At 39.9% G+C, this 144,179-nt stretch overlaps 1 protein-coding gene across 1 annotated transcript; it reads right to left on the bottom strand.

Moving 5' to 3' along the window:
* Positions 1-10,822: 10,822 nt before the first annotated feature.
* On the bottom strand, positions 10,823-68,712 carry CDYL2 (chromodomain Y like 2). The gene is made up of 7 exons (XM_074158033.1): positions 68,590-68,712; positions 35,171-35,765; positions 26,135-26,352; positions 18,961-19,133; positions 14,077-14,287; positions 13,195-13,338; positions 10,823-10,981 (listed from the first exon to the last, which is right to left on the bottom strand). The coding sequence occupies exons 1-7, from the start codon at positions 68,611-68,613 to the stop codon at positions 10,823-10,825; spliced, it is 1,524 nt and encodes a 507-aa protein (XP_074014134.1). The 5' UTR covers positions 68,614-68,712.
* Positions 68,713-144,179: the final 75,467 nt, after the last annotated feature.

Here is a 144,179-nt window from a genome sequence, read left to right on the forward strand (position 1 = left end):
CAGGTGTGTACACACAGAAGACCAAAAAGGTGTTTGGGTATGGAAGTGCAAGATGGACAAATAATTTTCTATTTGTAACTGGGTTTAGTTTTTTTGTTGTTGGTGGTGGTTTTTTTTTTAAGAGATTTTTGTTGGAGGAATGCTGAATATATGAAATAGTGCTCTAGAGAGTTCTGGAGCTCTGCAGGATTTCTGGAAGTAGTGCTGGGATGATGATAGAAGATCACTTAGAGCTTTCTGCATACAGGAAAGATGTGTCATGATTTCCTTCCATAAACTGCAAGCTTAATACTGCAAGCTGACAATCTTTTACATTCCTTTTTCTTTATGAATTTCAGATGGAGGAATTTAGCAGCATACGTGGGGAATTTGCTTTCAAAACTCAAGTTCTGCAGGACTTGATTCTGTTCTCACACTTGTGTAAGCCAAGTGCGAGCCATGACAGAATCATTCACAGTGTCATCGGTTTCTCATCAAAGTTATTCTTCAGTCATACTTCTGTATTTCCAGTCCATAAAATCATGGTGGAGGGGAATGCCATGTTTGAAGAGATAACCTCCTTCTTGCTGCTGTGTTCCTCTGTGGGAGGTTGCCATCTTTCAAGTGTCCTAGATTTTTGTCATCCGTTGGAGCTCATAGTCAGCTCAAATTTATCTTCTTTGTGCAGATGCGACTGTCTAATCTGCAGCCCCTGCCACAGTTGCTAACAACTGGCAGAAAGACAGGGCTGAAAGTTGGGGTAAAAGTATTTTTGACCACTCCAGCAGTGTTTGGCAGGACTTGTCTCAATGCCATAGGTGATGGTTTTGTCTAAACTTTGGGCTTACGCTTTGTGAGGGCTGTTAGATGGGAGTAAAATTATTTCATAGATCTCTACAGGGAAACTAACTATGAGTATTTCCACCCTGGTCATACATTAGATGTCTGTACAAACTAATGCTCCTCTCTGTAGTTTCACAGTCCAGGCTTAATCCAGGGCAGGACAAAAAATAACATTAAATGGATGTCACTGGCTGTGAGTCGAGTTCCTGTAGAAGAGGGGTCAGGCCCTGGAGTTCAGTGGGGCGATGTGTGAAAAAAATTACTTGTTTGTGTAGGTGTTTGTAGGATTGAGCAGCGTGAGGTACAGTAGAGCTGGCTGGTCTCAGCCTTTAACTGGAAGCTCTATCTGTTCGTTAATAGGGGTAAGCTGTAAGTTCACAGCTGGTCTATAATTACCCTTAACTAACACTGTGAAGGTAGTAACTAGGTTTTTTTTTTTCTTCCCCTTTCCCCTCCTCCACAGGTGTCCAATGTGGTTATTTACACCTGTGAAGAGTGAGTAAGAAAGTAGGTGTAAAATGCTGTTGTTCTGGTTTGGCAGTATTTAACAACCTTGTAAATGAGTGTTCAAATTTTCAGGTGGAAGATTGGGTCCTCTTTCAAATCTTTGTAAATTTTTTTAATCCTCAATCTTTTTATCCTTTTCTGCTATCCCAAATAGAATATCTAGGGTGTTCATGCGAAGTGATGCTTCAGTAGGGAATTTCTTAAGAAGGATTAATTTAAAAATGAGTTAGGAAATCTCATGATTTCATCAAATGCTCTGCAAGAACACTGTGAAGCCAAGTAGCATGCACAGCTACTCCTTTGGGAATATGACAGATCATTTGAACTGCATTTTCATTAAGAAAATGTACTCCTCTTTATATCTGTGCAAGCATTTAGTATTACAGATTCTAATGCTCTCATGAAATCCTTCTGCACTCAGCCATGCCAGGATTTTGTCAGAGTAAGGATTGTGGGACAGGACCGATACGTGTTTATGAACCTCTTTCTCAATTTGCTGATTGCTATTTCTTAAGCATTTCTCCCAATTTAAAATTTGAGAGCTTCTGTAAGTTGGAGGAGAATTGAGATGGTTGCCTGTACTAATGGAGAAAAAAGTCCAGTATTTTTTTTTTCTTTTTATGGAGTGTATTCGTTTTGTTCATCAGAAAAGCGTTCTCTGGAGTGAGGGTTAAATGCATTCTTGACACTTGATTCCCTCCCCTGGCTGCTGACTCACCATTTGGCTGGCACACAGCCATGGTACAGTTGTGGAGTGTGTTTACCAAGTGCTCGAAGCGCAAATGGAGTGCTGTTGGATTTTCTCGTGCTTGAAACGGTTGGGGAAAAGTTTTAGTCTTTCAAATCAGCTATATCACAGCCTACTTCCTTAAAGCTCGGTTTAATCTTCCAATAGATTTTTAGCGTAAGTGGATTTATTTAAGAAACATCATTTACAGAGGGACAGTGTCTTTGTGTTCTAACTAGTTACAGCCATGTATGGAAGATGAATCCTACCAGGTCTAATGTGTTTTGGGATACTTCTTTCCAACTGGCATCACATTAGCATGCAGGCAAATAAGTCTGTTTACATGTAAATACATAAAAAATATGATGTCCTGTTTTTCTGGTCTGATTAAGCTCAGCACACTGTGGTGCTGGATATGGTCTGGGTATTACCATCACCTTGTCCATTGCTTTTTTCAGATGGGGCTGGTCACTGGCATAAAGAACTATATAGTTACTTTATAGTTAATAACTTGCATTGCTTCAGATGTCATTCCAGGGAGCAGCCCTGTGTGAAGGAGTGATGAAAGGTCATTACGGCAGGAAAACCCACTGAAGGCTGGACCACTGATATTATTAAGGCTCGCTTTCAGAGATAAAGGGAGGATCAGGGTCGAGCAATTGTGGACTCCAAAGCCGGCACTCCAACCCGTGGGCATCCTGCTGCCCATCAGCAGCGCTGTGCTCAGCTGACCTTTGCCCTGCAAACAGCAGGGAATCCCTCAGCAGCTCAGCTGGCAGGAGTTTGGAGTTGTTGCTCATTATGAGCCTAATGGGCAAAAAGTGGACTTGGAGGGAATTGTTTGCTGGAGTCTGGAGTCCCTGACAAACAACTCGCTGCAGCTGCATACAAAATAAACAAGCGAGAGGCTAAGATAATGCAGATCTTGAATAATTAGGCATGGGAAGAGTTTTATGTGAATGCCTTTATCCATTTAATGAACCTCTTGTAGAAAGTGAATACCCTAGAGCCTGGTAGGCAGCATATGTAAGCGCTAACCAGGAGCTGGAAGGACAGCAGGATGAAATTGCTGATCTTTTTGGAGTACTAGAAATTGTAGCACTTATGTACAGACACATCAGAAACACATTTCTGGATGACTGTGAATAACTTACTTCTAGATTATAGTAATTAACTTAATCCTAACAAGTCAAGATTGCCGCTTAGCGTTTAAATCATTTTTCGTTATAGAAACTCTAATGTTGGATGCAGCTTTTTAGCTAACATCTTAGGAGGCGGTGGCAGTTCAACAGCCCCTGTTTGAAGCATGACTCTTAGTTGCAAAGAGCATTTTCACGTTGCTCTTTATAGCTGTTCACCAACATATTTCTGTCTGTGACCAACATGTAAAATAAGTTTCACAGATGTTACATAGTCATTCAGAATCCAAGTGGATAAATGTGACTGAGGAGTTGAGGAAGGTTAAAACAAGGTTAAAAGACAAGAATCGGTGATATAATTGAAAATGTTGAATTTTATTCAAAATTTTTTAGACACTGCTGTTAAGTTTTGACCTAAAGACATGGAACCCTGCCTCCCATGCTAATTAGATCTTTCTGATCAGTGCTACATTACTTTTCAAAGAAGGTATTTCCCGTACCATTATGGTGAAGGAGTTTGCTGTGGTATCTGTTAACCACCAGGGTTGATCTAGAAGTTACTGAAGTCAGGAGGAGGATCTCTATTGATGTTGGTGGGTTTTGACTTAGATCCACTGAATTTGTTATAGTGACAGCAGTGCCAGGAAGCCATAAAGGAAAGGCGATACAGTTTAGTTTAGTTTAAGATTTTTAAAGTTACCCTCTGCATTACTGACTTCTGCTCAATGTGGTTCATGTATTCACAGAAGCACAGAATGATGTTGTGGGGAAAGTGTTGCGGAGGCTTCAGTTACAGGGTTCCTTTCAGGTCACAACACTCCATTTTTGCTAGGAATGGGACATGAAGTCACATGGACAGTACCGTATCTGTCACATACAAACCTCTGGTGTTAACAACCTGTCCTTTTGGAAGGAGGATATTTGCTTATTACATGGAGATTTACTGAAGGACAGGTGACATTGTAATTGCTAGGATTGTTCCTGACTCATTAAGTAGCATTACAATTTTTGTGCCAAGAATTTGTCACGATAAAAACTGTTGTAGTGGTTAAGATAATGAAAACCTACCACCCAACCGCCCAACAATTAGGCTGCTTTCTAATAACATATAGCTGGAGATCTGTAAGTGTTTAGATACTCCTCTCTAACCACTTTGTAGTAGAAACTTGGTTATAGACTAGTAAAGACTTTGTAAATAAACTTCTTCATTGTTTCTTGTGCATTTCTGGTCTTGCTTCATGTTCTGTGTAAATTAATTTATTCCCTACTAAATGATAAATTGTTTCCTTTTCCCAAAATGAAAATTTCCTTCTTTTTCCTGTAGTACTTTTGACAATTCCAAGCAAAAATTATTGTGTCAAGCCAGATGGACTTAATAATTGGAATTCAACAAAGTTCTAAACAGTTCTATTTTTATTATACATCCAAGCAAATTTTATTATACATGAGCAAATTTTGTAAAACTAAGGAAAGTGTATAAATTAAAGCAAAGTGGTGGTAGCACAATTGAAACGTTTTGAATTCTAGAGCAGGTTGTTACTCTGGTTTTCTTAGTAATCTGAATCTCTCTCCATGCTATGCCTGTAGATTGGTTTTGAGGGTAAGTCAGACATCAGTCATGAACAGATGTATTAAGTTTTATTGAATATTTTAATCTTCTGAGGGAGTTTCATGAAAAATAAGGCACCAGGGAGAGGTGAATTCCTGAAGTTCTGAAGCCCAGAATTTCACTCTCTGCCTCTTTTCCTCCTCAACCAAACTGCCCCCTGGTCTGACTTCTGAGACTTGATTTGCTTTGACACCCCCCCCCCGCAACCCAGTCTTTAAAATGATGCCCTTCTGGTTTTCTCACGTGCTTTCATTTGCTCTTCATTTGTTTCAAAACTTGTCCCTGTTCTTTCCATGTGCAATAGTGTTTCTGTCTGTTATTCAAAACTCAAAATGGGAAATGGTATGTCTTAGTTTAGATAGAGCTTTGACCAGTTTGAGTACTTTTTATATCTGAAGTGGCTGCTTAAATTTGTAGACCTTCTTTATATATACTTGACGGGTTCCTCTTCTGCATACTTTGTTGATATATTAATTTACAGCAACAAGGACTAAAAAGGTCTTGCTTTAAAAAACCCTTGACTTACAATATTTGGATGGATTTGAAAATTCTGAATAATTTTTGCTTTCCTTTAAAAATGAGTTATTTAAAATAAAATTCAAATGTTGACAATCTGTGTTAAGATCAAAACTTATCAATAAAACAGTTGGACAAGAAAGGTGCCATGCTCTGTTCATCATGTGCGCATTGCTCACAGTCCAGAGCAAGCTACGATAAGTTAATTCCCGACAAGAGTCACTGTAATAAATAATTGGATTTGTTGATGGTGAAGCAAGACTAAATTGCTCGATCCTCTGCTCTAAATAGGTGACCACAGTTTATACTAACAATGTCTGTCAGTTTAAAGCTGACCAATATAATTGCTAGAACATAATTCTTGTCTGTTGAATCAAGCGTAGGTCACTTTTTCAGCCTGTGTTGTACAGGTGGTTTGGGTAACACTGGCTCCCTGTAAAAACATCCTTCCTTTTCTGCCCCAGGCAGAAGTAATTTGCAGTTACTCTTCTAATCATGGGAGATACATGATTGGAAACAGTATTCATGGATGCGACAGCCTAACGACCACCTTTTATACAAGAGAGCCCGTGGAAGGATTGCCACCTATAACCACGTAGGAGGACCAGAGGGTGATCCAGCTTCACACCCAAGGGGGTTGTGGGCTGAATCTTGGCCTCCCTGACAAATACCACTTCAAAATCAAATTCCCTCACGTGGAGCTGAAATACTGTATGCAGTAGTTGGCTCTGGGCAGATTTGCTTTAGGTGACGTGCACATATCAAATAGTAGAAGTGATAATGGTGGAGAAGGTGTCCTAGAAGTGCATTTGTAAGACAGTTGTCGGTGGTTTTCTTGGATTTGATCATGAAATGATAAATGAGATGGATGATGATGAATGATTTCAGGGTTCTTACTGCAGCATCTTTTAGTGCCCTGGTTTTTGCCATTTTTAAAAAAAAAAAGGTTTTAAGTTTAATTTCTCTTTTAAAAAGCCTGCTGTATTCCTGCTTGCTTTTAAAAGGCAGGAGTCCATGAATAGCTCTGTCATATATAATACAAGGGTCTGTGGCTACTGCTTCTCACATCCATTCTGGTTATGTAATACTGAAAATCACTGCATTGAAATGAAGTTTCAATGTTTTTATTCAAAGCAGCTTCTCACAATGTATAAATACTGCATATTAACACACATGAAAAATACAACTTCTAAGGCACCCAGAAATGTGTCCATACACTAGTTACAGGACCATCAACAAATAAATTGTGTACAATTTGATCTAGACAGTCAATATTTGATATATCAGAAGATACAAGTCCCTCAGTACTGTACCAGTTTCAGAAAATATTTACAACACTGTGATATAGGGGTGCCTGTACCCTTATAATATTATAATATGTACTCATCATTACAAATATTAGAAACTGTTTTAGTCTGTTCCATGGCGTTCTGACAAAATAACTTAAGGGCCTAATTTGCAAAGTTCTACAATTAATTATTTGTGCAAGTTCTGAAAATAAATTTACATTGACATAATTTGTGAATTTTTGGTTCTTTGCTTCATCTCAGAGGTTTGGTAATAAGCCTTACCAATAGACATGCCATCCTCGCTGAACATCAGTCCTGTCCCAATAGGTCAGTGGATACATCTTTTCCCCTTACACTTGACGTGGATGAGAATGCAGTGTTTGTAGCAGAAAGAGACTATTTGATCTTCAGTACAAATGTCAAATTAGTTCACTGGCGAAGGAACTAATGCTTTGTTAGAAGAATGCAATTCTTTGGTCCTTTGTTTTTATGGAAGGCATAACATTTTTATTCACTAAAAATTTAAATCCTGTCTGTGAGTAAGCAAGCTAGTGAATGACTTTCAGTGTAGTATTTAAAGTAGCAGTAAAGAGATTTAATATGGCTTAAAACATACGGTTAATTGGGCAGACACAGATAACACATCTAGGATACCGAGTACCCAAATGTACTATGATTAAGATTGTCTATAAGTCTCTTATGTAAACTTCTTTAGTGTCTCCTAAAGAGTGCTGGCTTTAGCCAGATTTGACTTTTATAGACCCAGCCACACAAAGCCTGAGATTAAACTACTGTGGTTGGGAGCACAAATGCACAGTTTATATATAACAAAGCCCATGCTGACAAGTCTACCTATGTTGTTCGAAAGAAACAACCCGTATTACCCTTTTCACAAGAAAAACTTAAGGCCCTGTACTCTGATTTGCTAACTTTCTTACAGCAATTATTTGGGGAAGTCCTTAGGACTACATAAGCAATTATGTAGCTTTAAAGATTTCTTGTACCTAATGGTAAGGCTTATTCACAAATGCAATACATTTATAAATTACATTTAAAACTGTAAAGGCTGGCAAAATAATAATAAAAAAAAATAAAATCAAACAAACCCCAACCAAAATTGTCTGTTTATCCCTAACGTTAAAAGAGCATTTTATTCTAATGAAAAACTATTGGCACAAAACCATTATATTATAGATTAAAAGAACAGTTAAGAGTAGTGAAAAAGATTGCCTAAAACGCATACCCTAACCTACCACAGAAATATAAAAGTTTATATTCTGAAAATATATACTGTATTAAAGTTTGTAAGCTTATTCATTTAAACAGAAATGTACTGAAATAGTAAACTAAGCAACACTTATCTACAGCAAAAATATACATGCAGGACAACACAAAATAAATTGCTTACCTTTAATATCTACAAATGCAAAACTGTAGATTTTTAAAGATTGTACAAAACAATTTACACAAGAATAAAATAACATACTTAACAACAAATTGCATTTATAATCTTAAATACTGTGAATATTAGTAAAGGTACCCAGACTAATATGTACAGTACATCTAGATATCTGAATACCCAGTAAGGACAGAAACACAAGAGAAAATTGATTCTGATCTTTAAATAATGGAAAAAGAAGCTCTTGACATTGTTATTACTCTTTTTGGAAGGGAAAATAGATTCCATGAAAACTAGATTGTAACTGTATAGATATGAATAATTAAAAATGTTAACTATGGTTAGCACTTGCTTTAATGGAAAAATAATTCTAGAAAATGTATTTCAACCATTCCTTTGTCATAAAAAAAGCTAAGATACAGATATCTGAAAATTCAGATGAAATGATGCAGTTTAAAGGTCTAACAACTTATGATTCTTCTCTGTTTGAAAATCTCATAGGGAAAGCATACCTTCGCATTGCTGAGCAATTCTTCTATATTTATCTACAAAAAACAAGCATAGTATTGAAATAAACTTCCTCATCTCTTATTAACACATGAACAGGGGTTATGGCTCTCTGGACGGGAAGAAAGGAAATAAAGGAAATTGAGGAATCATGGTACTTTCCATTGCTTTTTTTCTTTTTCTTTTTTTTTTTTCTGAAGTCCTATATGCTGGAGGCCTGATTGTGCAAACGTGTGTGTGTGAGTGGTTTTCACTCCAGTGCTCCTTCTGGTTTAAATGGGGCTGCCCCGCAGGTGACTGGGGTACCCACCCGGGCATAGCAGGGGGGGCCTGGATCCAAGCAAGTCTCTGCGTGCGCGCCCCGTGCCGTTGCTGGCAGGTTGTGGGAATAAGCAAGTATTAGTAGAAAACACGTGGCGCATCTATCGCTTCAAATAGTTATCGAAAGAGTTCTCTTTCAGGCATTTAAAAATAAGTTACTTGGTTGGATAAGTTGTTTTGAAAACATTTCAAACAGGCTAACTCGACTTTTAAATGAAGAACTTCCATGAAAACATCTGCCTTTAGAGTAATGATTTCCTTAAAATTCAGTGGTGCAATTAGGCCATAGAAACAGCACTTTTAATTATCTGTAGAAAAAGAAATGTTATGTTAATGTGTTGAAGGCTACTGTTTACTATAGTCACCTGTTCGTTAACTTTACAAAGGCTTTGTGGAAACTCTTCATAGAAATACGGGGAGGAAGAAAACGTAGCAGCCTCATTTGCAGAGGTTTATACCATAACCAAGTGACTGAGCTCGAGGATGGAGAGCAAGTGCACAAATTACAAAGCAAACAAATGTGCAAAGCTTTTGCTTCAAGAAGTTTTAATTTGGGCATACTAAAATGACAGGTGAAGTCACAGAGCATGCTTGTGTTATTTCCATATTAATTGCTTTACTAGCGAGAAAGAAATGAGAGAGATCCAGTGTTCACAAGTCAGTCAGTGTCACTGAAAAGTACTAGGATCACATTCTAAAATAGCAGATTGGATTTTTTGTCGTTTATCGTGGACTGCTTTTATGGATAGCCATAAGTTCTTGTAACAGATGGTGGGGTGGCCAGATGTGGAGAGGTGGGAAAAGCAAAATGAAACCTCTCCCTCCACTTAGTTCAATACCTAGCACCTTGTATAAACTGTTGGCCCACACCCAAAGGCCTCCAGAGCAGAAATTATCTCACACCTGAGGAATCAGGCAACTAGACTAAGGCTCATAAGGATTTGCTTTTAGACTTCAGACCAAAAGGGGATGTTTAAACCTGAAAAACAGTACGATGCCACATAACGGCACCACTCACCCTGTTACTGACAGCCGGCTAACAGGAATATAGTAAACTTAAATAAAGCATCTTGTTGGCAAGCCCTTCAGTGCTCCTCAAGAAGGCAGAAAGTGAAAAGAGACTTAGGGGGGACTCACTGTTTCAGAATCCTCTTTTTTTCCCTTAACCCTGGCAAATGAATCTAGTTCGTACATTTCTTGTACAATTTTGCACACAGAGGAGCATGCACGTGGCTGTTTCTTTTACTGCCCACAGCATTCTGTGTGTTTTCTATATATTCTTTATTTTTCTACACAATTTGCTGCTAAAAATGTCTTTGCATTCTCATGCGATGCCATTATTTCAGTCAAGGGAAATATGAAAATAAGATCTGTGATCAATAAACAGCTGAATATGAACACAAAATAAATAAGTTAAATAAATTCAACAAAGAAAAAAATCCTAGTAGTTTTTGTAAAACTAACTTTACATATTATACATATAAATTATCAGATTTTTCCATTACACTGTTAGAACTTAGAAAAAAAATAATTAAAATATTTCTAAAGTATGGTGTTTGGGTCTACAAAATATTGTGCTGACCCATTTTTTAGATCGAGCCCTCTGTGTCAGCCCAGATGTGTTGCAACAGCAAGAATAAGTTAAGAAGGACAGACGAAATCAATCATTGCGGATGGTGTGCCTCCCTGGGCCCTGGTGGTGCTTCTCAGCACATGGAATGTATACTTTTATCTGGATGAGCATGTGAAAGATGCAGCCCTCTGTAGAGATTATGTGCACGGAACAAGCCTGCCTACGTCTCGGTTACACAAAATCAAACCAGCTACAAGCAGCTGTGTAGCTCACAAGGGAATCGACACAACCATAGGTATTAGGGTACACGGTCACAAATTCCTCAATGATGCATTGCCTTTGCTTTTCAAACACAGGTAATGTTCGACTCTGTTCAGAAGTGGAGCATTTTCTCTTTGAGTTGGCCCAAGACATCAGACTTCGTAAATTTTGTCTTGCAAGTAGCTGAATAATGAATCCAGTCCTTTGGAAGAACTCCACAGCTGTTTTAACATCTGACACTCTTTCTCATTCACATCTTCAAGTCCGGATTTCAGGAAGCTCCGCATAAGACATTTGGACTCTTCCAATACCTAAAGCCAAAACATCACTCAGTATTTTATTTTGAATCTGAAAAAATTATTATGGGTAATGGTGTGAAGAGCATTTTTACACTACTGACTCTGTTTTACAATCTAAATAACTCCTTTGGGCACAGAAATTAGATTTGATTTACAGCCATAACTCCACTTGCTGATAGTCAGCATCTTTAAGAATTAAGGACCTCTGAGATTTATGCATTAGTGCCAACATTTTTAAAAGGAATGAGGGATTCTGAAGTACCTTAGTTTATTGAAAGTCTGCACTAGAAGGAGCTGAATTCCCTCCTGTTGAAAATGTGACCCCTTGAAATGAAAACATGTGAGGCACGATACATTGGCTACCTGTTTTCTGGAAGGTGGTCTTTAGGGTTACAGAGGTTGGAAACCAAAAAGTGGATGTCCATCATCTTTATCAATTTTCCCTCATGCATCCTTATCAAAACAGAAATTAATAGGAAAAGGCCTTTACTGCAAATACCTTTTAGAGTTTATTTACTTACATTTTTATAAAAGTGAAATATTTTACAGAAGAAGGGTGTGAAGGAAAACAAGCACCCTCTGACTGTGTTCTGGAGTTAGATGATTGGCTTAGCTCATACAAGCCGTCGTAACAAACCACCTCGGGAGTTTGCAATGAAAAGCCCAATCTCAAGCCTTTAGGAATTGCTGCAAGTTCTTAAAGGCACGAACAGCAAGTCTATGGTTGCTCCCATAGTTCCCACACCCATTTTTAAATACATTGAGACTGCATCCTTTAAAATTCTTTTTGAAATATATAACACCAGTATGTATCTCACAAGGAACCCAACTAGTCAAACAAAACCCTTAATAATTCATACCTTACTGATTTTTTTGAGGGCAGAAGATTTAATGTAAACTAATACAGTGTTTATGGTAAGAGAGATGTATACTCTTCACTCAGCTTTCTTAACACCTACATGTTAAGCCCAGTTCCTACCCAGTTCAGGTTACAACACTGCTATTCCAAAGTAGGATTTCTCTTTAACTCAAGTAAATGCTTGAGTTAATTGTAAATCGTGGGCCTTGTGTATTTTTTCTGTCTGTTTGTGAACAAGCATCCACAGAGAACTTGGATGAGCTCATCATATCCATTTTTTTTGTGACTTCAGCCTGATTTGCATTTAGGATCTCAGAGAGTAAATTGAGTCTTTGACAGTTTTAACTCTCATCTTTGTCCGCAAGTTAGCACCAGGTCTTCTAACAGGTCTCCGGAGAAAACTTCATTGACAGCCGATAACAGTGAAGGAAGGAAGGATTCACAGTAAGGCCCAGAGGTTTTCCCAACTCATATAATACACATTATATCAGTAGGATCAAATAAGCTTATGCTACATTTCCAGAGAGTTTCATTCTGAATGTCTTTTGTGAGATCTAATCTGCACTTCATTTAATTAAAAATCTCCTGTGTCTCTACCTTGCCTTTTACAAGGGATCTTTTAAATGAAGCTGAGGGATGCTAAAACAGTTTCAGGCACAGGAAGTGTAGCAAGAAACGGCAACAATTTGCACTTAGTTAGTGCCGCTTTTTTGCAGCCAGTATCAATTTCTTCAGTGCATTTTTTTTTAAACAAGGATGTGCCGAGAATAGGAGTATATCTGCCTGAAGGGAAAAAAACCTTAGGAAGTAAAAAAAGGAAAGGATTTTCTTTCAACTTTTATGTACACAAAAGGAAACACTGTGACCAGACTGTGTTCAAATCCCTCTGTGTCTGGATCTCGCCTCTCCTTCACAGCAGAGGGTGGCTGGCACTATCCTACCCTTCTGGTGCGATGTGTAGGACGCTTTGCAGAATCAGGAACTATGCAGGTGCAGAAAAGAAGGCAGACTCAGCTGAAACATAGTAGGCCAGGACAATGTGAAAGGCAAATACATTTTCTTACTGGCCTCACAGAGATTTCCCAGTACTGTTGTATAGTTTCAGACTCTTCCACCTTCATGAAGGAAGCCTATGCTAAAATCCCCTTTCAAAATCTGGGGCAAGGAGGTTCCTTTCATATTGAACAACTGTAAGGATAGGGAAAATGAGAAACTCCACGAACTCACTGATCCTTATCCAGATTTTCTGTTGTTAACCTCCTTTCACAGGTATGGTTGTAGAAACTGAGGACCCATCATGAGCCTTGGGAGCACACCTTCCCCTCTGTGAAATGTAATTTAATCACAAAGGAGTTTGATTTCTTACCACTGCACTGCAGGATGCCATTTCTTTCACTCGTAGCATCACTTCTTGACTAAATGTTGTTGGCCAAAATACTTGTGACACTAGTCCTCTGCTGCAGGCTTCCTGTGCTGTCAGCTTTCTTCCACAGAACAACATTTCATTTGCCTGTGAAACCAAAAGATTACTTGTGATCTTGGGTTATAATTCCCTTAAAAAATTTTCCAGACTTGCCTGCTATTTTCAAGATTAAATTTACAAACGGTCGTCTGTATCTTTCCATACTGCAAAATACTTTAAGAGGAGTTTCGGTAGCTATTTAAGGATTGTGCAGGTGGCCAGAGCACAGCATGGGTTTCATTTAAGAGAAATGTGCTGGCACGCAGGACGGATCTGTGTTGCTGATTTTACAAGAGTAACTGTCAGTGATACAGTGATGCTGTGCCAAGAGTCATGGAACCCAGTTTGAAATACTCTGTGGGGCAAATTCTGCTTTGTTATACTGGTTATACTTTGTTATACTAAGCATCCTTACTGGAATTATTATGGCTTGTCTTTAGAGAGCAGAATCTTGCTCTGTTACTGCACAATCCTGAGACGATGCAGACGAATACTCTGCAATATTATTCTGCTAAGGCATTTCTTCCTTTTTCTACAATGATCTTGACAATCTTGGCTTTTTCAACCTGTGTTCAATCTTTCTTGTGTACAGCATGAGCAATATATTGAATTCTGAAGTCATTTTGTGATAAGAAATTGGTAAGGATTAGATGAACTTTCAGCAGATTTCATTGCTATTTATGACACTTGAAAGAAACAGTTATTTTCTGTTTTAGTTTTTAAAGAGAGAAAGAAGAGCATGAATTTAAGAAAGGTTCTTCAGCAATTTGAGGTGGAAAACCTTACCAGTGCGACACCGAGAATTTGTGGGAATGTGTATGATGAGCAGCCAGCTGGGGTGAGTCGGATTGTTGCATATGGTGTCTGAAACCATGCCTTCTCGCTTGCCCAAACGATATCACATAGTGGTAAAATAGAAGCTCCTAACCCAAGAGCAGGGCCGTTGATAGCAACCACAATTGGCTTCTTAAATTGAATAAAAGCTTTTACAAAATCCCTAAAATAAAAAAATAAAAGAAAGATCTTGAATACAGAAGTAACACTTAGATAAATACCCAAGCTTAAAGTACTTAATCTGAAAGCAAATTAGAACCACAGATGAACACAATAAATGCCATGGCCCAGTTTTATGAGGTTAGAACTGAAAGATACTTTCTAGTTTGCACATGGAAAATTTTGCTCTTATTTAGTTATTTAATTTTTCTGAGTCTCTAGCGTATTAATTAGTTTTATATATGTTATATATGAGTTGATTAACTGGAATGCACTGACTGTTGTACTTTTTGCAGAATGGTTTGACTAGGTTTAGTTTTACTTCTGGACTGGTAACTCATGAGTTTGTACACATAGCGCTTCTCAGGTTGTTCCACAATGGCTAGTGTGGATTCTGAAGATCCGGTTTGGCTAACTTGAGGAACTTATTATAGTGTGAAAGACAGGAAACTCAAAGGTGGATTGCAGAATATTTATTTTTGTCAAGAAATTCTCTTAAGATCAAAAGGTTGTCAAAGTTTGCTGCGAGTCCCATCAATGGATTGGGAGACAGTAAAGGTTTATGGCAGACCAGCGGAAAGAACAAGACCCACAAAGGGGAATCAGAGAGAGAGAGAGAAATGTTGGAACAGGGAAAGAATTAGGTGAGTGATCTCTTGGGTCTTCACTACAAATGTTTTTGGCAAAGACGTAACAAGTAGATGTCCTTGGCTGCCTACAACAGTAAATGTGAAACCATAGGAAATAATGGGGAAGTAAATGTCATCAGATTCATCTGGATGAACGAACTAGAACATGTTAAATTCTGTGCAATGAGAAGGTATTTTAAATAAGTTACCTACCAGCAACTGTGGAAAGACATCTGTTGAATAGAACAGTCTATGCACCAATTAGGAAAAACGTGAGTGTAATTGTGGGCAAATTATGGGCTCCAGCGGCTCAGTGCACAGCAGGTATATGGAGACAAACGAGATGCTCAATTACTTTAGAAAAGAGACATATATAAATCAAATTCAAAACAGGAGATTCTGTTCCTGCACTGGGTATTTATTAGGTCCAGAGTGCATCTTTGCTGACACATTTTAGGAAAGAACATTTTGTCAAATGTGCCCTTTGATGAGTTGCAGCTCTCCCAGTGAGGTCAAAAAGACCTAGACTTCTGCATCTGGGAACAGGAGGTGTGCCCTGCAGGTTAGAGTGCTGATGTGACAAAAAATGGCAAATATACTGAAGATAAGTATTTTATTGGACTGAAGTGCAAGGGCATTGGCTATATTTCAAATTAAAATGAAGAATCTGAGGTGACCCAGCATTAAATGTTCAATGAATGAGTTCTTTTTTTCAGGCTATCTAGTAAGAAGTTGATTTTTGACCATGGGAAAATAGAGACTCATGGGAATTGATGCAGCTCTGCTCACACAGTGAGTAATAAAACAGAAGATCAGAGGCAAGACAAAGAGAGTGAAATGAGGGATTTGTCTGTTCAAGACCATTTCTTTCTAGAGGATAGCAGGGTTAAGGAGAATTGTGGTTCATTTTTGTTTGCAGAAGCAATGCTGTTTCCTTATCTCATTATTTCTTCAGTTGTTTATGGTTGAGTGATGACCGTGGATCACTGCACCTGATTAATTTCAAAATTTTAAGAACCTTAGTAGTTAAGCAAGTAAGCCTTCCACGTAGGACTACAGATGGGAACACGGATATGATGAATGATAGGTAAAACCAACAAACTATGGATAAATGGTGGCAGCAGATCTGAGGACCATGTGGAGGCAGAAGAAAATGGTGTTCTGGAGAAAAGCTGGAAGCATGTGGTGATAAATGGGACTGGAAGTGAATATGGAAAAGCAATTAGGGATGTGGAGAGGAAAGGGTTAGATGATGGGGAGGAAGAACAAAGCAGAACACATTAATGGAGGGGAAGGGTTGAAGAAAATGGGAAATCTTCGTATTAGTGAGCAAGGGAGGACCCGGAGATGGGAAGAGAGTGGAACAGAACATTAAGAAGACACAATAAGCCTCTGTCATGAGGGAAGAATGAGGAGCCCAGAGGATGGTACAATGGGTGGGTATGGACCATGCCACCTATAGAATGGAGTGGAAGGATAAAATATTGGGAGCTTGCGAGGGGAACAAATGCTTGCATTTGGTCTACAGCAGCTGCAGTGTCCAGCTCTCCACTTATCTGTGTTCCCTGTTTGGTACATTATTTGTTTCAGTGAGCCGTCTTTGTACCCAGAACCTGGCATGTTTCCCTGTATCTGAACTGGAAGTTCACACATGGATTTTCTGGTCTAGAAGATCCTTGTTTCGATTCAGGGCAGTCTTTGAAAAGGACTCAGAATTGTAATCGTTGTTCCACAGTAGAGCCAGAAGCTCAAAGAGAGGAAAAAGTGTCACATGCAGAAGGCTTTTGGTTTTGCCAGAGGGTATCTGGGAAGTTGACCATCGAATACACTTTGGGATGCTCAGATAGCTCTGCATCGTTGCAGAGGTCTTGTTGCAGGTCAGGGCTCATAAGTATGTTGAAGGCTATAAAGAAGTTGAGCAAATCAAGTTGTCCTTCCTTGTTTTCTTCTGAGCACACCCAGAATTTTATGCATCAGGTCACATAACGATGCCTGACGGATGATGTGACAAGGAAGACTGATGCTGGGAATGCCTTCCAGTGAGTCTTTTCAATCGCAGGGCTCTGTAGGGCACATATGCACAGTTGCAGTGCAGTCTGTCTGTCTGCCTTCTGCCTGCTCCAGGAGTGCAATGCCAGACACGTGTCTGATGGATCTGTTTTGAGGACCTGGAGAGAAGCTACAGCGCCACACATCTGTGAGCTGCGAGGCCCAAAGGCAGTGGATGAAGACAGGGGCCAAAGGAATAAGGCATTCTTGTGAGATGAGACTTGACGGGTATTTAAACTTCAGTTTTAAGTTGTGATCAGTATCTGAGATCCATACTTTAGAAAGTGGAAACACACAGTAATCAAGATTTTAATTTTATTTTGATACAAGTTAACTCGATGTAAAGCACTGGAGGCAGAGATCCCTTAATATGTTTTGGGACATCCTAACCACTGAAAAAGCAAAGTGTACATTTTTTTCTCCGCTTATTACAGTATATTTTCCATGAGTTGAGTCCTTTGTTCAAAGAAAGCATAGAGAGTGCTAAATGGAAAATGTAGTGTATTGTTTCCAGAAGTACAATAAAAATCTATTTCCAGTGGGCTTGAAGCCGACATTCTTGACAAGGAGCAGTCCATTGTCCCAGGATTTCAAGAGTGTTCTGGGACTCCAAGGATGGAAAAACTGAGTATCATAGACTGGCTCATATGAATTTAATCACTGAATTGATAAATACACCTGTATATTAAATGTGTGTAGATAAATGTATACATGTATAACAATAGCTATCTACACAATATTTACATGAATAATATTAAATATTTATCTTCTAATGAAGTGTAAGTGTGCCTGTGTTTTCAAACAAGAAGAGTGATTTTCTTCCCTCGCATTTTTTTCAGCTCCACATTATTAAAAATCCCTCACGTTAAAAAAAATATATAAATTAGGATGTGTCCTTCAAAAGGGTTTTTCTTTTTTAAATATCACTACATGATATTCAAGCATAGCTAAGGTCTTAAAAGCAGGTCATAATTTCTTATATTTAAGAAGTAAATTTTAAATTCTTTCAAAATAATTACTTCTTTGAGAATTTCAAAAGTATTAAACTGAGAATCCAAACCGATCTGCAGTAGTTGTAACCAAGATAACTGGTGGTTAATACATGTCATGTAACAACCTCATCTTGTGTTATACTAATATATCCAAAATATAGATCTGTTGTAAAGCAAATTCTTTAATATTCCTTCATAGAATTGTTGCATAAAGTTTTAAAGCTCTCAGAAGAATAATTTTTATTTGTAGAAAGTGGGGGAAAAAAATGGGACCAAACCCTCTCCTGGTGCAGACTGGTGAAATACCATTGGCTTTAGTGGAGTAATGTCGATTTATACTGGAATATCTGCTAAATATGTATAAAGTCTACCTTGTGGATAATGGGAGTATTTGGTGATGTATTGTGCAGATTGATTTGTAGACTGCATGTCATAAACCCTGGATTTCTATTAAGGTAATGTGATATATATAAGGAAAGTCACATTTTAGTTATGAAAATAAAACTCCATTTACATATATATTAAGTAATTTAAGTTTAAGAAAAAGAGTGGAGACCCTTCTAATAAGGTTCTGAAATACAGTGGCAGATCGCTATTTCAACAGAGTATGAGTAAGCCATGGATTCCCATTTGTTCTGAAATTCATTAAAATGATGAACATTAAAACAAGTAAAATATCTGCCTTTCAGGAACCACTTTAGAACATGAAGCAACAGCTAATTTGGAAAAACAACAACAAAGTTGTATTTGAATTTGGAGGAATGATTTGAAATATTAAATACAGAGAAATGGAATAAAATAAATCCCTGTGGATATTAGCACTGGAAAAAATGTGCTTTCTTTTCTAATAAGGAAAGGTCCAAGGTTCTTCTTAGTGAACAAATTTGTGGGACTATAATTAGAATGCAATCAACACTTAAATATACAACATTTTTGGACCTGATAAATATCTTTATAATCACACACTGCATTTCATAATTTAGAGATCATAGGTAAGCTTGGGTCACCTTATAGCTTCTGCAATCCTAGTGCTTTCCTTTCTTCTGTCATTGGATAACCTGCCAATTAAATATGAGTAATCTAGGCCACTACAGAATACACTTCCCACTGCGCTGAGAAGTAAGAGTTTACTGTCATCAGCTGATGCATTGCACAATGCTCTCCGAACTTCCTTCATGATCTGTGGATAAAGAAAAGTAAACAATTCGACATGCATGCCGTTGCAATATCATTTCCCTAGTTTTACAAACCTTAGTGATTTTGAGAGACTTACATTTTGGGCACTATTAATACTTACATCAATTATATATATTAATATAATTTTAATATACTTAGAATGATAACACTGAGAGTTTACAGAATATTTTATATTTGGGAGTGCTTTGTAGATGCTTACTAATTCAAAGAGGTTTTAGGACTTGGCTGCTCTTTGCTTTTTCTATGGGAAATTCTAGCTAGCTTATGCTATTTGACTGCAATTGAATAATTTCAAATAACACTTTTTTATTTTCATCGTGTATATTCAGTGTCCATCACTGTACCCTCAGTAACACTGTTATCACAACAATAGCCTATTAACCTCAACAGCTTGTCAGCAAAATCTAGAAACCCCAGTTTTCAGTTCTTCAACTGCTTTGGTTCATATGACTTGAACCAGAGCAAGGCAGAACAAGAGGACATCATATACATCAACATGACAAATATATTACTCATTTTTCTGTGGTCAGTGATATTGTTACTCTACAGAAGTTAGAGAAAAAAGCCACTTGACAGAGAGACATTTTTACACTCAGATTTACAACTGGATCAAGTGATTAAATGCACCATAAATCAAACCTAATCAAAATCTGGATAAATTGAGCTGCTGTTATTGTCAGAAAACGGCCTTTCATCTGAGCAGAATTGTTTTTCCTAATGATTTTATAAGGAAATATTATTTCATAAACTTCTGATGGGTAACTTCTTGTTTGGTCACAATTCAGCACAGTTTGTAAGCTGTAATTGATTTCAGGCATTTCAGATTCCCCTCTTTAGTGATTTGCTCCTACTGAAGTAGGGCTGTGATTTCATCTGGTGTGACCCTTCCGATGCTTAAACATACTGATGTGCCCAAGTACTTCTTATACAGGGTCCTGTTGAGTCAAGTTTTTCTCTTCTGCATCGAAAGATTTCCTGTTAGTGTAAATTTAGGTAAAAGATAGCAGAATGTGGTCAAGGGATTAAATATGGTTTCCACGTGAGAGAAAAACAAGATTTTTAGCTCATGATTATTTTTGTTCGCTATTTTCTGTTTCCAAAAATTCTTTAGATCTCTGAAGTGCCTTATTTAAGAAATGTCCCTAAACACAGAAGTTTTGTTTATACCATTCTAGGTAGCCTTCTATTAGAAATCCTGTGGTTTATGAGACCAAGCTTGAAGTTTCATATTCAAAGCGCGCAGCGTGATGCTGCCTGCCTGCTTTCCATACCTTTGCATAAAAATGATTGTCACTGGCTGCTGAGACCAGGACATGAGAAAGCAGGTGGGGAACTTCTAGATGCTTCACTTCAGAATGCCTGTAATAACCCAGTATGTGACAGTGGGTGGAAATGAAGTAATTAAAAGCAGCAGAATTCAGAAGTGTATTTGAAATTCTTGTGCAGGTACAAAAATGTCTTCAGTGATTTTACAAGTCCTGTTTATTCTCAGAGTCTCAGAGGCTGTCTCAGCCCTCAGTTGGTAAAAACAGAGTAAAACTGCACATTTTGTAAAGGGAAACAAAAGAAAAAAAATCCTAAAACCTCTGTTCAAAGTTAAAAAAGAAACTTTATAAGGTGGTAAATGTTAGAATAAAAAAAGATACATATTTTTATTTTCCTAGTTCCATGTGAATGCCAGATTGTCCTCTTAGTTTATTTTAAATGTTCTCAAAATCTGCTCTTTCTTGGGGAGGATGTATAAATAATATCAGAGAATAAAAGTCAACCATTTTTATACACAATGAGGAGCGTTGCTTTAAACATGATGCCAGGATAGGATCCTCCATTCAGCAAGGTTCTTTACCGTTCCCCTTCCTGCAGTGATATTTGCACAGGTACCGTTTCTTTGATGTGACCACTGCTTTCCTTCAAACCCATCATTACCCTAACAAACCCACCTCTTTTTTATCTTACCCCTCATGGCTAAAGCCATCTAAAAGTGCAAAAAACTTTTGAGCAGAGGTTATACTACTTGTAGGAAACAAAAAATTGTGCTACCACTACCATTTTTTCAATGTTTTGGAGAGGGTAATATTAAGAGCCCATTATTAGGAATTGATTTGTCAGATATGGTTGAAAATGGGGAGGCTTTGACAGTATTCTGGATGATATTTTTGAACAGGAGTGGAAATCTAGTTCCACTGCTCCACTAGTTTCTAGCAAAAGAAAACAGTATCAGAAACCAGGAAACCATAATGTATCAGTGTTTTCAGGCTCGAAAGTATTTTTTATGTTTTATTTTTAATATCTGTAAGTTTGTCATTAACTTTATCATCAAAAGGCTCATTGGAATACACCGCTGCCAGGAAAGTCAATTCTCACTCCCTTGTTCTATGCCATGATTCCTTTGCTGGTGCCCCCCAACATTCTGCTGGTCACCTTGTCACTCAGGGTAGTTACAGCCAACCTGCTGCCCAGCGTCGCTGCCGGAGGCCTTGGCATCACAGCTTTCCTCATTGATTATCTCGGTATGGGGATTTCTCTGCAGATTTATAAGATTATAGAAAAGCTACTAACAAAAAAATAAAGACAAAAAAGATGGTTTGTCTGTAGGGTTGCAGAACTGTGTATTAAACTGCAGTACTGTAAATATAATTTTAGTCCAGAACTGCTGTCTGGTTTTAAGCACAAATTTCCATTTAACGCTATAGTGGATTCAGCTTGCAAATATAGAGAAACTATGTGTCTTTAGTTACATTTCTTTGTTTATTCCATATTATTTTTCTCTCTTCCATAGTCCTTAAGTATTCCCTCATTTTGGTATAAATGTGGCATTTGTTCAATTAAATTTTACTTTCTTTAGTGGACCTGATCTAATATTACTATTTGCAGGACTCCATAGCAGTATTCTCCAGTTCCATGCTTTTGTTTTAATTAGCTTTTTTATGGTCTTTTAGTTAATTTTCAGTTGTGGGGGCACTATTTCTATTCAAATACATTTGACTAAAATTTCTGAGGAAGTATTTGCAAAAAAAAATCCAAAGTATGGGCCAGTTATTTAGCTTATGATAATTTACAGGATTATAAATCTAGATCAGGCCTAATGCTTCACTTACTGTTTTATGGAAATCCAAATATATGGTAAAATTATCACTTTCCCAAAAGTTGCTAATTTTTTTAATCCTGTCAAGAAAATCAGCTGGTTAGTTCTTTAACAGGACACCTTCTATTGCAAAATAAACATAAAATGTTTTAAAACTTCATTAAATTTCTAAGAGCTTATTTTAATGCCTTTCACTGGATGTAGGAAATTTTAAAAGGCATTTGGTGCCCTTTGCTTTCAATATTGCTTACATTCTGGGGAAATCAGAGCTGGGAATTTATCACTGTAGTTACACAAAGTATTTTGAACAGAAGTCTCTTGTTCATATAAATAGAAATACTAGTTTAAAAGGTTAACAACTTCTGAATCTCTAAAGATTGGCTGTTGATATTCTTAAAGGTAAACATTCTTTAAATATTATAGTAAAAAAAAAATTTAAAGCCATTTAGTTGTTCTTAGAACATATTCCACACTTGTACCTTTTTACATAAATACACTTTTTGTTACTTACTCTTTGTGCAAAAAGATGCTGAGTCCTTTCTGTTTGATAAATAAAAGACTTAAGAACTTACAAGGCTGAAATACTGGCCAAACCCCACAGTTTGTCTTTGTATGAGAGCAAAAGTACAGATAACAGTAAACTTGTACCTGCCCCTATTTATTTATTTCTTTATTATTTAAAGTTTGGAAAAGTAAAGAAAAGTGAAGGCAAACCAGTGCTCCAAAATGCACCTGGTAGAACTTCAAACCCAGTAATTCTCATGGCTAGAAATTTGAAACCGGATTCTTTTGCAGAAGAGCACTTGAGGCAGTTCTATCAGTCTTCAATGGAAACATTAGCTGTTTAGGGTATGTTTTGCTTTTAATTCAGGGGAATATTAATTCCTAGCTCTATTAATAGCGTAAAGTAAAAACAGTGGATGGATCCATTTAATCTTAAGTTTGATCAGAATTTGGATCATTGAAATGCGCTGAGTTAAAACAGCAACATCATAATTGGAGAAAGAACTTGAGAAGCAGTGGAAGACCCATGAGAGAAAATGCCCTCATGGAATTCATAAAGATGAAATATTTTACATATCTGTTTTAAAAATGAATTTTAAAACTAACAAGCCTAAGCCCCTGAAATAAAAACAAGCAATGCTGTCCCATGACATTGGCTTGGAAGTTTTACAAGGTCTTGTAAAACATAAAAAAGAATTTCTATAGTGCCCTGAACATTTTGGAGAAAAAACTCAATTACTACAGTGGCACTGAGCCAACTTCAATCAGTGCAAATGCTGCTGGAAGGAGCATCGGCACATTTCATGCTAAAATCACCTGCACAAACCCACAGGTGTGATGTGGTTACCAAAAACATAGGATGAGGATTCAGACAGACTTCTCTGAGCTTTTCTTTTTCTTTTATTTTTTTTATAAATAAGTTCTTTGTTATTTTAATTAAATTGGCATAAGTAGCAGAGGCCAATGGTTGAACAAAACTTATTAAATTTCATCTGAAGATGAAGATAAAGCACAAAGGGAAGCGGGGTTGTTTAGGGGTGAGAGTGATTTTGTATGAGCTTTATTTTATAATGATTGTGGGCAGTGCACACCTTTTCTCTTTTTCCTAACATAGATGGCTGGGAATAACCAGACCACTATTTGAACCACACCAAGTAGACCTGCTCTGAGTAAATTAATCATTTACTATTTGGCAAACATAATTTACTGAATGTCTAATAAAGCCTGAACGTAATGTTTCTTTTGACAAAATGAAACACACTTTTAAAATTTGGTAGGAATTTTGTGTTTGTACTTTTTATTCACTGGCGATAAAAGGTGTCAAAATTGAAAATGTTGTAAATGTCCCTAAAATATTCTTGTCAGTTTGTCTCAGCTATGGCTATGGGTGACAAACTATAGGGACAAGGCATTCAACATCTTCCTCCTTGCAGTTCCTTGGCTTTTTGCTGCAATTGCCAGGAAGGGTGTGGAATTGCCAATATTGGAGGTGCTGGATTTTGTGGTGTGAACGAACATGGGCTGCAGCCTGGACTGAGGCCAGAGAAGTCTTTTCATGTTTGCCAGCAAAGCAGCCTTCAGAGAGCAAGAGCGTTCAATTGCTCTCAGCCTGGATGAGTTTTAAACAGACAATCTCAATGTGGAGAACTCATTACCTTGATTAATTCCTGACTATCCAGATCCTGGTCAGTAATGCAGTTTTCTAAAATGTATTTCCTGGTTTTCAAGTGAGCTTCAATAAAGGTTCTAGAAATAGTCTATGCCGGTGATGCAAGAGGAGGACTATTATATGCTTATCATCTATTTTTCCACAGAGGTGGGTTCCCAGCATATTGAACATTTTGGAGAATGAAAGGGATTGGTTTGGGAGACCTGGAGAGCCCCAATTAACGCACTGGCTCGAGCATTTGAACACTGCTGATGCAGAATAGCCCAGCCAGCAACGTAAAGGTATGTCTGTTCATCCTGAACATAGTAAATCCTTTATTTCATACTTTTTCAGGCCCTTGACCTCTGTGTTTAAATGACCTGCAGTGTCAATTAGTGGTAATTAATATATGGATGGAATGATGGATTTGATGCAATCTAATGCATTGTAAGGAATTAGTATTAGAAGCAGGCGTTTGGTGTTCCGTGTTAATTATCAAGATAGTCCTTTTAAATATCATATAGTTTAAAAACTAAGAGCGATAAATGTATGTTCCTACAGTTTTAACTATTTAGTATCATTCTGTGTATTAATGTCCATATGCAGGTGTGCATTTGGGAAGGGGAGTCAAATTTAGGGCCCATCATAGCTGCCAGTGGTTTTATCTGAAGTAATTAATTTCAAAGTCATTCAGTTTCTTATTGAATAAAAATAATTCATCAAAGCTACAATCTACTTTTCCCTCAAATGGTGCTCAAACTGGTATTTTATATGCTCTTATCTTGAAGTTACTGTACAAGACAGACCTGCGCTGGCGTGTCTGGAGGGCATAGAAGGTAGAGATCTGCGGGCAGCTCGTGGAGGAGCTCTGCCTGCAGAACTCTCGGGCAGACCAGACTGGTGCTGGGAAGCACCTCCTGTTGTTTCCTCTCTGATCTGTGGTGAACCCTTTCCATCGGGCCATTAATGCCCACGTGGAGCAGGGCTCAAGCATGTTCTTGGCTCTCCAGGAGGAGCATCCTGATGGAGTCATTTATTGACACCCTTTTTGTTCTGACATGGCAAAGGTGTACCAGGGCATCGCCGCCCACTGTGCTGGGATCACAGGGAATGTGAGGAAAAGCTTCTCAGCCCTTCCAGTCACCAACATATGTACTGCAGTAGTACAAGTTACAGGGCCAAGTCTGACTCTAAGTGTATAATAATAATCACCACTCAGTATATCATGACTTTATGCATTTCAGCTGAGTCTAGAGCCCCTAATTAGTTAAGATTTCACAAATAAGGACTCATAAAGTGATTTACAGAAAAAGCAATTAGGGATCAAGGTATACTTTCAGAATTACTGTCTCAGGTTATAGTCTGAAATTCCTCCGTATGCAACACCTGGAGCGCTATTTAAATTAATAAAATGAAAGAGACCAGATTTCTCTAAGGACAGTAACTATGAGTAATTTCAACATGTGAACAACTGCTTCATACATCTCCATGTTGGAAATACTGTTTCTGCCATTCCTTTCTTTACTTCTAATTTTTGGTTTCAGACATGTAAATTAAAAATTAATTTCCATTGTGTTCTTTTTGATAGGAATACCAAGTGTGGAAAAGTTAGATATATCTGAATTCTATATTTCTTTTTTAAGATAATCTATTAGGATAAAAATTCATGATCCAATTCAAGTGCAGTGTTTCCAAGATCACGCACACATTACGATGGCCTTCTTTGGCTTTTATGCTACATGCTTACCTCTGGGGTCAGTGCATTGTTATCTGAAGTCTGACTCGACAGCAAAATATGTGTGAAACCATCTTCTTTCCGGACTACAATGTCCCTGAACCGGCAGTTACTTTCGTTCTGACGTACGCTGTATCTCAGTCTCTTATCGAAGACATAATCTTTCTCCCCATCTAGTTTCCTTTTCACAGTGCTGTGTAGATTCAAGCTTCCATTGGCCAGAGAAGAACCTTTCAGATGGAAAGAATCAAAGCAAAATTATGTCTATACCTTCAAAGGCATGGAGTGATAATTTCTACTTGCTTAAACCTAGCTCAGTATTTACAGTAGCCTCTACGTGATAAATCTGGTAAATCAAAAATCTGCCTGGCTAGTCAAATGTGGTCTCAAGCCTTTCTTATTATTCTGTATTCCAGCATTCAGTATTTTTGTTCTCTGATCAGACAACCTCTAGATCCAAGAATTATATAGGACGTAGGACTGGTGCTCTTAATGGGATTCGGTTCTGCTTTGAAGATGAAACCAATTGTATCATATCTTTCATATGAATTTGGGCTGATCCTTGAATTCATAGGAAAATTCTAATTCATCTTTGGAAGAACTTGACACGACAGGTTTAGTCCAAATCCCACCTTTCAGAGTTATGTTGTCTTCCTTCTATGGTGACCAAAAAGTCATTATCAGTTTCAAACGACAACCTGAACAGACAGTTGTTGCACATCGACATGTGACAGTAAGTTAAGGGAGGTCTTACTAAGCTGACACAACCACTGTTCTCTTCCACATATCCTTGTGGCTGGCATTAGGTGCACAGTCAGCCAGCCTCTGTGCTCTTATCCCAAGCTGCTGCTCATTACATTTTACAGTAACAATAATTACTGACTTTTGGCTAACAGACATGATATTAAATTGGACTTTGTAGATAGAAAATATTAATGCTGATGACATTTTGGAGGGTATCCAGCAGTAGGGGGAAAAGGGAACTGTGACAAGAAAGATACAGCTCCTCCTTAAAAACAAATGAGAGTAATAGTACGTCAATTTTAAAAGGCAGTTTATTCTGACTTCCACTGTGTATGAACTGTAAACTATTACTTTGTTGATGTTTCCAGTTCCTCTGTAATAGGCAATATATTATGATTGATAACAATGCTGAATTGGAATGTTGAAAATAACTTTACAAGCTTTTTACGCAATACTCTTTTTTTAACTATGGATGTTTTACACTATTGCCACTAAAAGTACAGCAGAGACAGGTTGTTGAGGAACACAGATTAAAGTCACTCTGTTCATTGAAATAGTTTCCAAATCTGTTTTTTGTTTAAATATACATGAGCCCACAATATGTCATATTTAAGAAAGGCCAAGAAAGAGCTGAATGAAAACACTTTTGTTTGTTCCGTTCTTTACTCCTGCCAAAGCTGACCTGTTCCAGCTTCTGGTGTCAAATAGCCAGGAATTTTTAAAGGGCAGATGACATGAATATTAGAACATAGATTTAAATTTTGTAGTTTAAATGACCACTGTCCTATTAAAAATACTCTGTTGGAACAGAACTGAGTGGTGAATTCACAACAGACTACACTCAGGACCAAAGTCATCCTCATTTTGGATTAGCTGTGTTTCAACTTGACGTTTATGGAGGTACCTAAACTGTCTGAGACCTCTCAGTTGGCAATGGCCTATGGAACTGTTCACAGCCTGTGAAATGCCTGTATATACACCACAGTTACAATATCTGATGTTAAAAATATATAGAGTGTGTAATAGTATTTAACTGGTGCATCATTTGGCCTCACCATGTAATGTGTGCATGTGTGTACAAATATATCTATACACAGAAATGCACATTTGTAAAACAGTCTGCTATTTCAGTCAATCATAAAACCTTTTCATTAAGAGATACCATCTAAAGCATTGCCTATATTATACCGAATAGGGGATTCAACTGGTGCAATGCAAACATGGACAAATTACCCTAGATCATCAGTTTGGAAAAAAAAGCATTTGAAGCTAGCAGAATTTGAAATTTGTTTTCTTGACAAGAATTATCTACTATTGTAGAAACCACCATGTGCTTGAATTTTAAAAATTATGAATAATTTCTTATGACACAATTCTACTTTTTCATAAGGCTTTGCTACTGCATATATTTTGACATGTATTCTTACAAACAAAATCAACTTATGAAATTATTAATAGAAAAGTAATAGCATTGGGAATAACATACTGAAACAAATTAATTATTTGACTTAGGCAGACTTTTAAATATTGCATTTTTATCTATTCAATCTTTACTATGCTGCTTGACCCAGCAATAAACTAGCAAGATGTGAAAACTTAAAACTCTCAAAAAAGTGTAAAGAACTTATAAAATCAGAGGCACAAATGACCACTGAATGGAAGATGTGTCAGACCAACTGTACCGATTATCTACCTGGTGTTGAAGATTACACCACATCTATTTTAAATACAAAAAGTAAGAGAATGGTAGATTATCTCACACAGATAATCCAGATCAGCAAAAAGCCTCATGGTAATAATTTTATTTTAATTTTTGTTGTATTCTTCTTTGAGTAATGTATTGTTTGTAAATGAAATAGATGTGGTAAGAAACTATAGATCTTATAAAAATATTTTAACTGTCTGCATACCAGCTGAAGGAAATTTAACCAGAGGAAAGAAAGACCTAAATTAAATAGGAGAGAAACATAAATGGAAAAGTGGAAATTCCACGAGTGGATGATTAACAGAGCAACATATAGTGAGTAAATTGTTTCAGTACATCCCTGTGATCTTGATTAAATCTGGTAAACTGGAGAAAATGATCAGCAAAATCCAAAGTCAACACTCAAGTTGTACCAGGCCAATTTAGCACATCTGTGGATGGATGTGATGAAGTTATGGAAGGTTTGCTCTGGAGCCACTAACGCATCTGGATTGTCCCTGCATGAGGGGTAACAGCACCTGCTTAATGCACACGATGGTAACGGTACCTTAGTATGTCACGATGAAAAATGACTGTGACATAGGAAAAAAAAAGAGGCATTCTCAAAGCGATCTATACTGCATGTGAAACAAATTAAGGATGTCACAAATTAACTAGGGAAACTTTAGGTACCTCTAAATGTGGTTTACTGGTTTGTAGTGAGTATTTGATGTTCAGTCTAAGTACAAAAAGAAAATAGAAGAGGAGAAAACATTCCTTCCTTTAGGGGCAGTTTAATCTAATTATTACCTTGTTTTTAATTAGCAGTAGAACTTGTGGAATACCTAAAAACACACTGATGTTTAGAAGAAGTTTCAATATTTTTTAAGGGAACTTCTGATATTCCCAGACCTCTGGTGCATCTAGTAATCCTTCTCCAAGAATGGCCGTAAAGGATGCTATTTAAGGAGAAAACACAAGCTTGGCCACTTCCTGCAGTCCTTTCCCCAGTACCAACCCTAAATGTTGTACAGCACTATGAGAAGATTCATCCTTCCTGTTTCCTTCAGTATTTGCTCATGGACCTTTTCATGGATTTCTCTAATCCCCTTTTGAGCCTGTTGATGCTGTCTGTCTCCACAGCCTCCTGTGGTATGGGTTTGAGAAGTTGTGTAGCCACTACACAGAGAAAAAATGTCTTTCATCTGTGCTTTTATCTGATGTTCTACCAGTTTTGGTGAGGGGTGCCTAGTTCTGCTATTGAGGAATTTAGTGAACAACAGTTCTGCGTTTACTTTAGCTGAGGCCTTGATGATTTTATAAACTTTGATCATATTCACCCTCAGCCTCCCCCTCTCCTAACTGACGCCTCTTTTATTCTTGTAATCCTCTTCATCATTTTAGTTGCCTGTCCCTGTATCTTCTCTAATACTCCACTACTGTCAAAAGGAACAACAACATGTAACGATGTTACTGCCGCTGCTGTTGGTACTAGGAAGTGCCTAAAGACTCCAGATTGAGTCTGAGACGGGGGCTCCATTCTAGTAGGCATTGCAGACACATTAGAAATTAAGAGTCTAAAAAGTGGAGGCAGACATAGAGAGAAAAGATCGCAATGAGCCTCAGACCACTCCATGCTTTAGAGGACTCGGATCTCCTATCTCCTTCCACTGCTTCTATCTGCTAGAAGAGGACACCTCAAGCTACTGTTATTTTCAGACACATTTTTTCTTAGCATTTCTTCACACCCAGTTTAATGGAGCAGTCTCTGTGCCGCCACGCTATGCAGTGATCCTTGCACTGGAACCAGTGTGCGGGTAGGGAGCCATACTGTGAACGGACCTGATGAGCTGTTCTGGCTGGAAACTCACCCCGCAAAACCGTGGTTAATTTTCAAATGGATCAGGCTCACCCCGTAGCCTCAAAAGTACTAAAACTGGTGCAGGGGAAGGGATGGGAAGAATGATCAGGATATCATGGGAAGGAAGGCTGGGCTGTTCCTTTTGTTAGCAGCGTGCATTTATACTGGATGAAAAGGGTAATGGAGGTAGGGCTTTGATTTTTCTAGGTGAAATAAACCATGCTCCCTTTATTCTCCCTGGTAAAACAGCTTGGCATTCCTCAGCCTTCCCATAGCCTTTCTCTGTTTCCTTTCTGTCTTTCTTGTGGGTAACGGTTAATACTGTACATACTTAAAAGCAGTGTTCTGTTGATAGTTTACTAATAATTTCAGACTTCTCCAGTTAAGAGAGCATCTGTAAGATATCTAAAAGTAATGAGTTTTTATCCAAACTGAGAAAGCAAGCATATTTGGTTGTCTTTTACTGCCAGTATTGCTCCAGAATAAATAAAACAGAACAAGCTAAAAAAACAAAAGGAAGCAGTGACTAAGTTCATAGAGAGTATTTAAATTAAGGGCACCACGAGACTACAAAGATTTTCGTAATGGAGAAAAACAGTGGTTAGTGATACATGACAAGCAAAAATTCTTCAGCAGATGGTACAGAAATAGAGCAATGTAGAAAAAGGAAAGAGAAAATTAAAAGGGGATGGTTTTTGATGCTGTCAAGAAACTTGACAAAACAATCACTCTAAATTACAATATCTGGAGAGAAACAGAAATGTGGTAACAGAAGACAACAAATATCATCAGAAAGAATAGTACTGTTAGCTCCTGGGAGCATCAGTGGATGTTCTCCCACAGAGTTTTTCAACATTTTTCAATTTGCAGACCCTTAAAGAACTGTCAATAAATATGACTCTACTCTCCTTATGACAGGATGTGTAAAAGGTAGAAGAGAGGTTTTGGTAAGAAAGGTCTGTGTCAACATCAGCAAGGTTCCAGGCCTCCACTAGGGTGCATATATGATTTTGTGCATACATCTGTAGATATACAGTCATCTTTCTGGGGTAAATAGCTTACTGGTGAGAGTTCTATCTATAGGTTGAGCAGGAAACACTTGTACCCAAGTACACAACTTTGTAGACAAAACCAAACACAGGCCGGTGGAAGTCCATTCAAGGAGTCATCAAAAACTATTTTTCAAATAGCTATTATTTCTTTGAACAGAACTGGCATACCACAGACAAACAAAATAGATATTTTTTGACTAGTTATAGTTTATAAATTACTAATTATATTGTGTGGTTCGATACACTGGTAGTTAAACATTATCATGATATGGAAGAATACTGGTTCAAGTTGATGGGTTTTGGAGGCCTTCAACCATAGGCCAACACTGGTAGCAGAGCTGGGTTTTCAAATTGTGGGGAATGTTTGAGTTTTCCAAGTCTAGGCTTCATCTCAAGACCAACTTAAAATTTCTATATACATTTTCTGTGCACTCTTACACTTAGCTGTGAAATGAGCCTGACATTCATCTGGGCTCCATAGAGGCAATCTCAAAGCTGACACAAATCTCTGCTTCATCGTATTCTGCCCGGGAACCACAGCTTCTGGGAGCCAAACCCAGGTCCTCCAGGCTCCCTCTTTGTTCTCCATACAGTGCCTGGGAGCCCTGCGAGCGCTGATGGGGCATGTCAGGCTTTTGACTTCCAGACTCTGTGGCAGACTGCCTGAAACCTCTGGCATAGCTGGCTGCCTCCGAACGAAACGTGGGAGTCCTGCCAAGCAGACTGCCACATTGCTCCTGGTCCCAGGGGACAGAGCCTTGGGACCTTGGCTCGGATTTGGAGAAAGTTTTGAAACCCAAGATGTTTGGAACAAAACTTCTGTTATTCAGCAAATTGGTATTTTTCTCTGAAACTTTTTCCATTTGTAATTTGTAAAATTTCAGACCAGTTTTAGTGTGATATCTATCCCGGTTAAAATGAGTGTGTGATACTAACAGGACACACGGCAGAATCACTCTGGCATCATCTGTGCTACTTCCCCGTGAGTGTGAACACCGAGGGAGCTCAGTAAATCGTTGGACCTGTTGAAGAGTAGCACAAGTTTCTTCGATTTGACATTTCGAATGATGCAACATCCTGTATCAGGAAATGTGACTTCTCTCAAACTTGTAGGGCAATATTGAAAAAAAAAAAGCTAGTATTTTTATTTTGACCCTTCTCCAGCAGTTTCTGTCATCTCTTACTTTGGTAGTCTCAACTCTCCTCTCTGTAGTTTTCTCCACCGTGCATGTGCTGGGTCCCCCAAGGCAAGACGGAGGGATTTCTGACCTCAGGAGTGCTGCCGAGTATGGGTTTTTCAGAGGAGAACCAGGTAGAGATGTAAGGATCTCTTGCTTTTGCATATAGGGAGGTCAGAATGCAAGGGAGAAAGGAGAGCAAAATACAGAACAGAAGTGATGGATGCGGAGAACGCAAAAACCATCATAAAGAAGTGTTTTACAGGAGCTGGAAACATCAGGTGTTGGGGCAGGAGCCCATGGCAGAACACCTGGCTGCTTAGGCAAAGCAGCTTTCTACGGAAATAGAGCTCTCTTACAGGGATTATTCAAACAGGGGCTGGTGGATGCCATTCATTAGCTCTTGTGGGGACAAATGAAAGGCTCATTTGACCTTACAGTTCTTTGTGGCCCTTTAGTTCTTTGTTAAAAAAAATAATAATTCTAAAATATGAGAATTAATGTATTTTAAAGATGCATTTTTTATCAGAACTTCCACAATGAATAATATAAAACAAATTATTAAAAAAAACCCTCATTAGAAACAGTAAGAAAGCAAAGAAAAATAACTTTATACACATCTGTAATTAGATATGTGAGTCTTTCTAAAGAAGCAAATAACTTTTTAAGCAGTCTTATATGAGCTCAAACTCATCAAAACACCAAAGCCTGTACTCTCAATTTTAAATGTCATTGACATCATCTGGGCTACTTATGCATTTAGAGCTGAACCGCACATTTTGCTGGTTTGGGAGTCTTTAACAAGGTATTTAATGTCTGGATTGATAGATCCCAGTAGTTACAGGATGTAACCAGTAAGACTAGGCAAGGTCAGTCCTACTTCCCAAATCCAGTAGCATTTGCCAGGCTGCCAGCAGGGTGGAAAATGAAAAGCGGGGTGGTATAATTTATGTTGACTTTTGAAAAGTTTCTGGCAGGGCAATTCGCAAGAAGCTGTTAAGGAAATGAGTGCTATCATGGGCTATAGAAAGTGGCTAATAAAAATAAATAATTGGAACAAATGGTTACTTTTCATCATGTCAAATGATTAGTAGTTGGCTGCCCCAAGGACCTGCAGAAGGATTAGTTTATTTAATGTATGTATTAATGAACTGGGAAGAGAAGTATGAGAGGAAAATTTGAAGGGAATGCAAAATAAGTAGAGTAAAAACTCGGAAAGATTTTGAAGAGCTTCACTGAGTCATAACAAAAAGGTGAATTGGCAACAGTAAAGCAGATTAAATGCATAATGAAAAGAATCGTACATATAGCTGTGTTCTAAATTAACTGTAACCAACAAGGAAAAAAAAAAACCCAAGCGCAACTGTGTATCACTCAATGAAAACCTTTATGCAGTGCGTAACAGCAGCAAAAATAATTCTCACAAGGTTGTATCGGCACTATATCAGTAAGCAGTAGGAAATCATTTGGAACAGCTCCTGCTGTTTTTAAAAGGTATTAAAAAAAACCCCACACACCAAAGGCGCAAGAGGATGCTGAAAACTACCAGGAATCTGGAAAGACTGTGTGGTAGGAAGGCTAAAAAGGCTGGGGCTGCCCGTGGATTGTCAGGACGTCTTCCGCTTTATCCCTTCATATAAGGACAAGAGCTTCTTCAATGGAAGTAAAGGTCAAAAAAACCCAAACAAAACCCCAAACCCAAAAACCTGACCAAATAAAATGTGCATCTCATTGTTAACTCCTGGAAATTACTGCCACAAAGCACCATCAAGGCTTTAAATTTGTTAGGATGAAAAAAAAAAAAAAAAGATTGGACACGTATGGATAGTGAGAAGCTACTTAGTTGCATTACCCTGAGTAGTATTTATAGAGAACACAAACCCACAAACCTTTATTCTTTGAGAACTAAGCCAGCCAGTAACTATGAGGATTAGAAAGAAATTTCTCCTATTTCCTCTCATTCACCTCAAGGCTGTTTGTAGCTTCCCATAGAGCATGTCTTGCGACTTCTGATGTATCCACTCACTGTCAGAGACAAGGACCTGGCAGTCCCGAGTACTCCTGAATATGACCAGCATTAATACTGAGGAACTTGGGCGTTACTCAGCCGTGCTTACCAGGACGCTTTAGCAAGAGTGGTGTTAATTCTGTTTCTAACGTAACCCTGATCTTTCTAGACCATGGGTCTGAGCACACATAACTGAGAAATGAGCTGGTACCTGCTGACACACCAATGTTGCAGTATTGTACGTACCTCCGCCGCCTTGTCATCATTTCCCCACAAGGACTTTAGGCCGCAAAGGCAAGTAACAAAGCCCACGCTGCTTAACGTCGCCCCGTGAGAAGCAGAAAGAGAGAAGCCAGCTGACAAAAAAATGGTATAATGTATGGGGAAAGAGTATGAAACTTGTTTATGTGCCTCTCACCATATCACTTGTGTAACATGACAATGATTTTCCATGAGTGGACTCTGCAGTTGCTGCAATTAACCCCCGCCACCCTCCAAAGACTGTAGTTTAAATCACATACCAATTCCATTCACAACAGGTGTATCGTTACTAACTTCCAACACGCTGGGCAAATTTTGTTCTCCTTCGTGATCGTTTAAATCCATGTTTTGCTGTTGTGAGCCATTCCCAAAATGTCTAGAATCCTTTTCATGACTGCCATCTCCATTCTGCAGACCATTATGTGGCTTTTTCAGTGGCATGATCTGTAAACCGCTGGGAGTAGTTCGGTAAGTCACAGTTTTAGCAGCCCTGTCATTAGCAGATGCTGGCTTTGCTGCATATCCTCTTTTCTGTTTTTGAAGAGATGGATTAATTCTCTTCCTTTTGTGTGTTGACCCTTTAGACTTCCCAGTTTCAGAAGGTCTATGTGATATTTTCTCAACAGACGACCCTCGGCTTTCCCGTAAAAATTTTGGGGCGCCGGCCTGTTTCCCATGTCTCGATCGCTTTTCTCTAGTCACGTGTAGTCCATTGAACTCATCAATAAATTCCTCACAATGTAGCAAATGATGTTCAGGTTCCCAGGTGTCTTCGTTGCTTCCGTAGCCTTTCCACCTGATGAGATATTCCCATTTGCCCTTCTTGTTCTTCCTTTTGTCTACAATCCTCTCCACCTAAAAGAAAAAAAACACAAATGTATCATACTGAGAAATGAAAAACTGTATGTTCTTCATTGACAGCTGGGAAGGCCTCCCTGGCACTGTAAAGGTGCCTTCAGTATTCATGAGATTCTCCTAAAATGTAGTGCCTAAAACATGAAATGAGCCTGACATGGAAAGCTGACCAAATGCAGCACCCTATTTTACAGGTTAAAACTTACCTTAATTTCACAGGATGCATTCCAACCCGATATTCCCGTTGGATCCTGTATAGACCATGCTGACTGCTGACGAGAACCTACTCGGTGCGTGTATAAACCACCTGAATTAACGTTTAGGGGAATCAGTGTTACATGTTCCTGTTCCAGAAAGGATTCCCACGAGCAGACCCGGCAGCAGAGGAGGGGGATGCAGTAGCCCCAGCGACACTTTGACAGCAAAGCCATTTCCCCTCCAGAAAACATTAACAAGAGACGTAAACACCTGATCAAACCTGATCTGGGGACCTGCAATAGCCACAATGTGGAGAAACAAGGGAGAGCCTGAAGATCGTCAATGAAAGCACGATTTCTTAAAAAATCTGGTTGTAAAATGAGACTATTACTATTACATTCCTCAGCTACCTCCTGTTTGAAGGAGATAAATAAATATATTTTGCTTTATTGTCAGTTACTGATCATTCTCCTGAATCCACATGTGCATTATGTGCCTACAAACATCCCCATTCTTCATGTCTTGAAACTATCTTGAACAGAGAACTTCTTAACAACTTACAATATCTTACACCAAAGAGCTTATTTGCAGTATTTACATCCACTTTGCTACTTCCAACTTATAAAAATTTGTATTTTTTATGAATGCAACATTTGAGTAAATACACAAAAATCGTGAGTGCACCAATTTAGAAAAAAAAGCAAATGAAAGGCATAAAGGCAGGATTTTTATGTAGAAGTAATGAATTTCATGAAGCTCTGCTAGAGAGCGTCAACTCAAGGAACGTTTCTGCACCAAGGGATAAGGGACGATATCGGGGCTGTGAGCTGGATGTGCATTAACAGCATCACGCTGTTGTGGAAAAGGGACTCTACAACTGAAGAAATCTTTGTGCTGTCTCAGCGCTGGCAAGATGTCAACTAGAGGGAGAGAGCATCTGAAAACCCGGGCACCATCAGTGGGCAGCGAGTCAGGGGTTTAAATTGCATCAAGTGAAATTTAGATCAAGTCATTAGCAAAAATGTTGTAACGGTGGGAAGGATGAAGCACTAGAAGAGGTAACGTGGGGAAGGTATGGAGGGTTTTTAGAGCAAACAGGTTTTGTTAAGGCAAACATCTGCCACGAAAAGTCATTGCTGGAAAATTGGGTTATGATGAGAAAGCCTTTTGAAGTCTCTCCCCAGGTTTTATTTTCTGATTCTTTAATTTTTAATTTTTTTTTAAAAAAAGTGTCTTGTGAGGGATAACCATTAATGAAAAAAAAGAATCATTATCATTAACCAAAAGCACTACTGTTAATTTAGCAAAATAAATAAGTGGATAGCTAATGTGACAGCTTTCATTGCTCTTCAAAGAAAAGTCATCTCATGTGAGGAACAAGAGTGGAATCTGTATGGAGAATTTAACCTTGAAGAAGGGCAATCACAGCAGTGTAAGTAATTGTTCTTTTTAGGTCCCCTGTTAGAGCAAACCAGTGGATTAATTCTGTCTGTTCACCGGCTGGAACTGTACATTCATAGAAATCTTGGTGGGTTCCCCAAAGGAGTCTAAATGTAATTAGCAGCTAAACATTATACTTCTATCTCAATTCATTTACATGGGAAATGTGCTAAGATATCTGTGTCTGAGTCATGGTGGACAGCTTTCCTCCATCTCCAGGGCGCTCAGCTGCAGCATCCCAAACAGCTCGTTCCTGTGCTCTCTCTTATCAAATATCTGCACAGAACCACTGCAGACGCATCCCCTTTACTCTGAATTTAGCGCCATCCCCTTTAGGATCGCTCAGCGTGGCAAGACGATTAAGTGAAGCTCAGTCTAGGCAAGTTTGAGATCGTTTGTCTGAAAAGAGGAAAGTTCTCACAAAAAAAAAAAAGAATTTTTTTTTGGGGGGGGGCATCCTCATTTGGGATGTGCGGCTTTCAATTGTCAAACTAATAGACTTATTATGATCTTGTTGACTTTATAGAGAGCAGCTGTCCAAATTATCCCCAGCTTTAAAATACTTCTCATCCTCCTATCCGGGACTAGCCAGAAAGACTGTACATTGAAGCACGGGATTCTGTAGTGGCCCCTGGTCGTCTGTGGATTTGTTACTTTAATTACTGCAGCTCACTATACCAAGGAGCAAAACATATAGATATATATGTCCTAGGGAAAAAATTAAATTGCTGCTAAACTCAGTAGACCATAGCTATGATTTACTGTAGAGATTTTGGTTTAGTGCTATTCTGTCTGTACCAGCTGAGCAATACATGCATCCCCCTCCCTTTTTAACTCAGGAGTTTTGGGCTTGGAACAGAAACTCTTGTGTCAGGTTGATGCTACCTTGGAGTAACTTCTTTCTTTCGAGGGGTTACACCATTCCATCCCCCCATCTCCAGAAAGGATGGACAAATACCTTGACATTTTCAGAATTGCAAACAAAAAGCACCTCTTCAACCTCACCTTCTTTCACTCATGCACGTCTTTAAATTTAAACTTTAGTGATTTCTCATTTTCACATTGTTCCTCTGCTACACGGAGGAAAACTGAAGGGAAGAGATTTCTTGGAGAGCATTTTTAAATATGGAAAACACTCAAGTATTTTGGTGATGAGGCATTATGCATTTCAATTAAGAGGATAAAAGGAGAAAACATGAGTGTTCTTTGTTCCTGGGAAACAAAATACTGGCAATGGAGAATGTGATTAACCAGTTCAACACATCATGAAGGGAGAATAAAAGTATTTATGAAATTGGGTCAAATTTAATAAATGGTTTCAGAAGAAATATTCGGAAAGCAAACACATTTGGGAAAGACTAAGTATTTCATTATAGCATTTTCAATGTTTCACTTCTAACAAAACTAAAATAAAGAGGGACTAAATAAACTGAAGACAAAATGTTCTGTTTCTGGTCAAATCCCCTTTCAGTTTATTGTTTTGCTGGGGAGAAAATGAAAAAAATGTGGGTTGATCCAAAATTAATTGTTTTCCTTGAGTTTTTTTGGTTCAGCCATCATACCCACTGGCTTGACTAGTGGTGCATAAAAAGCCTGAGTGGATATTTGCCTCGTCCTCGTCGCTGCCTCATCGGTCATCACTGAATGCATTTGAGGGGAGCGTCAAACATACCTGACCTCTCAACACGGTCCCTTTTCTTTCTTGGGGCTTTAAGTTCTTCAATGATATTTGTCCCCTTCGGAGTGTCACTGTGTTCCTTCACTGCATACAGTGAAGTGCTTCAGTGTAGGCATCAATTTAAGTTTCTTACCCACACCTGGTACTCTCTGTCCCATTTTCCTTCGATTCACAGTCCACAGTAATAACAAACACCACTATTTCTTTTTTTTTAAAAATTATGTATATTTGTTTTAACAGGTAGTACATAAAGTAATGAACTTTCTGCATTTACTTAAGGTTTCACAGAATCATATGAGTTTTCTTAATGAGAAATAATTCTGTGATAGCTAGTGATTAATAGAAATAATACTTTCATTCCTTCCCTAGAACAAGCAATACACAGTTCTGAGAATATGCAGAAAACACACTCAGTGTCTGATTTTCCATTTTCCCCCTCAGTTCTGTCTTTAATGAGAACTGAATAACACCTTCCCAAAAGTGACCTCGGTAGTTACAGTTTGCCAAATCCTTGAATTCACTATATTTGGGTTGGAAAACTATGTAGTTAAATTTAATAAAGGTGACATGACTGCAAAGTTTTCAGGGGTATCACAGTGGATACTGGAGTGCTGGAATCGACATTTACCATTAGTTACCTGGATTCTCTCTCTCCCTGCCCCTCCTGATTAATTCTGGATGAACTGAGGTGCTGATGTGTTACCGTATAAATATGTTTAAAGAGAATAAATAGAATGAGACCATGACTCTGCGCAACTGCATTTGCAACACACTTTTTAGCTTCCTTAAATCTTAAACCTAGCTCTGTACACAGCTGTGCAAACTAGGATGAAAGTCATAAACAAAGCCTTTAAAAAAAGTTTGTATTCTAAACTTAGTGTGAAATAAAAAAATACTATTCAATTATAGTACAAATGCATAGAGCTTCATAAACTTAGTGTTGTGATTGGCAATCAAGTGCTGATATATGCACAGTACAACACACACACATCTTCCTTCACAGGGTCAAAACCACTCATTTAACAAAGCCGTGTTTTTGTCCACTTATAAAAAATAAAATCTAGGCTAAATTAAAAAGGGTCATTCCTATTGAATTATTTCTACAGATATAATTGTAAAGTCGGAGCACGATATACTCATCTCACAGTTCATAGGAGCTCTACAGAGCATAAATAAAAATCCTTATGCTCCCAGAAAACACCTTCAGGAAACTCCTGGAAAGGTTTGGAATATTGCGTATCTGCTTAGAGATTCCCAAAGTAAGTACCTGCCATCTCCACTTCCCTGACCATGCACATCTACGTAACCAATTCCAACTGTAAACTGTGATGCTCAGATGGTCTCTGTTAGTGCATGGTACAGAGCAGCAGAGCCATTTCATGACATACACTAGAAAAACTGCTTTTCATGACTATAAATTACAGGACTTGTAGTGTTTTATGTGTTTTTTTCATTGGAGGTCTTTGTCCCCTGTTGTGCCTCAGGGTGTTGGAAGGGTATTTGAAGAAAGTGCCAAGGGAAGAAAGACAGTAAGATTTCTGAGGGAGATAAAGACCATCTGATTCAACATGTTTGTCTTTTAAAAATTCATGATTGCCCTAACTTCCTCCTTTTTGTTACCTTCGCTTTAAGAAACAAGGTATTTCATTAGCGGTAAATCTCTTGCTTGCTTCCATTTGTAACTTATTTGTGTTTCTCTTGTATTTGTATTTAATTTCTCAAAATCTGGTAATTGGAGCATTTGTTCCAGATGCACGAAAAATACAGCACTGTATCTTCTGAAGCAGTCAGTATTCATGTTAGAAAAATAATAGTGGAATTCTCCTCAGAATCTGACTCAGTTTAAAAACAGAGTAGATCAAATCAATGTCCCAGCTATGAAACCCCCCAGTAGTAAATGTGTGTAGTTACCTGCAAGGTCAAAGTGAAAGTGAAAGGGCTAGATAGTTATAAAAATGAAAGGGAAGACATTCCTCATCTGAATTATTCACAGGCAAAACATCAAATGACATCTTCCCAGGAAGTTCAGTGAACGCACTCTTAATGTCAAGAAGACACTGCTTTTTATTCAGTTCTTTTTTTCTCTTTCTGGGCATATAGATTTTTAATTTTCTACAGTCTTCTTAGAAAAGGTATTAAACTTGGCAGGGAAATCCTGAAAGTTCCGCATTTTCGCTGGGAAAAGTCCATCAGCCTCATATTAAACATGGTTGCAAACCACTGCGTTAGGTCTAGGTGTCCTCCAACACACACGTATGAAGATTTTCGACAGAATGAATAAATGCTGTACCCTGTATCCCTGCTGCTCCCTGTATCCTTGATCTCCCTCTCCCCATGGACAGTAACACTGTAGGAGCTTCCGGCTACGCGATTCCGTGGTCCAGGTTCATATAGAAAAGCCAAAGTGCATGGCAAGTTAGTTGTATTTTACAGTAGTGATGCGGCGATTAGGAATTGCTGCTAAAAGTGGTATTTTCACATTCCTAAGACTTTTCTGGACTTTAGAAGTGCACCGTTAGCTTCCCTGGCACCCAGGTATTTTAAAGACACTGAAACATAAGCCTTGATCCGTGCCTATGGAAGCAACATGATTTCCTCTTTGTGTAAGGGCTCCTCTGGCCAAAGGAGCTTCCCTTTTATTACCGGTTTGGATGAAATGAAGCCCTGGCTGGTCGCCTGCAGAAAAACAGCCAGCCACAGCTGTCAGGAGACTCATATCTCTAGAGACCTTATGACATTTTTCTTGGAAATCCCACCTTTCTCTGAAATTCGGTCTCACCGGAACTGAAATTCTGGGCTGGTCTCTCACTTGTTCGTTTCTGGCTTTTTTGAAAACTGCCACATCTCCAGCTCCGCACAAGGGCTGTGGTTCCCCCCTCGATGCCATCTGTCCCCCTCGCTGACTCTAATAACAGAACCCATTTCCGTGCCCTTCTCTTCTCTCATTTTACTTACGGCAGCTTTCTCCTGGTCAGAACTTAGAGTGCTCCAGTCTCCCGGTCTGTTAAAGCCATTTCCTTCTCCCACTAGAAATTCAAGGATGTAATCTAAATCACTTTATTTTCTTAGGATATTTAAGTGTATGTGTGTAAACAATACCTGTGGTGGAAGTGCCACAGTCGTCGTAGTTTTTGGAGCAAACAGGAATAATAATATACGCGAGAATCTTGCACTGGAGGAAGGGCACTTTTGTATAGACCGATACTGTCTCTTGGGAAAGGACTGGAAAAGGAAAAGTGGCAGATGACACAAGGACCAGGAAAGGATTTCTTGGTCAACACATGTAGTCCCTGTCATTGTAGGCAATTACATGATATAATCCCTTTCATATTGGATATGCTCATGACACAGAGCACATTTCTGCCCGGGCTTATTGTTGATAGGCTGCACAGCAAATGGGCATTCTTAGATGTAATAATTTTGTAAAACAAATTTTAGGTTTTCATTTGGAAAGCGAGGCAGTTTTCAAAGGTCCAAGAAAAGTGCCCTTAAACATAAAGATATTCTTTAGTCATCAAACCAACTGTTTATGCAAAGTCGGGGAGACCTCCTTAGTCTGTTGCTCCATAAACGGTTTAAAACCCTTTCACATGCAAACATTAATCAACACATACACCGTATGTGGAAATCCAAAGAACACAGGGGTGCCTATTTATTTTAAAACATAATTACGCATTTCATTTATCAAATCCCTATTTTCTTTTGTACACTAAATGAGTTCATTATTGTGTTTCAGAGTTTGTGTTTCTTAGGGCAAGGAAGGCAAGAAGCAGGACACACCAAATCCTTGATGTCCTTTATGTTAAAACGTGCTCAGTCCTGAACACACCCTCTGCAGACTTGCTTGTACAATTTATTTCAGAACAAATCTATTAGAATGCTATCTAGAACGTTAGAATTTGATGACAAATGCTTACTTTTATTTCAGTACCAAGGTACAGCTGGTAATTTTTACTATACTGCTAAATCTGCCTTGTATATTACAGTGCACACTTTAAATTTAGAAACAACAGATATTTTGCTGGTTTGTAGATCAACAAAGGAAAAAATAAATGCTGTTCCTATTTACTATCACAAGAGAGATTTAAAAACACAGTTAGTGTACGCTGCTAATCTCAGAGAACTGAGACAGGGATGAAATTTGCTTTAAGCAGAACTGTTCTTGTACAGCCGATTCCTGTGACAAGCACAGATGACTAAAAGATGAATGAGAAATCTAAATTCAAGGAGACAAAATATTTTGCTAAGCTCTACAAAGAGCTGGCGGGTTTGGACACATGTATGGCTCTCGGCTTTCTAATGCTGTGAACTACCTCCTCCAATGGTTCTCTGCCAAATTCAATGGGATTCTCCAGTTTTACACCATCTGAGAGTATGTATATGGGAAATGTGTGTGGTTACCAGAGAAGAAGAGCTCAGCCCAGCCTAGAAAGGACCCAATTCTGCCTATTCTTCCTTTACAGCACTGCATATCAGCAGAGTTATTCCCAATTTACTTAGATGCAAGTAAAATCACAGTAGGAATCCCTTGGATTTAAACCATGAGGTTTTTTTACTTTTATTTTAAAAGCAGTTTATAGGAACAGGAGCAGGACTTGAAAAGACTTCTAAACAAACCCGTGTGTATGTGAACGTATCACAGTCCTTTCAGTAAAACTGCCTGGGTTTTGTTAAAAATACTCATGTTTCCAAACAGATGTGGGAATGCGTAAGCAGTAGTTAAAAAAGAAAAATATGACTATCACTAAAGGTGCTTTTCACCAACATTAAAGCAAGTGGTGAAATGCAGGGAGCAATTATTAATTTACATAAAAGCTGTACCTGAAATAAGCTGTACCGGAAATCATTAGAAAAAAAATAATGCTGTTTTCTTTTATGTTCATTTGCAGTTTGTTCTCCTTTACCTCGCTCAGTCACAGCTTATTTTAGTCTCCTGTTGTACGGTTCACTCAGTCTTTTTCTCCACCATATGGGCTTCTCTCAGATTCCACTCAAGGCCAGGACTTCAGTTCAACACTTTTACATCCATCCCAAAACTTAGCCAGAAGTGAAGATTCCACATTAAAGAAATACAAAGGTTCAGCTATAATACAGGATAAATAAATATTTGAGCTACTCTGCTGTACCACCACTCAGTGACTCACCGCTTTACAAACGCTACTGGTACGGCTGTCATAAAATAAACCACATGTTCTTGTGTGGTAGGTAGAAAAATATTTTCTTAGCCCTTTTACAGCGAAGTGGTAAACTTGAGCATGAAGAAGTGAAAGCCTAGGTTTTGGGGAGCTGCTCGTCACTCGGTGGCTTCCACAGGTGCTGAGGACGTAGGATTTCAATGTGAGCGTGAGCTTCACAGAAAGAAATTCTTTACTACAAAGAAATTCTTTAGCGTGAGGGTGATGAGACACTCGAACAGGTTGCCCAGAGAAGTTGTGGATGCCCCATCCCTGGAGGTGTTCAAGGCCAGGCTGGATGGGGCTTTGAGTAACCTGGTCTGGTGGGAGGTGTCCCTGCCCAGGGCAGGGGGGTTGGAACTCGATGACTTTATGTCCCTTCCAACTGAAACCATTCTATGAGTCAATGACTCAGCTGTTCAGAGAGGCTTTGCCAACTTCGTGGTGTGTGACAACTGAGCAGAATTGTCCAAGGGCAGCTCGCTGGCTTTACAAAGCCTCTGCGCCGGGAGAAGATGAGAGACAAGAGGAGGGTACAGCACGTTGCGGGGGCTACAAGGTGATACTGGTCAGTCCAAGCGGCCATTGTACAACATACTCTCCTTACCAAAGCTTTTGAAGTGAATTTTACAGTGATCTTTGAAAGAGGACAATGTAATAGCTTTGCAGATATTTTCAAGGAACACACCCTCTGTTGAAAGGATGACTTGGTAAAAATTAAATCTCTGTGTTAGACAACAGGACAACTGGACAATTAGAGCCTGTATTAGGTAGTTACTCCAAGATCCAGGATGTAGAACAGCAATATTTGGGTATGGTGTAAGAATACACAGCGACAAGATTTGTTTTCTACCTACTGTATGCAGAGAGAGACAAGTAGTTTGGAAATGATCAATACATATTTGACAGAGCAGCAAGTCAGAAAGAATTCCCAGCCTACAGGTCTGAAACATGAAGGAGGAGGGTCATCTCTCCCCCCTGACTGAGACAGGAGGGAGAGGAAAATGAAGAACTCTGTCCCTGTTATATTAATGGCTGGACTGGGACACGGAGACGTCAGAAGGATAAATCCCAAATCCATTTCGTGCTTTCTACCCGAACTAGAATTGAGGCAATTGGTTTGGAGCATCCACATAGCAAAGGTAGTAACAGTCAAATTTGCGAATAATACCATGCAGGGATAGGTTTTAGAAGGAAAGGGCTAAAAATAGATAACTTTGTAGATTATAGAAGGCTGAGGGGCAATCCTTTGAGTGAAAAGCTGAAGTAGCAGTTTGTAAAGTAGTGGGATAATAAGAGAAGAAAAGTCATGAAACACAAAGGTTTCTTTCAGGATTCAGTAGCTTTCTTCATTTTCTTGGTTACACAAATGAAGCTAATGTGATGACAGAACCCAGAAATGAGCCAAAAAGAAAGGTAGAGCAGAAAAAAGGAATAAAGAAACATGCTTTAGGCAACTATAACGGTGAGAGGAAGGCAGAATTTTACAAGTAAGTATCCAGGATACCAGTGCAACATCACAGAAAAACGGCACATAAAATTTCAAAAATTATCTGTGAAAGAGTAATTGTCAAAAAAGGAAGAATAATACATCATTATCCCCTCAGAAATAGCATTCAGATGAGCAGAGTCAGTAGGCCGAGTTCTGGCCTCAATTATTGCATTGGTTTTCGCTGCAGATTTAATTTGCATTCGGGATCTGAATTCTGCCCAGTGTAAAACCAGCTTACTACTGGTGCCTGGAAGGAACAAACTGTCTTACGGACAGTAGTAAAGGCGGTTACGAAAGCTGCCGGCGTTCATCAGACTGATGCACTTTCAATCATCTGAGAGCGCAGCTAGTTAGAGATCTGCGTTTTAAAAGTGGGGACAGCGCTCTAGATGTGGAGATGCAAAGGCATAAAAGCATATTCATTGATCTAACATAAGGGTGTGTTCCGGAGCAATCCGATGGAGTCTGTGTGAGGGGGACGTTTGGTTCCAGTGTGGATGAAGGGCACTAACACATCTCTGCTCGCACAAACGTTGGCAGTGAGTCAGTCTGACTCCACCACCCCACCTCACCCTGAGTCCCCCGGGAGCTGCCATCCGAGCGGCGTGCTGCGGAGACAATCACAGGTTACCCTTCTGCTGTCCTCAGGCCCTAGGATCCTCTTGAAAGCTGACTTTGGCAACAGATGGTTACCATTCCTTGACCTCAGTGAGTCCTGTTTCAGCCTTGGTAATTCACACAAGCTAAGGAGGCGTTAATTGATGAGTTCTTTTAGACCATCATTATTCCTGATGATAGGGTTTCAGCCAAGTGTTGGCAGTAGCTCCAGCCGCAGGGGTTGTTGTAGACTGGAATCCATTACTCCTTTCAGGGAGGTCCTCAGGAACACCACCGGGGTTCCTCTGGCGGAGAGGAACTGATCTTGCCATCCTGCTCAAAATGCCCAGCAGATGACTCCAAGGGTTACTGGGGAGGCATGTGCCACATCTTCATGCTGACAGCTCTCTTCTTGTTCTGTTAATAGATCATGCAGACGTACCAAGCGTCAGGGTGAGACTGGAACTCTGATGAAGCTGAGGAACCATTTAGAAATGTCTGTGCTCGAAGCAGTATTGAATATGTAAGTAGTGAATATATTACTGAGGAAATTTTCCATGTATTTGTTAGTCAGATTCCTAACTTGGCGGTTGTGTTAATACCTCAGCTGCTCCTGGATGCATTTACAGCAGTGATGTGGCAAAGGGCTTTGTTCCACGTGCCTCTGGAGAATGGGGCACTATATTTTTATAAATGTAGGGTTTCTGAGATTTATTCCCTACATTTGTCTCAGTGGGATTAGGGCAGTGTATGTTCTTTCCGTGGCACTACGCCAGTCACAAAGGGAAGCTGGGGAAGGCTGCAGCTGTCTGCTTGTTATTAATTGAGGGTTAGTGCCGAGACCAACACACTTTGGTGCTCCAACACCCGTCCTGTTTTCCAGATACTTTAGGAATGGAAGCTTAAATTCACAGTACAAGAATTCTTCAGTACAAGAAACCTCTGGGTCGCATTTAATACTAAGATCCCACATGCAAATGGTTTGTGAAATACCAAAAAGGAGTTTTAACAAATGGCTAATAAGTTGTTAGAGATGCTTACAAATCTCACACCTAATTAGTCTTCTAATTCTAATGAGTCCATGATAATCTTCTGCTGTCCTCGCTGTCATCCCTAGCACAAACTATACATGTAGTCAAATGCTGGAGCAGATGTTCACAGAGGCTGTGGAATATCTGTCCTTGGAGATGCTCAGAACTTGACTGAACAAGACCCTGAATAACCTAATTACGTTGGTGCTGCTTTAAGCAAGGGGTTGGATCAGATGATCTCCAAAAGTCCCTTCCAACCTGAATTATTCTATGATTCTAGGATACATACATTTTGCCTAAAACATTTACTCATCATTTACTAATTCTTTATTAATTCTTTTCCACTTGGAAAAGCAGCTCCATTCGGAAAACTGAGTTCTGTGCAATCTGTGGAAGTGGGTGTATGAGCTGACTCAATTAAGCTGAGTTTAGATTTACCAGGCAGCTGGGAGTTTCCCACAAGCAGCTCTGAACTTCCTTCTTTCCTTGACCTGATAGCACCGGGGTTTGTTGACTTGCAGGTCGTATGGCAAGAGCAACTTATTCTCCGAGGTGTACACGAGAGAAATGGGATGGAGGACCAAGGTCAGCTGATCACAAGGTTAAAAAGATTTTCTTAGTCATTAAATGGATATGTTTTGATACTGAGATACACTGTGAAGTAGTTATTCAGTGGATTTGCAGTGTTTGTATGAACACTCAGTATTTACAGTATAAGCAGAACAAGGAATGGGCTAAGTTGGGGTGTGAACATACAACATGCTCCGTGATAGCAGCTATATATTTACTCTTCATATGAAGGAATTAAATACAGGGCCAAAAGGGATAAGTTACCATCCATTTACCACAAGGAGAAGAGGAAACATGCTAATATAAAGACACTTGTAGTTCTTGTACCTATCCTGGAGGCTTGTGCAGAGATAGTAACAGAACGCTCCTCAGGACAGGATGCTGAGATGGGGCTTGAAACTCTTGAGTTTCTGTTTCTAGCCCTCCTCACCTCCTCAGCTGCTCTCTTCATTTTCATGTGCCCTATCTGAAAAGAACACCCTCTCTGTAAAGCGATTTCCCACCTGGTGTTGAAAACGGGAAAGGTACATTGAAATAATTTTTACGTACAGCACTCTACAAAAATGAAAATTTTGATGAAGGAGATCTGTTTTGAAGCCTAGTGACTAATACAAAAATAGGGCAAAACCCCAAAATTAACTTGTGCTGAGTATCCGCATCGAGTAGTTGTGTTTGCTGCTGCTTGTATTTAGCAGTTTTGTAGTAGATTACGCAGTATAATGTCCTGACAAGACCAAGAGGTTCCTAACGCACTCGGGAGACTTGTAAGATGAACACAGATTTCCTTTTGCTGGGAAAAAAGAATACGCCTGGATTAGATGGCTCTGGAATTACATAAGGAATTTCTGATCATACGTCAACCTTTCTTTTTCTCCAAAGAGCAGCTGTGTAGGAAGACATACATAGAAAAAATAGCATAGAAATAAACAGTAACACACATGATGGAGGACTGTTATATTCTTACTACTTCGACAGAAATACTGACAAATCGAGGGGATATTGGGGAGAGTATTGCTTTCATTATGCTTGCCAGCTGTGGCCTAATGAAGAAACATAAACCTCATCCTTTTGGAGCATTTTTAGGGATATTGACTAAACTTGATAAGGTACCTAGAATGCAACTAAACTTGCCTTCTAGATACAAAGAAGAAAGTCTTTTATGTTTTGAAGAATTCAAGATGATATGCACGTGGTTAAGGCTTTGGGTTTAATTGCAAAGAAACAAGAAACTTCAGGTGGTCATGGAAGAAGGCTTTAAATAAACCGACAGTTTGTCTCTAAATAATCAGAGAATTTCCCTAGAGAGTATGTATTTCCCCAATTACTCCTCTGAAATGTTATTTTCATAGTTACAAAGCACCATGCAAATCTATCCTACTAAATGGATACTAATGATCATTACTATTATTTAACAGCATAACAGGTGGAGCTCGGAGCTGTGAGCATTTTCCTTTAATATGTAACGTACCATAATGTTTTACATGTTCTGAAAATTAAATGGTCAGAATATGCTAATCACAAAATCTAGTACAGAGTGTCTGTCAGATCCATGCTAACGATTGCTTAGTGTGCCCCAAAGACAAAGATGTTAGTTTTGCAGTATAAAAATTCGGTGTTATTCCAGAAAAGACCTTGCCCTTGGCTGTTGGATGTCACATGCAGCATTCAGAATACGCACTGTGCAGTCCAGGGCAGATACAACACACGTGGCACCGTATGCTACATTATCTTTACTGTTTCTGCCTTGTTGATTCCATTAATGCACACAATTACAAACGGGCAGCACAGATTTTAAAAGGCGAGTTCACACCTGTGAATTGCTTTTAAAGGGAATCTGAGATATTCTACAACACGGGTAAGGATATACGCTAGTGAGGTGACAGCCACTGGGGAAAAACGAACGGGGAACATCCTTCAGTTTCTCCCTCGATGGCTAGGAAGAGTCTTCTGAAGGTGACAGTAAGGGAGAGCAAAGCGTATAAATCACCTGTACATCTCCTACATTTTGCTGGAAATTTTTCTTACTCAGACGAGTACTGTGAGGTGTTTAGTAACTTTCCCTGACAGCCATATAATATGAAATAATTTTCAGTCAAGATAATCAAAATGTCTGAAATCTTTCCACTTTCAATTGTTTGGTGATATGCTTTCTTATTTTTTTAAGCCCTTCATAATACTATACATATTAACAGTGGAGGGTCATGTCCAAGTTAATCAATAAGCCACTTCAGTTTTGTGTAAGGAACATAATTGCATTTTTTCTTCAACATGAAAATCTATTTGGCTTCATTTTTTAAATGGTAGATATTTAGAGAACAAAGAGATTTGTCAAGCTGTCTTTTACCCCAGAATGTGTATTTTAGGATCTAGGTTCTTTCCCATCTAATGCCTGTCTAGTTACAGGACTCATAGGTCAGCAGTATGAAATCTAATTATGTAAGTAATTGAAGGCATTGTTCAATGAATGGCATCCTGTGATAATCTAAATATGCTGCATGTACAGTGAGAAAATTTATCATTCTAAAGACTTAGAGTCTGAAACAGTTTGTTATTTTTAAAAGTATAAAGTACTGAACATTTCTGCTACATGAGAGTGATGTGCACCTTACAGTTTATTCACACACTAGAACTCCTGCTTGACCAGTTGGTCACTACAGGGTTTTAACCACTGCCTGAAATAAAAGGCTACTAATATCCTGTTCATCAAATGTTCTAATAATAATGGTGAGAGCGACTCTGCATCTTTGAGCCTGAGCTTTCTAGCATTTTAGGTGTTTATTGTGTAGCATAAATATGAAACTATTAAAATAATAGTGACCTTCCAGAGTGAATGAATGACATACCACACAACAACAGTTTTATCAATGTGACCAAAGTTTTCTTTTTTTGACAAATGATTTGTCTGTGGTTATAAGATGTTCTGGGATGTAGCATCTTGATAACATTTTGAAAGAAACCTAGAATACAGATCTAGAATAACTTTTATATACCATGGCACCAGTGAAGTACCGATGCCACTTCCATTTAAGAACCAATGGCCCAGTGCGATGGCCCAGACTTGATTATTTGTCTGTGGTGGCATCACTTACAGATTCACAGATCTGAAGGCCAGAAGGGACAATTCTATCCATCAAGCCTGTCTTGGGTTACATAGACACATTTTTCATTCAGAAGTTCTGCACCATGTCCCAAATTCTGATTTAGTTAAACAACACCTATTAGAAAAGCATAGAATCATAGAGTTGTCCAGGTTGGAAGGGACCTTTAAGATCATCTAGTTCAACCATCAACCTAACTCTGATAAGAACCATCACTAAGAACCATGTCACTAAGCACTATGTCAACCCGTCTTTTAAATACCTCCAGGGATGGTGCCTCAACCACTTCCCTGGGCAGCCCATTCCAAGGCTTAATAACCCTTTCAGTGTAAAAATTTTTCCTAATCTCCAATCTGAACCTCCCCTGGCGCAACTTGAGGCCATTTCCTCGTGTCCCATCGCCTGTGACTTGGGAGAAGAGACCGACCCCCCCTGGCTACACCCTCCTTTCAGGGAGTTGTAGAGAGCGAGAAGGTCTCCCCTCAGCCTCCTTTTCTCCAGGCTGAACACCCCCAGCTCCCTCAGCCGCTCCTCATAAGACTTATTCTCCAGACCCCTCCCCAGCTTTGCTGCCCTTTGAACTGATTCACAGAAAGTACAGCATTACTGTTAGGGAGTCTTTCTAAGTGCTATAAATAAAATGCTATCATCTTAATGTTAAAAAGCGCGTCTCATTTCTAACTTTCAGCCACTGGCACCTTTTATATCTCTGTTAGCTAATTTCATTTTCCAGACCTTAAATCCTGCAAAGTGGTTTGCAGCTAACTGAACAGATGGTCTCCATATTTCTTTAAGTTTTGTAAAATTTGGGTGCTAATGTGATGGCTCTGTCTAAAATTTTGTAGCTGCTTCAGAAGCCATATTCCAAAATTGCATCATAAGTGTTAGGGTTCATCACTTGTGTTTAAAGTTCAAATTCATGTTATTTCATATAATTTTGAAGAAGAATGTTTCTATGAAGAGCAGGACTATAAGAACTGCATTCACCAGATCAATACAAGTCACTTATTTCCTTTGTTTTATTGCGTAGAAAAATAATGCGTCTCTTCAAGATGGCACAATTCTGACTAAAGGAAAAGGAAAAATTAAATGTAAGGAAGACATGCAGTGTTCAGTTCTGTTCCCCGGTTTTATTCCTGCCATGCAAAAAGTTTACTACTTATTGTCTTAAATCTGTACCCACGTGTTCAGTCGTACGGACAAAGAGAAGAGTTTTCCCCTGTGCTATACTGGATCATTGCATGCAACTATATAATTACCCACATCTGTCTACAAACTGCTTTACATCCACACAAATCTGTACCCCTTCTGAAACAGGACAACAACATCCTCATTCGCTTGTGAAAAATTCAAGCGCTAAATATTTATTTGAATTTATTTAGAGCCATAATACTAGGTAAGTGCAAAACCTTAAAAAGAAGTAATATATGACAGTTACACATGCTGTAAAAATTTAATAATCTATCTTTAAAAAAATAACATTTTTGGTGTTTGGGTTTATTAAAACCATGTGCTTTTTAATTAAAAAATACTAATTAAACAAATTAAACCAGCACGCTTTAGGAATGTTCCGAAAGCAGGCATATAAAAGCACTGGTCAAATGTAAGAAAGAGTTTAAATATTTTTGAGTTTACTGGTTTGTATATTTTTTTACCCTGGTAAATTAAGTCCTCAAGTCTTTTTCAAGTCTTTTTATCAAGAGGATTAGTATCCTTTGCATACATGTGCCCAAAAATAAGCAAGGAGTTGGTTTGGCTGGCCTGAGAAACCACTCACCAGGCACAAGTGATTCACCATCAGCTGTGTTGTGGGAAATGAAGCATTTTCTTCTCAACCTCAAACTTATTTAATAGTTTGTTGAAACTCTTGGGGTACGTAAAAGAACCGCTGTCACTTCAGAGCAGACAGCAAACCAAAAATTACATGATTTTCTCAAATGAAATTCACGACTAGTGAATCGATTTCTAAATAAGCCAGTTCTGCGTTTCAGAGACCAGGGAACTCCACGGGGTGAATCCTGGCAGGAGTTTGCACCAGTGGTCCATGAGCTCACTGGTCCAGGGCAGCCCAGTACGAACGAGAGTCTCATTCACTGATGAAAGTACACGAGCTACACTTCCCTGTCCTTATAATACTTTTGTAGCCTAAATGAAAGCTGTACATATTAAGCTTAATTTTGTTGCCAAGTTTTCTGTCCTGCTTTCAAGACTTTCCTGTGGGTGGAGGCAGCAGAGAGAGGCAGTGGGGGGCCAGAGAGCCGGAGATGGGAAGCGGGGCTGCCGGGTGACTTCCCAAAGGCAAGGGAACATCCAGGGAAATTTCACTAGCAGCACAAAGAGATGGGATGGGAAAAGCACACAAAAGGGCTGAGCACAGAGGAAGAGCCGTAGAGCCTTCAGAGTAGAACAAGCCGTTTAGGATCAGGAATGATCTTGAAAACACAGTACGTATTGCCAAAATTGTACGTCTCCGCTGGTGAAGAAAAGTGCCTTATCCGTATGTCACCTGGGACGTTTACTACTTTCTTGAGCTCCACACACACACAAACGAGCAGCACAGATCTATGATTAGGAAAGGCACGGCAGCCCTGTGTGTTCTGGGATGCCTTCATTTTGCTGGAAGAGAGACACAACCTTTTGCACCGTGAGCATTCTGGAAAGTTGTGACTACTTTCACTGAAGAGCCAGACCTTCAGGTATCTTTTGGTTTTAGATACCTGAAACCCTTTTCAAAAGGCTTCATAAAAAAGGAAGGGAAATATAGCTTTACCAAATAGCAGGATAGCATTGATTTTTTTCATATACATAAATTACGTTCCTGTAAGTGACAGTAGAACCTAGTGTATCAGACACTGCCCTAATCATCTGAGTCAAAAGCTGTAGGTGATGTCTTAGCAGAAGTCACAAAGCGTTACACCACGGGTAGATTCTGGTATGTTACTGAAACAGTGCTGTACTCACAGCTACGTGCAACCAAACCGCTCCAGCACTGGAACGAGCAAGGTCAACCTGGTTGAAGTTCTCTTTTTTAAATGACTTCTATAAAAACATTTAGCCTTAGGGCTTTTAATTTTCTTGCTGTATCTACCATATTTCTCAGCTTTTGGTATTAAAGCACACTGGAATAATTTTATAAAAGTAATTTTTTTAGGTTTTGAGTGTTCCAAAGTAGACTGTCCAAGAATATATAATTTACAATACATTTCCATTAATAAAACTGTACTGTAGGCAGAAAATAGGTGTGATAGTACTTTTCTTTTAAAATGATACCAGTTCATCACCCTGAGTCATTTTTAGGTTTCTATGGTGAATGTTTTTTCTGCAGAGGAGGCCTGAGAATTTGCTGGCTGACTGAGTCTTTCCTCCAGCACGTTTTCAGTCCTAACCACTACGGGACACAGGCGTTAGAAATCTTTTCCAACCTTAACTTTCGGAGGAGAGGGCGAGAACCCTGCTCATTGTCAGACAGAGTCTGATCCAGATACTCCATTTCTTTTGATGAGAGTGGTTGTAAGACATGGCTGACTGTCATGAGGAGTTGACCGTAGAGTTAATGACTTAGGAGATCTCCTTCCATCCTGCTTTGCTAAAAAGGAGGTAAATTGTGCTGCAATGAATTTTGCCCTTTGAAGGTCAGTGTCCACACTGCACATGAAACGAATCCTTGCCAGTCGTGTTTTACAAGAACAATATTAACATTCATGAATGTTTCAGCTTTAACCATGTGATGAGTTTGGTTAACAAAAATGCCAACTCCTTATCTTCTGTGGGTGCTTATTTCACAAAGCAAATCAGTTTGTTTCTACATAAGCACGGACCTCCTGGACTTCTGTGAATGTCTGAGAACGTGGTGACCTGGGGCACTGGAAGCCATTTGCAGCACAATGTCATTTAAGCTCCGTTCAGAGAAGTCTGATCAACTTGATGCTGAAAACAGCTGCTAAAGCGGGTGAGCTACGTACACTGGGGCTGGGGCTGTTGCTGATATTGGTGCAGCATCGAAGTGGTGCAGTTTTTGAGAGCTCCATCGTGTTCAAGGCTCAAAGGTCAGACTGAGAGCGCTGCTTTGCAGGACCGAGAACTCCAAAGAAACTCTCGGTCCTATATAGGATTCATTAAGCTCATTAAAATAACACCCAGTCCTAAATGAGCCACAGCTTTACTTCCTCTCTGTTGTGGCACTTGAAACTCAGAGAGTGTGATTCCCTCACACAATAGCAGCGAGAAGCCACAGATCGAAAGCAGCTGCCACCGTGTTTGCGAAGGGGAACGTGCTCCTGACAGGCTGCAGTTCCTGTCCCAGAAGTGCTGCAGCTACTGGTTTACCCCATTCAGAGAGGTCTCTGTTTGAGTCAGAGGTTCAAGTAACCTTCTCAGAAATGGAGCCGAAGACTAGTCACTTCAAAAGAATAAAAAAAAAAAAAGATACCCTGACTGTAAACCAGCTTGGGTTCATCCTCTGCCTTCCTCAGTTCCACTCGATCTGCCACCGCAAAGCCCTGTTACGCTGCTGGATAATCAGAGGGGGAATGAAAAGGTAGGTCTTGCTATCAGTTCTTCTACAAGATCTAAGGCTTATCATGCCGTTCCTCTGCTAACCCTGAGGCTTACTACTCAAGCACTTTCCAAATCTTGAATAAGTGATATATCAAATACTAAATATCTGTAGGCAATCCCCAGATATCCCCTCGATGCCTGTAGAAGTGTATGCATTTAAATACACATCCAAAACACACCTTTGCAATTCTCAGTACTAAACAACATCCTCAGTGTGTAACCCCCCGCTTTGAAATATCAACTGCCATCAGACCGTGACTTTTAATTAATGGAGATGCTTGTGAGCTTGGAATGGGTGCCTTTTGGTGGCAAAGGGAGCAACAGCAGCTGGACATGGAGTAAGAAAGATGTTGAGGGAAAGTTCTGTTAGAGCTGTTCTGAGCTGCACAAAACCCTAGAATTAATAAGGGAATCTAGAAATTTTACAGAAGCGTTATGTTAAGGCAGAAACTGTTTCAGTCACCTAAGGAATTCTGCCTTGCGGCTTGGGGATTAAAGAATGTTGTCCTTGGTTTGCGAACTGTACTTTGGACACCTATCTTGGACTGTAGAAAATCAAGGGGTGTATTCTCTAAGATATAACAGCAATGCAGATTGCATATCCAAAATAAAGGAGTAGTTTAGATATCTTCATTGATCGGTAAGCAAGACTTTTTTTCCCCTGTATACTAAACAGGCTCCAAGAGCAGCAGTTAATAGCAGGGGAGGAAAACTGTATCATTCATGGTACACATAGAAGGTCCAGGTGACATTAAAAGGAGACCTGCCTTTGTCTTCTGAACGCAGCAGGTTGTCAGCGGTATTTGATATGAGTGCATGAAGCATAAAAAATACCAGCAGCAGAGTTGCAGAACAATTCAAATCCCAGCCCGCAGTAGCTTGTCAATAAGTGGTAACCAGGCACACGCTGCAATATTTGATACCACTTCTAAGAGCGAGAAACGTGGTATCACTGGCACTCACTACAAATACCGTAAGAATGTCATGTCAGAAAGCCAAAGCGTAGGATGGTCAAACCATGCAGGAAAAAGATCTGGCATCCTTTGTGGGGCTCATGACAAAGCCAGGGGACATGTTATTCAATCGGGAGGAAGAACAGTCTTCCATCAATTTTTCTAGCAATTCCTTGAAGCTTTCTGAGGCAGCAGGAACAACAGTTCATACAAGATTATGAACCACACCAGGCAGTCCACGTGTTGAGCCATGCTGGTCTTTGATGAAGGTGCGTTCAGCGTAACGAAAGATTGATGAGAATAATAATCCAAAGCTTGTGATGTGTATAATTAAAAAAAAAAAAAAAAAAAAAAAAAAAAAAAAGGGTGTCTTCCTGGGAGCTTGGAATTTTTGTTATCTTGATCCATTTGATAAATGCCCCGCAACATACTGTTTGCATAGGCCTTAGTCAGCAGGGAGAGATGACAAGGCCACCTTGGCACTCCCACTCTAATCTGTCACCCGATGCAGGTGCATGGCCGCGCATGGGAAAGGCAGCGGTGAGAAGGCAGCGGGGAAGAGGGCAGGAGAGCGGTGGATGAACCTCCTTCCAGTGGCCTCCGAACGGTCTTTGAGGACATGGGACAGGCAGAGCACTCTGATACTCCTCAGCTGCCGTCAGGTCCCGCCGCGGCCTCTGATGGTGGATTTATACTTCAGCTTCTTAAAGCTACTAACACGTCAGTATTATGGACAAAACAGCAGGTTCCAAACCCAAGGGAAGTCAAAGGAAGGAGGTGATCCGCATCACCTGGACTCTGAAGGCATCGCTCAGCCCTGTGGTGCCAAACAACTTTGCTCTGAGACACCCACGATTCCCAGTTAATTGAGGATTGCCATTCTTGACACCAAGAGGCAAATAAAACGCGGCAGTGAGAAGGCTATAAAATCTGGCCAAGGGCCTCACCCTTTTTATTTTATTAAGAAACACGAGGGTTTCTGTAGGTGTAAAGTAAAAGGGCTGCTATTTCCCTGGTATGTGTAAAAATACATTATCAAATACAGCTTTTTCTGGGGTTTCTGTTGCATCTTCTGTGTATCACCAGCGCACAGGTGATTATGGCTTTGATTGTACATAAGACGTTATCAGACCATAAGGGTAAGTAATGGGAACATTCAGTGTTACTAAGTTTCGGAGTCTGAATGATTAACTTTTTATTCAATTGCGTGTCTCACACTTTGCTTTTATATATAAAAAAGACAGAAAAGCAGTCATTTTGCATTTCCACTGCAAAAACTTAAATTTTTTAAAAAAAAAATAATTTGCCTCTGCTGCTGCCAAAGAGCGGAAGCTGATACCTACTGCTTCTTACAGTTTCCTGTTACTTTTATCACTGTTTCCATACCACGGTGTATTTCGCTGACTATACAAATACTGTATGCTATTATGTATTAATCTACAGCATATAGCAGTATCAGGGATATAATAGCGAGTACTTGGAAAAAACATTGTCACATTCCTCATCACCTCCACCATCTCCTGTTCTGACTGTTACAGTACACCGGTTCTGACATTTCAGCACAGAAGAAAATTATGAACCAGCAGTAAGGTTTAATTACACAGGAGTGGAAGCTGCTTTTCAACTTTTCATATTTTTGGATTGTGAAAAGCTTGAATTTATGCACCCAGACTCTATCACAGTCTCGCTTCCAGTTACTGCACTCGAATCGCAAAGTTTTAATTGCCCCTCATCAGCCAGTATTTATTCCTTCAAGAACATCCAGGTTATTTCCCCTGCAGTCATGTGAAGGCTTTTTAGTACATAAATGTAGTTTTCCCTAGAATTCCTAGTACTTAATTTGGGATCCAGAAAGTCTCCATCCTCCTCCCTGTAAGGATTTTGATACTTCAGTCACATTCCTATTTAATTTGAAGCCACGCTGTTACGTTGTACCATTGTGGAACCTAAAAGGTTGCTACTTCCTCTGAGATAAGTTCAACCACTTCTCACCAAAGAAGGTCCTCTCGTGCTGTGTCATCCTAAATTCATGCATTCATGACTCACTGGAGTCTGCTATTCCTCCCTTACATTAATTAATTACCAAAAAACTTTGTGATCAACATCTTTGCAGTGCAAGAGTCTCAGAATCCATTTATGAGCCCGGTACCCATTGCTGTGCGTTTCCTTTCCATGTGACCCGTATCGAGCAGGAATTCCCCAGCACTTTTCCTGTCAGATTTCCTGTGCTAAAACACCTGAAACCTATCGCAAAAAAAAAGATTCCCGACAGACAAATTCAGCAGGTGTATTAACGTGATAATGTGATTTTATAATTAGCAAAACAGTCCCTTCTCCAAAAAAGGAAACAATTTAATGGCTTCAAAAATATTATTAGAGCAAATAGCAACTGCGTAACATTTAAATGAAAGTCCATCAGCACAGTCAAACAGCTTTTACAAAGTACTCTTTTAAAAACCTACGTAATGTCACACTTTATTTTGTAATATCTCCCTTATTACTGGGACTAAGAAGATACATAAGCAAAGCTCTCTCCTCTGCAGTTAGCCTGGCACCCGAGAACAGTTCACAACATCACTGCTCACGGCAGTGACTGCGAAGTGATGTCAAAAAAAAAAAAGGTGATTTTGTATTTGTGAAAGAATTTGACAAGCTGAAGTGCTCGGTTAGAAATTAGACTGTTTATATTTCAGTATATTAATAATCACCATTTCTGGAAAAAACCCAACACAATAGCAACTTGATGGGTTTATTAAAAATTAGTAGCTTTTTAATGTATATTCAGGTAAGCCCTTTAAAGATTGATAAATGTGTATTAACAACCCTGTACAGCAATAAGGAAGCCTACCAGGACCATCCAAAATGTAAATACAGAACAGTTGTGGGCAAACCCTTTTAGATGCTGAAACGCTTTTCCCACAGAAGCAGGAGAAAGCTGGTTCTGGTCATTAGAAACACTTTATTACATTAATATAACTTTCTAATAATACTGAGTCGATCATTTGCCTCAGTCCATGCCTTTACTCAAATGTTTACTAGATTATCTGTCCCTTTTACCCCAGTTATTAGCCAGAGCCATGGCAATGAGCCCAAAATTCATTTTTATTATGCGTGTTTGATTCCATGTTACTTCATCACCCCCTCCCTTCTTCTGCTCTTTTGTTTGCTTCTACCTCCTGGTGCATCTTGTTGGCAGTCTGGACTGTGAGGTCTCTAAAGCAGAAATGGACTTTTTCTGTGTCGGAAACTGAACCCACTCTTCTGATTTGTCCTTTAGTTTGCAAGGACACTAATTGACAATGATTAGCAATTAGAATACCAAAATACAACTTGTAAGGCAAGGATGTTTGTGATCTCTGCAGACCGTATCAACATCTTGGTCAATACCTATGTTTGTTTAATGACTGTAGTAAGTACAAAACTAAGAACTGCCATATGGGGTCAGACCAAAGGTCCATGTAGCTCAACGTGTTGTATATTCTAATAGAAATTAGCACTGGATGCTCAGGAAACAGCACCTGTAGAGTAAGTGCTGTCCTTGCTCGACTCTCCTACCTTCTCCTACATTCTGGAGATTTTTTTTGTGCTGAAAGGTACACAGGGATCTATCCTCCAAGAAGCTGTTTTACCATTCTTTGAAACCGTTTAGAGTTGCGACTTCCACAACATCCCATGGCAATGCGTTCCAAGATTTAAATACTGTGAAGAAGTACCTCCTCTGTCTGTCATTTGCCTAATCCTTTCATTTGCTGGGTGCCTTTTCTTGTGCAATGAGAAATAGCGTTCATCAATGCATTAACTAATCGTCCCCTTTTCCACAGCATTCGTATCTTCCTCGATCACTTCTTCTGCCAGCCAGAAAGCTGTCGTAAGGTGTCTTGTCACTGACAGCCGTTCTGTACCGTGCAACACCCTGGTGGCCCTTCTCTGTATTATTTCTAGTTCTGTGGTCTTCTTGGAGTGGGTGCAGGACTGCAGATGTGGCAGCACAATGGTATCCCCCGCTGACATGACGGTGATCATCTTCTGTTTCATTCTCAATTGCGTTTTTTAATAACACCCAAAATTCTTTTTGCTTGAGATTTACCTCTGATAAGCAGTAGTCTGGTCCCATGGACCGGACACCCATTAGGAGCTGCGACACGTTTTCTGGTTTAGTTTCATGCGAAGGGAGGGTGGTCGCTGCTCTCCACGAGAATTCCGTGTTGTAAATGGGGATCACAGGGAGATTCACTTCAAAAGCATGCACCTGATCCAAATTAAAATACAAATGTAGACACACCCAAAAGCTTTCCACAATGATTCCAAGATCTCTCCTGAATCGTAACAGCTTCTTCAGGGCTCATTGTTATGCATGTATAGTCAGGATTATCTTTCCTTTGACCATTACCTTGCATTTATAAACACTATATTTCAGCTGCTCTCATCCAGCTCTTCACTGTCAACCTTTCTCTTGACAATGCTAATAATAATCTATACGTTATCAGCAGGGAGTGCAATGCTTTCCAAATAAGTGACGATTCTGTTGTAGGACCCAGGTCCCAGTACTGATGTTTGGACACTCCCCCACGACTGCCCTTCATTGCTTCCTCTCTGTGAACCAGGTAGGCTAAGAGATGACCAACCCTTCTGGACCACAGCTTTATTTCATTAACAGCCGCTCCTGTGGGGCCTTACCAGAAGGTTTTTTTGAAAATCCATTTACACTTATCCACGTCTTAACTAAGAGTTCTGTGAGATGTGACTTTCCTCTAGAAATTCACGTTAACTCTTCTCCAAACCAAGACTTGTTCACATGTATCTGCTGATTCTACTTCTTTTTATAGGTGCTACCAATTTGCGTGCAACGGAGCTCAGACTTAGTGTAGTCCCTTGTATCCCTTCTTAATCCATTGGGTGCTGAGCACATGTAAGTGATTACATTATTATAAGATGATTTCAGATAAACCCCACAAAATCTAAATAAATGCAGCGAAGTGCCTTATGGAAGAAAATATCCTCATTGTTCCTGTTTTGCCCCTCTGAAGGAATGGGCTGCGAGTTTTGTGGGTGGTCAGTGAGAAATCTAGCAAAGCTCAAGTGGGGTGACTGCTATTTTCAAAGAAAAGTGTCCTTCTGACAGATGTTTTCAATACTGTTTTTGCTTTAGTGTTTTGTCGTGGTCTACCCATCATGTTGCTACCAACTACAATTCTGTAAGAGTCAACCTATTTCCCCTTCCTTGCTCAGTCACAACAAAAGTCATTTTTTCCTACACAGGTCAATCATATCAACTTATTGTGAAGGTTTTGAGATACTCAATAGATTTCCTCCAATATTTTATATTACGACTGATAATGAGATAGTACTGAAATACTATTGGAATCTACATTTTCGCTGTGTAATAGAAGAAAACAGACTGAAGTGTATTTCCTTTCAGCTTTGCAATATTACCAGCCTACAGTTTTGATAATAAACAAAGATAAAACATTCAACAGGCCAAAAGGACGATTTTCCTTTTGTCAAAACCAGAATAGGATTATTTGCATGAATGTAAAGCGAGCCAGCATTCACATATCCCACTACTAGTTGCCCTATATTTCACTTGAAATTGTTTGATATATTATCGTGTTCTAATAGTTTAAACACAAGGAACAGTTAACTATTTAATTCATCTCTTTTGCCAGTGTCATAAAACGTGCTGCAGAAATTGTCTGAAAAATACATGAGTAAGAAGGAACAACAAGAAGGGATCGCACTGATGAAAATGTACACAGCCAAGAAACTGTAATACTGTTAAAAGTCAAATGAATGGACAAAGAAATGCTATTTAGAGCATAGCTGGCCATCACAATTACTCCATTGATTTAAAAAAAAATAATTAGCCAATTTCTTTCAATATTAGACCACATTTAAATTTTGCCATTATTTGAACTCTCTCTCTCTAAATATACTTTCAGAAACAATTCCTAAACAATGAGTTTATTGCTGGATTTTAATTTTGAATCGAAGACCAACCTGAAGCAAAGCACGGTATTTGTCATTCAGAAAGCGTTACAAAAATTTAGGTCATTTTCATCTTCAGGTAAGCAGGAACGCTGAGCCTGGGCAACGAAGGGAAGCATCTTCAGTTCAGTGTCTCTGATGGTGGGAAAATCTTCAGGGCAGGTTTAGGCTTTAGAGAACGATACAGAGTATATTTTCAGTGGCCCTTCTAAGCAGGAGAAGGCTTATGGCGTGCACCTTGAGATAAACTACACTTCATCCAGGTAAAACACTTCACCAAGATTGTAACAAAATGGTGAGGTGAGTAAGAAATCAATTGCTTTTCGGTATCCCAAAATATGCCAAGCAGTTTACAATGTAATGAGGAAGTTGGAATCGTGGTAACAGAGTGACGTTGTAGGTAAACAAGACAGTCATTATGTGCATTGTAATGTTCCATATGCGGCTCGACGCTGGAATTTCTTAGTAAGATAATGAATATTGCCAGAGTTATCCAGTTACGCTTTTGAAACTCACTCAGTATCTTTAATTTAGAGAGCTACAAGACCTGGGCAGACAGGACCTCGGGTTAACTCAGCTTAATCTATTGTCCTGATGATTGCCCAGTTTAAGATTGAAGAATACCGTCTGCACTGCAAATCACGCCTACTTTGGAACGGAGTTCTGGAAACTTCCATCAGCCAGCAAAGATTTCTACCAACTGAGGGTAATAGTGGTCACAGATTACCTTATTTTGAGGACAGCTGTCTTCTAAAAACTGACTTTGACAATACATCAATGACAATGTACAGAAAAATAGCCGATTCTTCAACACAGTTGTCAGGAAAGCTTTTCCGCTGAAGAGGGAACAAGGCGTTACAGATGTCTGGCTGGTGGGACCATGCCTGGTGTTACTGAAGTCAGCGCTGCACCCACAGCTCGACACTCTACAGGAGCAGGTGCTTAACTCTGCTCTACGGTCCCCAGATCCTGCTTCAGGTCACTGTTTTCTGCTTGTGAAACCAGTCCCGTGCCTTCAACGAGCAACTGTTATATCAATAAAGAGGTTGATTTCAGTTGAGAAATAATAACGTTTACGTAAATACACCATCTTCTTGCAAATCACCTCTGTCTTAGAAGATACAAGTGTGAAATACCTTAAAAACAGAGTTCTGCTTTCCAGTTCAGTAAGTGGGTTTAAGTATGCGTCTCTCCTGAAAAAGGAGTCCATTGAAAGAGATGCAAGGTGGAAAGCCACAATGCTCAAAACCTTCCATTGCCTCACTTTGTGAAACAGAGATTATTTTCTAAACCCTGCATCCGCAAGCCAAACCTAGCATCCAGAAGTTGAGCAGTGTTCTCTCCGATTTGCGTGTCTCCGCATGCAGTAAAGATTCGGTGCCAGTATTATCTTCAAGTTTGGACTTTGCTGGTACCTGAGCGCAGGTATATAACTCCTCTGGAAACACATTCTCTTTCTGGTGGATCACGTGAGCTAAAATAAACTGCAGCTCATTCTTACACAGCTGCATAAACAGACCAAGATTTAATTGGAACCCGTCACTGTGGTGGACAAGCCTCCCATCCATGGGCACTGCAGCATTTCAGTGAGAAGATGCCATTTTTTACAACGTCGCTTTTCCACAAAGAGCAACACTTTAATGCCAAAACTGCTGAGTTGTAAGGACTGTGATCCAGAAATATATGCATGTGACAGTCCCCTTCAGAGATTTAGCTATAATCTTTAGATCACTTACCTAAGGTGGTGTAATATAATCTCACACAATGTTAAAATAAGACTTTAGATTTCAACATCATCATCCCTGAATGTCTAATTGTGTTCATTGTATATAAATCCCCAAATTATTAAATGAAAAAGAAAAGCATGAAGTTGGCTTCATGAGCATCTCTATGATACCGATAACTGATTCATATATTCATCAACGAAGTGTAATTTTATTGCAGTAAACAGGATGCTCTGTGCTAGGAAAAATAAAGTTCGATGCACTGTTCATCCTGAATTTTTTACCCTCTATAGCCACCTCGCTTACTTCTAACACCAGGGCTCTGCGAGAGAACTATTTGGGTTCTGATAATGTGAGAGCTAAATTGTACATGGAAAAATACAAAATATCACTTCAAATTACTGACAACTACTTTAATGTGAATCCATGAACTTGGTATTTAAGGGTAAATACATTACCGTTTGTGTTTGTTACCAAAATTAATGAGGATTTCCTATCAACGCATCCAACAGGGTATTTGAATCATGAAGCAGAACAGGGCTGCCTTACTGAAGGCCACTTTGTGAATACCCTTTTGTTAGCCCTTAATTTTCAGTTTGTTATTTCTAAGGAATATACACCATAGTTCTTTAATCTTTAACAGGTTACCTCTCATGAGAAAAAAAAAAAAAAAAAAAAAAAAAAGGATTATTCCACCAATCTTTCACCCACTCAGAAAAGCTTGAAGTTGCTGAAGTTGTATGCACATGGAAGTCAAGCAAAGCCAAACTAGTATTCTATAAAGCCTGAGAATTACCCTAGAATATATACAGCATTCCTTACTGTTAAAGGAAAAAAATACTTATTCACAAATAAAACTTCAAAACTAACTTCTATCATATAAGGGAAATAACTCTTTTGATGTAAAGGTTCTAATACACAAATCTAGAACTGACTACCAGTAAACACAGAATTCCCAATGGGTGTTCTTTTGCTTCTAGAATATATTGGTACCTGTTTCACAGTCCTAAAAGAAATACAATAGGAGGTATTTCTGGTGATTGGAAGCCATTGCTAACGAGAAAAAGGCACCTAGTTAGCCAAACACTGATGTTATTTTGTCTGTGATCTTATTTTGCTTCAGTATAAAGATATTGATTGAAAAGGTTGAAGAGCCTTTTAAAATAGCACAACAGTAGAAAATGAATGAACTGACAGAATAAATATACACATTTATTTCCAAAACTTAAAATTTTATACTTGAGTTTCTTGAGTGCCACCAAAATACGAGAAGTTAGTCTAGGTTAGTACAGTATAGGTAATACACACTGTACTTTTTAATGTGCTTTATCACTGCTCCTAGATCATGACTGGCTTTAACAAAAATAATTCTGCAGCCAGTATTAAATACTTCCAGTTGTAGAGGTGATTATTATCTTATTTACTGAAGTTCAGTAAGAATCCTTGAAGGACTTGGATGTTACTAATGCAGTGTAGTATACCTTTGGAATGTCACCATAAACTGCAAATTATTTATTTACACCAATAGCCCCAGCATATGTCAAGCTAAAATCCTGGAACTGTTTAATGGCCACCCTGCCATCCATATAATGTTTTACTTGTTCAGGAGGATGAAAAAGAATGCTGTATCCATGCAAGACTGGAGGTGTCAGCTCTGAAGGCACAAAAGACTTCATCTCACGTGCTGACTGGTGTGGGACATCACAGCTGTGAGAGCTTCTTTCTTATGAGTCCCTTTGACGCGGTTGGTTTTCTGGGACGGGAAGGAGCAGGGAGGCAAAGCTGAGTCGTTTTTTAAATGAAGCTACTGCAATCCACACACTTGCTACCTACTAGATGTACAAACCCTTCAGTGTTCTAGACATTTCTTCTAACCTCCATCATGGAGAACTTCACAGTGGAGATGCAAAATGTAGACGGATTGATATCAAAGTCCCACAAATACTTTTTTCCCCACGTATCTGACATGTAGATGAAGATTCTACACCATGACCAGCTGAGAAGGTCATATTCCAAACACCTCACACAACCAGGAATGAACAGCCTTACTTCCACTCACCTGTTCTGGTGGATACAATTCTTCCATATTACACAATGATAAGAAAAAGCAGTTCAGATGGAGTTACAAAGAGAGGAAGTGATTCAGAGGCTTTCAACCACAGTTCTAACAATTCACATTCATCCACACAAACGCCTGCAAAGTGACTGGGCCTAAAACCAACTGCAAACTGGGTGGTAACTCTGCTCTCTCACAGAACATCTCCACACCAGGTTGTGGCATCACTCGTGTGCCACACGGTAGCACTCAATGCACAGCCCACACCCAACTGCCAAACGTCACCGTCTTAGTAACACAAAGATCATAAAAAAGCAGAATTTTTTAATGACGAGTAGGAGCTAAACCAGCATGGCCACCATTAGCCTAAGAGGTCCTAGTTTTATTTCTTTCTAGAACTAATCCAAACATCTGAAGATAACTTAGACAAGACCAGGCAAAGATCCTCTACGCATGCCAGAAGTTGATAATACAAAATCATATCACTAACTTTTACAGGTCAAAGTTGTTCTTCACAGAACTCCCACTGGCTACATCAGAGTCACAACAGCAACACAGCTGACATGCAATATCCTTAAAAATGCCAAGTAATATGAGAGAGAGCGCAAAATGGTGGGGGAAAGGTCAATGATAGTATTCAAATAATGATGTACTTCCGATAAGTTAACACCACGTAGGAGAGCGTAAGTGCTGTTCACTTGAAATGAGGTCTGTGTCCCACTCAGCAAAATAAAGTCCTAATAGAGCAATGTCATCCCTTAACCGTGACCTTTGTTAAAGACTTTGAAAGACCACAACAAAGTAAAAACTGTCTACACGAAGCCTGCCAGATCCTCCACTTCTTGCACTCAAGACTCTACAGATGATCATCAAGATCATCAAACGGAGAGCAAGTCCTCAAGATCATCAAATGGAGAGTAAGTCCAACCACGTCCAACGAACCGTGGCAGCAATTCCACACCCAAGCACACCCCGATGGTTGAGCGGTGCCTAACCACTGGCACACAGTTCCACCTGGAAGGCGATTGGTTCTGTCCTAGCCCTTAAACTGTGGGCTCCAGACAATCACAAACACAAACGGCCATTTCACCAGGAAACGCGGAGCCTGAGGAGGTGCTCCCGACCCAAGAAGCGTAGGATGTCCAGTCTTGTTTAGGTTTGTTAGATGGTGGACTTCCATCCTGGTTCCACTTACGGGCGCTGGGTATATAAAACACCCGGGTTCAGCTTTTCTTATTTTTAATTTCTGCCTTTCTCCCTTCTTCTTCTCCTCTGGCAGGGGAAGAGTGACTAGACTTGTTCTCAGTTTGGGCATTAGAACTGGGTGCCTGAGGTCAAAATTTGGCTGGGTCTCGTCGACTGCCTGCCAGCTCCCTTTTCTCCTTCCCTCCCCCCGACCTGGAAAACGGGCCGGCCGTCGCCCGATGCATCGCGGCCGGGGAGGTGGCGGGGGACACACAGCCACACGCACCCCCCCCCTCCCCACGCCGGGGCTGGAGAGAGGAAAGAGGGGGGGCCCGCCCTCCCTGCCTGGCACCCCCGGGCCGCCCGGCCCCTCCGGAGCGGGGCCCCCGCCAAACTTTGGAGGCCGACGCGGTGTCGGGGCGCAGGGCGGTCCCGTCCCCCCCCCCTCCCTCCTCGCCCCGGCCCGGCCGCCGCCCCCGCAGCACCCCGGCAGCGAGGTGAAGCAACCTGGCGCCGGCTCCTGCACTTTGCACAGCGGGCGCAGAGCCGCCTCCATCCCTGCGCCTGCCGGCAGCGCTAAGGCGCATTTTTTCGCACTAATCTGCACATTCAGCACGTCCAGAGCGCCTATGACTTTACCTGGACTTTCTCCACTCTCCGGGCTCATCACACTGCGATCGCCTCCCCATCCTACCGCTAACTCTCGCTCTCCTTCACTCCTTCCTCCTTCTCTCTTGCAAGGCCTGCTAAGATCAAGCCCGATGGAAAGTAGAGAGAGAAAGAGAAAGAGAGAGGCAGAGGGAAGGGAAGGGAGGGGAGCCGCTCCATCCCTCCCTCCCTTACCCCCCCCCCTCCGCCCCGGGCACACACGCCAGCCCTTTTCCCCCCACCCCAGCCCTTCCCTCGGCGATTTCCTCCGCTCTTCGGCAACTAGGGAGGGCTCGGCGGAGCGGCTCCCCAGCCCCAACCACCGCTGCCCTCCGCGGCGCCCCGGCCGGCGGCAGCAGCACCCCCCCCACCCCCCCCCCAACGCCAGCCCCGCCGCCCCCGGCAGCCCCCTTCCCCCGCCCCGCCGCCCCCCGCTACCTCGTAAAGGTCCCCTGAAGCCATGCTGGGTTGCGGGACTGGGCTCCTCCGCGCCGTCTCCCTCTCTCCACCTCTCTCTCCCGCTCCCCCACTCGCTCTCTCTGTTGAGTAAACTGTGTTTTGCAGAATGACAGGCTTTGGGGCTGGCTGTGCGCAGAATCAGAGGCGAGGAGAGGCAGAGAGGCAGGCGGCGGGGCTGGCGTAACCAGCAGCAGCTCCGGGAGCCGCGTCTCCCCCGCGGCGGCGGGGCCGGCGCCCCCCCCCCACCCCACCCCGCCCGCCCGCCCGCCGCCGCCACCCTCCTCCCCGCCCCGGGGTGTGTGTGTGTGTCGGGAGGGGGGGGGGGAGACACGACACACCGGGACCGGGACGGGTCCCCCCCCGCGCCCTCCGGCAGGGAAAGTCCCGGGGCCGCTCGGAGGGCGGCCTCCTCTTCCTCCCTCTTCCCCACACCCCCCGCTCCGTGCCGGGAGCGCTTCAAACTCTTTCCGCGGCCAAATTAATTAAATAAATTTTTTTTTTTTTTTTTAAAAGATAATAAAATAAAGGGAGGGGTGGGGGGTGGGGGGGGGGAAGGAGCGGCCGCGCGGCGGGGAGGGCCGCGCCGCCCGCCCAAGGTCACCGCGGGGAGAGGCGGGCGCGGGGCCGGCTCCCCGCCGCCGGCCTCGGGCGGCCCTGCCGGCCACCTTCCCGCCCCCTCGGCGCCGCATGGCCGCCCCACCCGCCCCATGGCCATCGCCGAGGAAATGAGGGTGGCCGGGTCCTCTCTCGCCAAGCCCCCCCCGAGGAAGGGCAGCTCTGAGGAGGGCGGGCGGGTGGGCGTCGGGGCCACTGCTCGCCCACCCTCTGCCAAGCAAGGAGAGGCCTCTCCCGCTCCCTTGCAGCCATTTTGCAAATTAGCCAGCCCTCTCCAGGAAATGGAAGCCACCGACCTCCCGCCACCTGGTCTTCACGTGGAGGCGCTGGGCGGCTGGTGTTTCGAAGGGTGTGTGGGACGTGGGGCGGCACAAAGCCATCGACCATTGCCACCTTGGAACCTTCTGGGCCATTTCTCTGAGGAAAAGGGCCGCCTCGTGGCCGCTGGTGTCCTGGCGGCCCAGCGCGGTGGCTTACCTGAGGGAGAAGGCCTGTGTGAAGATGGCTCCAAGCAAACCAGGCAGCATCTCGGCCTCCCTCCTGCCTTTATCCGCCACTACAGCCGAAACGCCTCCCGGTCAGGTATTCCCAGCTTGAGGAGGTTTTCTCACACCAGCTTGGCCACGAGTGGAGATGAACTAGCTCATCACGAGAGGAAACCAGGCATGATGGAGTCCTGAGGAGACAGGAGCCGGTGTGCAGTGAGGGGCCCGTAGCACGACGCCGTGCCCACCATGAAGTGAAGGGTTCCTGTGGAGGCCACTTGAGTATCGAGTCGTGTTCCTGCAGCTTCGTGCTGTGGAGGATTTGTTTCTCCAGGTAAAGTGTTGATCATCCGCTCCATATTATCTTTATTGATACGAAAGAGCGCTGTTAGGGTTTGCTCTGACCAGCTCTTCACACCTTGGCTTTTCAGACTCCATGTTCTCACCTCATAGCTCACCTGTGGTGGTTGTTCCCCTGCTGTCTGCCTTTGCCGTGGTTGTGGCTTCCATTCGTCTTCATTATGTTGGCATTTTTCATCTCGATTTCAGTCCTTTGTGTAACGCTGAACTCCACATTAACGTGGGACTTGGCGCTGCCCAGGCTGAGCGGCGGATTGGAGATGGTTATTGAGTATAATAGAGTAAGTCTCAGCATGGTTAATAAATGTCACTGGTATCGAGCACTGAATTACTCCTGAAATTTCATTTATGACCAAAAAATCCTGGTGTGGTCCAAGTGGGGTGAAGCCAAAGACTCTTCCAACTGAGAGGATTCCTGTTTGAAATATCGATTTTGGGGTATTTTGAACATTGTGTCACCTTTTATCATGAAAGTAGGAAATAACACATGCACATCCAGCTCTTGATTGACCTCATCTCCTGAACTGTGAATATTATTTCTGGTGATTATGAACTTGCCAGCTAACCAGTTTAGTATTGACTTACAGCTCAATAAAAAACTATTTTATGGTAGTTTGGAGCTCAAAGATGTTTATGGTTTGTGTGGTCTGCTGGGTGGTGTGATACTGCTGAATTCCTAAGGACAAGCTACTCTGCTTAGGTAAAACATAACCCTTTTTTTTCATCTTAACTGAAGGAACTGGAGGGTTCTTCTCTGCTTTCCAATTTGCCAGCCATATTTGGATTGTTGGGATTTGATATTTGAAGAGTAAAATGTTGAAGGGATTACGAAATACTGTAAACTAACCATGTCTTTAGCAATTCTAGTAATTAGTGCAGAAAAATGTCTTAATTCCCAAGAAACGCATTATTTAATAATCACACCCCATGGTTTCTCCTTGATAAATCAATTATTTTGTCTTGTTGTAAGGTGACTTTTATTGTTTACAGTAGCGAGTCAGCTCTTTGGAGTGCTCATTGAGCAGAATATTCCATCGATAAGTAGACATTTTAATACATTTCTCTTCAAAGTCTAATTTATTTCACCTACCGCTTTGCTGCTTTCCACAGCAGTAAACAAAATGGCAGTCAAATCCAATGAGTCGTTTTTCAGATGCCTTCTAAAGTATTCCTTCCCTGAAACTGTTGGCTTTTGTTGTAGTATCAACTCTCTCCAAAGGTGTCTTGAATGAATTAAAATATGCTCCTTCCAAAGCCGTAGAAGAATATATATGTCTTTTCTTTCCAGACAGGTCTAATAATCAGCCTGTTCTTCCTGGGCTTCGCTCTTTCTCTGCTCTCAGACAGCTTAAATTACAACAACCCACCCTGCACCGTATTGGAAGAAATCTCCATCACCTGGTCTATATTTTAGAAAATTTCGTTTACATTTTACAATGTTGAGGTCACATTAACACTGTCAATATTGTTGCTGTGAGATTTACAACCCAAACAAATATTAGTTTGGAAGTTTTGAAGGGGAGAATGCTTTAGTGAATACTTTGAAGAGGGGAAACATCTTTTTCCTGATTACTCATTCCTTGTTTTAGAGTACACAGTCCCTTGGGATGCCATGGTGTGTGAGTCAATAGTGAGGAGCAGAAAGAGGACTTTTGTGATTGTCAAACCCAGGAAAAGTTGATCGTGGTTTCAGTGTATTTCCCTGTCATTTAGCAGAAAACAAGGTTTTAAGTTTTAAAAAAATCCGTGACCTTCATTTGCCCAGCAGGTCTCTATTGTAAGTAGTCAAGTCATGTGGTATACCTCTGAGTCTGTTGGAAAAAATAGAAATATTTAAATTTATTACCATTTTTTTTTAAAGTTTCTGATAACAGATTTTCTGGAAATACATATTTTCTGATTTTAAGTGCCTTTAAATGGAAATATCTTTACTCTGAAATGAAATTGCTGCAAAATCCAGATTTTTCTACAAATTACCAACTCTAAACTGAATGTTTTTGGTAAATATGTGATTATTCATTACTCTTATTGTTTCGCCGCCTTCTCCTATTTCCCATCCCCAGAGAGCAATGCAAGCAAGGGAGGCATTCCAAGGGCGATACGTCACATCTGAGCACTTCTTCTGGTTTGGAGGATGCTCTGGTTTCCACTACTTTAATTACAGGAATTATCTCTCCGACTGAATAAACTTAAAAACCGAAAGTATTATATTTCAGAAGGCTAAAATACTGTTGTCGTAGCCGTGCCGTTCATTTTTTTTATTGATTGTTTAGTCAGTCTGTACAGTGCTATGCAAATACTGTAGGTACCATACAGTCAACGAAACAGTTCCTCCAAGGAGGGTATGGCCGAGTTGTGCATTTTGGCAGCAAACTCCATGAAAAGTCAGTGTGAAGGGCTGCAGAAGCTGAAAGATGGGCGAGAATAATTTGGTACATGGAGAAATAGAGAGAATTCCTGTATTAAGGTATGGAAATTAAATGAGAAACGGGTGAAAACAAGGCATGAGTGAGAGGAAGGAGAGAAGGGCAAGGAACTAAAGGTGAATGCAAGAGAAAGCTGTGCAAAGCCTTGACTGGGTGAAAAAATGGGAGGCAAAAGGGAATATTGTAGTAGCAGCAGCTGGAAGTGAAAGCGGGGAAGAAGGTAACAAAATGTCTGTCTCTAACCAAAGAAGGGAGGATGACCAGAACGTGGAAAGAGTCAGGGTGAAAATGAAAGACAGTGTTTTATCGAGTGCATAAAGGCAGAGTTGACGGGAAATGGTGAGTAGCTACAGCAGGAAGAGGAGAGTCACTTATGACGCCACTGCTCTGGCCGGGAGATAGGCAGGATAATGGATTTCCTAGGGCTTGGTACCATGAGGGCTTGGTATCTGTTAGGTCTGAGAGCCCTAAAATACCCCGGGAAGCTTGGCAGAAAAATTATCCAAGATAGGAAGTCAAATAGGAGTTGCAAAACAAGATGAGGATGTCCTTAGCATACACGCAGCAACTAAAAATTGGAGAACAGATGAATGTGAAAGGAAAATAGGAAGGTGTCGTTTTTTTTGAATAATTGATTTGCATTATTTTGTGACAAGGAGAAGTAGACTTGGGAAAAGCCCAGTGTACTTTACCCTGTGCTGTGCTGTCTTTGAAAGCAAACAAGTAGTTGTGATTGTTTGATTTTGATGCTAAATTAATGTCTTCCTCTAAACCCTTCTTTGGATCTTATAACGTGCAATTACTTGTCATCAAGAGGAAGCATTTGAAACAGAATCTGAAATACCACAGTATAATGAAACAAACAATAACATATAGAAAACAAAGTGGTGTTTATTTGTTGGTGTGCAGCATATGCCACGGAATAGAACTTTGCTGGGGTTGAAAGTATATTTTAATGGCAGCTGTTCTGAAAACTGTCTTCTTACAACTTTATGGTTTGATTCTGTTGTGTTCTATTAAGTACGGCAAACATCGTTTTGCCTTATTTTGGGAAGGGGAAAAATGAAACTTTGACCAAGGATACATGAAAGAATGGATGCCAGCTAAGATATATGGAAGAAGATGTTAATATGGTAATACTTCATATGGGAATCCATATGATGCAGTTCTATATACTTGTCACTATCCATCCAGACTGAGAAAATAAGGATGTCCCGTTGCTTAGCGCATATTTACCTGTCAGTTACTTTCAGTGGGAAATACTTCACACTAAGTATAATGTGTGCCCTGATTCTGGGAGCTGATTCATGTGGTCTATTGATTTTACGAGATCTCCATGCAAGTCTGAGGATCAGTTCATTGCAGTCACTTTAACAGACTGACATCATGTGAAAAAGAGAGATGGAGAAAAAGGGAGATGCCATAGAAGTTAAAGGACGGAATGGTGTGTCACTGGAGAAGGAAACAGAGATTGTGTACACCATTGCAAGAAAAAAAGGCAAGTACAGCAATTTCCGTGCTAGGGTAGACTTCGCTGTCAAAACAGTGTTTCCCTAAATGAGTTGTAATGGTTTCAGTAGGGTCAGGGTTAGCTTTCTTCCTAGTAGTTGGTACGGTGCTGTGTTTGGGATCTGGGGTGGGAAGTAGTGTTGATAGCCCACAGGTTTTTTGATTGTTGCTGAGCAGTCAAGGCTTTGCTCCTCACACCACCCTGCCAGTGAGAAGGCTGGGAGTGCAGAAGAAGTTGGGAGTGGACACAGCTGGGACAGCTGACCCCAAGTGACCAAAGGGCTATTCCAAACCATGGGACGTCATGCTCAGTATATAAAATTGGGGTAAAAAGAAGGAAGGGGGGGATGTTTGCAGTTATGGCGTTTGTCTTCCCAAGTAAGTGTTACATGTGATGGAGCCCGGCTTTCCTGGGGATGGCTGAGCACCTGCCTGCCCATGGGAAGCAGGGAATGAATTCCTTGTTTTGCTTTGCTTGTGTGCACAGCTTTTGCTTTACTTGTTGAACTGTTTTTTCTCACTTTTACCCTTCCAATTCTCTCCCCAATCCCACTGGGGAGGGGGGTGTGAGTGAGCATCTGCGTGGTCCTAGTTGCTGGCTGGAGTTGAACCCCGACACCAGCACAAGCCGTATTCCGTAACAGCAGTCACTGAAGGAAACTTGGGAGTGAGTAAGACTTTGCATGAGGTAGAAGTGGCTCAGAATTGGTTTCTGGTGTGAGTCAGCAAAGGTGTGTTTTCCATGGGTTATTATCGCAGCCACATAACAGCCGTTGTAGAAGATGCGTTACCGGGACACGTGCTTGTTCTGGAGCATAAAGGATTATGTAGGGCCTCATTCAAGAAACATGGAAATGAGTGGAAGTATTCTTTTAACCTCTGTGAATTTAGGTGCCTTCCACACTTGTTCATCTCTCCTTTTTCTGGTTCCTGTTGCTATCCAGTTGTATCGTTCACCATCTTATTTTATGGAACTAGAACCGTGTCTGGCGACAAGGATTGAAGCTAATCATTGTTGCATCTTTTCTTATGTTGAAGATTAAGATAGCTTTGTCTTTGTCTGAACACATTGATTCTTTTGCCAGTACCTCCCAATGACACCAAAAATAACATCTTTCCATATTCTGCTCCCTCTTGTTTGTAAATGCCGTTTTTCCACCTGACATGTTGTCATAGATAATAGAAAGGTGCCAAAACATTGCTGTTGAAAGATTTGCTAACTTTCCGACTAAGGAAAAAAAAAAAAGGGAAAGCGTAGATCATGTAGAAATAAATTTCAGATGGGAACTCGTGTATACAGAGCTTTCAAAACTGATGGCTCAACAGTTGAATTTTCAGCAGATTTAGGAAATCATGATATACACCAAGCAGGAGCAAATGGCAGACATTATTTTCCTGTATTCCTGCATATCCTGAACATCAGGGGAGAGTCCACTGTTGGGGATTTTGGTTTATGGCCTTATTTTTATGTGGGTAGAAACAAAAGTGTGAAGTGGATAACTCAAGTGGTTTCTTCTGTTAAGCAGCAAATGACGGTCTGTAAACACCTAAGAATGTTCTAAGTTGTAATGCAACGTGGGATTTGAAACTTGCCCAGTGCCAATTAAAGGAAGTCGGGATAAGTTTTATTAGTACTGGCTGGACAAGATGTTTTAGAATCATTATAAAGAATCCATAAATAGTAAAAGGATAGAAAACATTGTTAGATTTAGCTGACTGAAAAATTCTCTTAAGAGAAGACATCTGACAAATTCAGTATGGTTTACACATAGAGTATATGTGATATTCAGAGCGATCACACTGTATTGCAGCACATTAGCAGGCTAATGGATTTTTTCCCTGAAACTTTGCTCTATAAAAATTGCACTTTTAAAAAAACCCCCAACCTAGCGATATCTACTAATACACAAATATGTAGGGTTTTAACACATTTGGGTGTATACTTTTATATGTTAAGCAATACTGCGGTCTGTGATTTTTAATCATGGACTCAGCTTGTATCTCTGTATTTGCCACTCACAAAACACCCTCACGAGGGTCACACAATGCAAAGGAACATCACTGCATGGTTATAACAATAACTCTGAAACTACGGAAGGACACACAACGTTACAGAAAACTAAAAGAATAATTCTTTGCTAATGAGAGACAATATGGAGCCTGATCCATTTATGAAGAGGATTACATGATGTCAGTACATGTGAGGATGTAGAGCCTGAAGCCAGAAGGTTCCTCCGAGTCTGTTCTTCTGGGCTTGCAAGCAAAAGCTCCATAATACACTGAAAATATTTTTTAAAAAAATATACAATTATTGGAAAAGCACAGAATAGAGGCTGTAGAAGACCTCATCTAGTCCAACCCTGCAGCTCAAAGCAGTCATCTAGAGCACGTTTGCTTATGACCATCTCCAGTTGGGTTTCGAGTGTCTCCAAAGATGGAGATTCCACAACCTCTCTGAGCAACCTGTTCCAGTGTTCCACCACCCTCGCAGTAAAAAAAAAGGTTTTCTTCGCTTTAAATGGATATTTAAATTAGATTTCACTAAGCTAAATTTAATCAGGTTATTTTTTATGAGATTTTCAAAATACTTACTAGAAATGTATTAGTGTCTTGAACATGATGATCTGACAATTGAAATGTATCATGACTTGATTATTCTCAAGATCATGGCAAGTTGCATAGTCGGGGATGAAATCTGTCTCCCAGCTCTCAGGCCCTTGCTCCAGCAATTGATTGCATTATCTGTGACATTGTTTCTCATCACATTCTTTAAGGAGAGACTTCTTTTTGCTGTTACAGGATTCTTGGGCCCTGGGAAATTATGTTAGATTTCACTCAAGAAAATGCAAATATATCATATTTGAGTATCATAACACAGCTCAAAATTGTTTTATGAGCTGGTAAAGGATTAACTAACTACTCTCTGCCTAGAAATTGAAAACAAAGAGCTTTTAGGTCTTGACAAAATGGGAAAAGCTTATTGTAGTCCAGGGAGAAGTGGCATTAATTTTGTCTGGTGGGCATTTAGAAATTCTATCTGTGCCTAGTTAGCTGGAGTTACCAATGGCACACTTTTTAAAAGATGTATTTACCGAGGTTTTTTTAGGAACGTGGAAGCTAAATTTTAAAGGAATATTTTTCTTTTTTTATTTTGCTAAGGTGTTTTATATTTTGAAATAATACATGCTATATAGTGCCTTATCGTACAGCCTGCGCTTTAAAAATATGTAAATATATCATGCATGTTAATTATTTTTTTATGATAGATGCCTTTAAAGACAAGCTAGTGGAGCTCTCCATTTACATACAAGGGCTGTTGCTGGCTTTGGTAATGTCTCTAAGAAGAGAATTATACCCACTGTGAATGAATATGCAACAGACTACATTGCAGTATATACTTAACTATGCTAATCCTTAGGACTACTTTTTAGGGTTAGGGCTATAAACTAGGCCTTATGGGACCTAGTATTTGCATTGCATTTATTTGTGGGAAAAGTATGCTTCAGAAGCATGCTCAGGTGGTTTTTGACAAAGAACTTGCAAAATGGTAATATTTTGTTCATAGATATTATTCTATTTTTTTATACACTCATTTTTATTTTTAGACATTAAATATTCTCAACTTTAGAATTGTCAAGATTTTAACTGTATTTAGTTTTTGCACCAGAATGACTTTTAAAATTTTTAAATCCATTTGCAATACTGATTTACAAATACTGAACTTTTCTTTAGTCTTCTGCCAGAGTGTATCAGTATGGATGGTATGGCAGCCAGCCCACCTGTAGGCATGGACTGGTCCTCAGTCTCCATAACAGAACTTTCTTAAACCAAAATGGACTGACTTAGCGTTAAAAGAAGTGAATGAAAAAGTGTAATTTTAATTGGAAAGGCTAATTCATTTATCAGTGTGAATCAAGAGTAATTCTTGAAAAATTGGGGAAGGTAAAACCTGAGTAGGGATGAAAATGAGGTCTGTACTTTTACAGTCAAGCCCAAATTTCCCACATGGTCTGGTTGGAACAAAGCGCGTTGGAGCATATTAAAAGCCAGAACCTGAAAGCTAGACTTTCACTGAATTTAAAGTAATGACTTCAGTACAGCAACAGCAATTCACCTTCCCTGAAATTCTGGCCTGGAGTCTTTGACTGGAGGTAAATCACATATTGGTGGGAACCAAAGGACTTGCTCCCAGCTCACCTCTCGCCACTTAGTCTCAGTCCGTGTTATTTTAGTTCTGTAGTAGTGCATTAATTTTACTTCTTCATCTGCTCTCTTGGCAGCATCGTACTTCTAGTTCAGACTTTCCTGAAAGCAGAAGTTGTGTTTTTGTTTCAGCTTGGCATTCTGGTCAGTTGGAGTTGTAATTCTCATTGACTTGTATTACTGCGTGTTCCCTCTGTTGTTAAGCAGTTTGACCACACCAAGGAAGCCCGTCTAAATTTACTGTGTGGAAGTAAGAGCTGAGTTTTGTTTATTTGTGAGCTCATGCAACATATTGTTTGTAAATATACGATACAGGTGATTTTTCATACAAGACACAGTGTAGAATATTTGTACTGGTATCACTGGATAACAATCTTGGTTTGTTTTTTGTTATCTTGGACAGCCTCTCAGTTACACTTTATTTTGTGCGCAAACCAGTTCATTCTCATTCTAAGTCTGGGTAATGAAACGTATAATTTTCTGTTCTAGTTTTAATAATGCAGTTTCAGAGCTTGTTTCAACTAAGTATCCCTGTGAAAATCGCTACCCAATTCCATATCTCTGTTTTTGTTCATTTTTCCTCTCTAACAGAAATCTTTGACACGCGCTCTCCACCCTGTGAGTCCCCTGGACTGAATGTTAGTTCTGTTGTGGCAGATTTTTAGGTGAGCACCTCACTGAGGCTGGTGCAAATTTTAAATTTACTTAGAGACTGGGACCTCACACCTGATGTCACAATGTGATGTAGGGATAATTTCGTACCTTTTCAACCTTGTTGATGCAGAGCAGTACAATGTGTCTAGATGCTGAGGGATAGAGAGTGATGGCAGTTGGGCCATTGAGATGGTTGAGGGACTGAGAACCTCATGGAAGAAGGAATTTAGGGACAAAGGTTTGTTTAGTCTGGAGAAGAGAAGCCTAAGGTGGATCTAACAGGGGTCCTAAGAGGTGGTAATAGGGAGGACGTGCCAAACTTTTCTGAGAGATGCACAGCAAAAGGATGAGGGGCAATGGGCACAAGCTGCAAGAAGGGAAACTTTGGCTGGACAGAAGGAAAAAAAAATCCCAATGAGAGAGGTTAAGCACTTGAACTGCCCAGAGAGGTTGTGGAATGTCCATCTTTGGACATTTTCAAGACTTAACTGGACAAGGCTCTGGGCTGCCTTATCTAACTTTGAAATTAGCCCTTCTTTGAGAGAGTGGTTGGACTGGATGACCTCCAGAGATCCTTTTCACGCTCAGCTCTTCTATGATTCTATGAAACCAGAGGGAAAGATCTGACATTTTTCTGCTTGATCTGTAGCTGCCGTTCTAAGGATTTTACTCCTTGAAATTGCAACTGTTAACATCATGTCAGTACATAGTTATACGAAATAAAAGTGTTCAAATTACCTTGTGTGGGTGGAGGTAATCTCTGCAGCCTTGAACTGCAAATAGTAATTAAAAAGGGTGGTAGCAGAATGTATCCTGTGCTAGAGCTCCTGTTATCTGCATTGCTGTGTGCTCTTTCTTCCCTGCCTTGTGTACAAGTACCCGTACAGCTTCAGCTGAAGGAAGGCAGGAAGCAAGTGAGTTTAGGAGACAATCATGAACTGCCTGTGGTTGTTGTGATACCCGTGTGCTACTCAGATGTGATTTTCAGCTAGTAACGCACCTGCAGTTGGGCATTTGTCCTTTCTAAGAGGACAGAGTCTGTTTTTTACATCTTTGCATTCATTCAGATGCCTTTGTATTTAGCTTTCAGGCTATTTCAAAGTCTGACTCTTGAACTTGTCCAGAATGTTAGCAATACAAGTCTGTTACGGGGGGCAGCGTAAGCCAAGGACACGATCGTTTGATAGCTACTTGATGATTCTTGTGTGTGCCTGCCAACATCTGACCCTCAGAAAGTGGCAGAGTTGGCTCATGCGCCTGGACAGTCTCTGCCTTAGCAATCTTGGCACAGTTTGGGTGGCAGCAGCTGTGATCTGAACAAGAGTTTCTTGGAAGGTTGAGGACTCGATACACCTCTTACAACAGGTAGTGTCCTTGGGTCCTCAAAGCAGCACAGCCAATGCTTGACCTGAGAGCTGTCCTTACTGTCCCTCACAACCGGTGCCATCCTGTGTGCCACCTTCCTGGGCATCTGCACAAGGGTTGACTTGTAGTCGGATGCCGAGAGCCAGGACTGATTCAGCCATACCTGTGGCAAAGATGCTGCTTTGCTTCTGGCTTGGTGGCCAAAACACGGTTGTCTCTCCATGCGCATACCATTTGCCCCAAACCACCTCCTTTCCTGTCCACAGGTGTCATCCCTTTGCTGCCTGTCTGCAAACCCTGCCCCAACCCACCCACGGTGTCTCACCACGGCCAGCAGTGCCTGTGGGTGTGGTGCTGGCTGCCGTGATGCGCTTCTCGGAGGTCGTGGACAAACTGGGCCGTGGACTCTGCTTAACTCGTGTTTGTGGTTCTGGTGTCACGTGGTGGTGACAGCAGCAGAGACAGAACTGCCCTTGCCTCCTTCTGGTGCAGCCCGTTGAGCTCAGTAGCTTCCTCCTTGCTGTCTCTATCCATGCATTCAATCGAATGGCTGAAAAAGCAGTTAGCGTGGAGGAAGGCTCATAAAGAAAGTAATCTGCTCTCAACTAGAAAAGGAAAATATGCCTGTGAAATACGTCTGGAGTCTTGAGTTTCAGGTCTAAATGAACTGTTACCCATGTCACAAAACCAGCCACTTTTTCTGGCAGTCTCAAAAGACTAATACTAGTGGATATAAAAACAGAACTTCTCTGTCATCTTAAGTGGTGGTCTGCTTAGCCTGAAGGTCATGTGTATCAGCTGTCTACTCTTGAGAAACCCATGAACATGCCCCAGTCCTTATGGTTGTTTGCTGTCACCTTTCTAGGATAGTGAAATTCCTAACAGGGCAAATCTTGCCCCTTCTTTCACAGGATTATTAGGACAGAAGTAACTCAGCTCATGAGGTGGCTTTAACAGAACACTGAGAACACACTACTGATTTTAACTCTGTTGGAATGTGGCACCATTATTTCCACTTGACAGTTAGAAAACGTTTTTCTACAAAAACATAGTGAGGAAGAAGATTAGTTTCAAATATAGTAGATATACTGAGCTATCTCCCTTCAGGAAGTCCAGATCAAACAACGTTCTTTTCTCTCAATAGTATCTCATGAGTGAAGGCAGACGTGGAGGAAATTTCATATATGGTCAGAGAACATGTAAAGTTGCAAAAAGAAACTGTATTTCTTGTCAGAGGACAGAGACTACAGATACCAGGAGCCACTGAGTAGTCACTGTTGAGGCCTATGGCAAAATTGAGCTATAACAGATAAAACTTCTAACTCAGGAGGACTCTAAATCAGATGACTAATCAGCTATATTAGCCACTGCTCCTTTGACCTGTGATTGGTCTTGAAAGTTACACAAGACCTGGTGGCCTTAGCCGCTCTTGTTATATACTCTCAGCTCTCTTTTCAGTAGAAATGACTCTTTTTCTATTTTTTTTTTCTTTTAAGAGGTAGTTCATTGCTACAGATTTCAGAACTACCCAAGGAGGGAAGAAAAGTGGGTATATGTTGAAGAGGTGTACCAACCTTATCCTTCAGCCAGGTTAGTCTCTGGAACCTAATATTTAACCAACAAGCCTCTTGCTAGGTAAAATGTATTGCTGTTGTCCTGCTGTGGTGTCTTCAGAATGTATTTTGTAAAGTTAGGCTGAACCGCAGCAGTGACACATTGTACTTGATAAAATTAGATATAAAGGATTAAATTTCTAGTTTATGTGTCTTTCTTTGTGTATGTCCATGATAGATGACATGACAAGAGAGTCCCAACTGCTCTCTGAATACTAAATCATTCATAAATGCCATTGATGAGTATTCACCTTCCAGGTTGGCAAATACACTGATTCCCTGGACCTCACTGTCTTCCTCCAGCTCTTCTCAGCAATGGACTTAGATGAGAAATGGTGGAACAGTGCTGAGGCTCCTCTCCCTGCTCCAGGGCATCAGATGTGTTCGCTATATAAGAAGGAGATGCGGTGCTTTTCTGATCAATCATCCTGAAATTTGCTTACAGAGAGAAGTTCAGGGTGGAATTTATAAGGAAATTTATTGGTAGGATGAAAAAAACCCACAATCCACCCAAATCCTGAGAAAGAAAAGATAGAAAAGACATAGAATTAAAATTCCTTCTTTCAGATCAACACTGCTTTGTTCATCCGGTGCTTTGTGTTACTAACTTTCAGACATTCCCTGTTTTGCAGTTTACAGGCTTTAACAAATACCATCATTAGGAGCTTTTTCTAATATTCAAGCTAATGTTCCTTGTGTGTCTTTTTGCATCAATATCAACATTGACTCACCAAATATGATTATATACTCTCTGTTTTTTCTTTCCCATCATTGATGCTGTGTTTTTCCCACATCTGTTCCCAGAAGTATGTTTATTGTATCTATCATGAAGTTCATGGGCGATATAATTGCACCAATCTTTGTGGAATATGTTGTTGTATAGACACATGTCCCATTAATTCTGTTGTATAGGCTGTCACTAGGCTTTTAAAACCTACCCCCCCATTGGACTTGGTTAAAAGCCTTTTGAGAGCTTCTGGAAAATTCAGAATGATTTCAGTGGCTTTTTATTAGACATTTAAGAACCCTTCTTGATGTTTTCTGGTTTTGTTCTCAAATCAAATACTTCAAGAGTTATCGATTCCAAAAGTATCAGAGGAATAAAAATGTGAGCTTGCACCAGTGCTGTCCTCCTACTGTTCCCTGGTGGTGGTGAGCTCCAAAAACAGGCGCATCTGCAAGACTTTTGCTTTGTCCTTTTCTTAAATGAAATGATTGATGAATGCCTGATGGTTAGGGTTAGGGAAGAATGGTGTGGCAGCTCTAGGTTAGTCATGGGTTTCAGGAGTTCCCAGTGTGTCGTGTATCTTCACTTTTGCAGCAATGCAGGCCTGGTCCTTTAGGATGTCCATGGACACTTGATTTTTGCTGTGCTGCTGAAGCTCATTAGGGGAGTGAAGGACCTATTTTAGGACAAGGAACCAAAAAAGACTTGGCTTATTCAGCATAGGAGAAAAACAGAGAGACAATATGAATGCATGAGGGAATAAATACAAGACATGGAAAAGAGCTATTTAAGCTAAAGGGCAGTATTTGCTTGTGAAAAAAATGGGTCTAAACTAGCTGTGAACATATTCTGGCTGGAAATCAGAAGAAGGTTTTTTAATTATATGAGGTTCTGGAACAGCCTACAAATGAGGTTCAGAAAAAGAGTAGCTTTTAAGGTGGAGCTCCATACTTTTATGAAAAGGCTTATATATAACATGGTGCCTACAGACAGCGTCTGATGACTCAGGAGATCCCTTCTAGTCCTACGTGCCTAAATTTTCCTGAGCAATTCAAGTAAAAGAAGAAAATGTCAATTTTAAACAATTTGGAACTCAGCTCAGCCTGAGAACAATTCAATGAGATAAAGAAAAGGCACTTTTTTAGCTTAAGGGCATTCTGCCTTCTGCATTTCAAAGGCCTGTGGCAACCATAGTAGCTTGTTAAAATAGTCGTAAGAATCTTTTAAAATACAAGGTTTTAGACATTATAAATCTGGGACCTGCCAATAGCGATAATGTTTAATGTCTTTTTAAAACTTTCTGCATCTTCCCCCCTAACCTAAGGGAGGAGGAAGAACAAGCTCTATTTTCATCGTGTGTAGAGGGAAGGACTGGTATAATTCATTTAAAGGAAAATTATTGTACTGATGTTAATTTTCTGTGGCCCAAGACTGGTCTGCAGCAATTCCACGTGCAGTACACTAGCACTGTGGAGACGCGTAACTGGGCAAGAAGTTGTAAGAGGTGTTCTTTGTCATTAATTTGTTGGTAAAATGCTTCATTTGTTTTACAGAGAAATTTTGTAATGTGTACTAGGCTCAGACCATTGGTTCAGTAGCTAAATTCTCCGTGCCCATTACGCAAACTTCCTTTATTGACACATACGGCTTGTAACTGGAAATGCTGTAGAACTCTATAGGAAGGCTACAAAAACTGGGAGATGATAAGATATAGATTAAAATGTGCTCTTGTTTGCAAGCTTTTCTTTCAGTATTTGGGATTTTCTTGTGCACTAGGCTCACTAGAAACTCTTTCTTTGGCCTAAATTAATCTCTGCGAGCAGGATACGAATTACTTTATACTTGTGGATTAAGAGCCAGTTAATGAGGACAGTTGGTATTGCCTCTTCAGTTTGGCTGAGTTTCTTATGAGCAAAAAGCCTCTCCAGGATTGCAGTTCTCACCTGCAATCTTAGCAGCAAGACCTATCTGAGAAATAACTAATCAGTGCATTTTCTTCCTGGCCTAATTGCATTTCTCATGAATCAGCTAAACCCACTCTGGGACTTGAGCAGCTATTTCTGGTCCCTGAAGGGAGGTGGGGATTGCAGGAAACTTGCAGCATTGTGCTGCTACTGCTAGCAAATTTGTCAGTGTCAATGGTTTCCAGACTCTTAGTCTGACCATTAAAAGTAGTAGTTGCAAGTAGGACATTTTTCATCAAAACTTTTTCTTTTTTTTTTTTTTTCTGGAAAGAAAATGGCTTTTCAATTAAATAGCACTTTTGGGACGGAAGAGGAACTTTTGTTGGTACATTTATTTCTTAAAATCTGAAAACACACAAATGTTCTCAATTCTGATAATCAAAACCATGTTTTATACAGACCCCCTTCCCAAATTTAATAATTTTTTTTTTTCTCCGATTAAAACTTGCCATGAAAGAAAAAATAGGGCTTCCCAGCTGCCTCTGCTCTATACAGTTTGGGGTTTCACAGGTGGAGTTTGTCTGGGAGAATTTTGAATCCCTTACAGCTGCAATAAATAGGGTAAAAAGCACTTGTAATATTTGCTGAGTGTCTCTCCTTGCTCAGTGTTAGCCAACGCTTACATAGCGTCGCATTTCAAAAAGAGCAACAGCAATTTAATGTCTCTGTTGTTCTGTAGTGTAGTACTGGCGTTTTCTATAGTGAAAAGGTTACCTTTTTTGTATGTTATGTTGCCATGTGAAGAATATTCCAATTTTCAGCTAAAATGTGCTGAAAGAACTCTGACTTGTCTTTTAACATCCATTACTAAATATTCGAATTCTCCAAAGCGCAAGAGGATACTTTATGCTGCTAATGACGGACTGACCTTTGTATTAACACCACTTCGAAGACAGTTCAGTGGCTTATCTCTGTAGCAAAACTAATAAATTCAGGGGATCCATTAATAAGTATTTTGATTCATAGTTCTGTTTTAAAACGTAATTATATGTTACTTGTAATGTTGCTTATTCTCCACTGAATTCTGTCTCTTCATTCAAAAGCTGGCCTGTGATGTAGCTGCATTTCCATTCTTTCTTTCATCCCTGAAGCCACATCTTGAAATCAGTGGGGCCACATCATTGCAACAGAAAAGTATTTGGCACTGCATTGTCTGAGAGTCTCGTCTCTCCACACATTGTTCTTATTGTAACTGGAAAACATATGTCCTATTACTTCTCGTGTGGAAATATCAACTAAGATGTAGAACATCAACTACAGTTGTTGTGGGAGAGCGTAATGGCCAGGGAGGCCTCTGGAATAAATGCTGGAACCTGAAGAACAGTTCTCCACATTGCTTGCTCTGGCTTTTCGTTTCTAAAATTGTGAGATTTATCTTGCCTTTTCTGATTTAGAAGACTTGTTTGAGAATATGCTGAATATCTTTCCTTTTTTTTTTTTTTTTTCCTGTTAGCAAGTAAATCTCTCATTGAGCTTTCAGGCTGGCAAGAAGGTAGTTATGCACTTAAATATTATAATTATTTTTATGTGAGCAGCACCGGGGTAGAAAATTTTAATTCAGCTGCAGGTACTTAACCTAAACAGTTTCTGTCAGGCCTTTCTTTCCTACAACTCAACTCAACCAGTCATGAGTCAGCAGCTCATCCTGAGTGACTCGGCACTTTATCTGATTAGGGCTATTCTAGCATAACTGGTGCAATTAAAAAGAAAAGGCAGCAGAAATGAAAACATGACTTCATTACTAGCACCCATTTCCTCAGTGCAGGCAAAATGTCATCCATAAGTTGTTACCTCTTCTACATGCACAAAATACCGAGAGGAATCAGTTATTTGGATGTTTCCGGCCCCGATCTCGCCACACCGAATCTGTGATTGCGATCTGCCGTCTTGTATCTCTAGCGCCGCTTCCTGCAGCACTGATTTCTGCCAAACAGCTCAGCCCGGTTCACACGCGCAATTTCTCACAAGCAAATATCAGTCATGTATTTGTGAGCATCGTTGTTCATTCGTCTGCACGAGACGGCGGGGCTTGTGCACCAAATGGATTTCATGCCTGTCAGTTTAATCGCTTGTGTGTGGAGGCTCCAGCGTTCCTGGCTTGAAGTGGTTTGGATATGAGATGTGTACATACTGGAATATATCTGTATGTGGTGTGTGCAGTCTGGGTGCGGACTAGTTGGAAGTTGAGAACTAATTTAATGCCTGGTACCTGTATTTTAATCATTAGTTCCAACAAAGTGTCATTGTTTTAGATGCGTCCTACTGTTTTTGTTGTAGGGTTACTTCTCATTCCGCAGGCTAACTCAGTGATTCTGACCCATGGTGCCTCTCTTGCCTTAGCCCTTGCTGTGACGATAATACTTGGCATCCCGTGTCACCGGCACTTGCTCTGGAAGCTCTAACAATGTCACAAGAAAGGCCAACTCTATTAATCTGTTACAGAGCAGAGTTTTTGTTTACGTCCACGCCTTTTCATTTTAAAGGTCACATGATGACATCAAAGATCAATAAATGGTTAATGTGTTATATTTCCACGGTGAGGAAAGAGCAGATTAAGAACTGCTGTAAAAAGCAATTGTACTTTTTCAATGGTTACAGCTTTGCATTTTGACTTGGGGTGTTATTTATGCAATTGCCATATTCCCATGACTCCATCATAAATGAGTTGTGAAATTCAATAGTGTTTCCTGGCCAGGTAAATAAATGCGGATGAAATATTATAATGGCTTTCATGTTTTATATCCTATGTATGTGTTTTATCTCAGATAAATAGACTCAATAAATGTTACAGTATAAGCACTTGTGCCACAAATATTACATTTGGTTCCTGATGGGTCACAAAGTGCCTTTTGCAAACCTTCAAAGCAATGTCAGTCTCTTCTATGGAAAATGTATTTCAGTACTAAATTTGCTTGATACTCTTTTGCCCTACTGAACTTATTCCTGTCTTACATTTCTAAACTATGTGTATAGTAGATAGTAAAATTTATGGTTTGGGTTTGATCTGCCTCTTGGTTACAAAGATCTTAATTCCACTGAAGTGAAGTGGTACAAGCTGGATTCTTTGCATCCTGTTACGTTTTAATGTGTTCAATATTATATTAGCATAAGAATAATAATATCAAACCCTATTATAAGCTACATGAATTTTATGATTTGAACATATAAACTAAAAGTAATTTACAGTATTGCATCACAGTAAATCTAAATTATGTTACAGAGATCTGTATTAAAAGAATGGATCCTCCATTATGTTTAACACTGTTTGACCTTAAGTGATGTGACTGAAGGTATAAACTGAAATGATGATGCTAAAATAGAGGATAGATGCAGCATCAGCTGTAGTCTTGTGACTTCTGATCACTTGAATGAGAACTCAATTAGAATTTTGTGTTAATATGAGAGTAATCTTTAGCTAAAGTAGGTTTAGATCACTTACCTGACCGTAGTCACAATGTCAGCTTGGGAGGTTACAGAAAAGCTGAAAATCTAACTTTGTAAAATAACATTCCATAAGTGATAACTTTGAAATAAGCTTGTTTCATTTAAGAGCAGAATTTTATAGATGTGGAGCATGAAAAGAGAAGAGCTATTTATTCTAAGTAGAATATGGCACATATTGATATAGCCAAATGTAGAGTTACATCTCGATGATAGTGTTAGTTCCACATTTATTTTAGTATTTAGGATGATGCAGTCCCAGATGATTCCATTTATGTATAATGGGAAGTTCTTGTATGTTGCAGAGACAAGGCTAATATATCATTTCTCTTAGTCCTTCCGTACAGGCTAGTACAAGAATAACTAGTTAATGATTGCAAGATGTCAGTAAATCTTGGTCACAGAATATTCAAACTGTAGAATCTAATTTAATTAAGTTTCATCATATTTATAATATTAGATATACATTGCCGAGGATTACGTGTACATTATAGCTATGGTCTTTGAATCGTTTCTGATCATCATAAATCTTTGAGCTAAAGAAAAGGGATGGCTGAAATGGCAGCGTAATGAAGCTGGAGCTGAAGTCCTCGGCTGTACTCCATCCAGAATGCCAGGAAACTCCAAGGGAGTTTTCTTTAAGTGGTATTAGGTTGTAGAAAGTTATTTAATGTTCGGGGTTTGTTGACACTGAGGAAGAATAGAAAAAAATGTAGTGGTACTTGGCTAAATATTTGTGACAAAAAGTGAGATGACAGCCAGTCAGCGTTACCAAGGCTGCCCCTTGGACCTAGTGTTAATTCAGGGAACCATTAGGAACCCATCCTCTTCCAGCGAAGTCTTTGAAAGATTTCCCATCAAATGAGATGGGATGGAGCCAGATCCTTTGGCTGAAGTATTTAAGTGTATTCTTCAAGCAGTAAATTTCAGTAAGTGACAGGAGAGTTACATAGAAAAAAGGCACGGGAATGTACTTGGACAGATGAATGTATTCACCTTCAAATTAAAATTTTTGATCAGAAAACTAAAGTCTAAATGAGTTAATTATCCTGTTAAATCAGCTCAGGTATCCTAAAGACTCTCAAACAAAATCTGTTGAGCAATAAAAAAGATCCATAAGCAAACACTGACAACTGAGCCTACCTTGAACCTGTTCACCCATTTGCTATCCCCCAGGAGCTCTCAAGGTTTACGAGGAAACTGCCATCGCTATTGCTCCTTAGGCAGAATGGTGATTTACTGGACTGGCTGTTGCTAGATGTGATCTGTTCCACCACACAAGAGTAATTTGTTTAAAGCCTGTCAGGAGTTCACCATTTTAATAAGAGGAAGATTCCTGTAATCTATAATAATAGTAATTAAAGATTTAAGTGTTACACACTTTTCTGTGTCTTACATGCATATTCTAGAAATAATTTATGTACAAAAAAGTGTCTCAAACTGACTCTCCTGAGGGCGGTGACGTATGTCCCATTCCCTTCGTGAGGTTAAGACTTAGTAAGAGAGAGTGATTGCAATCAGAATTAAAATGTGAATTGTAGGGAGACTTGTGTCCTCTCCAGAAATAGTGTAGTAACCGTTGCTCTGTGAAAGGAAGAGTCAAATCATCCTCAGAGACACTGATATTTTTCTAAAAAGTGGAAGTAACATTTCTTTTTCCTGTTTAAAATTAAAGAACTTTTTTCAGTTGTGAAGTGTTGGAGAGGCTCTGTTGCTTTTTCTTCAGAAAACAAGTAAGTCTATATTTCTCTGCATGTGATGCTCCACAAAACACGTACATCTGTGTCCAAATGGACACTGTGCCTGGGAAGAAGAGGAGATCTTACACAAAGCTGTTTAGGAGTAGGCATAAGCCACCTGAGTGGAGTGGCAGACCGTTTGTCATAGCAGCAATCCACTGGGCATGCTTTTGTGTTCTTAACCAGTCCTGAAACAGTCGCTGACTCAAAATCTTTTGTGTAGAATACTCTGATGAAAAGAGTTTATGAGGTGTATAACGTCCCATGCTCTGTGCTTCCTAACTACCGGATTGACTTTTGTAGCTCAGATAAAATCTGACACTCTGGGTCCTCTGACACATCAGCAGCAAAACAGCTCTCAAGGGTTGAGGCCGATGGTTTCCAAACTCTGCCCCACCTTCGTGTAGCTTAAATGCGTAATGAACAGGGAGGTCAGGGAACAGGAGGTTTTAAAAAGCGAGGTTAGAAGCCTGTTCAGTTTGGTTAATTTGGTCGTACTTTCTTCGTCTGTATTAATAGGCAAAATACAAGCTGTTGTCTTGAATTTTCTGACCTGATAGACAAGCAGTTTGTTGGTAATTCTAGTCATTAATAAGGGACTTTGTGTGAAGTAATTGAACAATCGCTGCTTTAGCGCCATAAACATTTGTCACATCTCCTTAGAAAGAGCTAGCAACTGTAATTTCTAAGTCGTTAATCTCTTTTCCCAAGAGCTGTATTTCTCTGGGCTTGCTGTTCTTTTTTTCAGTGTAGACAGTTCTGAGAGTTTTGAAGTTTTAACTCATTAAATTGTTAAGAGTTTTATCCAGAGTTGGCGGAAAGCCTCTCTCTTACTTGTTGCTATAGCTAATAGTTTCAAACGGCATATTTGCAGTATTTCATTTGAGGTAGACATGGATGGAGAAATTTCAAGCGTGTCGTATTCCATTACACTGTAAAATTCCATGAAAGCTAAAGCACATTGAAAAATTGCATTGTCTTCCCTATCATTTAGTTTCAAGAAAGAAAGAGCTCACAAAAATGTCAAAACTCAGTAAACTCCATATTAAATATAATGAGCTTTTGGCTTTGGCACTGCCAGAATCACTGGCAAATGGAGATGTTGTTTGAAACCTTCATAGAATCTTTCTCCTGTTCTCTAGCTCGAGTTTTTTCAAGAATGTTTAATACACCTGGACAGTTTGTTGTTAATTCAATGCTGACATAGGGCTTAAGTAGACATTCACTGTATTTAGCTCTCTAATGTACTTCAGACATCAATCATAAACCTTTTCAAGCTTCAGTCTGCGAGGCTGAACCTAAGTTCATTTAGTTTTCTTGTGGAAGATAAGCTCTGCCTTTCCTATTCATCTTAGTAATGATTTTCTGTGCTTGATCCCGTTTGCGTTCATTTTTCTTGAATGGGGGTTGCTGAGGCTGTGCGTAACGCTGGGACAGGAGTGATTCCAGTATCTTCTGCAGTGGCACAATAGACATATTTCATCTACTGTCCCCTAAGCTTGAATCACAGACTCACTGAATTGTTGAAATTGGAAGAGACGTCTGGAGAAATTATACTCCAACTCCCCTGCTCGAAGTAAGGTCAGAAGATCAGTCAGCTGAATATCAGTCAACTCAGTGTGTCAGCTTAATACTCACTAGTTGGATACTTAGTATCCAAAATAATAAATTGGATATTGAGAAAAATCAGGAAAAATCCCTACACGAACCAGATAACATTATAATGTCTTTGCATGTTGTGCGCATTAGTCCTTAACACAATATGTAAAGTTTTGGTTCTATGCCTCAAATGAAATGCCGTAGAACTCCAGAAGGTGGAAAATCGTGGAAACACCATTCCAAATCAAAGGAATGAAACTGCTTCCTCTTGGAGGATGAATGAAAAGTAGGACTTTTTAGCCTGTAAATGAAGGATACGATAGAAATCCATAAAATCAGTGGCATAGGAAAAGTGAGGAGGAGATTGTACACTGTTTCTTCCAACAAGGCAGGTTCTGAAAAGCTACAGAAGATGCTGCTTTTAACCCATGGGATTCAGCTGTGGAACTCTCTGCCACAGAATACGGTGGATAACAAAAGTTTGCAAAAAAGTTCAAAAAGCAACTGCACAAATTTATGGAAGAAAAATCAATTAACAGCTATTTAAGAAGAGACACAACCTCTGGTTTAGGAGTCTGAAAGAGTATTCTGGGGAAATATCATTCCCTACTACCCTTATTTTTTGCACTCTTTGTGTGATAGAGTGCACAGCTTTTAAAAGCTTTTGGTTTTAATTATAGAATGAAGTTAAATTTCAAAATCTTGAAATCCTGTATATTATTTCTCCTTAGAGCTCTAATTTCTGGAGACCAGTCACAGTGAAAAGTTCTGTTGAATTTACGTAATGCAAGAGTATAATGGACTTGCTACTTATTCTCTTTCCCCATTATTATTTTATTGAGTTAATAAGGGTACTTCTAATTTACATCAGGGGAAAGGAAAGAGACCACTGTTATCTCTTAAGAGGGTGAAATTATAAAGACATCAGAAGGCACAAGAAATACGTATTTCCACCAAAAGATAAATGTTTTCTGAGGTGCTTCAATTTGCTCAGATCTGTGTCATCCCTAAGAAATCGGAAAATTGTACGTGCTGGTAGTGTTCTGAGTTGGCCTGAAAAAAAACAGAATAAAAGCTAATTAAGTTAATGGCTGAGGGCTAAGTTCTCCTTTACTTGAGTATGTCTTCATGGATGTTACAAGGGCTGAATATTGTAATATTTAATGACCGCCCAGAAGTCAGACTTGCCAAGAGTGAGGATTGAATACTTTCATTAATTGCACAAGTGGCCAGGTGTACCTGTGGTCCCCAGTCTTTTCAAAGAAAGTCTTTTCAAAGAAAGTGCACTGGGAGCACTGGGCGGGAGCACTGGAGTCATTCACGTTGCAATAGCTCCTACTCATTTTCTACTAGTAACTTGATATCTAACCTCACAGAAATGATATTTTCAGCAAATGTTTATGCCTTATACTTTTGTAAATATAGTGGCGTAATGTCTTCAGCTTTAACCTCCTTGTGGCAGAGAATAGCATTTTTTTTACTAAAACCAGTAAATACAATCTGATCCTCATGCTGTTTCTCAAAGAAATGTCCTACTCAACTGCACTTATGATTATCAAGCTAAGTAAATACCTAGTTCTGTTTAAAGACAGCTATTCTAAAAGTTTGCCTTTAAAGCTAATGGCGATACTTTTGGATATTATTTTAAGGAAAAAAAAAAGTAAACAGTGAAAACCCAAAAATGTTCAGTCAAAAGTTTTTGTTTTAAAACCTCAAGTTTTGAATTGGAAATGCTTCCAGGATACCTTATTTCTGCTATTTTCTACTTAGAGTTGTGCTTCAGTTTTCCTCTCGTGAAAGTAGAAGACTCTCAAACTACAGCTCTGATCCAGAGCCATAATAAAATTAAAGCCTTCTTCGTATTTGTCAATGATAAGTTTTTTTCTTTTAAAATGAATCAGCGTTTTTCCAAGGAAAGCCAACACTTTATGGAAAACTTTTTTTTTTAGTAGGAAAAAAAGGACTCCTTTTAAAGCCAGCTGCAGCCATCCACTTTATGGAAGGATGGAGGAGAGAAATCTTTTGCTTCCGTTCTCGAGATTTTAATGTCAGCCTTTGGCTCAGGCAGATTCATTCTGACCAAGTTAATTTGTGATTCTTTGGGTGCAGTGTTTCCAGGAGCTTATTGGATCAGCCCATCGTAGTATTACTACATCTCACAGCGAGCAGGGGGTTGTTCCTTAATTCCTGTTTTCACTGTTTGCTGTTAACCTGCATCATCAATGGAAATCGTCCGGAGCCGGTCCAGCAGCTTCTCCCAAGTCTTCTTGCTTGTTTCGTGCCGAGGGTCTTATAATAATGGCTTTTCACTGTTTGCCTGTTCCAGCAATTATTTCCTGGTTTCTAGCCAAGCAGTGATTCACACAGCGTAGAAAGGTTTCATTCCACTTCTGTTTTCAGTTTCCAACTTTCTGGTGTTTTCCTGCAATTTCACTTCCAGAAGACGTACTACCTTTTTTTCTTCCCTTACAACCTCCTACTTCATTCAATTTACCATCATTTTTCTACTTCTCCACCGCTTCCTTTCATGCTGTTAGAACAGAGCTTTGCTGGAGAATTTAGAGGCTGCAGCAGCTTGCATTTCTTTCTTCTCTGCTCTTGAAGATTTTTCACATTTATCATGGAGTTTTAAGTTTCCCAGATTTTCTTCTGTATGGAAAAGAGTGTTTTGTTCCAGCAGAAGACGTTCTGACATGGGACTGTCTTTTGATGCATGGTCTTAACTGTGCAGAAGGACACAAAGAAGAGCTCAGCTTTGCAAGATCTCTTTTATGAGGCCTTGTACCCAGCACTGGGGGTTGGAACTGGTTTTCACAAGTAACAATACCACATACTTTTTTATTTCTTTCCTTTGTTTAAGAAGCAGGACTCACTCGTATGCAAATAGCAGCAAGGTGTTTTCAACTAAAAAGCAATGAATAATGATGCTGTTCTGTTCAGCAAACAAAATTGTTTTCTGGAATTGATAATGAATCACAGGAGATATCTTAATAAACACATCTGCTTCAGTGTGAGGCCAGAGCTTTTCGATGCTCTGACCTTGCATTCAGAAGTAATATTTGATTGTTAAATATAATTTTTACCGTGAGCTAATTTTGTCACACTTCCTTGATGACTCAAAAATGCAATATCAATTTCCCTTCCCTTCCACAACCTGTGAGAAATACAATATAAGCAGACTGATTAGAAGTGCTTATTTATACCAAACCATGTGACATTCAATTGCACAGTCTATGGCAGAATAGCTGAACTTGACTCATTCTGAGTCTGTAAAATATTGAGAGAGATAGGTAGAGAAACAGCATGAAAATGTTAATCTACAGTTTATATCCAGCGCTGGGGAGAAAAGACATTTAAATAAATTAGTAAATGAAGGAGAAACAGTAGTTTATATCACTGTATTAATAGGAAAAAAGGTGCTATTATTCATTACACTTGTTGCAATTTTGTGTTTCACCGAACACAATATTTTTGTATTTTGTATTTTGTTTTACTGCTGAAGGTTTAAAGTCCACATACAAATGAAAATGGAAGAGGAAGGAGGGAGGGAAAATAAGAATTTATTTATGAAAAGATTTTGGTGTTTGTGTATCTGCTGTCCAAATGTGCACTGATCTGTAGACCAAGCACCAGGACTCGGTGGTAATTGGTGTTCTAGACTTCTAGATTGGATTTCCACACTTCCATAAGCATGACATTTTTTTAAGAAGCCAGATGTCTTCCTGGAGACATATACAAAGGAGAATTTATTTGCTTGCTAGAAGTTTTTGGGTTTATGGTTTTTAAAATCCTCTTCAAAGGATTTTATGTATGGAGTCCCGTGTGAGTGTGCGTGAATGATTGTGCGTAGTTGTTGCACGTACGTTAAACTGAAATCTCTTTGAGTAGTGGTACCCTTAAAGGCTGCATTCCTTTAGATTTTTACACCTCCAGTGTAGCTGTAATATGTGATAATTTTTTACCTCCTAATATATATATATACCTATCTAATAATAAATATATTATGAGAGATTGCAAATATATATCTCCACTTGTAGATATTATAGTTCATTACTCTTCTCTCCCGTTGTAGCGAGACAGAATCCATAGCAAAATCCAGATTCCCAGGACCCAGCAGTTACCCATCGTGTGACTGGGCTTTCCTCCTGGTTTGTATCATCGGGAGATGGTAAATAACAGATTGTGTCTCTGCCCGTCACCATTTCTTGAAACTAGGAATACTTAAAACCAGAATCTTGTTCTGGAGAAGTACCACATCTCTGTGGTGTTCTTCCCCCACTCTAGGAATTTCGGTATCGGCACTGGCTTTCAGTGGACCCCACTTCATTGCTGCCCAAGTAACTTTTGAGGGGGAGGAGGAAGCATCACTAAGAAGTGGGTCCGGATGAGCACTGCCTCTTCTGAGTGAGCGGGTCACAACGTTGAGTCTCATTTGCTAAAGCTCACAGGATTGAGGTCTGTTCTGGTACTCTGGCATTAATTAAAAAAATGACACCCCCCTGCTGTTGCATCAGTCCCCCTGCATGTCCCATCTCACTGCAGTAACTCACCTCAATTGTCATTTTCCTAATAAAATTGCACCACCGGATATTGCAACATGTGGGCTGATTGATAACAGAAATTAACCCTATTTTACGTATAGTAGCTGGATAATAAATAACAAAACTTGTTAGTACCTTTGGCCCTTTTGCAATTACTTATTTCTTTGCAGTAAATATTTTTATTTTCAGCTGGGTTAGAACCTGCTGAAACAACTGGTGTTGCTGGAAGACCGTTTTTAGGGCCTTGGTGAGCAGTAGCCGTTCATCAGCCAGAGCGGGTGATGGTGTGAACTCAGTCTCTCAGAGAATGCCAGCAAACCAGCCGTGGGCAAGGAGCCCTTTGGTGTCCGAGCTCTCCTTCCCTTACAGTGAGTCCCCTTCCTTTTGCCTACAGGAGCCTGGACTGCAAATACAGTATTTAATGGATTTTTAAACAATGCTTTTCTTTTTGGATTGGAAAGAGTTGTAGCAAAACTGACTTGCCTATGATGAAAACCATTGGAATGATTTCCTCCCAAGGGGGATAAAAGCAATGCACGAGAACAGGCTGTGAGTTTACTGGCATTAATTATATGGTAGTGATATTTTGTGTGTGACAGAAGAATGAAGTCACGCTTTTATCAGTGGCATTTAATATTAGTATTCTTTTTCATGGGAGATACATGGGTGACAAAATGTTGATGTTCCTTAAGCTGTGTTTTATTTTGCCATTGATGTTATTAATGTACTGTTATTATGCTAATGAGTAACTAGGGTTTGTGCCTCAGAGGTTTGTCCACAAAATACACGCTGAATGGAGAAAATGTATGAAGTACAAAACTGCTATATTCACTTCTGTATCATATATGTGAGAAGTGGCTTTTAATGTATACTGATATATAGGTAAAAAATTAAGAAAAGTATTGTGAAGTGCCTACTCAACCAGTGAACTTCTCTTGTGAAACAGAAAGCTGAAGCCATGTGGGATTTTTCAGTAACAGAACTTCCTCCAGTTTTCCATTCCTTATTATTTTGTTTATTTTCAGTTGAGTTAGAAGTTCATGAAAGAAACTGAGGGTCACTAAAAGACTTTTTGTTGATTTCAATGAGCAGTTTCTTGAGTCTTTCCTAATTTTGTGCTGTAAAGGGCCAGAATTTGCAGGAAAGTTTCTACTGCAACGTATCCTACAAAACACTGTTGTTGCATGTTCTGTTAGACTTCTGCAGATGGTCTTATTTGTAGATGGAGATATGGGATATGGCCTGCCTTGAGTGTAGTAACTTCAGTAAAATATTTACATTGCAAACAGCTTCTTGTTTTGATTTTTTTACCACCTTTGGAAGCCGTGATCCAGCTGTCTGAAGACGAGTACTGTAAATCAGCAGTCACTTTCATCATATTTTTGTTTAAATGCTTATTGGAAATGTTGAATATATATGTTCAGCATACCTCCTATCATTTCTACTACAAGTGGTGACATTCCTGGGTTATTTTGCTGAAGGTGTCCACTTTCTGTCATCACTGCAAAGCAAATTACGTATAATGCCCATAAGTTGGGCTTTATGTAGTTACTTTACTATTAATATCAATAATAATGAATGTATATGAATTTTTCCTTCACTCTTGAAGTAGTGAATTAGGTCAAAAGGTGAATCCTGACTTCACTTTCATAACCTCTTGCTGCTTGTCACAGTATTTTCACGGTCTCTTCTCACCTGCTGTTTGAGACTCTCTGGGTCAGTCCCTCTATGATGGTCATATGCCAGGGGAGAGAATCCTAAAAATGCTCTTGAGGCAGGGATGGGGCTGATTAAACAACGATTAACAACCTGATCAAAGAGCTTGGAAAAGATTTTAAATATTCTCATCAAATATGCAGCTGCCCTCCATAAAGGGGAGCAAACACAGAGGAAATACCACCTTTCTTACCTGCTACATAGTTTTCAAAAGGCTCACCATCTGATGTAAGCCTGGTGAATTGGAATCAGCAGGTACCCTTTTCTCACTCTTTGAGAAGATGTTCATTGTGAAGTTCCCTGAAATGCAAAGCCATGGTGATAGAATAATGCTGTAACGGAAGATCAAACTCATTCTTTCTGCTACATTAGTCTAATTTTTGTAATGCCCTCCCATGAGCATATAAGATCCTTGATGCATGGAGCAACGCTGGCATAAGTTATTAGCTCCCTGCCCCAATTTGTTTGTTCATGCTGGATAGTTGTAAAATGTGTTTGTTTCAGACTAAAACCTCTGCTTTCTAATTAGGTAACAGTAAACTATTTTCTGTTTGCTTATTTTTTTTTTTTTCCTATAAGAATACTTGAGAGAAGAAGCTAAATTATTTGGACTTTTAAAATTATCTTTTCAAGAATTAGGGTTTGGGATCCATTGCAAATATCTCGCTGTCTCTATCAGCACAGAATTACAGAGATTGCTTGTTTGTGATAGCAAACCAGTGAGTAAAAGACTTGGAGCGTAAGCTTTGTGATACATATTTCCAAAACTATGGTGATCAGTATTTACTGTTAAGTCTGGCAATGTGTTATAAATTAATGATGACTCAATTTTTCCTTTTAAATTCATTCATCAGAATGTCCGAATTAGATTATACAGACTCCAGGCTTTTGCTTTAACAGACTGTGTAAACCCCTGTGGAAAAATGCTATGAAATTTAATAGGAACAAGAATAGTAGGATTCTACAAGAATTTCAATAAAGTCCCACAGAAACTTTTAAAATTACCCCTAGAACTAAACAGTAAGTGATACCTTAGATAGACTTTTGAAATAGCTCATAAAATTGTATAGCGGTGATACAACTTTCTAGAAAATTATGTAGGATTTTAGGGGAAAAAACCTCTCAAAGCATCAAAAGACTGTCATTTTTTAATTTCCAAAAGAATGTTTCCATACAGGAATATTTGAGTCTAACCTATCATTAAGATGTCATATCTATAATGGAAAAAACCCAGGTAGAATACAGCGCCTTTTAGTCTGCTTCAGTTATTTTTACATTCCAGGCATTGCCGTCTCGTTTGAAATGGGTGCCGCACCTTGTGGCCAGCCTGAAACCTTGAACTACCTTCTGGCTTCAGCTGAGCCCTCAGAAAAAAATAATATTGATGTTTATCAGTTCTGTTTGAGGTATTTCCTTGTATGCAGAAGATTCCATTACCCAGCCCATCCTTTCCATATGATTGGGACAATTAATTTAGAAATTGTTCAAGGAGTGAGAAGGTTTCAATGGGAAGAGAAAGGAGGAGCTGCACTGTGAGTTACTTACCTAGAAAAGGTCGGCTCCAAAGAAAGATGGAAAAACATTTGTACCTTCTTTGTGGGGCAACTGCCCCAGTGCAGTGATGCTTGGTCCTGATGAGAGAGCGTTCCACTCCGCAACTGAAATCATAGAACGGTTTGGGTGGGAAGGGACCTTAAAGATCATCTTGTTCCAACCCCCTGCCATGGGCAGGGACACCTCCCACTAGAGCAGGTTGCTCAAAGCCCCATGCAGCCTGGCCTTGAACACCTCCAGGGATGGGGCATCTAGTCCAAATCTAGTCCAATAAAGAATCTCTCCTCTCCAGCTGAGCAGATATTGCACAGCATCATACAAGAGGCACCGAAGACTTGAATAAGAAAGCAAAACAAAAGCCTTTGCGTTGGTTGGTGGAGCTGGGATGAATCAGTGGCTGGGTGTGGAAATCTGCCTCGGACCTTACACCCAGAGCACAGTTTCTGATGAACTGAGCAGCTCTGTGAAGTCGTTTCTGTAAGGGAATTACAGAGTTTGATCATCCAAAACCCTTTCAAAACATAAAACGTCATTTTGAACTTCACTTCTAAAATCTTGCTTTCAGTGTTTGATGGGAATGATGGTTAATACGGTTTTGGGGTTTGACTTAAGATGATTTCTTGGCATTTCAGGAATCATAAATGTGCTGATTTTTTTTGTAGCTTCATCTCCTGAGTTTTGTACACAAGCATTACTCAGATGAGATGAACTTTGCCATCATGTTTTTTGCTGGCAAGGTGATCATAGAATCATAGAATCGTCTAGGTTGGAAGAGACCCTTGGGATCATCGAGTCCAACCATCTACCCTACTCTACAAAGTTCTCCCCTGTACCATATCCCCCAACACCACATCTAAACAGCTCTTAAACACATCCAGGGATGGTGACTCAAGCACCTCCCTGGGCAGCCTGTTCCAATGCCCGACGACTCTTTCTGTGAAAAATTCTTTCCTAATGTTCAGTCTAAACCTACCCTGTTGGAGCTTGAGGCTGTGTTCTAGAATGTGAATTTAATTTCCCATTTCGTTCCATATCCCTACTTTAAAAGGTGTTTGAAGAACTGTTCCTGAACTCCTTTTTGTATAACCCTAGTCACCTTTTCCTTTCCTTTGGCATGATTTTTGGATTTTTCCACTCTTTCTCCGAATGATTTCAATTCTGAGGAGGTGTTAGTGTATTTTAATTTGCCTGTGTTATTTTTATATTGGAGGACTTCAATAGGACTGTGGGTTTTTGGTTTTTAAATAACAGCTACTTCTATTGTTAATATTCAGAGGAGGTGGTTTGACCTATAAGCTTGACTTTTGTGATTGTTTCTGGAAACTTGTGAGCCATCTGCTAGGTATTTTAAAGAAAAGTAGATGTCCATAAAACTTAGGGAGGCATCACTGACGTCTGCAAATCTGTTCCTTAACTTTTCTACCTTAAAGAACAAATGATTCAATATTCTGTATTTCCTAAGCGAGAAGCTATACCTGCACTTCAAATTTAACTTAAAGCAAATGCAGCAAAAATTCATGAGGTTCATTATGAAAACAGAAGGTGTTTTGATAAAATCACTGCGTTGCCAACTGGAATGTGATTGAGTTACTTTAAGAAAGGTCAGCCCTTGGTACAGTTGGTTTTAAAGGGTAGCTCTTACTTCGCAGCCTCTGGTAGCAATAAAAGCCATTCTCTTCTGCTTTGCCTAATGCTTTTATACTTAGGAGAACGTTACACCGTAACCACGGTTTATGCAGTAATTGCCTTCCTTGGGATACTCCCGGTATATGAAGCACATTGCTCACAAATAAGGGTTTTCACATGCTGAGAGGAAATTGGCAAATAGTTTGAATACATAATAGGGACTATACTAAGGTTTCCATTAACTACTCCAGTAGAAAAATGTTGCAGTGGTGAAATATTTTGCTCTTAAAGAGCTGGCTAACAACAAGGAATGTGATTCTGCTAGATATGACATCTATTTATAACCGATAAAAAAATGAGATGCCTGCTCAAAACCAAGCAAGCATAGGGGATGACATTTGCCAAAAATATTGGGTTTGGTGTAATTTTCCCCATCTAAGTCAATGGTAGAATACACAGTGACCTCAGTGTTAGCAGGACGCATCCAAACACGGAATTCCTTTAAAAAAGTTACCAAGAGAAAATGTTAACTCCCCCAAAATATGCAGCCAATCTAAAATTACTTTTAATATTAGACTAAATTTGTGAGGAAAATTATTCAGCTTAAGAAAAGTCATATCTTATGTATGTAATCTATTAATTATAAAAGGTGAAAATAAATGTAAATTATTGAAAATGTCATTAACAAGTTAGTGTAAGTAAAGCGCTTGAGAAAAGGGGTGAAATAGTTGTCACATACTGAGAATAATAATATTGGCATTTCTAAAAACTTGGTAGAAATTAATATTTAATTATGCATGACCTACTCTTTTATCTTGACTCTGCTGCAGTCCTGCTGCTTGGAACTAGAAAAGCAACTTCAGTGGAGGAAGTAAAGTAGGCTCTTTCATACTTCTTCTCCAGCAAAGCCCAAAGCCTTCTTACAAATGGCATCAGCATTTATAAAACATGTAAAAATGAGTCTCCTTGTTAACTGATATCTGGCACCAATCTTGGACTGGATTCTGACATTCTGGGCTGTGTGTTCCATTATACAAAGGGCACAGGGTTTGGCCACAGCCGAGAAATCCTTTCCTGTAGGAGGGACTCCCTACTGGGGCTTCAGAGCTGGACCTCAGCCCAGGAGCTCTGTCCTTACTAATATCTGCTCTGTCTTCTGCACCAAGCAGAGCTCTCATGAAGGAGAGGATCTGTTTCTGGCTAATAGTTTCCTTGCTGTGTTTCTAGGTCTCCAGTACGATCACAAATCTATACAAAGGGAAGAGCAGGGTTCAGAACAACATGTCTCCTATGACCTTATTTCTTTGTCCAGTTGTGAGTATTAAATATCTTATCCAGAATTCTAACGCCAAGGTTAAAATAATTTCTTCTTGCACTAGTTTGCAGTGATGAAGTAGAATTGTTCAGGAGACAGATTGCTCTGAGAGCGGAAGATTATTAAGTGCAATTCACTTTGTTAAACGGAGCAATATGCATTGCTAAATTGAGCTTTTCTCATTGCTGGGTGGTCATTCTTCTAGTTGCGTGGTGAAGCGAGGGGATTGGAACCAAATTCCCTGCTTGGATCTGATCATCACACCGATTCCCGCCATCTGAGCTCCTAATTATGATTTATTAAGAGCTTGGCATGAAGCCCAGATCTGTTAAGGAACCAGAATTCAGTGTCCCCACTGGAATCGTGACAATTCACGTGTCGGACCATGTAGCAGTGGTGGATCCCAGGGCGTCAGCCCGCCGGGTTATGTGACAGCGACACTTAATCACACCCTGGCCAACCCCGGCTGTGCCGGGTGGCCTGGCAGGGCAGGTCTAACCAACAGCCACGGCCACCCTCCACCAGTCACCAAATGTGACCGATAACTAAAAAAATAACCAGCCATTAGTGTTTTCTTAATTGTGGTTGGAAATGTTTGGATAAATGTCTTAGTTGACATAAATTGCTCTGCTTTGGGTACGGCTCTGTGGAGACGGGGCTTTGCTGGAGAGCCAGATGATTCAGTGCACGGGGAAGTTACTGTCATTTCCAATGGAGCTTTCGCATAAGTAGTGGAAAACTTTTTTGTGCTTCCATATTCATGGAATCTGGAGCAAATCCTTGCAGAAGTAGCAGTTCCATCCTGTTTTTTCCTTGGTGGAATTGTGGGATTCTGGATCAGGAAAGGGGCAATGACACTGACCTGAAAGTGTATGTAGTAGGGAGATTGCAACAGGGAAGCATGAGGCAAAGCCCCAAAGGGGGGCTTGATGCGCAGTCAACTTGCCATTCTTTTTCCCAGTAACCTGAAGCAACGTGGTATTTTTTGGAGAATTTTTTGGATTGTAGTTAATTGTAAACAGCAAGGTAGGATGGTTTTTAAAGTACTCTTTAGTTAGGTACCGAGCAGCTCATACAACTAGAGTCATTGTCTCTATTAGTTATTAAATACTCAGTTACTATATTTTAAAAAGCAGATAAAGTTTCCTTCTTTCCCTGGTGTAATGCTGTTCACCTAAGTTCTCTAGAACTTATTTTGTGAATGGCACCATTAATGTGAATCTTCCAACCTGTATTAAGATACCACTTTCTCCGGTTAAACATGGTTTAAAATTTCTGACTGGACTATTAAGATGTATTTGGAGAGGGAAAGATGCAAAGCTTACCTTAACATCCTTTATTAGAAAGCAATAACCGAGTTCATTTAGGTCCAGTGTTGACAGAATGAGATGACTCCGTCTGAAGGAGTGACTCCTTTGGAGTCAGGCTCATCATTTCTACCAGTAGAAGATGGATCCTTTTCCGTGGCTATTTGCCGTGGTAAATATTAACCTACAAGAATTTGGCAGTACAATGAGACCATTCAGCCGACTGATGCAGGACTGGTCTGCACTGAACATATGGAGAATCATCATGTATTTGAGGTATCATCTCATGGCTTTTGCCATCGTTTACCTTCATCAGCCTTTTAAATAATGAAATAATTTTACTTGCCAGAAAAGGTCTGTATGGACAAAGCTTGCTAACATGTCTAAATGCCTGCCTTCTTTTATGGTTATGTATTAGTTCTTCTGGAAGACTCTATTCAAAGACTGCACCCTTCAGATTTACAAACTTACGGAATAACTTCAGTATAATCATGTACTGAGTATCTAGAAGCGCAGGAAAAATCAGATTAAATGTTAGAGGCATTTTCTTTCCCTACCACAGGGCCAGGTCTGCCCTTCATGTGAAATGCAGGTGACCTGTACGCAGCTGCAGAGGAATTTGACCTTCGAACAGTATTTTCTCAGCAATGACTAGGCACCTTCTTTTGTTTTTAATAGAGTCATATAAAATTATCACCTTAATTAAAAGGAAAACTGTAATCACTTGGCCTTCTGCTTAAATTTCAGGATCCTCTTGTTCCTTGGTTTGTTGAATGATGATACTGTATTTTCTTTCACACTGCTACACACTCTGTTGAGTAACCTTTCTCCTTCCTTCAGGCTGGAATTATTCATCACGGTCAGAATTAGGGCTCACTCATCACTAAGTATGGATTTTATAAATTCTTTACACTTCCTTCCTCTAGATACGATTGCATACTTCTTTCGTAAGGAAGGGTTGGCTTCAAATGCCATCAATAGAAACTGTTTCAATTGTAATCTGTGACTGACAACTACACACAAAGCAACATTTAACGTGATTGTCAAAGTCGCAGGGTTGAAATGCCATAAGTCAGAAACAAATAGTCTTGGGAAAGGTTAGTGGTGATGCCTACAAAAAAGATACCAAAACTGGCCTGTACTTCTACTATCAATAATTACCAGACTTTTTGTAGACAATTCATTTAAGGAGACCTTTCTCTCTCTTGCCTGTTGTGAGATTAAAATGTGGTAAATGAAGTTAAAAGAGGAGTAGACTAAATTTTTGAAGCTTAATAACAGTGACATTTTGGCCATTGGCTGCTAAAGAAGCTAGAATTTAATATTTCAATTTCTGCACAAGAAACTTAAGGAGTTTCCTGCATTCTTAAATGCAGGTTGCTGTATTAATTTTCAGAGCCATCCTCTTGTACAAAATGCTGTCCTCCTTCTGCACAATTTAGTTGTTCCACAATTGTATTGCACAGCAGACAGATTTCCTGTAAATTGACAAATAATGCAGGTCTTTGGTGTAATGTAGAAAGCGGTCTTGAAGCCCGGACTTTTAGCCCCTGTGAAGATTTGACTTTTTGTGAATGAAAATTGTTTGTGGACTTTTCCCTTATTTGGTAGTGAGATGATCAAGTGGATGGTGTTAAAAAACCAGCAACTCTAGAAATAGTTTATATTTCACACGTTTAATTGTGTAAATGAATTCAATTCTTTGAAACGTATTTTTGCGGAATGTGCCTTTGGGGCTTTGACTGGGTAAAGATGAAAATAATGCAGAATGATCATACAGTTCCCATACTTCTTTTTTTTTTTTTTTTTTTTTTGGAGCAGGGATGTATCAGAAATGTCACCACTTGAAATGGGACGTGAAAGCACCTCCTTCCTACCAGGCGTGGAGCCAGGGCCGGGGCCAGGTGGGGAGCCGGGCTCAGGGCAGCCTTTCCCCCTGCCCGGCGGCGTGGGCTGCTCTGCTGGAGGAAGGAGGCAGAGCCGGCGGCGTGACCCGGCTGCCTATAATTAGATCCTGATGTAAACGACGGAGTTAAGCCCTAACTACTCAACTTTCAGAAAACTGCTTTTGTCACTGCTTGATGCGTGCTGGTCCACTGAGCAAGCAGGTATCAGAGCTAATCCTAAAAATGCAGTGTTATTTTTACAGTGACCTTTCTAAATAACCTGAAAGTGGTGTCATTTGGATCAAATCAGAGCTGTTGGTAGTTCATTAGGCTCATGTCACTGTGCATTGGCCTCCAAAACATTTAATCAAATATCCCCAGTACTCATTTAATGCACTTAATCTAACGTGAGACTATCTTCTTTTGCATTTAAAATAAAATCATAATATGTTTTGGCTTTGGCATGAAAAAAAGAAAGGAAATATTTAGCTATTTTGATTTTTCTAAGGGTTGAAATGACAAGGTCTGTCTTCATCAGAATGGAAAAATCACCATTTAGTTGTCACCTAAACTTTATCCTTTAAACTTTAGCTATCCCAGTGTTACTTCTTCTGAGGCTGTAGCTATTTTCAAATTACTTTTGTGGGAGTTGAAAAGCATGCAGCAAAACCATGTCTTAGTTACAGAAATAACTTAAAACTAATAGTATTCTGAAAAAAACCCAAGCTAACCTGTACTTGAAACCAGATTGATAATTAAACTGAACAATTTAAAAAGTAAAAAAAAGCAAAGCAATTTGGAAAGGAAGTAATTTGTATAACTAGCAAATATTTAAATAGAACAGGACTATTTCCTGCAGTGTAGGATTCTTTGCAGAGTGTTTCAAACAGTTGAACTCACAACAGGAAGTAATTTGCTGTTGAAAATAAGATCACATGAAACTCCCTGCCTATAGTGATAAAAGGGAAGTACTTCACTTGGTAAAACTGCTAGTTAATGTGGAGGCATCAGAGCCGTTTAATGACACTGTATTTTAAATTAGTTTGGAATGTTAGAAACAGGAGCAGAGAAGACATGACAATCACATGTAACAAGCATTAAATGAACACAGGTCCCACTGGACATCAGATTGCATGAAATGGCTGTTGGAGAACATCAAAGTCTTTATTATAGGTGCCTGGAAGTGTGAAACCAATTAAAAAAGGATGTTGTAGATCTCCGCACTGTCACACACAGAGAAATAATTGATGACAGTGAATAAAATTCTTTCTAAATTCCTACACAGGCCAAGGTGTACGTATGGAGCTGTAAGTCTACAATTAAGCACCTTGAAAACCAATTTGCATATTTCCTCTAAAGTGACTGTGGGAAGGATGATGTTTGACAGTGTCTGATTATGTGCTTGGAGACAGTAAACCATAATACTTTTCATTCTGAAGTATCGCCCTTTCAGGTGGCAATGGGGCAATCTTTTCCAGAGGTTGAGGAAAAAAGTCAATTCTTAGTATTAATCAATGCAGAAGGATTAAAACCTTTCTGGAGTTGATGGACAGTCCCTTCTGTCAGCTCTATCAGTTACCGCCTGCGCCCAATTTACTTTGATAAGACAAAATATTTTTATATACCCCTTTATATTTGATTTTGTGCCCTTTTTATGGGTTTTTTTATCATGTTGTCACCCTTGAAGGACCTCTGAGACTTTGAAAGACTGAAGCTGCTGGTTCACCCACATCCTTATAGTCTTAAAATACTCGAGGCAGGACCACCACTTTTCCATAACAGCCTCTTTTCTTAGGGCCTAATGCCAAAATTAATAGCAATTGTTCAGTTGACTTTGGTAGCCCTTGCAACTAGCTTTAAAAGCATTAGATCTGTTGAGTACATCTTTGTAAAGAATCATTCTTAGGAAATATCGACCCTTACTCATTCCTTCTCCGGTACAGCCAGGCAGCACTCAACGATATTTGGGTGGTGGCTTGGCCATTCGATAACAATATGGTCATCTGCTCTAATCTGTGCTTAATACTGTGGCATGTTCCTGACGCATGCGTCTGTGGTAACACACCCTTTTTAATCTATAACAAAAGAAATTTAGTTCTATGCTTCAGTGTTAAATTACTATTACAATCTAAATTTTAATTAAGTCTTTGCTATATAAACATGGCGTTTTAGTTTATCTTACTAATCTTTAATTTATCTTACTAATAAAATAATATTTTAGTTTAAGTAAGTCACTAGAAAGATGTTAAAATAATAGTGGAGGTCAAATATATTTGGATTCATTCTAGAGGGAGCAATGATCTTGTTTCCAGGTGTAACACAACAGCATGATTTTTCAGGTTTTTTGTACTATGTCCAACTATGCCCATATGTATGTAAAAATAATTTGCATTTCTAAATTAGTCACAAGTGCTTTCTCAGTGGAAGTGTTGTGGCTTAGTGTCCCGTGTTTCATTTTGCCAGGAGTCACACCGTATCTTCCTTCCTCTCACCCAGATCGGTTAGACTTTGGTAATGATGTCGGTTGGAATTACTCGACCCTTGATTAATTGCTCTCTGTATTTGTACCGGGTGTTACGACCGGAGGGAGATTCATCTCCTTTCTCGGGGTATCGGGGTGTAAATGTCCCGTATACCCAGTGCAGTGCAGGATTATACCATGAGGAACTACGACTGCTCTAAAAGATGAGTGGTCCCCAATGTAAGCGGGCTGCAGGCCAGGCGAGAAGAGTTTGCGCAGCTTAAGAAGTTTGGCTCTTTTTGTTGCTTTGCCCAGAATCACAAAGCAGCAGCCTTGGATCCCGCTACTGAAATCAGCTCACAATACACATGATGTAATTATTTCGTTCCCCAAGTTCCTGTCCAGTTGGGACTCTCATTAAGGTGAAGATTTCACCAGTAGAGTGAAACTATTTGAAGTTTTATTTCCCACAGCACTTGTTAATTTTGCAGTTTCTACTCAAAGTCGGAGTTTTCCAAATACTCTCCTTTAATCATGACATGCCTTGTTGACACAAGTTATTTACTTAGTAAGCGTGTCATACCTCAACATTTATGCATATTCATGGAAACACAGAAAAGATTAAGGTATAAAAGTTACTTCAGACCCAATGCAATCACGTACCCACTGATAATTTACATGTGTATTACACAACTATTTATTCAGCCTTTAAAAGGGGAAAAATCAGTTACCAAAGCAACTGCTATATTGTGTGTTACTAATGCTATTTTTAAGATAAAGAACATTGGTAAGGCACATATCTCGGTATCTCTTAGGAACAAGTACACATTTTGCAAAGGGGAAAAACACCAGAACTATGATAATCACTGGATTTGTAAAAAAAATAAGTTCAGACCTGTTTGCTAAGTATTTCCTTATAATTGAGTTTTATCACCAGTTTTACAGCATTGTAAAATACTCTCACAAGACTTTTAGGTAATATTCCAGAAAAAAACCAAGGAGAAATAATAATATGTGACAGCAAGGGCTAAGTGAAATACGTTTGTGTTCAGAATAAGTCTGGTAGATCAAGCAGTATTTGCAATCCAAAGTGTGCAGCCTCATGTGCAACATTTATATCATTATAGAAGAAGACTCTGTATAAATACAAGCTACTGATGATAGTTTTCTTCCTTTATTTTCTGCTCAGCCAGTAGAACACTCCCCTATTGCTGCTCTGAGAGTTGAGAACATAATGTGCTCTGTATTCCTTGCTACAGAGCAAAAGCTTGGGATAGAAGATGTTTGCATATCACTGTTACGGGCCGAACAACTATGATTCTGTGTCATAGTGGAAAATAATAGCACATGATGTAAGCTTCACTAAATCATTTTTGTCCTAAGTGCACTCATAACCAAGTTACAGACTTTTAAAATGCCTGTTTCTACTCTTTTTTTTTTTTTTTTTCTGGCAGTCCAAAGGACACAGAAGAATATGGTCAGTTTAGGAAGACTTGGCTTTTATTAATCATATTTTAACTTTTTCTGTTAACAGCCTGCTCATGAATAGACTGATGTTTCCTTGGTTCTAGTTGTACTTCAGAATTGTTTACAAGATAATAGTTTCCAAAAAAATCCTGGTCCATGGCTCACGATAGCCAATGCATTGTGAGTGCCTAATGTTGACCCAAGTCCTTCAGATGGTATAAGTCAAGTGATGCTATCCTGAATATTATGGTACGTTTCAAATGCTTTTTGTAGACCTGTAGGGTTATGAATGTGAATATAGCTTTTTGTCAGCATTAGACAAAGATCTGTTTTTAGAAACCCTGGAAAACTTAATTTGAAGAATGCCTGCGACTTCGCTTGTTCCCTGCAAAACCTTATGTCTTTGACCAGCTGAGTTAAAGCAATAGTCACACTAGAACTAGTGGAGCTGCTCTTGTGGTCTAAATGAAAATTAAGATGTTCTGGAGCAAGTAATTTGCTTTTGGGGGAAAAAAAAGGAGTTATGTACAATTTGTCAAAAGTCAGTCCTGCTTCCTACATGCGGAAGGTGCTGAGGCACCTCCTTGAAAGACCCTTCAGGCTTTGGATTGCTCACTTAAATAAAGTTACCTGGGTGATTTTGCAGCTGAAGAGCAGGGTCCAAAATGAGCACCCAAGAAATGCTGAAGTGATGCAATGTAGGGAACCTCCCCCCAAATTGAACTTTTCTGGATTTTATTGTAAAGGAGCATTTGCCCAGCTTTGGGTCAGATTTTGAGAGCTGTGTAAATAAGACAATTGCAGTGAGAGGAGTGTGGCTGGGTTTTCCCACAACTCACGGTGATCTTGTCTGTTCACTTAGGAAAAGAGTTGATTTATGTGATATTATTAATCTATGCAGTAACTTCTTCAGTCATTTATGTTGCTGGGTGAATAAGGCTTCAAATTGTCTGCTGTCCTATTTGATGAATAATAGCAGGGTCTGAGTCCATTGCTAATCCAGTATTAGTCATTTCTCCACTCGGGTGCAGTATCAGTGTCCCGGTTACTTGATTCAGGGGTAATCATCTATGGATAGGTATTTTGGGAGAAGCACGAGCCATAGATCAGCGTGTGCATCCTCTTTGGGGCTCAGCTCTGCAGAATTCTGCAGGAGAAGTTTGGTCTCTGATACCAGGGTTGACGTTAGCAGCAGGCAAGTCATCCAAGTCCATGCAGAGCTCTCCCTTTCTTCTATAAATCATATAAATCCTGTCGGTTTCTGATGGAAAGCAAGTCTGAAACATTTGAAGATACTTCACTGCATTTAGTATGTCTCTGCAGTACTGGAAATGGATAATCTGTACCAGGAATCCAAGAGTGTGTCGCTTTCAACAGAGATGAAGATGTGAAAAGATGTGAAAAAAGATGCATCTGTTTTAATTTGTCTTTATTCTCTAACTCTGGATACAGAGGGCTTTTCCTGGCTCCCTCTGCTGGCTATGAAGCTGGCTTAGCATTTTTTTTTCCCCACTACGGTATTATTTTTGCTGATTAAAATAGCTATGGCAGCTTTGTGTCTATCTCAGCCTCCCACCCCCGACTATCCTTCTCTACGCATTCTTCTGTGCTTAAATACACAATTGTTTTTATGACTAATTCCTCTTCTCCCTTGTAAGATCCTGTGTGATTCATATTTAAAAACGAATCCATCCTTTTAAAAAGCAATCGGTTACTCCAAGTACATAAACAAGAGAGTAAAAAAAAAAAAGAGAAAAACACGTGAAGTTCCTAAAATATTAAGCAGTAATTTCCAGTGTGAGCTGACTTTTTATCAACACTGAATTTAAATAATGAAAGAAAATAATAACAACGGCATAGCAACAGAAGCCCCAACCATGAAATGTTTGTGTTATGCTTTATACAGTGCCTCGTTTCTAGTCACCTGAGATTTGAAGCACCGCACCTGCTTTATAGTACTTAAGCAATAGTCCTACTTTGGCCTGAATTCCATCTCTAAACATTTTAAGTATAAACTGATTAAATCTGACAGTTCTCCTGTAGAGCAGGTAATAACTACCATCGCAGATAGATCCCAGAACATCCCCAATTCACAGAAGGAGAAGCTAATCTGTTAAGATTAAGCAAAATATCAAGTCAAAGCAAAAAACACCCTTTGTTCAGATATTCACTCTCAACTGTGAATTCCACCATCTAGATCTAGTTTTCTACTGCCTCTGCGATCGATCACAGTTATTGGTACCTATCTGATTGTTAGCACACCTAGAATCATGATATATATGCATGATTTTGGTATTTGCATGAACAAAATAACAAACCCATTTGAAAGGGCTGTTGAAAGAGCAGCTACACGGGGTGCTCTTGCTTCCAGGCACTGAAAACCAGTGAGCGCTGTGGCCACTGCAGCCAGAGCTGCATTAGCCGAGCAGGACAATGCAGCTGAATACACCAGCTGCCTCTCTGCTCCCTTCTGGAGTTGGGCATCAGTATCTTTCCATGAATCTAAGCCTTCCTATTCTGAGAGTCACCACTTCCCTCCCAGAAGACATACTCCTGTCTGTCTGTCTGTTCTGGGCTGGAACCCACTTGAAGTCGTTTATATGGAAACCAAGCTCCTAGGTTAATTTTTTTTTTTTTCTATGCAATTTTTAACACCCCTTAGTGAGTCAGCCTGATTCCTGTGGGAATTCCTAAACCACTTTGAGGGTTTTGAAAATGTTGCCCTGTACCTGTGGGGCTCCCTGCATTCCCAGAGCTAATGGGTAAATATGTTGGTGGTAGGCAGAAAATTCTATTAAGATTCTTGTATTACTCTTGCTGCTATAATATATGGATGCTGCAGGAGCTCGAATGTTTCTATCCTTCCAGCGTCCTGCTGAGATGATATTATTGCTTGGGTTAAAAGCCAAATGGCTTTGTGTATGTACACACTCCAGTCAAATATATGATTGCTAATAATCTGTGTAGCGTGAATGGCAAAGCATTTCAGATGTGGTAAGGCAGAACTTCACTGAAACTGGTAACTCACATTTGGTTTGAGGCGAGCTGCTGCAATCTGGGCTGAAGATTGCACTTGCTTCTTAAATTTAGGCTTTCTCCTAGGACTTCTTTTTAGTGGCTTTTATCCTCATTAACAAGTGAATATTAACTTAACCTTGAAAGTTCTTCTTGAAAACCGTATATCAAAAACTTTTCTGGATATAAAATTGGATTTTTTACTTCGTGAAAATTTTAAGTTTTTAATGCAGTAAAATAATTGCAATCAAGATGATCAAAATACGTAAGACTAAGGAAGTAACTTGAGAGTTCTCATTTTTAAGAGATGAGCAATTCTGACACGTTCTAACTGACTTCTCTTTGAAGAATACTCAGTATTCTGAGCCATAAGTTCTCATGGTATTATCAGCCATGTAAACTGATACATGCAGTTTTGGACAAGTCATAAAACCTGAGATCCTGATCTGATCCTGTAGCCCTTGTTTAGAGAGCTGGGCTGGAATCAGACAAATTCACCTGGAAGAGTTTTGGAAAAACGAGTGGTAATGTTGAGACCTTTACAGGTTCTTCTTTCTGAAAGAGAACTTGATTTCTACATTTTCAACCGAGAGGACAGTGTTTAAGGACAGACCTTAATAATCACTATCCTTACTAATTGTAAGGATATAATGAGTATCTGGGAAAAGTATAGGGATAGTGCCCAGTTATGTAGGGATGGAGTGAGGAGGGCCAAGGCGCAGCTGGAGCAAGGAATGAAAATAATAAGGGCTTCTCCAGGTGTGTAAGCCAGAAAAGGGAGGTCAAAGAAAGCACATCCCTCCTGATGAGCACAACTGGTAACAACTGACAAGGAGAAGGTTGAGGAGCACCTCAACTTTTTTGCCTCAGTCTTCACTGGCAACCTCTCTTCCCACGCCTCTGGAGTGGATGGACTGACTGCCAGATGGGGACTGAAGGAGCAAAGTATAGAATAAATATCCCAAATTCACTGCTGCTTGCACACGAGGAATGATTTTAACACATCCGTTAGAATTTGATAATAATCCATATATATCGTTCTATAAATGAGTTTTAAAATATCCAAACAAAACCACAGTTGAATCAGTAAGGTTGTGTAGAAGAGTTGTTACTGCTGTGCCAACACTCACCAATTCCCAAGGTGCCCACAGCCCCACCTGGTTGCCTTGGCCTCTTTATTTCAAGCATTTGCTGCAATGACTTTTGCTGGAAGAGCTCCCGTGTTTCCAGAGTCGAGGGTAATAGGATCCCAGCTACTTAGTTAATGGAACGCTGCAACTTGATGACAATTTACATATAGGCCATTCACATCGGTCTATTTGGATAAAACATCATAAATGGTGTCACCTCTGTACGATTTCTTTCTTGCAAAGGCAAATAAGGAGAGACTTCACATGAAGGATTTTCCTATTTTGGGGAGTGTTTCTAATACGTCTTTCCCCTGACTGTGCTTACAGACTTTCAAACCCTTATCATTCCATATTCTGTTAAAACCGACGTAAGGAGCACAGCCTGTCATTTGGTTGAAGATTTGCGTCTAATTTCTTGCATTTTCTGAACTTATGTTAAGAGCATTTCTGATGGAAACAAGATGGCTGATAGAGATCAAGGATAAGAATAGGCCATCTCATAGTAAAGTGCCTTCTTTATATATGTATGTGTGTGATTTTGCCTTGTAATTAATTTTCATTCAGAAGAGGAATCTTTTAAATATCAAAATGCAGTTCCTCCAGCCGCTGGGCTTTTGCTGCTCTTCATGGGTTTTGTGTGGGATAGAGCTGTCTTTTCACCCAGGCTTCTCACGTGACAGATGATATCTATGTATTGCCCTGCCGTTTAATGTGAAGCAAATGGGACAGCTTATCTAATGTGACAGGTACAGTCGTCTCTTGTCAAAGCTGTGACAGCACTGACCGGGATTAGCTGGATGAGCAGTCATCTTCGTGTTGCAGCATGGAAGGTGTGGGCCTCGTGGATAAACTGCAAGGGTACAATGAGATACACGGCCACTGGAGTGGGAAGGATGAGGCAGACTAGATGCTAATGCGATATATAAAGACATCAGAAGCTGACGAGTGACGTTGGGATAAAGGTTTTGGGGGTGTAGGTAAGTGTAGTAGAGGATGTATGAAACACATACTTCTTGGAAAATCTGGAAGGCATTACTTGCAATAAAATCGGCTGCAAGTTCATTTTTATGCAGTTGTGTGTACAAATTGCTGTTCAGCGTTATTTGTGAATCAGAGGAGGACTCCCCCAGTGCTAAGACTAGTAAGGTGTAGAGGCAAGTGACTGAGCAGCCAACAGCATGAGATATTTTCCTAAATATAACTGTGAGCAAATGAACCAAGCATGTAAATAGTTTAAAAGTTGGTTTATTATGTGGCTATATTGAGAGCAGCACTGTCCTGCTTGAAATGAGAGTGGCATTATAGTAGCTTTCATAGAACATAAAATTTTGCTATTCCAGCTGATTTTCAAAGGGGCCTACAAGTGCCACATTTCTGGACATTCGTTAGGGAATTAGCTATCTTAGGAAAGGCAGGGCCTGCTGCAAAGAATGAGTAAATAGTATCAGAATTTTTAAAATGTCCATACAATGAACCTCAATGTGTAGATTTGTAAAAAATGTCTATGTGGGTGCAAGCTGTTGGAATTTTTAATACATATGGTGAACGAGCTTTTTAATCACAGAAAAGGCAACTGACGGTTGCTTAAAAAGACAAGAATGACTTGCCTCCAGGATAGGGTCAGAGAGAAACAGAAAATCATCTCTGATCTGTGTTTGAACAATAGAAATCAGCAGAAAGAAGGAGCAGAACATGCTGATAGATCACTGCTGCACAGCAGAATACGCTCAAGAGCATGGGAGTATGACAACCCAGCAGGCTCCAAAGTTTTATCAGGTGTTTCACAGTGTTTTCTTAAATCCTCATCTTCCAAAGTCATACAGATATACAAAAAACAACGCTTTCGTCTACAGGAAAGTTGGCTGAGTTCTTCTGCAGGAAAACTTCCAGAGTTCAACCCATCAGATATCTCGTGATTAAGTCAGTCCAATGACCCTGGCAGTGTGTCTCATGCTTTTTCCAGTGGGTGGGATTGACAGCATTCTGCAGTGGTATGGTTGGAAGAGGACTTTGTAGTTTCTTTCCCAAGAGCATCACTATGTAACAATGTAGAGACTTTCCTGGTTTATAAAAATGAAAAGCGCATACCATTTCAGAGAAATGGTATTTCTGCCTGCTTTACTGACCTGATAAGAATTTATCTACATCACATGCCACTCAGCTTTTCTTGGGAAATGAAGCCCTAAAAAGTAGCCTCAGTGGTTCCATCCTAGTGCTTCTCTCCCAGTCTGAATCACCAAGCCTTGTCTTTAGTAGCTGCTATGTCAGTGTGGGCAAGGTCCGTGGCGGTAGGAAGCTGCGGGTCGCAGCCCGTGCCAGCTCGCTGTTCTGCTACTTAGCGAACTTTCCAATAAAAACAACGTGATCATTAAATACAACTTCCTTATACCTCAGTGACTATAACAGCGCGCTGTGATTATATACAGGAGCATCTGTGGGGTCTGAGAACGAGAGATGAGATGTCTCTTTACTATTTTTGGCACTGATTCTTGGTATTTCTTCCATTTGAAGACCCTCTGTGCCATTTTCTGATGACAAAACTGATCCCTGAGGGCCCAATTGATATTAATGAGATGTAAATGACAGCTGAGGTGACAGATGACAGTGTCATCAACCAAGAAATAAGGAGCAGTATCATGAATAAGCACAAAACATTCACAGGACAGAAACGAATGGTATACAATATTGTTGAACAGGTTATTTTTTTTTTTAAAGGTAATGCATTGGAAAAAAAGATAATCAGAGCATGAAATATTAGCATGAAATGGCTCTGACTCTTGTAGCTCTTAGCAAACATTTTTTCAGGGTATATATTGTAGGGGACTGAGGAAGACAAAGATGATTCATTTATTTATTTAAGAGTGACAGTGAAAGAAGACATGCATGGCAATGGAAAGCGGGAATTATGCACTTGCTGTTTACAAAAGAAAGGTTTGATGTTTTCATGGGTCACCACATGAATAAAGGAAGGGAACGAGAGATGATATTTAGCAAAGGTCATGAAAGCTTTAATCTGGAAGCCTATGACATATGTCTTGGTATGTTAAATAATCTTGAAGCCTGGTAGAATATGAGATTTTCACGAGGATTTTTTTTTTTTTTGTGGTGCTTATGGACTGATTCAGACCTGTCCAGCCACTGACAATCCAGCTAATTTTTTAATCACTAAAACATGTAAAAGCTGCTGCAGAATGTACTAGTGCCTGTAGGAGACCAGACTTGAAGAATGGGCTGAGCTTATGAGGATTGGCACATGGATAATTCATTTCCCCCCTCATTCTGGCCTAGATTTTCCACACATTTTGTCACAGTGGTTTTTGGTCTTTTTTTTTTTTTTTTTTTTTTTTTTCAACTAGTACCCCTTTGGGTTTCTACAGATTACTGGCTTCAGCTCTGGCTGGCTGGAGTTGCTGTTAACCCTCCCTCCTCCCCTTGGATGGTACCATTGTCTGCAGAGAGTGTTATTTTGGAAGCACAGCTACAAAAAGCTAACAGAAATTTAACTCGGCCCCACGCTTTATTGAAAACGTGCTGTTCTGCATCACTATGGCGTGAGAAGCACTTCTCCGGAGTGCTGTGGAGTCAGGCTCACCACCTCAGCATAACCTCTGCAGGAGCAGCTCAGGGCTTCAGCGTGAAAGTGGGCTCATGTCTGAGCTGTTTGGAGCATCCAGAGGTGGTGGGTGCTCACACGTGGCTGTTTGCCTCCTTGTAACCTGCCCTTAACTACAGCTGCCACCGATGATGCCAGTGTGTGATGGGACTGTGATTCATCTGAGATAAATTCCCAGTGGCTGTAATGGGATTTTTGCTCCCTTCCCGTTACATAGGAAACTACTCAGTGGTTAAAACTGGAGAGCAAAAATAAATTAGTAAAAATAAAGACACATAAAAGAGGAATTCATTTTTCTCTTCTCTGTCTTCTTCTCCTCTTATTCAAATAAATCACTTGTTCTTTTTCCTCTCATCTTGACTTTGGAGAACGACACTTTCCATGACCTATACAGTAATTTACTGGTCTGGTTTGTACATGAAAAAATAGCAAACCATTACTATTAACAGAGGTGGTATCAAGCTTATGATATGTCCTTGTATCAATTGTACAATGTGTGGAAAGGTCGTTATGTTCTGCACACGTTCTATTAATTATTTTCTTAATTAGTAATGGCTGTCTTCAGTGCCTCATTGATGTTTTTGTAATAGCTCCTTGGTTTTAGGTGCTTAGCATTCGTTATTAAATTCCCCTTCAGCTGAAACTTCTTCATGGTATAAGCTAAATTGTGAATTGTTTGGGAACTAGTAGGCAACATCTGGTTAATATATATATATTTGTAGTGTATGATACACAATAATTTTCTGTTGCAAAAATAGCTTACAAAGTTCAGAATGGTAAAAAATCAATAGGCTCGCTATCCTATAAGTTTATGATGAGGTAGGATTTATTAACGCCAAGTGAAGTCTGGACACCATTTGTGGCTCGGTAGAATGAGAAAAATCTCTGTTACTGGATTTAGCCGAGGAGCTGCAGTTTTGTTATTTCTCCACGAAAGCTATCAGCTGGATCCCCCCGCTTCTGTCAGCTGGCTCCAGTCAGCTGGATCAACTGCCTTTGGTGTAAGTAGGAGTTAGAGTGGGTTGGACTTGCATGAATTGCTCCATTTGGATGACAGTGGAGGATACCATTTTAATTCTCTTTGTATTTTTTTCTTCTGAAATCCAAACAAAACGATTGAAAAATAATATGCCGTTAAAATTTTAATTCCAATATTTTAGTTTCAGGAAAAACGCAAGCCATGTCTCATTAATTCTTGGTCTGATGCTTGTCAGGATTCATTGTTCTTTTTTGGCATTTGAAATTAAAAGCGTATTACTTGCAGTCATAGGTCACACCAAATGTCTATCTGATTGGAAGACTGAAAACTTTTAGAGACTTGTTTCTGATGTGAATACTTAAATTAAAAATTCATAGTTCGCTTTCCTCAGATACTGTGCAACATTCCTTTAAAATTCAGTGTTCCAGTGAGCAATCTGCATTTGATACAATATTCATGGAAAGTAATCACAGAAGGTTGCAGTGCAGTCAGAGCAGATTTGTTTGAAAGTTCAGTGGCATTTGTTTGGGAGTCTCTGCTGAGCGCTTGTTCCTCGCTCAGTGACACACCGTGGTAAAACCCCCAGTCTGCTATCCTTTGGCGTGTTGAGTTACTCTTCGGCTGCTTATTCTGGTGTTAACATGTGTTACTCAACATCCTGAAAATCGGTCCTTTAAAACTCATTAGCTGAAGTACTTGGTCTTTTCTTATAGTGCATGTAATAAAACCTGTTTCCTTTGGTTGGATAGCACGACGCTTCACTGGATAATCTGGTTCCTGATTCACCCCATGCATCTGTCACTCTGTGGACAGCAAAAAATTCAGTTGTCATGGGTTGGATGGATTCAATGGGCTTTGGTGTTAGTAATCAATTCAGGTACAACTATTTATCTAACTTATATTCTCTGGAAATCTTTTCTGGCACAAGTGGAAAGAGAAGAATGCAGCAAAATACTCTGCTTGTTCAAAACATCCCTTGATCTTAGGATTTGACAAAATTAGTTTTGAGAGAGTTTTGTAGGGAGCCTACAAGAATGAAATTGGCAACTCATCCTCAGTTCCCTTCGGGTGATATCTTCAGTGATTTATGTAAAATCTGTGTCGCTGAATATGTGGGGAGATTATTTTTTGACATTCCTGGCTTGGAGAAATGATGCATTTTGAGTGGCTGAATACACTAGTTCTCAGGTGGCACTGATTTTTCCCATGTAAAAAATAACGATAGTTAATACATGTTTTCACATTTAATTATTTTAATTGTATTTCAATTTATTTTTCTAATCAGAAGTATCATTTTCTTGCTACTTAAATTGAAGTGATTGTGAGGAGTTTCAATCACAGGTGTTTAAAGACCTGAGTAAGGCTGAAATAAATGAATAAAAATGAAAGATTTATTCTGTTTTCCTGTCTTGTAGGAACTCACCTGCCTCAAGTGCTGGAGTCGCAGAGAGATTTGGTTGGGAGAGCCTGGCAGCACGTTCAGGTACAGACCAGAGAAGTATCTAGAAATCACAGTGTGGTTGCCTAAAACTTCCTAAACTAAGGCTGAACTCAAGGGTGTTTTTATCTCTAGATACGCTTTCCTCTTTAAAGCTGTGAATAGACTTAGACTGATTTATTTGATGCCAGTATTTACCCATATTCTAGTTCTATTTTTTTAAATTTATTTTATCAGTTGCTCCTCTTCTCTGTCCTTTTGAAATAAATAGCAGGGGACTCTCATCTTGACCATCACAGGCATTTCAAAGCACTCAGTGTTTTCACTGAAACCACTACATGTGGAACACACAGGCATCTAGAAACTCTTACCACTCTGCCTGTTCTCTTTTGAATTTGTCTTGGAGCTTTTTTTCCTGACTTGGTGGCTAAATAAGCCTCGTCCCCAATTCCTCAGAGACTACTGTGCCCTAATCGGGTTGATTTCTTGATCCCATTCACTTAGTGGAATTTCCAATAGTGTGATTTAATTTTGTGTCCAGTACCATGTTCCTTTCCCTCTGCCACTCTCATGTAATTTCCTTCTCACCGCTGTGTCGTGAACGGGGTCTCACAGCTGAGGAACAGCCAAACTCCGTTTCCTGTCCTCAGCGTGTGTTCGAGATAGCTCTTTGGTTTTCTTTGACACCCACCGACTACTCCCACTCCTTCACTGTGGTTCCCTCATCACGGAAACATCTCCTCGGGTTGAATACACAACTGTGCTCCAGGAGCTCTGCTCTCCCGGAGGAAAATAGCTGTAGTGGGGCCGTGAATAAAACAGGCTCGGAGCTGAATGGAGTAGCTGCTTTTAGGGAAAAGCAGCATTGCAGAGCAGCGCAATTTGGATGAGGTATAAATGAGTCATTTGAAGCCATTCCTTGGTTTTCTTTTTTTTTTTTTTTTCTGTGAACCAACTGTGTTTCTGAGCTGAGAGAATAAATGTGACATAAACCTGGAAAGGAGACTCCCGATCATTGTGGCTTTGCCTGGTTCCGTTAGCGTGGCAGACTGCTCAGGAGATGGTTGCTTGACAGTCAGGAGCAGGGTTTTGGTTTGCCTACACACTTGAAACTGAACCAAGTGACTTTCCTGTTTTCTTCACACATGATGAGCAAACATAACTCTTGTTACACTACACACGTAATTCCCATAACATTGTCAGTTGTGCCCTGACATAATGTGTAAAGACACAGAGGATCATTTCTTGGGTAGCTGGAAGCTGGTGGGGATGAGAGGTGTTCTGCCAGCCAGGCGCTGGCACATCACATTGCTCCTCCCCACCCTTCAAGCAGAAGAAGCCGCCCTTGTACGGGTGTTCGGGATGGGGAGTTTTTAGGTAGGGTAGAACACCAGAGGAGATGCTGTTCTCCATCTTGAAACAGGGAAAGCGTTTATGGAGGCAACAGACAGACTTCAAGGAAATGCTTCATATGGAGTTGGGGAAAAAAAAAGAAGTCGTAATGTTTCTTGCTCTTTCACTTCAGTTGGGATAGTTTTAGCTTTCCAGTATCAACCGCACTGACCACGTAGTAATGGATCAGCATTAGTGGACCTGTCGGAGGGATGCAGGGTACAAGCAGCATTCGCTAGATGGACTATAACACTTTATACAGATAATAAGATAAGAACAATTACCAGAGTCTCCAGCCATTAATGTGCTAGGGACTGCGCAAATGGCCAAGTTGAAGTAAAATGCAGTGTTTCACCCAACATGCCAGGGACAGAACTGGGAAGAGAAAGCAGGGTTTTCAGCTCGGGTCTCCCTTGGACTGTGTTACCTTTGCACATAAACAGTGGCTGCAGAAATGAACATCGGAAAAATAAGTGTTTCCCATGCTTACATCTTTAGAACTGTTTGGAAAATAAGTATTTTTGAGATGCTAGTAGACATACACAATCTTAATCTTAAAAAAGAAACAGTTCAGGCTTATTTTGTTATTTCCCTGTGAGTATCCTGGTTAGCAGTGAGGCTGTAGCAATGCCTTTGAGCTGTGTGGGGATGTGTGTCTGCGCTGGCTGGACAGCTTGGTCGGGATTTGTTGGCTTTTTCTGAGTGTATATAAAAGTCCTAAACCACTTTCCATGATTTGTTTGTTCATGTAGAGTCTAAAATAAATAAATCTATTACACTACAGTGATTATTTACTAATTTTTTTCATACTGGGGTCCTGGTATTCCTTTGCTTAGAAAGCTCAAGAAGTCATGATGTGCACTTCTGACATTGTTTTTGAATTTTTAGCAAAGGGACTAATGAAAATGAATGGTGTCTGGTGATAATAGAAATATTAGACTGTTGTTCAAGACAAGTTAAAACTGGAAAAGGCAAATGATAGCAGTGAGTCAGCCTTTCAGAGCAAATAACTAGTACAGACCTTTACTCTGGGTGACACTATCACAACGCACTCGACTAGAAAAGCACTCCACCAGAGGCCTTTTTTGAAGATGTCAGAGAGATAAAAATACTAAATGTAGCAGCCATATATACTGAGAAGGATCAAGGGAAGGTTTAGGAAAAACTAAAGAACTGAAAATCTAATTTCACATGTGAGGAAAATGTTGGACCCATAAATAAATTATAGCTATGGAACATTTAGAACTGCAGAATTAATTATGGCCTTAATAGAAGGCTGAGAGCGAGAGCCTGCTGTGAAGGCATTACAGGGCTTATGAAGGCCAGTCTTGGAAACAGAACACTCAACAAAAAATATTCTTTTTTTGAATCAGACATGAAAATGCTGGTGCAAAAGCCTAGCATGGAGTTATGCACATCTACACAGGAAAGGTGCGTGCCAGAGGCCAGGCAGATTTCTGACTTGAATTTTACTTTCTCTGTTAAGATCACATCTGTTAATCACACCAGTTTTATACACAACTATCTTAAAAATCAAGCCCATTTCAATGGAAATGTTAAGTTCAGTTTTGTTTTTCTGACATGTTGTCATATTTTTACTGTCTCCTTTAGTCAAAATTGCTCTTCAGATTGGTCATTATGAAACTAGTGTGGATTTATGATATATATGAAGAAACTGCATTTGGAATATACCGCCAAATTTTGGGGGATGAATTTAAAAGCTGATCTGTTTCAACTTGTCTGAAGAAAGGAGGCATATTTTTTTTGGAGTTAATTATTTTCTATGAGCAGGAGAAGAATTATTAAAATAGAAATTACACTAGGTTTAGTGAACTGGATAACAGAGAGTGTTTTTTTCCAAAGTGTGAATTCAATTATGGGCTGTAGTAAGAAGTGTGATGTTACAAATCTAATTGATAGGCAATTTTCGAGGATATAGTATTCATAGATTTGCTGAGTGCTTCTTTCATCCTGCAAGTACAGTTTGTTCTTGTGTAATTTTACTCAGGTGATCAATTTAAATTATAAGATCAGGAAGAAATAGATGTCTGTGGATGGTATTGGTGTGTCGTACACCCAAACCTGACATCAAGGATGGGCTGGTGGGAACGATGGTTGGTATAATTGTGATTCAGTTCTGCTTGTTTATTTGTGAGGAGGTTAAATGATCACAGACTGGCTGGAGTCCAGTGAAATGGGTGAAGCAAGGGCAGATGTGGGACAGACTCATCAGAAAAATTAAAAATAAATTTAGGATTGAGTTGAGCTTACTGAAGATGGTGTTAAGGCTGATGTAATTGAGTTGCCCTCTTCCAGTCTTCATAAACATCCTGTGTTCGTCTGAGACCATTGTTGTGGCGCTATGACAAACTGACACGCAGAAAACACTGGAGGTTTTGTCGCTGCGGATAATTGGAATGGTGCCATAATGCTTTTTCCTTTCTTTTTAGAGAGCTCAGAATCTCCATGTCAGGAAGATTAGAATACTTGGACAGCAGTTGCTGAGATTAGGTGCTGTTGCTCACAGCAAAAGCTGAAAATTAGTAGAGAACATTTCCGGTTTTAATTACAGGAGAACACTTACTCTGAGATAGAGTTGCGTACGCGACCCTGCTCTGTGGGTTTCCCATTTTCTCAGCTAACATCTGTAAATAACTTTCAGCTTGTCCCTATTGATTCCCCAGCTGCTCTGTCTCCCTCGTTGCTGATGGCAGAGACAGATGAGTCTCGAGGGGAGCGCGAGAAGGTTGGAACAGAACCACTGCAAACGCCCACAGAGCAGTCTGGATGTTCCAGTTGGTCACCAGCATCCTTCTGGCGCCTGGGGAGTCTGGAAGTTCATTGAGGTCATACAGGTTTTCTGAATATCCAACCTGAACATTTGCACATGAACGGAGGAAAAACTAAGGGTTTACTGTGTGTTCAACGTTAAATCGTCTTCCTTTTCCTTCTTTCATTGTGTTCCCTCTCTGGATTTTATCTTCCACTCATTGCATTCAATAGCAAAACTCAAACTGGCTTAAGTGGGACAAGATCAGGTCCCATGCCAGGAGGAATTATCATAATCAGGTAATGATAATCAGGCATTTGGTGTTTTATGTAATGATGGCATGGTATTTTCAGGATTGTATTTACCTATGAGTTCTGTCTGAGGTTACGAAGCTACTGTCTGGTAATATTTTCCCCTCTGGATGCGTAATCGTCCACAGGCTACACATTTTACAGGCTGGTGATATCGGAGGGTCAGTAAACATTAGAACCTATTCCAGTCTGAGCAATGGACAATGCAGTAGCTGATTGTTAAATAAACATGACTGTCAGGTTTGTCCTCAGCTATTTAGAAGGCGGTAATTTCCCTGGAAACTAGATTACAAGACGATTACAAGACTGTGTGTTAAGATTCGGTCTTTAGTACCACCGACGGCTTCTAGGTAGGAATGCAAATAATCTCTGAGAAAGGGAGAAGGCACAAGGGGCTTTACAGACACAGAGGGCCTTACCTGGTTGATAGGAGGGGTATTTTTAGCTGTAGGACCAGCTGAAAGAGAAGGAAAATGCTTGCCTAGAAAGGGCAGCAAAAGAAAGGGAGGGTTTGTGACTCAGAGGTGAAAGTATATAGAGGAGAGGAGAGTCACGTGCGACAGAAAGGCCAAGGTAAAAGCAACGCCGGTGCCCCTTAGGCCAAGCAAAGCTTAGAAGTACCTACCAACACTGGCAGGTCCAGAAGCATTAGGTTCAGTGACGGTTGCTGCACAGCTGATGTATCTACCCGGAGCAGATCTGACACATCCCAGCTGGGTCAGACACGCTGCACATTTGCACACAGGCTCTGTAACGTATGGGAAATGAAGTCGATGCAGCGGTCTCTCTGCATATGTGATTCAGCATTCTTGTGGAACGGCCATTTGTTCAGGATATCCAGCATTTGGACAAATCTATTCAGTCACTGCTCAAAGCAGCCGAGAGAGAGATTTCCTGCGGTAAACAACAGCCGAGTCTCCACGCTGGGAGAGCTGGCAGGTCTGCTCAACATGCCTGAATCTGATGCAGTTGGGACCCAAACACAGCTGTGTGCAAGCTCTACTGGAAGATACAACAATTGAACTGTTCCCAGAGTTTTCAACCTGCATAGAGTAACAAGATGAGGTTCACCAAGCCTAGCTCTGTTAGCGAGGGGGAGAAAGAAAAATGCATTTGGATTAAGGTCAAATTGAGTAATACTCTATTTATTCTTACAGGTACCTTTTACTCATTCATATTCGGTCCCTACCTTCTCTCTTAAATTTGTCTATTCATCACTTCCAGCCCACCTACTCCAGCTTTGCTCTTTCTTCTTCCTTTCTGGTTTCCCTTTCCTCTGTGTATATGTAGACTTCAGCTTCTCCTTTCTACTCCTATCCCGTGAGGCAGTATTTCTGCAAGCTGCATTCTGTACTTAACAGGATTATTTTTTCCTTCCTACAACCATGCTAGGAAGGTGAGTCCCAGTGCAATTAGGGATACACATGTCAACAGCTGGCTCTCATGAAGACTGCAGAGCTGAAAGTTTGCTGCATCTGTGTTTTATTTTATTTTAAGCAGTTTAGTGTCTTGTACAAGTTCCTGTGAAAAGTCAGGGTGTCAGTCTTTGAGTTTCATGGACACCTGGAGCTGTTTGTGAGACTGAATTCTGTAGTTAAAGTTCCTGGGTGAATGAATAATATGCAGTTTAATAAAAGGTGAAGCAACATGGATAGTACCCAAAAATAACAGCACAGAGCAGTTTTCCTGGCCTTCATCCAGTATAGAGTCAATGGGAATTTCTTCATTGGCTTCAGTGGGATTTTCATCAAGTCTATTGAGAACACTGTACAAAACCCCCACTTCAGAGAGCAAGCTTTGTAATATGCTGTATGTAACGTGAAGTAATAATAATAATAATCAGAAAAAAATACTGGGCTGAAGCCAAAGGCCAACGGCAATCAGCGGTCATGGAAGGCTCAAAGGTTTTTCAGGTACTGGGTAACTGATAAAGGTGCCCGGTGGTAGAATTTCCACATAAGACACAACCTGTTTAGCTGGGATGAGGGCATTTCACAGAGTTCTCGTGGGACTGCAGTGTTTCCTCGAGGGTGTCTGGGTGTGATGAGTTCTCCAAACGTGAACTCAAGTGGAAGGTGCTTTCGGTGACATAGCACTGCTGGTGACATTGAAAAGATGCCCTTCTTTCCTAGCTTCAATGTTGATTAATGGAGACAAACCGAAAAATCTGGCTGAGTCATTAGCAACAAATTATTTTCCAAAGCATTTGCAAGATGCTAAATGTCTTGAGATGTTTGTAGAAGCAGAAGCAAATACTGAAAGCAAAATAATGAAAATTAAACATTTCCTTCCTCATTCAAGATTAATGATGTCAGGGTTAATCGCTGCCATGTAAATACCCAAATAAATAAAATAGATCAGGCAAGTATTATCTGAGTATTTGCCTGGCTATCTGGCTTTCTCAGGATCATTAATTATTGACTTTTCAAAACTTGTTTCTAATTGACTTTAAATTCACAGTATCACAGAATAATTTAAGTTGCAAAGAATGTCTAGAATTTTTTGAATCACTTACCAAGTTTCTTTCCACCAACTGCATATGTAACACAGAATAATCACCCTCAGGTCTGACATACAAGAAATACGAAGTAAAAATTTAGAAGTGATTAGATCAATTAGTTTAGAAACACTGCCTCTAAATTATTCCCATATCTTTTCTTCAGAAAAAGTAAGAGTTCAGTGCAGCATGTTCTCTAACCTCTTCTACAAGTTGGAAAACAGCATTGCCCTTGAATAAAACATTTAGTTGGAAAAAAAGGGTTAATTACTTTTTTAAAAAAAGAAATAGCCAGTGGTAACCATGATTCTCCTACTGAATATGTTGCATAAAATTTCTGTTTATATGAAGCTGAAAGACTAAATGTTGTACTCTGTCTTCAGAGTGCCTGGAGATACATATGTGTGTATATATATATATATATAAAAAACATGATGTTATATTTAACAAAAATTTTACATATATGATCAGTTAGATCTGAATATAAATCATATCCTAGTTACTTTTAGATTTAAACTACTGTTTAAATAACCTTTCTTTTAGCTTAGAATCTGATGATGCTTTTGAAAGGTCAGATTGCAGCTATTGGACAACTTTACAGCATATGGAAGTGCGTGCCAAGAAGTTTAAAATATTGCCTTCACTGTAAAATGCTGACGTTAGGATCTCAACATGCAAGATGCTAAAAAAACCTCTTTAAGTGGTAGAAGAGTGTGTGCGTGTGTTTGTGTATACACATGTATATGAAGGAGTTTATTGCTATTTTGCAATTGAGAAAACTGAATCACAGACAAAACTAAATGAATTTCCCACGGCCAGACAATGAGTCAGTGACAGAGCTGATAAAAGAAACCACCAGTCCCGATGAGATAGACTTTCATAGACATAACACCAAACACAGCACAGATGCAGATTAAAACGGGTCAGTTTGGTCACCCCTTCTCCAGCTCCCTTCAGCTGGGACTCGTTAATGGAGCAGAAGCTCTCACTAGCCACATCTGATTGCTGCTGGTAGCCATCGGCCTGTGGGGTGGCTTTGGAATTGGTAACCCTGGGTACAACCCGTGCTGCGCTACCCCTGCTGTGCCTGCACAACCGAGCGATGGGAGCGGGGACGAGGTGGAGGAGGGAACGAGTGTCAAGGACAAGCCTGTTGCTGTCTGAAGGAGGTCAGTGCCATGTGCAACATACTTAAAAAATCCTGCACTACTATACAATTTCTGTAGTTCTTTTAATTATAAAAAACCGCAGTGTTTACTGATCGTTACTCTTATTTACATTAAACCAGAAAATCTTATTTCAAACTAGAGTACAGATTTACTTGGCTTTTAGATAACACACTGAAGCATCAGGTACAATTTTGTAAGCAGAGCAATTCAGATTTTTGCCATAATTAAAATAATTCGCACAGCACATCCTTTTGTCCTGCAGAAATTTTGCTGTAATTCATTTCCCAAGGTCTGCAAAAAGTCAGTAATAAAGCACTGGGATGGTGAATTAAAATTGGAATTTTGAAGAATGAACTCAGTACCAATTACTACTACCACTGAATTAATTCATATTAATATTTTATTAAAAGAAATTCTCTGTCTCTCTTCTAGCTCCAGGTAACTTGTGTCATGAGGTGCTGAGTGGGAATAGCAGATCTTAATCAGCAGATGCAAGTGTTTCTTGTGGCATAAAATTAAGCCGTTCAGATAACATGGTTAGTGGTAACTTACTAAATTTTATTGTTCTGACGAGTGCACTGTATTTAATAAGAAGCTAAAAAAATGGAACTTTTTCAAGTTCAATTTTCAGTTGAATCTCTTTTTTCTTTCATGAAGAAACGATTTCATTTGCTACTGGGTAAGCCCAGGCCGTAACTTTACAGTCTTGTCCCAGTGTAAATGCTGCTCCAGGCACAGGATTGAATCCCAATTCCTTCCCTTCTCCCAGGGAAGAACTGAAATACTTCACCCCTTCTTTATGCAGCAACACATTTTCTCCTGGGCAGCGAGCTTAGATAATGAGTGGAAATGTCGTTTTCCACATTGCAGAGTAAGTTACAGCAGGAGGTTTTTGGGTGCCTGCCCTGCGCTCTCCCTCCACAGCTGTGGTTACCAGCCGAGCAGAGATAACCAAACTGGTGACCGGTTTTGTCCTTCTTCTCTGGCGTTGTGTGAAAACCAGTGGGGATGTTCCTGCAGGGAGATACTGACTCGGTCTGAGTCAGGGCCGCCGAGTGTCATTGAAAGATCTATCAAATTACCTCTCCATGGAGTTTGTTGTTTGATTGATGCAATGCAACGTTAATTGTTAAAAACCTATTTTCTTTCTCTCCCAAACCAAACAAACATACTGGAAATTAGTACATAGTAATACAGTGGTAGGATTGCTGCCTCCTTTCATCTGTCACCAACCCCTGCAGCAAACGATGCTGTCACCCTCGCAGATGTCTTGTCATGCCTTTCACCCTCTCTTTTGCTTTATCTGCTCGATAACATCTCACCTGTCTCAAGCACTTAGGCTGCAGCCTTCCCTGCCAGTTATGCCTCCTGCTTTTTCTAATTTCCCTCTGCACATAACTTCAGTGTGAATTTCTTCCGTCCTCCAGTAGAGCTGATATTTTATACATACTATAACTCTTTAAAAAAAAAAAGTCTATTCCCGATTGTCTTTCACACTTCTTCACCCGCTTCCATTGCCCCTCTAATGTTTTATTCTTGCCATATTTATTACAAGATGGCATACAGATGCTCTGGTCCTACATATATTATTCTGCCCATTCTATTGCTTCTTTATTCTACTGGATTTAATCAAGTATTGCTCCATTATTCATTCCTATTTTTCTCTGCTAAAATATAACTTCCTTTGTAAAAGAAATTATCTTGTTTTTTAAAATTGTCTTGTATTATCCGGCTGAAAATTCACTTGATGGAGAATTTTCTTGTTTTGTGAACTTTCTGCAGTTTCTTTAAAGTTTCATGGAAAAAATCCAATAGATTTCAGTAAAAAAACCAACCTTCCTTTATGGAAAACAATGTGCCTAATTCAGTTACGTTATTTCATGGCATCTTGTATAGAGAGGTTTCATGTCAATTCAGTAAATAGATGTTGATTAATTGCACATTGTGAAACCATCCTTCTTCCCACAAAGTTTAAATTAAGAATGGCTGCTTGGATCAGCAAGTTTAATTGCCTGCATAACACAGGTCATACAACTCCCTTCAGTTTTGCTTCATATCCACTAACTTTGCTTATTGTTGGAACAAGACCATATGCTTTAGAAAAACAGTGCATGTTTATTTTTTAACTTTTCCAATGTTGGGAAATCCACCACAACATGGGTAAGTTTCTCCCATGATTAATTAACCTCAGTCTTAATAGCATGTGCCTTATTTCTAATCTGAATTTGTATAGCTTCAGCTTTAACAATTGGTTCTTTCTTTTCCTCCTCTTTTTAACATAAAGCCCTTGACAAAAGTCTTCCTTGGACAGCTGGAAATCGCTTTGTGACTGTCTGGTGTTTTGCGAGTCACCCCGAGGAGCCACCCCCCAGAACATTTTAGCATTTTCCATTCTGTTACAATGGCTGGATCTTCCGAGCTGTTACCTCTCATTGTGCTGAGAACCGATGGTTCTGGCAGGATGGAATTGCAGCTCCTCCTCTCTGCCTCTCTGAGCCCTCAAACCTGTGCTTTCTTGGTGCCTTCAGCCATCTGGGTGCCACCAGGTCCCTTGCATTGGGTGCCTCACCTCAGAAAGGTGGAGAACTGTAGCAGGACGGTCCGTGTCTCCTCGTTTGGTCTGAGACCACCATCACCCCCAAAGCGGCATCATAGAGAGTGAACAACGAATGGTACAGGCATGAGCTGACCTGTAGCTCAGCCTTTGAGCCTCCTTGTAGCTGCTGTAATGTGAACAAATATGTGTGCAGGTGGGATGTATGACATATATATGTGTTTTTTATATATATGTATGTATTATATACACATACAAGTATATATGGATGTTAAATATGCATATATTTGCATGCATATATATGGTAAAATAGCCATTTATGGTAAAGCCAGATTGAAAACCAGTTTGATTTCTTGGAGTAGATCATACTTAAAATCATTATTCAGGGAAAGCAGCTGTGTTGTGTGTGTACTATAGGATCATGATGGGGAAGGCTATAAAGGCCTCATTCTTGTAAACTCAGAGGTGGCTGGATGGGAAAGCCATGGATGCTTCTTTGACTTGCCTTTGATATAATGAACGTACAGTAATCACACTTAAAAAATGGAGAAACAAATCTACAACAAACCTTGTCCAAAGGAAGCAAACACAGATACACATTCCTATTACTGAATGTAATTTTTTACATTTATGTTTATGCTTAACTACATGACACGATTGAGAGGGTGTGTGTAAAACAGTAGTTTTAGTGGTAGTAATACGTAAACATACTACAACAAATAGAATCTTTCTAAATATAGGACAATAAACTCCTGAAAACCACTTTTCCATTAAAAAATACCTCTAGGAATAGAGCTCTAAATTAATAAAAACTCCTATGAAAAGTCTCTTAGTTAGGCAAAAAGGGATAAAATAGTTTAAAGGCAAGCACAGTGAAAACGGCAGTTTTAAAATGAATACCTGTATAGAACTGCTGGAGAATTTTAAGCAATGTTTCCTGTTGGAAATGTCCCCGAACTCTTGACTTCATCCCTAAGATAACTGAAGGAAAATTAAATTTACCCTTAGGACTGTTGGTAGGAAACTCTTCTAATAAGGTTTATATTTAGCAGATAACAGTGCATTTCTGGTGGTCACAGCCTGCCTAATAGAGCTCTAATAGATACATTTTGCATTTAATCAATACCAATGAATAATAACTTCTCTTTATTAACTGTAATGCCACTATGGTTAATTTTAGCTTGTACTGTAAGGATATCTCTGTGTTGTTTGACAAAGACTATGATATTTTTTTGAAATAACCCAATTTAGCTGTTTTCATCAGGGCTCTTTAAAGGTTTAGTGATGGCCTGTTATCTATCAAGTGTTTAGTCTGATTTTGCTTTCAGTGTAAAGCATATTTTCACATGGCAATAGGTATTAAAAGACGCTCAGCTAAGTAAAAGTCCATGGGCAGATGAAATTTGGCAAATACCTCTGTTCTATTGACATTATAAATTACAGCTGTTCTTAAATATTTGCAGTATTTCCTCAGATAGTGATACTGAGTTTGTTTTCTACTGAAAATTATGAGAAGGCACTTTATTACTGATTTAGATAAATTACTGCGTTCCCTCCTTGGTTGGTTCTTTTTGCTGACTTTGGCTGTTTCCACTTTCTGGAAGACAACCTTGAATCATCACCAGATCTCATTACTTCTGGTACGTTGGATTCCGTCTTTCTGGTCCTGGCTTTTTGGCTCCTGCTGTCACCGAGAGGTGTCCATTTGCTTTGGGGATGCTGGAGCGGCTCAGGAGGAGGGAGTTACCCCGGGAAGCCCCAAGGTCCGCTCGCCCGGCAGCTGAGCACGGAGAAGGGCAGGGGCCTGGGCAGGCTTCTGACAGGATTCAAAACCTCCTTGGCTGTCATCAGAGCTGGGTTGAATTTATGGCTGTGAAACATTTCAAGCTGGATGCCTTAGCACAGTCTCTGAGGAAACTTTTTGAAAACTGCAGGAAAACTCAGTAAAATTTTAAACAGGGAGAGCCTTACTCTAAAAAATCAGGACAAGAATCTGTGCGTGCACACAAGCACTTTCTAAAATACTGGCATGTTTTTAGTACTTTTAAAGATAATAATTTATTTTAGCCATCTAGTGAGATTTTTATGCAGACATTTTTTTTTTTTTCAAAGAGTCCTTATTTCCACTGACAGTTCTCTCCAAGAAGAAATACTTTCTTGCATGAGCACTCGTCTGTAGGTACAAGGCATTCACGGGCTGGCCAGGAGTAGCTGCCGTAGCCTATTGTTGTTGGGTTTTATTCCCACGATTAAATGGGAGGCAAACGTTTGTATCTGTTGATTTACCATTCCCTCTTTCTAGAGTAGTGAGGTGTCCCCGTCCCATCCCTGTCCTATGAGTGCTCGCGCTGGAGATGGAGTCAGTTGGCAGATCCAGAGATATTCCAGAATATGAGGCTGCTGGAAATGTGCCAGCCTTAGTGTCAGACCCATCCCTCTGAGGCTCAGCCGATTCTTCGCTGACGGTACGAGAATCAGGACATCCACATTTATATTCACAGTTGTAAATTACTGCAATTCCTATGATCTATCCCTTTGTCTCTGACTTAGCTATAATAATTCATATACATTCTTCTTACAAGAAATTATGCTTAATTTAGTGGAGGATAAAAGAGGCCTTTAAAACAAACTGAGAAAATCTTTGAGATTTTAGTTTCACAGTTGATTTGAGTGATGCTGCTGCTGGCCTTCTAGCCTGGCCTCACCCAGCTCATGGAAGTCGAGCCTGTGATGTGCTGCTTTTGTGCTTCTTACCTTCATGTTGGAGGCAGCCCTTTGTAGGACTGAAACGGCACTTATCTGACTCACCTCTGGAGCTGATATTATGTACCTTTCCTTGCCAGCACTGTTAGAAGCTGCCACATCAATGGAAGGAGCCGTATTATCTGGATGAAATGTGAATGTCACAAGAATGGGCTGTATCAGACCATCTCTTCTAGTTCTGCATTTTTAGTATTCAGGCAACATCGTCGGCAACAGAAGGCAGGCGTCTTCCCTAACAGAGCTGTTGCAGTGGAAGCAGAAACGCTGACATGTGTTAGTGACGTTCCAAGGATGTTTAAACTCACATCTCTGTTACATTTGAACTTGGTTTTGCTCTTTGGTTCAAAGGCAAATCAAAGTTGAAGTTTTTGATTAGGATACTGCTGAAACTCCACATCATTTTCAGTGCTCAGTTTACTCTGTAAATGACATAAAACTAAGCATCAGCAGCTAATAAGGTTCCTCTTATTAGATTATTAGAGAACCCAATAAGTCTGGTGTCATTTTATTCAGAACCCGTAGGAAATAACTTTGCTAAAACAGTTTTCATTGAAGACCTGGGACAGTGTGAGTCAATGTGCTATTAACTGATATTTGTACTGTACAAGAACGGGGGCTGAGATGAGGTAAGACTGAAGAGCTTTGGGTTTAATTCCTTATTTCTCACAGATTTCCCATGTGACTTTGAGCAAATCACTTACTCTTTCGATTGTGTCTGGAAAGTGGCGAGCGCAGGATGTTCCTGCCTCACAGCCGTACTGGAAGTGTGTCACATAGCCGGGTACTGGGGTGGGGTGGGGGGCTACAGGAGTGTGTAGAGTAGCCAGATGTGTTACTGCTCCTCAGCAGCAGCTTCAGGAGAGACCAGCATGCTCAGGCTTTCCAAAGGACTCTCTGAAGTGAACATATTTTCTGCCTCCCTCTTACTTTCATTAATTTTTTTTTTTTGGTTGTTTTTTTTTTTTGTATCAACAATAAGTGTACTGAACCTGTATCTTTATTGGTCTGTATTTGGAAAGTGGTTGCAGCTTGGAGGATAAAGCTACGTGAGGATGTAAGAGAGCAGGATTTTCTTTAATTTGAATTCTGACAAAAGTGGGTACGCCTCACATCCTCCCTCACCTCACTCCCAATTGTCTCCTCTGGAAGACTTCTAGCATCGAAATCTATTGATGAGAAACGCTGATATAGAGGCATTTTAAGAGATAAATCAGCAGTCACAGGGCATCCAAACTGAGCACAGCAGGGAACATAATAACCAAAAATTAAGCCTATTGCTAAGGAGAATAATTCAATGATAGCTAAGTCTTTCCAGTCAATTTTAACAATCAAGGAAGGGGATAATTTTACACAAAAAGTGGGTGGCTTCCCCTTGTGTGGGATAGACAACTGCTTGTTTTACCCAAGCAACTCACATGACGATTCTGCCTCCCAATCAGGAGATTTCTCACACCGTTGCACTCTTAATTTTACGGGGCAACGGATCACTGCCTCTGTCTCCTTGGGCTACCTTGCACTGCTGCTTTTCCCTGGTGTGTAAACGTCACAGTAGAAGTGTTACTTTTATAGCACAAGCCACTTGACATTAAGACCATTCTTGATGAGAGTAAAGCCATAATAAAGAAGTGGAAATGTGCATTTATTTGCGATTTAGATGGACATCGTCACAGCAAGAAACACCTGGGGAAGAAAAAAATAGGGAAGCCTTCTAAGTCTTGCTAATACCAGCTTAAACTGTTGGTAATACAAATGACCTAAAAAATGTGTGTAGTTTTCCATTTTTTTTATTCAGTGGCTTGTGAAAAGCATGGCCTTATGTTCAGCTGAGGTTGTCCTAGAAGGTGTCCTTCTATAACTCTGATTCCTACACAGTCTTAACATGTATGGTGGGAATTTCTTGTGTATGCATTTCATGGAGGGCAAATTGAAGCTTGGAGAGATTTAGTGACTGGTCCAAAACGTGCTTGAAGTCCATGGAAGGATGGCTTTCCATTTGGATTGTGCCCCTTGTGACTTGTCTGCTGCTGTACAGGGAGTTTGAACACAGAATTGACCTTATCTCACCCAACAGCCTGCTCTTTGAACAAGAACATCCATCCCCTCTCCTTGAAGCCACTCTTTGAACACAAATTTGGCTATCACATTAATTAGGTGGAGTATTTCAGGTTCCTGAAAGGAGTTTTTTGAGCATTTGAGAAAGCTAGTATAGTTTAAATGAAATTTGGGCAGATAGTGTTTGATGTGACTTTTGATAGCCTGCTTGTATGTGTTGCATCAGTACATATAGCTGACCTTAGTTTTGCTATCTACAGTATTAGTAGAAAATAATAATAGCTGTTTTCCGTGGTTTAGATCATATTTTATATAGAAGGAAGTCTTATCAGGAGAGTTACGATTATCTGTTAAACCAACTGATATAGCTGAAAAAGTGGGCAAGCTCTCAAAATAAGAGTCCTAGCAATTAGAAAACAAAGTCCCATAAAAATCTTAGTTACTTTTTCCTTCTGAAAATTCTTGAGGCCAAGAAAATGTCTTTTATGTCATATAAATCATACTTTTCTCACGTAGCCATAGATCATAGATCATCTACTCTGTTGACATGTTCATACTTGTTCCATCTCAAGGCTCTTTTTATTCATCACTATACACGTGTGGGATTGCATGGGTTGAGATATCATCAAAGCGATACATTAAACTGTGGCATCAAAACAAAAGTGAGTCATGGAAACAAACCCATACAGCAGGTAACAAATGTATAGAACAGCAATTTTACTTAAAAAAAAATAATCTTTTAACAATCGAATTAATTTTTAATTTTTGTTGCTTGCTTGAACAGAAATGAGCATATTATCCAGGTATGTTCTGGTAATTATTACAGATAAGTAACCTGTAGAGAGCTGAGAAAGTCTTCTTGAGAATGTAATAGCTTCTTGGTTTGCAGTGTGTGTGCAATACGGGTATTTCTGATGAGGCTGCCGGTGCTTTAGTCCTGTGTAGGACTCCCATGATCGATGCAGAAAAAGGCAAGTGGGAAAAGCTTATTCTTTCCTTTGAATACTTTGAGGGACCTTAATATATTTATTTCTTTATCAAGGAAATTGGATCCTGTATTATCCAGCCCATGGCTTTTCAGGTGTTTTTTACATTGTGAGCCAACTCCTTTTTGTGCTTGCTGTTGTGACCCCCACCTCTGACATTCCCAGGTGCAGAGATATCCCATTTGCTCTCTGACTTGCAGGGGAAAATTCCAGTGCCTTCATCCACCAAGCATCTTTCCTTGGCCTTGCTGATGTGGAGAAGATACAGCCGTATGCACCAGTAAGCTCGTGGTTTGAGTTGCATGGTGGATAAGGGTACCTAAAAGTTGAACAAAAGGGGCTGAAAAATATGGAGACAATCACTCAGAAGAACAAACTGAGCATCTGCTGAAAAGCTTGCTGCCATCTCTTTAAACTTGATCTTATTGCAGCTAAAACCCAACGCTCACCTTCCATACTCCCTGTGATGCTCCCGTGCGTGTTGCACTGTGTATCTAAAAGAAAGATAAATATCTCACACTTTCTCTCAGATACTAGAGCTTTCTTGCAGAGCTTTTCATACTTGCTATTGGTGTTAAGTTTAGTAATCACTCTATAGCCTGATGACTAACTGTTCTCTCTCTGGTGTTCTTTTTTCCTTTGATGTTATTAACAAATATTTGTGATCATATTAATATTTGTTCCTATATAAATCCTATTTTTGCAAACCAGAGGCATGCTGGTGAGTGCTGGACCTCCCAGACCCAAAATATGCTGTGTGCATGCGGTGACTGCAGCATCGAGAGTCGCAGATTTCATTTGGCTGAAGTAATGATAACTTACATTATTTTGTGTGAGATTACAAAGAAAGACTGGGATATTTTATTACACTGTCAATCAGCCGGTAGCTGAGTATTGAGCCCTCTCCCCCCTTCCTCCTCAAACAAAGCAAACAGAAAGCCACACAGTTTTTGAAGGTGTTTATCATGAAATATATGGAGCATGGTGACACCTTCAAATAGAAGAGGAAACACAGGCCAAATCAGTTCTATTGTGAAGTAAAGAGAGCAGGTGGATTTCATGAATATATATGTGTATTTACTGGGCATGGCAAGTTTTTCTAAAAATGAAGATGAGAGTAAATCAGTACAAAATAAGTGGCAATTGAATGCACTTCTTTAGAACAGAAGTTTTTATTGGAGAAACATAATAATTAGTTTCTGCAACCCGTAGCTGCAGACACTGACTGTTCTGCTAATGAATGATACTGCAGATACTGGCTGCGAAAGAATACAGAAAAATTACAGACACTGACAAAAGGGTGTATTTTTCATTTACTAACTTTTCTTCCCTGAATATTCCCTTGAGTTACCTTGTTTTGTTTACAAGAGATTCTGGGGGCGGGGGAGGGTGGCGCATGGCATGCATGGGCAATTACTTTACATACTCATTTCAATCATAATCCATTCAGAATGATAAAAATGAAATCAAATGTAATTTATAATCTAGAACATTGCAGCTAGAGCTTTTTAAACATTACAGCTGCAAAGTGATTTGACATAATCCTTTACAATCATTCAGGCTCTTTTAAAACCAAAACACATTTATCCATAAGCGACAATTACATCTCCATTTTTTTCTTCTGAAAATTTGGTGTGTTATTATGGTTTGGGGGGTGATTTTATGTAAGCAGTGATTGCTGGTTGCACATGGACCTGTTTATTTTCAGACCCGCACCTATCCTGAACCTGTTCCACGGACTGTCATTTGCTTAATGCTGCTAATCAGTATGAAATAACGCGCCGCTCTTAGTTAAAAAGAAAAACTTCAATGGAGCTTAGCCAGTTGCAATGACTGTCTTGTTAATGCTATCGTCATGTGCTCTAAAATGACACTAAACAGTAATTCCAGTATGTGAGTATTATGATATGAGTTGGCATTTCATTCGCTGTTTAGAAATCCCAAACCAGCACGAGATGATTGCATATCCTTCCTCCACGCAGGGAGAGGAATTCCCCTCAACCTGATGTGGAGTGTAATTTCTTAGTTATTGATTTGTTTTATTTCCAAAAAAAAAGCCAATTGTGACAGAATCCCAGTAGCCCGATGCCGAAGTACATCTGTAGCACATTTCTGAGCAAGCTGCTGCCAATACAGTTTCTGTTTTATCCACAAAAGCCGATCTCTTCTGTGTGGTTAATTGCCATTATCTTTTCTTTATCTCTTACAATCAGCAATGTCTAGCTGTTTTTCTTCATGATTTTGTAAAACATCGCAGCATTATTCACTTTGGCAAAGACCGCCTGGGTGTGCTGAGTCCAAAGTTGGCAGTTGTCGGGCAGACTTTGATTTCAGCAGCTCTGGATCATGATTGAGTGTTTGTCTTCTCGTGCTTTACATCCGTTTGCTTCTGGTTGCATCTTCCTGTCTCTCCTTCTTTTGGCATTTCAGCTCTGGTGTGATCTTAGGCTTGTGTGATAATGGGAAATTCCACCTTTGAGTTTTAAAATTTGACTTAGTTGCACATTGAGGTAAATTCTCTCTCCCTCCTCCCCCTTGGACTGTGACTTCTTCAGGAAGAAAAATGTTTTGTATTTTCTTTGCGGGAAAAAAAAAGAAGCTTGACCTTCTTCATGGAGTGAGCGATCGTTTTCAGGGACATAGCAGAGGATCAGAGCTCCCCAGCTGGGCTTAAAAATGCCAATATTGATGCAATGAGGAAAGTCCAGTCGAAGTAGTAAAGCAGAAACTACAAAGCTGGGAAAACACCAGGCAGTAGGTACTTGATACGAGGTAAAAAAGGGCACATTCTTGGTATTACCAGCCTCAAGAGGTTAAACATCTTGAGTCAAATGTTCCAAAACAATCATCTGTTTTTCTGAAAAGACACTGAGTTCTTGTTCTTTGAAGTTTCATATTTCTGCTGCTCCTTTTAGTGTATCAGAGACATACTGTTAGTATTTTCAGGTACTTTGAGGGGTGGTCCTGGGGTGCTGCGGCTGGTCTCATCTCTTACATCTGCTGATCTGAATGATGCTGCTTTCCAGAGCCCAAATCAGACCCGTTCCCCTTATATTCCATGTGTGTTATATTCCATGTGCACAGCCCCAAGACTTTGGGACAGTTTTTCCCTATTAAGTCTGATCCAGCCTCTTCCTCAGCTCTACCTTTCAGCCTGTTTAGGGTCACTTTTCTAACCCCCACCTCCTCAAACCCCACTCCCTTTCTCTCTGCAGGTCAGGAAGGCTTTTACCCTAAAGCCTTCCTCCCCAGAGCCTCCAACCATCTGCCAGTTCTGTCCTTCACACTCTCACTGTCTTTGGGTTTTGTCTCCAGGCTTAGCAAGGTCAGCTACAGAAGGAGTCCTTTTTCCCCTGCCTTTTTTTGGCCTGTACTTAAAAGAGAGCTTAGGAATCAAGAGCTTTACCTACTGCTTTTGGTTGTTGACAAAGCGTGGAGTAGAGCTGATGCGCTGCTTGTCCCAGGAGGTATGGAGAAGGGTGGCAGGCGGACAAAAGGAAGGTTTAAGAAAACTTATATAACTTAGAAAACTAAATAAAGCTGCAGAGTAGCCAACCATGCAAAGAAGGAGTGGGAAAAATCTGATATTTCTTTTGGATTCAAGTTCACACGGGCCAGCAGGACTCTCTTTACAGGGTGAAAAGTAAGAGAACCCTGGCTGAAGACAAGAGCCAGGATTTCTACACTTACGAGCCTAAGATGGGCTCTGAGTCAGTATTGATCAAGGAAGAAGTCAAAAGGGGAAAAGATCCTGAAAAGTGTACAGAACTGTGCTGCTGCGTTCTATAACACAAGACCAATCAACTTGTAGGTGTTTCAAAAAGAAAAGTTCAGGTAAAATCATGATAAAATCAGTCTAACTTTGCAAGCTGCTTCAATTTGATGGAACTGTATGTTCTGATTAAATCCCTTTGTCCAACTCTATACTTAATTCATTTGACAGTAATTTTCTTTCTTTCTTTTATTCAGTTGGCCTTATTGCTGCTTCCTGCTTGTTGGTTGGTAAGTGGGTCTTTTGCAGAATGTAGCACAGCAGAAGACAATAAAATGGCTGAGTAGGAACAGAGACAGGAATAAACTTCACCTGGTAGTGTAACCCAAGTTTTCTGCCTTCCCACAGGGTGTGCTCAACTTCCTAATTTGATCATATTTTTATGTTTTGAATATTGTATGAAGTGGTTTACCTAAAAATAGAATGAGAGCTAAATTAAGTGGAGGTATCGTATGATTTGAACTAGTTCAGTCTGAAGACTCTGTTTTAGCTGGTGGCATAGCTGAGTTTTGTTATATTTAACTTCTTCCTGTATGAGAGAGAGGCAAGAGAGTTGGGTTAAAGCAATTTGGTAAAAATCCTAAGTTAAAAGTAGCAGATCTCTGTGACGGGATGTAGCTGGTAGAGGTACGTCCCTGTAAGCTGTCACTATAAATTGAAGATGCTTGTTCAAATGACCGAGGTATTTTGTGCAAACGATCTGTAGAACTGTAGTTGTTTGTAAAAGTGTGTAATTTGACTGTTTGTGTCCAGAGAACATTGAAAAGGGACTATTTTAAGTGTAGCTATAATAATTTAATACATTTCTTTATGTGTATATGAATGGATGTCACCTTGAGGATTACATGCTCTATGCCAAGCACAAGGGGGTGGGCGCTGAAACATGTAGGCGTTGGGAAACACTTCTGAACGGGACATTGGGAAGACTAAATGAATCCATACAAACAAAGTTTTGCTCTCTTCTGTTGGAAGGTGTAGAGATACCCGTGTCTTTGCTTTCTTGCTAGGGTAGTATATCACATTTTCTCTTGTTTCTTCCTATGTTTCAAAATCAATATTCTTTCCACAGTGTCAGTTTTCTTATCTGCTGTATCTTATCTACTGTCTTTGTGGAGCTGGACAACAAATTCAGTCCTGACCACTATTTATAATGCAGATTTTTTTAACAATATAGTTTTGGATGAGTGTTCAAAAATAACTGCATGTCATTTTAAGGAGTGAGTTCCAGGGTGGTCAATTTAGTTTAAGAAAACCTAAAGCATTGACTTACTCTATATTTTTTTCATAATATCATAGTGAAAAATACCTACAGAAATCCATTTGGAAGGATTTTATTTGTGTTTTCTGCTGCTGCTATCCACTAACTACTGCACCTGAGACCTCTTAAATAAGTGCTGTATAATCGCTCAAAAAAAAGGCAACAGAGAAGACAAAGGAAAGTTATTTTCATTATTTTATGGATGGGAACACAGGCACAAAGAGATTGTGGGCTCTTTTGGGTCATGCAAAAAATACGTTGCGGAGTTTGGAAGTAGTGTGAGATGTCCTGAATTATAGGACAGAGCAGACATAGTTATGGGTATGGCTCCTCCTCAGCCCAGGCTCTGGGTGGGTGACAGAGAGACCAGTATCTTCTGAGAGGCTTGGTCTGGTTTGGTACTAAGCTTCTCATCTCCAATTATTGTGTGTCTCCTAGTTTCCAAGAGGTGCTGAGTACTTTCATCTTCAACTGAAGACAATAACGATGCAGGGGCTCAGTACACCTCAAAACAGTTTATTCATTTAATCAGTTCTTGCCAATTTTTAGCGCTCGGCTTCCCAGGCCTGCCCTCCCAGCATGTCTAGACTCATGCACCATCCACGCCTTTGAAGATCATTAACGCTACTGACTAGACGTGTGGGATTAGAGGTGGGTATTTAATGAGCGCGCCGTTGTTTCTCCGTGCCTTTTGGGGGCTGGGATGAAACATGACTTAGAAAGTTGTATTTTGGAAGGTGATATATGTAAAACCGGTCTCTCTGCATACATCGGGGTTTGTTTGAAGAACAAATGACTTCCATCTTTATGCCCAAGGATATGACAAACTAAACAGAAAGTGCCACCGTGCTTTAATGTGTTTTGGCTGACTAACAGCTGACTAAATGTATGTAAGCAAGTACCTTGGGCCTCGCTATTTATGGTTTTTTAGAACCAGTTTAAGTAAATATGCATTTAGAGTGTTTCTATCAGTTTTCTCTCTGGTTTTGGGATAAAGCCAGCTAAATCTGTCTTCAGATTTATTAACATTGGCTGGACGACTCAAGAATGCTAATTTTGAAATGATCTGGAGTTGATACTTCAGATGTGACTGAATCACGATTAGGGTAATTTCTTGAAGGACAATGGGGTCTCGTGTACCTTACACTTATGGAAAAGCACAAAGATGAAGAACCAAGCAGTAGGGAGCAGAGATGCTGAAAGATGGCTCTGTCAGAAAACTTCATTTAACCTGTGCCATTCAGGAGAGAAGGCTGAAAACTTTCAGTCCTTCCAGACTGAGTCCGTTGGATGTTGCTTTTCAAAAATAGAGATATTTTTTGAAAAGAGAGTTGTTAGTGAAAAATTCTCGTGAACATTTTCTAGATCGATTTCTTTGAAACTTATTTTCAGAATGTATCTCCTGTCTTACTTGTCATTGGGAGAGTCCATATGGGTGAAATACAACCTATGCTGCTTCAGTACAGGAAGACGTAGCTGGAGGCAGCCAGATAAATTTAAAGACTTTATTCTTTTTTCATGACTGGGACAAATGTTATGGCCTATCCCTCCGCTGTTTTCAAACACCTATTCTGCAGGTTCCAGACTGACTGTGTTTGGGTCTCATTTGAGCTTCTGCACAGTGAATAAGATATGGAGCAACCTATGATAAAATTTTAATGAGCAGTAGTCATGCTATCCACAGGCATAGATCACACGGCCCACGTTAGTGGTTAGAACTACACACATCTGAAACAGATGCCTTTTTCATCATTGTCTCTGCGTTACTCTTCTCAGGGGATATAAAATAGCATTTAAGAATCCTCCCAAGGGTGCATTCATGGAGCAGATAAGACAATTTCTTCAGCTAGATTGCAGCTGTAATTCTTTTCAATTGTAATTGCCGGCTGGAGAGGTGCCTGCAGGCCAGAGGGATGCTGTTCTTCACATTAGTTTCTTTGAAAAGAAAAGGAAATACAAACCTGGTGATTGTTTTCAAGATGATGTTTTTTCCCAAGTGTTGCCATGTGAACTCACAAAACCCAAAGCATCTTAGTAAAATAGAAAATAAATAATAATGAAATTGCCATGGCTTACTCCTGTGACAGTCTCTTTTAGGGTTAGGTATTTGTGTTGGGAAAGCTGTGCCACATTTGGAAGCCATTGTTGCAGTCAACTGCTACTCATCACAGTGTGCTCTAGGTGAGAAGATGGCAGTCATCCTCCCTTAACTGCTCCTTTATTTCTGTGTTGCTTTGTTTTTATGGCGAAGAATGAAACGTTCTCTCTCCAAACGTTCTGACATTTGGCAGGGACGGGGGAAGGAAGCGCTGTGCCAAAGCAAATCCCTCTGCAAAAGCTGCAGAGGACGTATTATTTTTTACTGTTTTTGTCTTGAGAAAATCTGTGAGATGATGGAGTCGTGCTGCAAGTGCTGTTCCAAAAGGTGGCCATTTGCGTAATGACAAACAGAATCAAATAAATTAATGTTGTGTAATTTAACAATACTTGACTTAGCAAAACTGTGTCGTGCCAGATCTGCACTGCCGTAAGTTGACTTGATGCAGGTGCAAAGATCCGTGCCAGTCCTAAGGCAGCACTGAGACCAGCGAGAGTTTAGTAAAAATCTTGCCAAGTGTAATATTTATTAATTTTGCACTTGCTAAGGGATAGCTCTGTAGCTTATTGCTGCGTCGCGCTGTTTCCAGGCAATCTATACTGGAAGATAACCAGTTGCAAGCCGTGGGACTTGGACTGAAGAGCACTGTGGAATGTTGAATATTGAAAGGGGAAGGGCAGGACTGAAGCCCCGCAACAGCTCCTGAGGGCTGTGTCCTGAGGTGAGGGATTGAAAATCCCCACAGCTTTTCGTGTTGTAAATCAGTGTCTGGTTTCCGGGCTGTACTTGAGCAGTTCCCCAGATCACTGACGTGTTTTTAGGTTACGTGTAGGACTCGCTGGGTGAGTTTACGTTGACTGTGTTAGGAGCTAATCAAAACTTTCCCTTCTGGTCTTGGAGTTTGAAAGGACGCAAGACACTTTCAGAAGTCCGAAGAGAAGCCCAGAATTAGGCTGCTTAATAAATGGCACTTTTTCAAGAAAACCAAGCATTTGTCTTTCCCATCACAGTCAGTGAGTATTTTGGCAATCTGCCCAATTTAAGTTTGGGTTTTGAAATATTTACACAGGTTTCTATTTTTAATAATCTTCATCTTTGTTCTTGTAACAACTTTTATATTAACTGCCAAAACCCCAAAGCTTTTGAGATCAGTTAAAAACTGCTGATTTGACAAAAACTGGTTTCCCCATAAGGCTGCA

Source organism: Numenius arquata, chromosome 13 (genome assembly GCF_964106895.1).
Source record: "Numenius arquata chromosome 13, bNumArq3.hap1.1, whole genome shotgun sequence".
NCBI lineage: Eukaryota > Metazoa > Chordata > Aves > Charadriiformes > Scolopacidae > Numenius > Numenius arquata.

Bases quoted from the DNA above. Each gene is read 5' to 3' on its own strand.
- CDYL2 (XM_074158033.1), bottom strand. From the start codon at position 68,613: ATGGCTTCAGGGGACCTTTACGAG. The intron at 19,134-26,134 runs GTAAGCATGTAG...CTTTATCCACAG, and splicing joins ACAATGCACTGACCCCAGAG to ATCATGAAGGAAGTTCGGAG. The intron at 13,339-14,076 runs GTAAGGTTTTCC...TTGGTTTCACAG, and splicing joins AAATTCTCGGTGTCGCACTG to GCAAATGAAATGTTGTTCTG.